Raw genomic sequence first — 144,179 nt, forward strand, 5'->3', positions numbered from 1 at the left:
AAACCAAAATGTTGCAGGTTCAATTCCCAGTCAGGGCACGTGCCTGGGTTGTGGGCCAGATTCCCCAGTTGGGGGCGTGCGAGAGGCAACCAATCAAAGTGTCTCTCGCACATTGATGTTTCTCTCCCTTTATTTCTCCCTCTCTCTAAAAAAGTAAATAAATAAAATCTTTTTTATTTTAAAGTTCAGTTTTAGGTTCACAGCAAAATTGAGAGGAAGGGACAAAGATTTTCCATACCCCGCTGCCCCCATGCATGCACAGCTTCCCTCACTAACATCCCCCACCAGAGTGGTACATTTGTTACAACCAATAAATCTACACTGATACATCATAATCACCCAAAGTTCATAGTTTACATTAGGGATCACTTCTGGCTCGTACAGTCTATGGATTTGAACAACTGTGTAATGACATGGATCCATCGTTATGATATCATACAGAGTAATCTCACTGCCCTAAGATTCCTCTGTGCTCCAGCTGTTCATCCCCTTCACAACCCCTGATCCTTCTAATGTCTCCATAATTTTGCCTTTTCCAGAATGTCAAATCGTTGGAATCGTACAGTATGTAGCCTTTTCAGACCGGCTTCTTTCACTTAGTCATATGCATTTAAGTTTCCTCCATATCTTTTCATGGCTTGATAGCTCATTTCCTTTTAGTGCTGATTAATAGTCTATCATCTGGAAGTACCATGGTTGATTTATCCATTTACCTACTGAACTACATATTGGTTGCTTCAGTATTGGTTTTTCTTAGTGGCTACTGAGAGCAGGTAGAACAGAAATGCTCCCCAAATCTTATGAGTCAGATACCAGGGATGTCAGAAAGGCACATAAGATGTACAGAAGAAACATCCAAATTTACTCCTTCATTGGGGGATCATCTATCACAGCTAGCTTCAGCCCTAGTCTGTCACTATAGTGACTTGGGAAGATTTTTAAAATACCAATGCCTGGGTCCACCGCCCCCCACCCTCCCTGCCCCAGACATGATTCATTTGGGTGAAGCCAGGGAACAGAATTTTTGAAAGCTCTGCAGACAATTCAAATGTGAAAGCAGGGTCAAAGAGCCCAAAGCAAGATCAGAGAGAATCAGCTAACAGAGGGGCCCCTCAGGGAAGTGACATCAGCCTGAATTCAGACTTGGGGAAAGGGTATACCAGGCAAAACTCAATGTGGTTTGATTTCATAACATTGGGGAAGTCCTTTTACCTCTCTGAGTCTCGGTTTCCTCATCTGCAAAATGGGAACCTGCTTTTTGGGTTCCTGTGTGGATTAAACAAAATAAACCATACAAAGTATTTGGCACAGAACATAGTGACATGTATAACAATAAAGGTGCCATTTATTGAGTACTCATTATGTGCTTGGCACCTTGATAAAAAGTCTGTGGCTCATTTGGGAACTAGGAGGTAGTTAGTATTCTTATTTCCACTTTAGAGTCAGAATAGTCAGTCTGCAGTTGAAAGAACTAGAGGCTCCCAGTTCTGTTATTTTCACAGAGAGCCACATCAAGGAGCAAGTGATCCAGATAGGTCAGAAACTGACCCTGGGACTCTAGAGGGTGCAAGCAGGCTCTGGATTGGTTTTTCAAAATGAAAATAGCTTTCTTGTTCATTTGTGATCATACAAGTAATATATGCTCACTGTAAAATGTTCAGATCATGCAGAAGCATACGAGAAAGAAGATCTTTGAACAAGCCTAAAACTTCTGGTCTAAGCAGGAGTCAGAGAAAAGAGCTGCCCTATGAAGGCCCCTCCTACCCACCCTTGCCCATCCTTTCCGGACAAAAGTATCAGTTCCCATGACATCATCTCCTTGACTTGAGGCCATGGTGTTAGGGACAATGGCAGGATGTGGACTTTCAACTTAGAATTCTGACATCAGCCTAGTTGGAAAGGACTTGGCCTGGAGCTGGGACTTACCCAGGTCAAGGCCTCTAGGAGAGACTATTTCAGTTTGCATCCAGAGCTGTTCCCAGAGTAACTAATAATAATGATGTTGACTGAACTCTCACAATACACCCGAAATCACTCAAAAGGTGAATTAACTCATCAAATTCTAGCAGTCAGGTTCTGTGGACAAAAAAGAGCCACATACTAAACCTGACAAGCTTGTGGGGAGACCTGGATGGCCAGCCTTACAAACTTGGGGACTGAAAGTAACCACATGGGATAGGCTGAAATGAAAACTTCTTAACTAAAAGTGAGTCATGGCAGGTAGTCATATCCAAGGCCCATAGCTTCCTTGATAAAGGTCAATCTTTACCTTAACTGAGCTTGTCTATTGTCTTTTTGCATCTAGGGTAACATAAGTTTGAAGTGCCAGAGTAATCTTTTCCAAACCCCTCAGGACACACCCACACCAGAGACGGAACTCCTCATTGTTATCTTGTTCCCCAAATATCCTATGTGCTGTAAATGTTAACTATTAATTATCCTGTACCCACCAATATAAAAGAAATATGTTCTCTGCTTTACTTTTTATGCAATCCCAGAGATTTTCTTGCTTAGTTTCTCTTACACACCCTTAACCTACCACCAATGGATTTCCTATAACCCTCCTTAGGCCTCCTCCATTGATTCTGATGTATAAAAGAACCTGCGGACTTCTGGTCAAGATGGCGGCATGGGTAAACACGGCTCGCCCCCTAGCAAATCGCATCAAAATCACAGCTAAAATATACAACAGCCATCACTCAGAACCATCAGAAATCAAGTTGAATAGAAATCTGACAATTATGGAATTAAAGAAATCACATCCATTCAGACTGGTAGGGGGGGCAGAGATGTGGAATGGGCTGGTCCCACATCCACGTGTGGTGGGTAAAAATTCAGGAGGGATATCTTGGGCGTGCAGAGTCCAAGCCCCACACCAGGTCCCCCAGCCCAGAGTTCCAGTACCAGGAAGATAAGCCCGCAAAACTTCTGGCTGCAAAAACCAGCAGGGGTTGAGTTGGTGGAAGAAACTTCTGGAGTCCCAAGCAGTTCCTCTTAAAGAACTCACACACGAACTTTATCAGACTCACTCCTTCTGAACTCCAGTGTCAGGGTAGCAGCTGAAAGGCACCAGTAGCATACAGAGAGAAAGTGAAGTGGTTGGCATCAAGATGAGAGCTGGGGGACAGCCTTCTCCCAGACAGAAAGGTGGGCCATTGTCCCTTTTCTGAACCCTCCCTGCACAGAGCCACAGAGCTGGCAGGGTGGTGCCACATCTGAGACCCCGTCAACCAGGCTAACACTGCCCCATGCTGGAGATTCCCAGAGACTGGATCCCACTCAATTTATGGGCCCACCCAAGCTGCTTTTCCATATGAATGGCTGGTCTTGGCTCATGTTTCGCAACTTCCTAAATCCTCTCAAGCACCAGCCAGCCTCAGTGAGCCCCCAGCCCCCCCACCTCTTGTTAAGGGGCCCAAGGCCGGCACTACCACCAGCCAGCCTAGATTCACAGCTTGGCTTCACCTGGGAATCTCCAAGCCCAGCACAAGTAGTAGCCATCTCAGATTGCTTTATAGCTCAGGCAGGGTGTCTTGGGGTGAAACAAAGGTGGGGGCTGACCTTGGCCTGAACCACATTAGAAACCCCAGAGCCTGCACACCCAATGAGCAGCTACAGACCACATCAGAGCACCACCACCCTGCCCCTGCACAGCTGATCCTCCACAGAGATGGAGGTTGGTGGTCAGTGGTCACAGCCAGTACTTGCAGCTGGCTGGCCTGGGTAAATCCCTCCCACTGACCTGCCAACAGCAATCAAGGCCCAACTACAGGAAGAGGGTGTACTCAGCTCACACAAAAGGCATACCTTGGATACCCAGCTTGAGTGATAGGGGAGGCTGTGCCACTGAACTCTACAGGACACCTACTACATTAGGCCATGCTACCAAGACAGAGAGTCATAGCAGCTCTACCCAATACATAGAAACAAACACAGGGAGTCTGCGGAAACGAGGAGACAAAGAAATGTGGCCCAAATGAAAGAACAGATTAAGAATCCAGAAAAAGAACTAAACAAAATGGAGATGAGCACTCTATCAGAAGTAGAGTTCAAAACACTTCTTATAAAGATACTCAAGGGACTTAGTGAGGACCTCAACAGCATGAAATAGATCCAGTCAGAAATGAAGGATACACTAATTGAAATAAAGAACAATTTACAGGGGAACAACAGTAGAGTGGAAGAAGCCAAGAATCAAGTCAATGATTTGGAACATAAGGAAGCAAAACACAACCAATCAGAACAATAGGAGAAAAAAAAATCCAAGAAAACAAAAGGTAGTGTAAGCAGCCTCTGGGACAACTTCAAGCATTCCAACATTGCGTCATATGGGTGCCAGAAGGAGAAGAGAAAGAGTAAGAAATTGGAAATCTATTTTTAAAAAAAATAATGAAGGAAGATTTCCCTAATTTGGTGAAGGAAATAGACATGCAAGTCCAAGAAACACAGAGAATCCCAAACAAGATGGATACAAAGAGGCCCACTTCAAGAAACATCATAATTAAATGCCAAAGGTTAAAGATAAAGAGAGAATCTTAAAAGCAGCAAGAAAAAAGCAGTCAGTTACCCACAGGGGAAGTCCCATAAGACTTTCAGCTAATTTCTCAAAACTTTGCAGGATAGAAGGGATTGGCAGGAAATACTCACAGTCATGAAAAGCAGGGACCTACAGTCAAGATTGCTCTACCTAGCAAAGCTATCATTTAAAATGGAAGGGCAGATAATGAGCTCCCCAGGCAAGAAAAATCTAAAGGAGTTCATCATCATCCAACCCTTATTATATGAAATGTTAAAGGGACTTATTTACGAAAAATAAGTAGATCAAAACTATGAAAATAAAATGGCAACAAATACATATCTATCAACAATTGAATCTAAAAAACAAACTAAGCAAAGAAGAACAGAGAGAATCATGGATATGGAGATCGTTTTGAAGGTTGACAGATGGGAGAGGGTTGTGGGGGAGAACAGATGAAGAGGTGAGGGGATTAAGAAGTACAGATAGGTAGTTACAGAATAGCTGTGGGGATGTAAATTATAGCATAGGAAATGCACTAGCCAAAGAACCTATACATGACCCATGGACATGAACAATGGTGTGGGGGTTGCTTGAGGGAGTGAAGGGTGGTGAGTGGAGGAGGGCAAAGGGGGAAAAATCAGGACAACTATAATAACATAATCAGTAAAATATAATAATAAAAAAAAATCCCTGCAAAACTGCCATTCTCCAGAGCATTTTCTCAATCTGTTGAGGTTTTGCTTCCTAACAATTGTCCTCAGTTTGGCTCAAATAAACTCATAAAAATTCTGTATAGGTTTGGATATTTCTTACATTGACAGTGCCATTATGCACTTCTTATAGAAGAGGAAGTAGGCTCAGAGAGGTAAAGCAATTTGCCCAAGATCACACAGCTGGTAAGCATCAGAACCAGGATTGGTGCCTGGGTCCAAGCCTGAGCTCTTCTTCATAAGCCTTATGTAATGCTCAGAACAGCCATGTGGGGCACAAGTATTTAGAATCCACATTAAATACATAAGAATATCAGGACTTTGAAAGACTGAGTGACTTGTCCAGGGTCATACAGCCAATGAGCAAGAGAGCTAATAAAGAAGTTTAAGTTCATCTGCCTTTAGAGCTAGCTCTCGGTACTCAGTTTTCCCAACTTTAGCCCTTGAGGTGCCACCTTCACAGTCTTTGCTACATCAACATAATACATAAGGTATGTATTTAACCTTTTTTCCTAAAGTTGCTTTTTTCCCTCTAGTCTTATTCCAAACAATATCTTTAAAATGATTGGTTTATTGTGCTAGTGACATATATTTTTCTTAAAATTAAACACCTAATAAAGTAAACTGTGTATGGCATATGTTCTACCAATTATACATGTATTCAACTATTTAAAAAAAACACCACAAGATGGTGCAGCACTGTGAAAAACAGAATGGAGTCTCATCAAAAAATTAAAAATGGAACTGCCATTTATGACCTAGCAATTCCACTTCCGGGAAAAAATCCAAAGAAACCTGAAACACTTAATTCAAGAGAATATATTCACCCCTATGTTCATTGAAGCATTATTTATAATAACCAAGATCTGGAAGGAGTCCAAGTACCAAACGGTGGATGAGTGGATAAAAAAGCTATGGTACATTTACACAAAGGAATACTAGTAGGCTGTAAAAAAAAAAAAAAAAAAAAGGAAATCTTACCTTTTGGTACAGCATGATGGATGGACCTGGAGAACATTATGCTAAGTGAAATAAGCCAGTCAGAGAAAGACAAATACCATATGATTTCACTTATATGTGGAATCTAATGAACAAAACAAACTAGCAGACAAAATAGAAACAGATCCATAGATACATAAAACAGACTGTCAGCTGTCAGAGGGGAGGGGGGTTGGGAGCTGGGTGAAAAAAGTGAAGGGATTAAGCAAAAACAAACAAACAAATAAACTCATAGACACAGACAACAGTATGGTTATCAGAGGGAAAGAGAATTGGGGGGAGGTAGACGTGGGCAAAGCGGGGATAAATGGTGGTGGAAAGAGACTTGATTTTGGGTGGTTAGCGCATGATGCGGTGTGCAGATCATGGGTTGTAGAGTTGTACACTTGAAACCTGTATGCTTTTATTAACCAATGTCACCCCAATATATTTTTAAAATACACAAGAGTTTCTCCGACCAGACATGAATTCTACCTTTACGGAGCTTGCAGGTGAGTCGGGGAGATGGACAGTGTTATGGGCTGAATTATGTACTCCCCCAACCGAAGTCATATGTTGAAGCCTTAACCCCAAGTACTCAGAATATAACTGTATTTGGAGATATTGACTCTCCAACTCCTTTTTTATGTGAGAGAGAAATAAACTTAGCCTTGTTATTTTCAGTTTTTCTTTTTGTTGTTGTTGTTATAAAGGGGGAACTCTAATCCTAACTGATTTAGCTGCTTACAAAAATGGGAAGATGTCACATTCAAATACAAATTTTTGTCTTCACTTGAAAAGTAAGCTCTGGACGCACTGGGCCCAAATTCCCATGTGACCGCATTGAGGACAGGACTGAGGAGGACCCCCTTTATCCTGGGCCTGAGCTCCATCTCCAGTACACACAGTTCTCACTAACCACAACTGATATCTCCCATCCACTCAACATCCCCCTTTATGATGCCTGCCTGCCCCTGAGTTTGTGATTCCGGACCCGCCTTCTCTGAGCCTCAGTTTCCTCTATGGCAAAGCTGGGCGAATGGAACCTTCCTCCTAGGCTAATGGAAAGTGGGAAGATGAGATGAGTTACTAGGTGTAAAATACCAAAGTGGCATTCATGTGTGTCTGTAGTGAGTTCTGCTGTTATTATTGTTACCATCATCATCTTCATCAATACGGGAAGGGGTTTGACTTTTTTATGGATGACCCAAAATCAGAAGAAGAAGAAGGGAATAGCTCAGACTCTAGCAAGAGTTTGCCCACGGGCAACTTTTCAGCCCAGGGACAGTTTCCGGTGTTTATTTCATCTCTTAAAAGTGTTAGCAGCTCCTTGCAGCTGTAAAGGATGGAGCTGCTTCTGATCTCTTCCATCAGCTTCTCCCTTCCTGAAGACAAGGACCACCCCTGGCTTCCGCCCGCAGCCCCTGTTCTGTCCAGCCTGGGCCTATCCGTCTTCATTCCTCTGTGGGACTGGGGCTGAGGGCAGGGCTGCCAGGCCCACCGAGGATGGGGGATTTCAGGTTAATCCACAGAATAAGAGAGAGCGGGTTTATTCCTTTGTGCTCTCCTTTCCCTGAGGCTGGTATCTCCCAAGGAAGATTCAATAAAAGGAGGGCATTCTGTGGTGTAACTCAAGGCTGGGGAGGAGGCAGACACACTTACTGCATACTAAGGTCTGGGAGCTATGCTGCAGAAGTCACCCTCAGCACAAGCAGTGATGCTGTGCTCACCTCCTCTCTCTGAAGGCTGCCTCCTGTGAACATGTGCACCTCAGCCCGGAGGGCCCTTTCCTGGCTCTGGACAGGACACTCAACCTGTGTGCAGCACCAGATGGAAGTGCTGGAGAGCCAGAGCTAAAGAGCACCCCTCAACTAACGACGATGGACCTGGTGGATGGGTACCTCAGCTCTCTTGCCTTGCAAGTACGAGAGCTCTGGGATGCACGCTAGGGATGGTGAAGAAAGGGTCTGGGGGCTCCAGATGTTGGTAGAGACAAATAAGGAGGCTCAGGCAAAGAGGGGTGAGCTGAATGGACCAGGGAAGCCCCTCCCACCTCACCCATGGGTTTCCCACTGAAATGAAGAACTAATGGACCTGTCACTGTGATGCAATTCAAGCCTGCTCAGTAGGCTGACAATGAGGTCATATCATTCCTAAAGTGGTTTCGCTTACTGTGGGGACCAGAGGGAGTAGTCACATAGTACAGTGGTTGGGAGCTCAAGTTCTGGGATCAGATCTTGGTTTTCTGATTCACAAGCTGTGTGATCTTCAGTAAGTCGCATAAACCCTCTGAGCCTCAGTCTGCTGTCCCATTATCACTGTGGTGAGCATTCCTGTCCCCATCTCCTCAGGCACTGGGCAGGAGTTTCTCTAGTCATTCCAGTCACGCTGAGTAATAGGATGTGGGCAACTACAATGTTAATGAAGACCAGGGGCGCTCTGCAGTGATTAACAGTTTACACTCCCCTCCATGTGTGGGCTCCCCGTGCTCCTCAGTGTCCTTCACAAACAAATCACGAGATGCACTTTTTTCACTTACTATTTGCATTGGAGATAGTTCTTTTCGTATCAACTCATCTTGATGTGCCTCGTTTAAAAAAAAAAAAAAAAAAACAGAACATTTTACTGAGTTTTAACATACTTAGAGAAAATTGCACAGCATGATGAATTTCAGACTGAAAAACACCTGGATAATCAATGACTGCTTAAATCCAGAAACAGAATATACCCCCGCCCCCAATCCCAGAAGCAGCCTGCCTGCCCTTTCCTTCTTCCTGCCAAAATGGCTTTATAAGTAATTTGTACTCTTTTGTGTGCGTGTCTGGTTCCTCTGGCTAAACATTATGTGTGTCAGATTATCTCTGTTGTTGCATATTATGACATTTTGGCGATGTCTGGAGGCGTTTGTGGTTGTCACAGCTTGCATAGGTGTTGCTACTGGCGTGTGGTGGGTGGGGTCCCAGGACCCTGCTACACATCCTACCACTCACCACAGCCTCCACAACAGAGAACAGCCAACCCCAACTGTCAGGAGCGCCGACGTTGAGACAGCCTGCTGCAGACCAGGTGGAGAATTTGGGATTTTATTCTGAGTGATGGGGAGTGAGGAACCCTGGGTTAGGTGTACGTTCAGATTAGGTGGATCCTGCCAAACTATTTTCCAAAGTGGTTGTGCCCACATTCTTGATTAATGAGTGCATCCTTTCCATCCCATGGACAACATTTTACCAGTTCCTATTGATTATATAGTTTACAATCTTTCAATCATTACACCAGCATCAAAACAAGAAACCTCGTCACAGTCTGTTTAGAAAGAATATCATATTTTATATAAACACATAAATACTCTCACACACACAGTTTCTCTTTCTGGAGATTCCAGACAATGCAAACATTACCAAAATTTAAGTGTAAATTTCTTTCACCCAGCATGTTGAACATAGAACTGACTTACAGAAATAGCTCATGTCATCTTGGCTTCTGCCACGGGTTCACATCTTGCGCAAGTGGACACAGGATCCGGAAAGATAAACAGGAAATCCCTGGCCGCATGGGAAAATGGGACAGGCCTCTGTTCCTCTGAGAGCTAGGACTTGAAAATTCGTAGAGTCAGCCCGGTGGGCCCCAGAGGACCTCTGTAACTGAAAGCAGGTCCACCGCCTGCCACTACAAAAACCGGTACTCCTGAGGCAGGTGCTGATGTAAAGGAAAGTGGTTTATTTTCAGGTGCTGTCCACTTGGAAGATGGGACACTCATGTCTTAAAGGCCATCTTCTGGGAAGCTGGGGGACTCACGTCTCAAAGCCCATCTCCTCGTATCAGTGCAGGCAGAGGTTTTTATGAGGTGGGAAATGGAAACAGAACTAAGATATCAAGGGAGGGTGGTGCAAAGTTCTCTACGTGCAGACGAGCACAGTCCATTCTGATGAGGCAAGTGATGGTCCGGCGTGCGTCACCCTGGTTTAGTCATCTTGGCTTCACATCATCCTGGTACCACAGTTGAAGGTCAGCAAATCTCCCTCAGCTGAGATTCCTGAAAGTCAGAGTCTGTATCTTTTAAAGTTAGTTCCTAAGATTCTTCTACAAACATGTTGTTCATCTACAAGCTACATATTATTCAGAGTCAGCACTTATAGAAACAATGTCAAAAGAATGGTGGGGTGGGTTACAATTCCCCACCATTGCAATTTTCTACTGTTAAACCTAGAGCTGACCATCCTCTACCTACAGACAGGACTGATCAGCCCTGAGGATGATTTACAGTACTTTTCTCAGACTGCTTCATGTGAACTAATTCCGCTTTTAAATTAATATCTGGCCTCTCCATGTCTTTTATCTTTATCTAAAACTCAAACAATGGGTGATGCTTTGATTTCAAATACGCTGCTTTAAACTATAATGACACAGTATGTCTTGATCATTTTACCTCACCTGTTTTCCAAGCAGCTGGCATAACAATTTTTAAGAAAATGAACTCTAAATAATGTTACAGGAACAATAAAGTCAATAGAACAGAAATTTTAAAATATGCATCGCATAGAGGAAGATCAAGCCCAGATCCATCAAGTTACTATTAATAAGAATTAAATTTAGCTCTGAGCTTTGGGGCAGCCAAAGCAAAAAAAGGAAATGCAATGCATCACACAGTTTCTTGTTTTCTAATTAAACGAAAATGGCACATTTTAAACTGAGATCATTATTGTCTTGATTCTAAGTTCTGAAAGGATCATCAGAATGTGAGTATTTATGCTTTCAGTCCGCATTTTTATCTCTGACCTTTTTCCTCACTGTGGATGGGATATCGGTGTAGGTACAATGTTGTTGCTGTCATAAAATGATAGCTGCAGGTCCTGAGCTCTGTTATACTTGGGATATGGGCTGTTAGTATCCCCATTTTTTTTATAAGTAAGGGAACTGAGGCTCAGAAAGACTACGTAACAGCCCCCACCTCACACTTGCCAACAGTGGAGCCTAGAGGCAGGCAGCGCAGTCCTTTGAGAAGGTAAAAGTCTTATCCAAGGTCACATAGCTGAGAAGTGCCAGAGCTGGGATCCAAACAGGAGAATTTAGACACCTTAAATTCCTTTACCACCTGCCAAGTGTCAGACACACCTTAGGGCATTTTGTGCAATTGTAAGGGGTGTAGGTCAAACTTGGAGCTTGGCAGATTTGGGCTCACTTCTGCCTCTTAATAACCATATGACCAAAGGAGCAATTATTTAGCTCCTTTGAGCTTCAGTTTTGATGAGGGACTCAAATGTTGGAAAATGTTAGGTTCAGGAAACAGCTTAATAGGCTTAGTAATCAATGTATGTAAAAAGCTGTTGTTTCAGGAACTCGAGGTTTGACCCACCTTGACTTCAGGAGACCATAAGCAGTTCCACCTTTTTGTGCCTCAGGAGGTCTGCAGGCAATCAAGATGGTACCTGAGCCATTGTGCTCCAGGGTGAGATGACAACCTCCCAGGACCCAAAGACCACCACTCAGGGCACAAAGACCTCTGCCCAGGACACAGATGAAAGAATGCTGCAGCTTTTATCTGATTAACTTCTTCCCTGAATTCCAAACCCCTTATCTACACAGAAAGTCAAATACTGTATGATCTCACTTATATGTGGAATCTGACATAGCCAAACCCATAGAAGCAGAGAAGAATGGCAGTTGCCAGAGGCCGGAGGGAAGGGGAAAGGGGAGGTGTTGGTCAAAGGGTACAGAATTTCAGTTCAAAGTAAGTTCTGGAGACTTACTATACAGCATAGGGCCTATGACTAGCAAAGCTGTATTACATACTTCAAAATTTGCAAAAAAGTTAGATCTCATGTTAAGAGCTCTTATCACAAAAGAAAAAAAAAACACAAAGAGGACAAGGGGAAACTTTGGGAGGCGATGGATGTTTATGGCATCGATAGTGAGGATGGTTTCTCGGGTATATACTTATCTCCCAACACGTCTAATTATATACATTAAATATCTGTATATAGATATAGATTAAAAAATCCTCGAGGAGACAGGAATAGCCAGACCTGTGCCTCAGGTGGGATCAACCTCCCTTCCCCCTTTTGTAAGCTTTTCTTCTCCCCAGCCCTGCACTTCCCTGGAGGATTGTGGGCGGGGTGGGGCAGGGCGCGAGAAGAAGCAACTGGGACAGTGGCTGGAGTTTCATAAATAAGCTTCCTTTGAAATGGCCGGAAGGCCCGAGCTGTAAGCTGTCCACAGTGGTTTCCACTGCAAGCTTCATAGTAATACCTTCCATTTGTATTTATAATATGGTTCCCTGTTTACTAAGTCCCAGTGCTACATGCCCTAGTCTGCCTACTAATTGCCTCATTTCACGTCTCTGGCGAGTCTGTGAAGGCACAGGACCTTCATCTCCATTTTATAAAGTAAGCAAAAGAGGCTCAGACAGGTTAAGGAACTAGAGAACCCTGCTCTTCTGGCTCCAAGTTCGGGGCTTTCCTCTCCCACGTCTGCTGCAGGCCGGCAGTTAATAAAGCTGTTTCCGGAGATCGTTAAGAGCTAGAGCTGAAAACAACATACGTGCAGAGTTGGACAAGATCCCTGGCTTTTCTCCTGATGTGGCTGCTTGTCTCTTGTCCACTGTTCCTTCGGTCCTTGTGCTCCACTGACTGCCTTCTCTCTGCTGCCCAGAAACATGGCCACAGACTGGGTTATTCGTTCGCTTATTCATTCATTCATTCATACATTTCCTGTTATGGACTGAGCGGTATCCCACTCTCCCCAATTCATATGTTGGAAGTCCTAATCCCTAGTACTCCAGAATGTGATGGTACAGGGTGGAGCAAAAGTAGGTTTACAGTTGTCCGTATGGAAAATAATACAATAATTAGTAAATAATAATATAAGAACAAACTGTGTTTTGTATACTCACAACTGTAAACCTACTTTTGCCCAGCCTGTGTTTGGAGATAGGGCCTTTAAAGAGATACTCGAGGTAAAATGAGGCCATATTGGTGGGCCCCAAACCAATGTGACTCGTGTCCTCATGAGAGGAGAGCAGGACAGAGACATAAACGGGGAGACAACCACGTCAGGAGACAGTGAGAAGGTGGCCACCTGCAAACTAAGGAGAGAGGCCTCAGGAGAAACCTAACCTGCTGACATCTTCATTTGGACTTCCAGCACTTTGAGAAAGACGTTTTTGTTGTTTAAGATCCCCAGTCTGTGGTATTTTGCTGCGGCAGCCCTAGCTTACATCTTCATTCACACTTTCACACACACCTTACCTTGTGCAGGCGTTTGCCGGCAAGGATTCCTGACCACCCTCTTTGAGATTGCAACCCCATTTCCTCCGAACTCATACCCCTTAGTTTCCTTCTCTGCTCAGTTTTTCTCTGTATCGTTTATCACTATCTGGAAATCCATATATTTGTCTACTTATATGTTTAGTGCCACACAAGGGAAGGGATTTTTTTTTTTTTTTGTCTGTTTCATTCACTGCTGCATTCACAATGCTGAGGTCCCACTTGGTGCTCAATAAGTATATCCTGAATGAATGAGATCATGTACCCACTCAACCAATCAAGAGCATCTGAGCTATGACTTAGCACCAGGCACTGGGCCAGGGCCCCAGGATATACCTGGGACTTAAGTGTCTGTCTCCCAAACTAGATGGAGAAATACTAGATGTCAGGGGCCACATTGTGTTCATTCCTGCAGCTTCCACACCCGTCCCAGGTTTGGCCTGGAGGCGGTGCTGGGCCAGTGATTGCTGAATGACTGTTTGTATTGGGAAAAAGGACCTGACATATCCTGACCCCTTGGACATGAGACTGAACAGTCTCACTGTGAGTCATGGTGTAACAGGTATTATTACTTACTTACAATGAAGTACTAAAGTCTGAAAACAGGAATAGAGGACATAGCCTCCCTCTCCCTTACTTGATTCAACTGTATCCTCCTGAGTATGAGAAAAAGGATGGAGGATGCAATGCTTTTCAAAGGGAGACCTGCCCAGAATCCCCAGAACTTCTCAGCTCTACAGTGATTCACACTCCCCACCCTCCTGGCTTCCATCCATAGCTTAGGGGACTTTGAGTTGTTATTTTAGAATTACATGCATTTGCCTTTAATTTTACCCACAGAGATAGGTTTAGGTGGAAGACCTGCAGGGTTGAAAAAAGCATGAGCACAAGGACAGTTTCTGGGGTGATGGTCGTGTTCTGTGTCTTGATAGGGGTTTGGGATGTGCAATTGTATGCCTTTGTCAAAGCCCATTGAATGGTGTACTTAAGATCTGTGCAGATTGCTATATGTAAGTAATTTTTACCTATAAATGAATACCGACTCTAGAGAATGATAATCTTGGTGAAGTGTTTAGGAGGAAGCCAACATCTGCAACTTCCTTTGAAGTACATGAAAACTCAGATGGATCAACAGATGGAAAGTGGGGTGGGTAGACCCATGATAAAGCATGGGGAGCAAAATATTAGTGGTAGAGTCTATGTGATCACTGTAAAAAGTCTTTAAACCTTTTGGCACATTTGAACATTTTTATGATCAGACATTGGGGGTGAAAAGCATGAGCAAAGCACTCATCCTTTTTGGGAGGAGGGGGTACACAGGTTTCTTAGACAAGGTAGTAAGAGGGCTGGTCAAGGGTGTGGGACTGCAGTGCCATCTTCAGAGTCGGTTCCACGTGCTCGTGATTGTTGCTTCTTGATCACAGTTGCCATGATGATGGCATCATAAACAGAACTGGGGTGCCCTATATATCCCAATGAGTCTCAATTTATAAAGTGGATTGCAGGTACTTTAGAGAGTCCTATTATATTTCTAATATTTAATGAAGAATTATTTGCATTAATATTAACTTATTAATATTAATAATAATTAATAGTCTCTCTTGGAACTTGGGGACACTAATTCACTTACTCATTTATTTATTTTTCACTCACTCATCTCCTCTTTTCTTTCTTTCATTCTTTCTAGTCTTACTTTCACTAACTTCTTCAATCACTCATTCATATAGAATCAATTCTGACTAACATCATACAATTAATTAATATCAGATAAGTGAAATGTTCAATAATGCTTTTTCATACTAATAATAACATGTTAAAATCTATGTGCTACCATTTAAAATAATAGTTTACTTATGCTTCTTTATCAGTGGCACATCTAAATAGGGTTGCCAGATATAAGAATACAAATATAGAACCCTAGGTAAATTTGAATTTCAGATGAACAATAAATTCTTGTTTAACTATTCTCATGCAATATTTGGGATATATTTATACTAAAAATAGTTGTTGTTTTTCCAAAATTCAAATTTAAATGGGCTGCCTGTATTTTTTTTCTTTTCTGGCAACTCTGCACTCACACTGACCTCACATATATTACTTCTAGAGTAGAAACCTGGAAAACATTAACACTGATTTTTAAAAATATTTTTTACTTTGGAATAATTTTATATTTACAGAAAAAGTTGCAAAAATAGTACAAGGAGTTGTAGTATACCCTTTGCCTAGTTCCCCAGGGTTAACACTTTACAAAACTCTGGTGCATGTCTCCAGACTAGAAAATTCATTGGTGTAGGAGGAAGATTCACTAAAATCCAGACTTTATTTGGACTAATCTTTCTTTCCTACTGATGTCCTTTTTCTGTTCCAGGATCCAGTCCAGCATATCACAATGACTTTCTTTTAAAGTGCCATATTTTGGGAAGTGAGGTTGGGTGTGTTTACTTGCCTTTTCTTATAAAAGTTAAAACTTTTTGATATTTTTTAAATGACGATTTTCAGTTTTCATAGGCTAGCAAAATGTTAATAGAAAAGCCATAGCAAAAAAAACTCAATCTTGAGGCACTGATTACTTCCTAACAACTTCCGGTTTTGTTACCATCTGGGTGTGTTGATGGGAGTGAATTGCATGTGTGTGTATGCCTTTTGCATCTGAGCTGCAATTATAGTCGCATTATTTATTGAGCAATTACTATGTGCCAGACATTGGGATGTTATTATTATCAGCTCATGAGCCCTATGAGGGCAGAGACAATCCTTTACTCATTGCTGTAACCCCAGTACAGTGTCTGGCATGCAGTCTGTGCTCTGCAAACATTTACCAAGTAAATGAGGTATAAAATTGTTCTCCCTGTCTTCATCACCATCAGTTTAACTGGTTTAAAGGTTTAGATTTTTCATTAGTCAGATGAGGCTAAGTTATACTGTGGTAATAGATGAATTTCTGAATCTCCATGGCTTAAGAAAATGAATGTTTATTTCTCCTTCCTGCTTCATGTCTAACTTAGGGTAGTGGGGGCAGAGGTGGAGCTCTGCTCCACTCAGAGACTCTGGCTGACAAATGTTCATACGCCCAAAGCCTGCATCCTTGGTCCCCAAGGCAGGGTAAGAGAACTAAAGGTTGCACCCTGCTTCTTAAGGACACTGGTCACTTCTGCCACTAGTTACGTGGCCTCAGCTAGCTGACCCATCCAAAAAGGGGAATATGAGAGGGGGCTTGGCGAACGTGTGGCATCGTGAGCCACGCATTTAATGGCTTTCCTATAAGTGGAGCATACCTGTGATGCGTGGCTAAACTCAAGGGGGGAATCGTCCATTTCTATGCACTTGCCCCAACCTCCAGCAGAGGTTGGCACCAAAAAGTGCATGTCAGGACTTGTGGACTGAATAAATCAAATGCATGATCACCTCACTTTTGTCTGGCTTTTGCAAGCACACACTCTGAGTCATATTTAATTATTTCACTCCCAGGCTGAACCCTTTAAAAATCCTAATTAGATCCTTAGAAGAAATAATACCCATCAGACAAACAAATGACAGGAGGTTGCCTGTGGAGCTAAACTCCAGGCTGGGAAAATGTAATATGAGGGTCAGTTCCTTGGGGACTAGACAGATATGAGGGAAAAAAGGTCATGCCTATTCACAGTGATTACAATGCCCATAAATAGTACCCTTTAAGGATCAGTGCCCTGTTCGCTGTTCATCTGACAAGGAAGAGAGAGAACACTTTTATGGGACTGTAAGGACACTCTTTGTTTCTCATAAAGTAAACTCTGATAAATTAAACTCCAAATTGTTGACAAGGGTGTTTTACAACAAAAAACCTGCATAATGGGGAATACAGGGAATTCCAGACCATCTGTATGCTGCACTTTGGCCAAGCAACAGTCAGACACCTTGGTGGTCTTGCCTATTCATTATTCCCTTGTGCGGATACACATGGTTGTCACAGTATCATAGGGTCTCGATGGGTCCTCAGAATCATTTGAGAACAGCCAGCTCAATTTGCAGATGAGGACACTGGAGACCAGACTGGTTAAACTCAGCATAGTGTAATGTCTGTCACTGAGCAGGTTGTACACTGCACACCTTAGCAGGTGCTAGTAACACGGCTCCCTGTGAATGATGCCTCCTGGGATAGTCCTATTTGCTTCCATGGTGAACACAAAATGATCTCTTGTTGATATGAATGAAAAATGTGTATAAATTTCAAGTATCATTCATATGAGATGATTTAAAGAAGGTTACCATTGCTTTGTAAAGTATGATTCTCAGATTCTTGAAGAGTCCCATATTTTTATTCTCTTATTGAAAGTCGGGATTCCATTGCAGCTAAAAGCTCAGGCTCTGAAATCAAACAGAAATGTGATCTGACTCTTAATTAGCTATGACCTTGGGCAAATCGCTTCAGTTCTCTAACATCAGATTCTTCATTTGTAATATGAACATAATATTATCACTGGGTGGGATTATGTTACCTACAAATTACTTGTTCCCCCCCACCCACCCCTTTGCTACCCCCGCCCTGACTTCTTTGCCTACTCTGGATTTGTTCTAGGTAGAAGTGGGCTCGCATCATGGTTGGTCACAAGCCAATCAATCTTGCAATCCCATTCCTGCTTTCCCAGACTCCTTTGCAGCTAGGGGTAGCCATGGAATCTTTTCTGGACAATGGGAGTATTGCTTTCATTTCCAAGAGATTTAATTACACTTGAGCCCACTTTATTTTTTTTAAAGAATTGGATGGATCTTGAAGGTGGTATCCTGTTGGGAAGAGAATCTATCTGCGCCAGTGGCCCTTTTGTATGCTGTGGGGCTAGCCACTTGCCTTTGGGGATCTTGGTTTTCTCACATAAAATGAGAAGGGTTGGCTGGTGCCCGAGAGGTTATTTATTTATGTAGGCAGAGAATACTCTTCAGACCTCATTCCTGGCCACTCACTGCCCATCACCCTTTTAGCTCCTCTTAAAGCAGAAGGTGCTAGTGGTGCCCTCAGAGTCTGGGATACTCCTCGGGCCATGTGTCCTAGTGGAAGGGGTCACTGTGTGGCAATGGCTGCAGCTCTACTCTGTCTCCTCCCCCTGCTTCACAAGGCTCAGTAGGGGCCCGATCTAACACCTGCCTAAGGTCTTGCACCTTCCTATACATGTTGGCCACTGGGTTGGGTTATATATTAATCTTGGTCAGAGCCTAAGATTTATATTCATGGATGAGGGTGAGGGGTTAGGAAGCCTGTTTTAATCTAGAGCTTAAACCAAGTGCTCTAATTTAACTTTTTTAGGGAGTTCTGCATTGGTGATTATTATCCCAGGTTCAGCTGTTCATAAAGAAGTGTCTTGATCCCAATCCAGCTACTATTCCTTTCACATGGCTCCCTAAGGAACTCGGGGAGTGGGGTGAGTGGGAGGGAAGGTATAAGGAGAATGACAGAGGCAAGCTTCAGGCATCCCTGGATCTCTGGTCTCAACAGCATCAAAAAGATGAGCAAAATCTCAGCCCAAGATTATTCCTGCTAAACTTTAACAAATATTTCAGAAACACTCATTTTGTGCCATGTCAGCCAGCTGTAACGTTCTAAGATGCTAAAATTCTACCAAATTGTTTAGGATCAACATTGAACCCTAAATTTCCATCTTCCCATCAGTTTGTGGTTTCCTGCCCTGAAACTGAATACCAGTGGCGGCTCCAAGGGACAGCACCAGGGAGCTTAGGCTTTCCCATTGCCCAGGTTCTGTCATCCTACTCCACTCATTAATCTGTGGTGGTAAACATCCTCCTTCTCAAGTCGTCTTTCCTACTGGAGTCCCAGTTCCAAGCTCCTCCTCATATAAGCTTTCTGGGGCTACGTCTACTGAGTAGTCCCCAAAGGTTTACACTTCCTGAAATAGCAGAAGGGGTTCCATTCAGAAAAAAATACTTTTCTGAAAAGCAAATGTCAGAATGGCACAGCTGAGTCCTGGCCCTAGCTTTAAACAGCTTTTGGGGGTTGGCTCTGCCACAGGGCAGTTTATCTTAGTCACCAGGGACCCTGGGGCATTGTCATGCCTTGCACTTTTAAAATGGAACAGATTATTGTTGAGGACATGGGCAGATGTTTGTAAATTGGCAGTACATGGTATAGTCTTGTTCTTTCCCCCAGGCAGGAATTAAAGCAAATTTTAAAAAGTTTTTAAATAAAGGAAGTAGGCTAGTTTACAGAAACTCTAATGGGTGGGATAAGAAAAACTCAATTAGACAACCACTCCTGGCAGTTTACTGTGTCAGGCCCTGCAGTAGGTGTTCAGGAAACAGGTGAAAATGTGCAGTCATTGCCCTTGAGGGGCTGGTGGCCTAGGAGTGAAACAGACACATAAACAAGTAACACACAGAGAGGCTAGCCTTGGCCAGCACCTCTCATAATTTAATATTCATGTGAACCACGTGGGAGCAGTAGATTTGGGATAGAGTCCCAGTATCCTGGGACTCTGCATTTCTTACAAGTTCCCAGGTAATGCTGATGCTGCTGGTCCAAGGATCACACCTTGATTATCAAGCAGCCAGGCATTGAAAGCACGGGCTCTGGAGCCTGACACACTGGGTTCAAGTCCGAGTTTTCCCACGTACTAGCTGAGTGAACTTGGAAAGTCCCTTTATCTCTCTGAGCCTCAGTTTCCTTGTCTATATAATAAGGGTAATAATTCTTACCTCATGTCAGCATCAAATGGTATAATTCAGGTTAAGCACTCAGCCCAGTGCCTGGCCCATAGTAAGTGCTCAATAAATGGTAGCTGGTATTGGGATAGCCTAGTAAGAACTATTTTAGAATTTTGAAGTTAGTGCTATGAGCATTCAAGGTAGGCTTCACAGAGGTAGTAACACTTGAGCTGAGTCAGGCAGAATCAGAAGAAGTATAGCGCAAGGAGACAGAATGGGCAGATGTGTTATACCTGGCAGTATTCTGGGTATCATTATTTTTGGGTCAAGGCTCAGTGTGATATAGAGTTTGCAGAGGCCCAGCTCTCCCTGCTCCTCTGTTCCTCACTCCTGTTGTCATCACTGTTCTGGGAGGGACATGTGTAGGGATCTACTTGGAACTGTTCTGTTCAATATGGTCACCTCTAGCTGCGTGTGGCTAGTCGACACTTGCAATGTGCCTAGAGCCACATGTTGAAATGACAATATTTTGGATATACTGGGTTAAAGAAAATAAAAAATAAAATATGTAAAAAGATATATTATTAACATTCATTTAACCATTTCTTTTTACCTTTTAAAAATGTAGCTAGTAGAAATTTTAAAATTAAATACAGGGCTCCCATTACATTGCTGTTGGCCAGCACCGGCTTGGAGCCTCCATCTGTTTCTGACTGGTTCCTGTGCTGGAGGCTGGGGCAGGACTGTGGGAAGGTCTGACCTGGGGGCCTATGCCAGGCTATACCCCCATTGGCTGGAGCGGCTAGAAAAGCAGGCACAGGACAGAACTGAGGACTGAGTTTGAGGGGAAAAAAGAGATCAGTCTGTCCCACCGCAAGTTCATCCATGTACTGTGTATCAGTTAGCAGTTAGCTACGATTGCATAACAAACTAACCCAGCACTTAGATAATAAAACAACCACCTTTTATTATTCCTTACATGTCTGTGGGTCCTAGACATGGCTGGGCTGATTTTTGACTGGGTCTCTTCATGGGCCTTGGATATCATTGGTCTGTGAAGGGGAGATTAACAATCAGTAATTTGTCAAAGCTCTCCTGGGAACCCTAATGCAGCCAGGATGAAGAACCATTGCTTCAGAGCCTAAAGTGGTCATTCTCAAACTTGAGAGTGCATCAAAGTCCTCTGGGGGGACTTCTTAAAACACGGATTGTGGGCCCCTGCCCAGAGGTGCTGATTCAGAAGGTTTGGGCTAGACCCTTAGATTCTGCATGTTTTACAAGTTCCTGGGTGTTGTGGATGCTGCTGGTCTGGGAACCATTCTCTGGAACCACTGAGCAGGAAAAAAATAGTTATGAGGTAATGATGAAAGAGGATCCCTACCAGACATAATGGGGAAGTAGAATGTCCACAGTGACTGGGAAGAGGTGGGGGGAGAGAGGGGAAGTGAAGCAAGAGATAAAATTTAAGAGTCTTCAGTCCTAACTTCCTAGAGGAAGTAACAAAGACCAGTGAGTTGTAGAAGTCTCCGGAAAAGTTTTGGGGGATCTGAGAGAATCAGAGGTGGTATCTAGCCTCCCATGACATGGCCTGGAGAGACTGCAGGACTCTCAGAGAAGCCCTCTTGGCAAGGCACCACAGTGAAGGCGGCATGGGAATGGCAGAGGAACAAAGACTAGGGAAGAGTGGACTTGAAAGCAGCCTCCCAGAGTCCTGACAGCTGTAGAAACGGCCCCCAGGGGCACAAGGGTTACTGTGGGCCTTCGCAAACCCGGGTCTTGGAAGAAAAAATCCCAGGGAAGTGAGGATGGAAGTAGGAGTGGAACCCACCGCCATTAGTGATGGATTTCAGCATGACATCCAGGAACCAGCGCAGTCCAGACCAGTGGAGACCTGCTACTCCTCAGCGGAAGGCAGCAAGAGCAGAAGCTGATGTGAGGTGCAGGGCCGGGACCAGTGTCAGGCAGATGAGGCCCCTAGGACACGGAATTAAGGGTAGTTCCAGTGCAGCATCAGCACTCATTGCAGCCCTGGGCCCCGCGCAAACAAGTGGCGTGAGACCTCCCCTCTCCTAAACTGAGGCCTTACAGACTCAACAGTCTTCTGAAAATGCTGTTGGGGTTCTTACAGGTTCCCTGCATCCGTCTTGGGAGGGGTTCAGAGTAGAGAACACCCCTTGAGCTGAGGGAAAAAGTTCTATTCACTCCATTTCCTGGAGAAAGACTTTTACGTCAGAGGGGAGCGAGCTATCTTGAAAAGGTACATTCCTTGAACCAGGAAGGGAGTTTCAGACCCAGGTGAGAAGAAAGATGAGAAACAAAGAAACTCGCTCATTTTGCACAACGGAATCATGTAAGTGTCAGGTTCGCCGTGGGGTACTTCACAGTGGATGTAAGCCACACCAAAGGTTTTGACAAATGAAGATTTGTCTGAGACAAGAAAGGAGTTGAGCTTTATATGATTTGGGCAAGGGGTTGGTATGAGATTAAGATGTGCCTAATGCCGATCTGAGTAAGACTTAATGAGGCATAGGGGTCTGGGGCCCTCTCTCTAGAAGGTGGTGGAACCGATAGTGGGAGAGCACGTCTGGAATCAAACAGGCCAGCCCCACTCGATAATTACATGGCTATTGTCTCAGCAGCATTTTCTTTGCGGAGGGCGGGGACTCAAGGGGCAGGGACAGTCTCTGGGTCATGCCACATTCAGGGAAAAATGTAGTTATGGACTAAGCTTCCCCCGTGCAAGGGATACAAGCTTGGTGACAGATGCCATCCATTCTGAGACTGCAGTGGGGCACCTGATCAGGGAGGTCTGTGGCTCTGATGGTCAGGGAGGCAAAATGTGGTTCCCCAGACAGCGAAGTCAGCCCAGCCACAAAGAGGAGCCACTGTTAATCCCGAGTGTGACAGTCAGGAGATACTTCCCCTTCCTAACGCCAGGCCTCATTTTTTAAATTCAGCTCTCCCATTATGATCCCTTGCCTTTTCCAGCTTTCCATGCACTGTGTCTCTGCAAGACAGGATAAAGTTGGGCTGGGGAAGGCCTCGAATGCCAGGCCAAGGGGTTGGTATGTATCCTGCAGGAATGGGACCATGGAATGCCTGGTACTCCCCAGACCCCACACCCTGGACAGTGCCTGGCTCACAGAAATTTGTGTTCAGTACACTTGGTGGAATAAATGGACCCAGCAATGTTTTAGGAGGCGCCGGGGAAGTTTCCGTATTTCAGCATGACTTCTTCTCCAGCACTCCAAAGCCATCTTTGGCCCATCCTTTCTCTGAAGCATGGTTTGCACTTACTCATTTCCACTGATCACAGTTTTGGTTTATTCAGAAAAATTGGTTATCTTGAGCTTCATAGATCTTTTTTTTCTTTTTTTAAACATAAAACAATTGTTTTTCAAATTATGCCTTGAAGGAAGAGACTCCCAACAGAATGGGACAAACAGTTGCTTAACATATATCTGTTAAAAGGCTTGTACAAAGAACTAACAAAAACAAAATATGTAAAGAACTTTCCATCTTTAAGGAAATGGAAGCAACAACCCCACTAAATAAACAGGCAAAAGACTTAAACCAGACACTTCACTGAAGAGAACAGACCGATGGCAAATGAGCACCTGGAAAGTCTTCGGCACCAGCGGCCAGCTGGGCCGTGGTAAGAGTGCTCACCAACCTGAGTGGCTGTAGTGAGAAAAGCTGAGCGTATTCAGTTCTGACAAGCACACGGAGCAGTGCGATGCCAAGCACCTGCTGGTGGAAGCAAAAATGAGACAAGTGCTTTGGCATTTCTGAAAAAGTTAAATACGCACTGTTGTATGACCAACCATGCTCAATGAAAAGGACATCATGTGTCTCCGGGAAATTGTCCAGAACTGGAAACAACCCATGTTTATCATCAAGTGAATGGATAAACACATGGTTGTGTCTCATTACGTAGATTATTACACAGAAATAAAAAGAAGTTTACTATTGACCTGGCTGGGTGGCTAAGTTGGTTGGTTGGAGCATTGTCCCATGAAACAAAAGACTGTGGGTTCGATCCCCAGTCAGGACTCATATGGGAGGCAACTGTTCAGTAATTTCTCTCGCTCTGTCTCAAATCAATAAAAATATTGTGAGATGAGGATTTAAAATTTTTAAAAAGAGAGAGAAATTAAGGTAACTACTGATATGTACAATGTATTGAACCTCAAAAAAAGTGAAGCCAAGGGTAAGAAGTAAAAGAAAGAAAAAAAAGAAGTACGGGCTACGTAATCCCATAGATATCATTGTCTAGAAGAGGCAAACTAAACAGCAGTGACATAAATCAGACCACTGGTCACTGGGCGAATGAAGTTAGGTGAAAGGAAAGAGAAAGTCTTTGGGTTACTGGACGACTCTGCGGCATCACGACGATTACTTCCCGGGTGAACATAAATGTCAAAACGCATCAAATTGTTCAAATCAACTATGTGCAGTTAATTGTAGGTCAGTTAAACTTCCTGAAGTGCTTTAAAGAAATGGACCCATACTCTACTTCTGAAAGTCAGTGTTTTTCCTGAACAATATTGTCCCGGGACCTCCTTCTGTGTCGGTGACCACAAAGAGTGCTCATCTTTGGAGAACGTCATGATTTCCATCATATTGATACACCCTGATACGTTCAGTCAGTCTTGTAGGTGAGCATGTAGGGCATTTCTCTTGATTTTTCTTCCTCTGAAGAACTCTGCACACTTATTGGAAAATTATTAATGAATATATCCCAGTGAGACCCGGTTCCAGTAGATCTCCATCACCACGTCTCTGTACAGGTCCTCATGCGCAGGCTTCAGCTGCTGCCACTCCTCCTGGGTGAAGTCCACCATCACATCCCTGAATGCCACTGAGCCCTGGGCCTTCTCGGTCAGCGGCTGGGTGGCCATCCTTCCAGTGACCATGGTGACTGGGGGATGGGCAGGCGCGGCTGCCTGGTGCACAGCCAGAGTCACAGCACAGCTCCCTCAGGAAAATGACCGGCTCCCTCAAAGCGCACCAGCCGCACTTTGTGGCTGGAGGAGCAGGAATGCTTCCCAGAAGAGCTTCATAGATCTTGACTCTGAACTCATTAATATTTAGAACAATGGGTGGTCAAGTCGGGTTTGACGTTGGCCCTCACTGAAAGCACTTTGGTTGGTGTATCTGTGATTTTTCTTTTCCATGATAATCTTCAAGTTGATCTATTTTAATGGAATTTGAGCACTGCAAAAGGCATCAAAATACATTAAAAGGTAATAATGCCTTCCTTCACCCTGTGTCCAATATCCAAGACTCTGCAGGGTTCTGCAGAAAGAGCAGGAACTCTGCTCACTGTTACAGCTGGATTCAGAACCCAGCTTTGCCACTTATGAGCTGTCTGACCTTGGACAGTTTTTTCTTGAAAACTGGGTACTGGCTCTGTGCCTAGCTTACAGAGTTGTGAGGATGGAATGAAATACATGTATTAAAGTGTTTAGGGCAGTGCTTGGGCACATAGTAAGTACTCAGGAAATGGGAATCATTATTGTTAAACACCATCAAGTGGCGGCAGCCCTGGTGAGTGGGGCTCTCTGTTCAGGAAGCCACTCATCATCTTCAACCCAAAGTCCACAAAAGCTACTGGACATGTTTCTGGGCAAAGATGAGGGTAAACATTACAAGATGTACTTGAAGGGTAAAACTCTTAAATTGTGAATCTTTCTCCTCCCAGAGTCTCTAGCCTCAGATATTTGGGTTTCAACTTGCAGGGGGAGGTGGTTTTTCTATTTTGTTTTGTTTTGTTTTGAGTTTCTAATACTGGATAAGTGTGGAGCTAGGAGTGAAGGAAGAGGGGTGCAGGAGCGACTCAGAAGGAGAGGAGGGACTAGAGTCCTCCAGGTGGGACAAGGAAGAAGAAATTTATGTCATGAAGACAAGGCAGAGTTAGTAGCAGTGAGTGACACAGGCCCTCTTCTCAGAAAAATCCCACACTTGGTTCAATGTTCTGCTGTCATCATCACCTTGAAATTATTGATAATTTTAATCAAGGGCCCTAACTTTTCACTTTGTACTGAGCTCTAAAAATTATGTGTAGCCCATCCTGCATGAATATAAGGGTGAAGAGTGGAAGGGAGTCAATGCAGCTGGAGCTTCCCGCCCCTGTGGATTGTCCAGTGGCCATCGCCTTTGAACCACGTGCTGTCCCAGAATCAACACTTTTCAATCCCCTTGAGTGGAAAGAGGGCTTGGACGTGTGTGGGGTGGTTTTAAGAATGGAGAATCTTGCTGCTCTTGATCAAGTGGATCTGAATTTATAACCAGGAAGGAATTTCCCTATGGCTGTTGACTGTCACCTGCAGCGTTTTTATGCTGTCTGAAGTTCCACTGGCTGCCCTCACCCACAGGACATTTTGTCCTATTATGATTTTTCTACACATGGGAATAACATAATGGCTATTGACTGTTTCTGCCTTCTCAGCACCCCTCTTTCCTTTGCAGTACCCTCCCGTCTCCTCTCCACGGGTTTCCAAAGACGGCTGCTAATCATGGCGCTGTCCATGCAGCCCATGGACACGTGACTGGGCCAATCACAGTGCTACATGCGCCCTCACATCTGTGGCTGATCCAGGGTGGCAGTGCAGGGGCTCCCGAAGTTGAAACTACTACCTCCATCCTCTGATTGCATTGAGATGGAGACTGCAGGTCACTGAAAGACAGACTAATCAGCATACTTCACTCTTCCTTAATTCCCCGTGATCACAGTGCCACTCTTCCTGCTGCCTGCATGAATGTGGGATCATCAGTGGCTCTGATGGGCACAGATTCCTGGAGCTGGTGCAGCTCACTGTGTGAGGGTCAGACAACAGAGGGCCTGCAAACAAGACCAGGAAACCACATCAAAAAGCCAGAATATCACCCCTTTTATTGCCTTAGGGAAGAACTAAGGCCTGTTTGTTTGGGTTTTTCTTGTTGTTACGTATTTAGTTAATTATAACGTTCTTTTACATTATTTGGGACACCAGGGAGTACTTTTCTTTGATCGTCCATAGAAATGGGTATCTAAAAAGTGAGGAAGCATAATTCTCAAAGAGAATTTAAGAGGAGATCCTTTAGACATAGAACCAAAGTAAACTTTTAACAAGGGCTTTTCATTTTATTTTCTCTTAAAAAACAGCTTTGTTGACATATAAATTACATACCTTAAAATTCACTCATTTTTAAGTGTACCATTCAATGATTTCTAGTAATTTACAGAGTCATGCAACCATTAGCACAATACAGTTTTAGAACATTTTCATCTCCCTCCCTCAAATGTCTTGTGCCTATTTGTATGCACTCCCCATTCCCACCCCCTGCCCCTGGCAGCCACTAATGTACTTTCTATCTCTATAGATTTGCCTTTTCTGGATATCTTTTATAAATGGAGTCATATAATACGTGGTCTTTTTTTTTTGTCTGGCTTCCTTCATTTAGGAAAATGTTTTTGAGGTTCATCCACGTTGCAGCTGTGTGAGCAAGCTTACAGTTCGTTTCTCTTTATTGCTGTAAAGTACCCCATTGCATGCCTACACCAATATTGCTTACCCGTTCATCGTGAACATTTAGGTTGTTTCCACTTTGGGGCAATTATGAAAAATGCAACTCTGAATGCTCTTATGTAAGTCCTCACGTAGAGAGCAATGGCTCTTTAGACAGTGCTGGATTCTTCTTTCTCACCACAGAGAGGCAAGCTCTTTCTTGAAAGAACCTTTGTGAACCTTGCTTGAGAATAATGGATAGGGTGGTAAAATTCATTTGCTACTCTTGAGGAGCCAAAATTGTTATAGAGGGTGTCAGAAGGTCTCAGTCCCTACATAATGATTTTCCCATATTTCCCTTAACAAGGCAGGATAAGACCCAAGTGGGGCCAATTTGTCCTTCCCTTCATTGGTATGTATGGATGTCTGGAAAAATCTTTTCTCATTGGGGTTGCTATGCTGAGAAAATGTAAAGCTGGCACTCACAAGTACCACTTGTTCACTATGTGGAGGGAGATTATCAGCAGAATTTATTCCATAATATTATTGAGTGCCTTCTAGGTGCTAGGCACTGTTCTAGGCACTAGAAGTATAGCTGTGGAAGAAGTGGACAAAATAAAACCCCACTAGAGCTTAATCCTAGTTGAGGAGACAGATCATGAAAGATATAAGATATGTCACATGGCGATATGCATTATGGAGAAAAATTAAGCAGGGGAGGGAAGTAGGGAGTTCCTGGGAGATTGTAGAGGTTGCTATTTTAAGGAGGGGAAACTTGGGAAAGATCAGATTGAGAAGGTGATGTTTCAGCAAAACCTTAAGGAAGCTGTATTATCTAATGCTACCTAACAAATGACCACAGACTTAGAGGCTTAAAACAACACGCATTTATTATTTCACGGCTTGTGTGAGTCAGGAGTCTGGGCGTGGCTTAGCTGGGTCCTCTGCTGTAGGGCCTCTCACAAGTCTTTAATCAAGGTGTGGCTTGGGCTGGGTCTTAGCCAAAAGCTCAGCTGGGAAAGGATCTGCTTCCAAGCTCACACGGTTTTGAGAATTTTAGTTCCTTGAGGGCTGCTGGATTGAGGGTCTCAGTTCCAAGCTGGGCACCCTCATTTTTTTTGCCACGTGGGTCTCTCCAACATGGCAACTTGTGTCATTGAAGCCAGCAAGGGAAAGAATCTGCCTCCAACACAGAAATTATTGCCTTGTGTAACTTAACCTCAAAAGTGACATCCCATCACCTGTGATAGGTCCTGTTCATACTCCGTGGGAGGAGATTTTTCAGGGATGTTAATACCAGCAGGCAAGATCACTATGGCCCACGTTAGAAGCTGCCTGCCATGGAAGGGAAGGAGTGAGCCATGGAGAAGCTCAGGGGGAGGAGTGGAAGAGGCAGAAGGAGCATGTGCAGAAGCCCTGGGGTGGGGTCTTTCCTGGGTGTTCAAGGAATAGTGAGGAGGCCAGTGCAGCTGAAGTGGACTGAGCAAAGAGTAAGGGAGTGGGGGTGAGGACAGAGGGGTAGATAACAGGGGCCAAGTTATGTGGGACCTATTTGACTTTTACTTTAAATGAGATGGGAATCATCGGAGGGTTTTGAGCGGAGGAATAACGTGAGCTGGCATTATTCTATATCCCAGATACTCAAATTGTCGTCTGTGGACCAGCAGCACTGCCATCACTTAAAGCTTGTTAGAAAGGCAGCATGTCAGGCCCCACCCCAGACCTACTAAATCAGCACCTGCAGTTACTAAGATTCCCCAGGCAGGTGAAATGCACAGTACAGTTGGAACCTCTATTAGTGGCATCAGAATTACCTGCAGGGTTTGTTGAAACACAGCTTGCTGGTCCCCTACCCTCACCCCAACTTTCTGACTCTTATAGATGTGTTTCTAGCAAGGTCCCCGGTGAACCTGATGCTGCTGGTCCAGGGACCGGCCTTGAGAACCACTGGTCTGCAGTGTGCCCGGCACCAGCTCAGGGCCGAGTAAGACAAAACCCCAGTCTTGAAGTTACTCACAGTGTCAAGCCTTTCTCCCAGCCTCTGGGGAAAGACAACATTTCAGAGCCAAAGCTCTTTCCTTGTCAGAAATCCTAGGAAGGTAGATTTCATATGCTGCTCCTGGAAACCACAACAGTGCCCTCACGCTCATGCCTACCTGGTGCTCTGTTCTATTTCTGCAGTTAAATCCCATCTCTTTTTCTCCTAACCGTGCAGAGAGCGGGAACAGATAGGCACCAGCTTCCTACTTATAACTCTTTATATGTTTGCAGCCCATTATTAAATCACCCTCAGACTTCCCCTCTTGAAGACTAAATAATTAGCTACCCTTTTCTGAATAATGGGATGGAGAGGGTTTGGCTGACTGTAGCTACCAGTCTCCAAAATCATATGCGGTGCAAATTCTTGAACCAGTGAGGGGGCTGGAAGTAAGATATGGTGTGGGCTTCAAAGGTTAGACTCCTTCATCTAAGCAAGATCCTTAGAAGTGATGCCAGCAGAGAGCATGCACAATCAGGAGGTGTCTGGTGGGATGCAGTAATCAGCTGGAGGTCAAATGTCGCCGGTGAGTCAAACTTTTTCAGGGATTGTGGACACTATCAGGCTCACCACCACCTCATTCAGTCTCCAACCCTGACCCATTCTAATCAATGGCATGGCACTCATGGGGCAAGCTGGCTGGTGGTGATCAGCCTCCTAGGTAGGAAGTGTCTGAACATCACAAAGATGATGGCCTAAAATGCCAAGGTCAAGGTCAAACTTTGGATTAGCTGTATCAGCATCTACTGGGAAGCTTGTTAGAAAGCAGATCCTGAGACCCCATTCCTAAACCTACTGCATCAGAACCTCTGGGTGAGGAGTCTGAGAATAGGGAGTTTTTTATTTTGTTTTTGTTTTTTTTAATGTTTCAAATTGTTTTTATCTGTTTAAATGTTTATCTAGGTTTTCTTTTTTAAGTATATTTTATTAATTATGTTGTTACAGTAGTTCCATTTTTCCCCCTTTGCTCCTCTCTGCCCAGTACCCCCCCTTCCCTCCAGCAATCCCACCCCCCTTAGTTCATGTCCGTGGGTCGTGCTTATAAGTTCTTTGGCTTCACCCTTTCCTATATTATTCTTAACTTCCCCCTGTCTATTTTGTACCAACTGATTATGCTTCTTCATCCCTGCACCATTTCCCCATTTCTCTCCCTTCCCCTTCCCAGCTGATAACTCTCCAAATGATCCCCATACCTATCATTCTGTTCCTATTCTGGTTTTCTTAGTTGGATTTTGTTTTTATTTTTTAGATTCAGTTGTTGATAGTTGTGAGCTTGTTGTCATTTTAGTGTTCATAGTTTTGATCTTCTTCTTCTTCTTAAGTAACTCCCTTTGACATTTCATATAATAATGGCTTGGTGATGGTGAACTCCTTTAGCTTTACCTTGTCTGGGAAGCACTTTATCTGCCCTTCCATTCTAAATGATAGCTTTGCTGGATAGAGTAATCTTGGTTGTAAGTCATTGCTTTTCATCACATTGAATACTTCTTGCCAGTCCCTTTTTGCCTGCAAAGTGTTTTTTTGAGAAATCAGCTGATAGTATTATAGGCACCCTTTTGTAGGCAACTTTCCGCTTCTCTCTTGCTGCTTTTAGGATTCTCTCTTTATCTTTCACCTTTAGCATTTTAATCATGATGTATCTTGGTGTGGTTCTCTCTGTGTCCAGCTCACACGGGACTCTCTGTGCTTCCTGGACTTGTATGTCTATTTCCTTTGCAAAATTTGGGAAGTTTTTCTCCATTATTTTTTCACATAAGTTTTCCATTTCTTGTTCTTCCTCTTCTTCTGGCACCCCCCCCCCCCCATGATTTGGATGTTGACACGTGTAAAGTTGTCCCAGAGGTTCCCAAACGGCTCCTCATTTTTTTCAATTCTTGTTTCCTCATTCTGTACTGGTTGACTGTTTTTTTCTTCCTTATGTTCCAAATCATTCATTTGAACCCTGGTTTTCTACAGATTTTCTTTCGTTTCACTTAGCATAGCCTTCACTTCTTCTATTACAGAAACAGGGGTGTCCAAAAACAAACCCCAGAGTTTGTGGCTGGGGTATGGGGAAAAGGAAGCAGCTTTTAAGATGCCTTGACGCCTTTGCATGCCTGGGGCTAGTTGCTAGTGTCTTTGTTACGCAAAATGGCTTTGATACTTCCAAGGCCCAAGAAGATGGGAGGAGTCTTGAACTGTGGGATGGTATGGAAGGAGCTTACAGAGCCTGCATAGGGTTCTGTGAATGGTCAGAACTGGTTGCAACACCCACTGCGTCAGAGGATGCAGTCAGTGATATATAAGCAGCTGCGGACATTTTAGCTCAGACTCTCTCTCTCTCTCTCTCTCTCTCTCTCTCTCTCTTGCTTTCGCACTCTCCCTCTATGTAGTTCAGATGAGGGGGCTCTCCAGGTTGCTCTCTCTCTCGTGATCCCTCCATGCGGCTTGGTGAAGGGGCCTTCTCCATGCGGATTAGAGAAGCTGAGTTCTCCATGCGGTTTTGAGAGGGCTCTCCAGGCTGCTTTAAGAGGCTCTCGCCATGCGGTTTTGAGAAGGAGAGGCGATCCACGCGGTTTGCAGGAAGGTAGTTTACAAGGAGGCTGAGAATCCAGGCGGTCCTGCATTGAGAGCTGGAGGGCACCACAGCACAGAAAGGACCTCCCCAATCAGAACTGAGTGATTGGCAGCTACTGGTAAAGCTGAACTGTGCCTAGGAAGTAGGAAAATGGTGTTTCTGACTTTCCTAAGACTGGCCAGGTCTGGAAGGGGGAGGCAGAACTATGTGCAAATAAACAATTCTTTTTCTTTTCACTAAACTCTGGTATTGAGAGTTGTAATTCTGGCGGCAGTTGATCGGGCCCCTAACTAAACAACCTGTGGTTTCTGTTTCAATTGGAGCAGCCCAGAGGTTCTGTTACATTTCTCTTGTGTGTTTGCCATACTTAAGCATATCTGTCAAGCCTGTGAGCATCTTTATCACCAGTCTTTGGAATTCTGCATCTGTTAAGTTGGCTATCTCCTCATTTGTTAGGTTGGCTATCTCCTCGTCACTTAGTTCTCCCACTGGAAGATCAGTTTGCCCTTTTGGGCCGTACTTCTCTGTCTCCTCATCTTGACAGGCTCTTGTGTTTGTTTGCCTCTGTGTCTTAGGTAGAGTTGTTGCTCCTGTTATGTTGTAAGGGGCAGAACCTTAGGATGAGTATTTCTTCTTTATATCTTTGTTTGTTGGACTTCCATGCAGTTTGATTTTCTGGAACTTCTGATTGTTTCTAGCTTTGAGGTAGTTGTATTCCTTCTTAGTTGTGGAAGGAGATGCGGTGTGTCTGTCTACACCCCCATCTTGGCTGGAAGTTGAGAATAGGGAGTTTAACACAACCCCGCCCCCCACCTCCCCTACCCTGCATATATGCATAATCAAGTTTGAGAATGACTGTCCTAGTGTGTGATATGGCTCTTTCTCTTCTCAATATTGGACACCAATAACAAAGAAAAACGGTTCAGGGTAAATAAAGCACATAGTACAACTGCTAGTAATGTTACAGAGTGGGGGGTCTCCAAAAATCCCCAGAGCCTGTGGGTTGGGGGATGGGGAAAAGGGAACAGCTTTTAAAGTGCCTTTGCATGACTATGGCTAGTAGCTAGTGTCTTAGTTATGTAAATGGCTTTGGTTCTTCCAAGTCCCCAAGAAGATGGGAGGGGTTTTGACCGTGGAATGGTGCAGAAAGAGCACACAGAGCCTGCGCAAGGTTCTGTGAATGGTCAGAACTGGTTACCATGCTCTCTGCATCACAGGTCACGATTAGGGATTTAAAAATAAGGCAGCAACCATTTTAGAGGGGAAGAAGAGAGGAGACCCATGTGGTTTGCAAGGAGGGCAGAGGAGAACTCCATGCTGCTTTGAAAGGGAGAATACCATGTGGCTTTGTAAGGGCAAAGTACATATTTTCCTGGACTGTTATATGGAGGCTGATGACATCATACCCCAGATCCTGAAGGAGACAGCTGACAGATAAGGGATGGGGAATTTCTGGGCACGTTTTTGGCTTCTAGCCTTTTGGGGAGCAAGGGAAGTGCTGGGTCCCGTGGGAGAACAGGGCTCTGAGCTGAAGTGCTCACTGCCCTCCCCAGGTTGGAGGATTGTAAGTAAAGACCTGTTTTCCTCAACAGTAGTTGTTGGGTTTTACACCAAGGCGCCATGTGAAAGAACCCTCTTTCACTCTGTAACAGTAATAGTGACTTGTCTGTGTGGTGTGTATATATTTTGAAAATAAAAAATAGTGCCCTGGCCAGTGTGGCTCAGTTGGTTGGAGCACTGAAAGGTAGCCAGTTCGAATGATCCCCAGTCCAAGTGCATACAGAAGGCAAGCAATCAATGTTTCTCTCTCAAATTGATGTTTCTCTCTCTCTAAAAGTAATGAAAACAAATGTCCTCAAGTGAGGATAAAAAAAATTTTTTTTAAATAGTAATAGTGAGCATTTCTTGAGTACTTTCTTGGTGGCAGGCACTGTGCTAAGTAAGGGATGAATATAGATTGGCCTGTGGAATTCTCACCTCCATGAAATAGTGGCTATTCACTGTGAGGAGGGAGCTGAGTCACACAAAGACGTGTCTGACGTCACACAGTTGAACCCAACCCTGGCTGACCCCGGAGGCCAGGACTTTAACCTCTACATTATCTCTTCCTCCTCCCTGACACATTTCCCTTCCAGCTGTGAAATAGGATAAGAGGCACTGTGGCCACAGAATATGTGTGTGTGTGATGGTGGGGTGGGAGGAGAAAACACTAATTTAAAACTGTGCACTACTGCTTCACATGCATTTTTCTTGTTTGTCTCATCTTACACCAGCCTTGAGAAGAAGTATTAAACCCATTCTGCAGGTGTGGAAAACTGAGGCTCCCAAGGATTAAGTGGATTGCCGGAGGCCACATAGCTATTAGTAGGCAAGGCTGGACTAGAAGAAGGATCTCCTACTATCAAATCAAGAGGTCCCTGGTGAGGCTGGAGATGAAAGGGGTCTAACACTGGATTCTTTGTTTACATCAGCCCTGAGGATTATACTTAACAGGTGGCCGCCCTTCTATTTCCAGATCAGCTGTTTAATTAGCCCAGAGACTCCTTACTTCCTGGGTGCTCAGAAACACTGCCCAGGCTTACAGACACAGCTAAAGCAGGATCTATGGAAAGTCTGGGAAGCTGTATACCTAAAACTGACTTAGGAGACAAGTGCCGTCTGCCTATATGGCACAAATAGAAAGTCACCTAACCAGATGTGTGTTGCCTATATGGATGCGGTGACTACTTTTTGCCAGTCTGATGCTTTTCAATTGTAATAGGTGTCCTGAGGTCTGTGATTTGCATTGCCACCTTAAGGGATCTCTGCAGGGCAAACCATTATTCTGTGTCTGCATCTGCTCTCCAGAGCTGAGGCTTGGAGGGGAGAAGGTGAGAGGCCAGGTTCCATACAGATGCTGAACTAAGCCCCGAAGTGCCACCAGGATGTGCCTGAAGCTTCATCTTCTGATAATCAACTCTGTCATTCTGTTTTAGGAGAGGCTGAACTCCAGAACCCTCTCATCTGCCCACTGGATATCCCTGCTTGGATGTTCCACAACCATATCATTGTGGGTGCATTGCTTTGTCTCCCAGAAACTCTTTTTTTAGAGAACCTGCACCTCCCCATCTCTATGTGGCCCTCGTAGGGTCATGGCTCATGATGCCCGCACATCTTTGGTCAGCTGGTCCAGGCAGACCCAAGCAGAGTGCTGAGTCCTCAGAGCTTGGGCCAGAGGTGGGCACACACGACCCACGCAGGACCAATTAGAGTTTTTCCTTAAGGTTTCATAAAAAGGCTCTCTTCCTGTTTGGAGCATAAGCTGTTAAAATACAAGCTCAAGGCCATTTTTCTGCCATGTAAAGCAAACTTGCTCTAGGGGGAAAATCCAATGTTCAGAGAGAAGCTGTGAAAGGTGAGATATAGAGAGAGGGAGAGAGCATGGGTGCTCACGACATCAACAGCATCCCTAAATCCAGCCACAGTTGTAGGATTTGCCTTTGGACTCCCAGTTAATGAGCCTGTAAGCTCTTCTTTGCTCAAGCTGGGTTTAATTGGGTTTCTTTCAGGAACCCTAGATAATACACAAGTGAGATTCAACATATCCAAACACAAAACTCTAGCTCCTCTCCTAGCAAACTGCTTTCCTCCAGCTTCCCTTGCCTTCTACAAGCTCATTACTGCTCATTTAGTTACAGCCATTATTCACTGCCCATGACCTTAGGGCAGATGCGCATCACTTCCTACCTGGATTGTGGCAACAGCCTCCTGCCTCCGGGCTGGTCTATTCCATGTGCACAAACAGATCCCCCGCCAACCTCTTTCTTTCTGAACCTGATCCTTCCTGCTCTTGTGTGCAGTAATTTATGAAGCTGCCTGACATCTGGCCCCTCCTGCCTGTTAAACCTCACCTGGCTCCAGCAGGAGAAATTCTTGCAGTTCCCAGGCTCATCTTTAAGCTAACACACATGCTACTTTCAGGGGTTCTTATCCTTTCTGTGCCAAGGACCCCTTGCTAATCTGTTGAAGCCTATAAACCTTATCTCAAAATAATGTTTTTCAATAATAGAGTATATAAGATTATAATGAAATTATAATTAATTTATATCTAGTTATCAAAATATTAAAATTAATTTATACAGTAATGTATGTGCTTCTTCATGAATGCATTACATAGGAAGAACCAGTGGTGGGTCTAATAATGGTTGTAATTTTCAAGCAGTAAAGAGTGTAAAAGAACTTTCAAGTTATTTGCAACAACTGTAATTGATATAAATATATATAATTTCTACGGGTGACCAAGTCCCAGGTAAGTACTGATATTGTTCCTTGCATCTATAATGAAAAGAGATAGTGAATTTTAGGTAGAGGTTAGTGACAATAGAGATGTAACAGTTTTCTTTTCTAAGATCATGGACTCTCCAGAAGCCTATCCATAGACACCTACCCTCCTTCTCCCCCCTTCCATCCCCAGCCTGAGTCAAGCACCACTGGACTCTAGAACCATCTCCCTATTTTTCGTTCTTTGGGGTTTGGCTTAATGTCACTCTCTCTAGAAACCCTTCTCTGGCCCTAAACACACTAAGTTGGGTCCCCTCCTCTGTACCCCCACAGCTTGCTGGCCCTCCCTTTATCACACCACAGGCCCCTCACAATTTCACACATTTGTCAGTCTCCTGGATGTGGGCTTCTCCTCCAAGACCTATCAAGTTGCCAGCCACCTCTTTCACCTCACATCTCAAAGCCTGACTGTGGGACTCTGAGAAGGTGGGGGAGAGGCTACCAAGCTGGGGACCCTGAAATCCAGTCTTGGAGTGGCAACTGACACTCCCCTGATGAATGGCTTAGGACTGCCTTCCCATTCATTCTTACATCTGAGGCAGATGGCACAGCCATGAAGAGCTGGGCCTTCAGAGCTGAGCAGATCTGCACTTCCATCCTGTCCTTGTCACTTTTCCCTGTTTGCCTTGGGCAACTCACTTACCCTCAGCTTCAGCTTCCTCACCTGTAAAATGGATGAGAGGATGACAGTACCCACCTTGTAGGGCTCTGGTAAGGATTTAACAAGAATATATGTGTAGTGCTCAGACCTCATCCTAATAACTCAAACTAGAAGCATTCATATTACTATTATTACTCTCCATTCACTCTTTCAGCAAGCCTTTATTAAGCACCAGGTGCTTTATTTATGCCAGGCGCTTTACATACATGAAACCCTCAGAGGTAAGTTCTATTATCCCCATTTTAAATAACATTCTCCATTGGAGGAGGGGTGCTTGATATTCTCAGTTTTAAGTCTTTAGGGACTAAGTTTCCAAACTGACCATAAAGATTTCACACATACCCTTTTCCCCCCAAATTGAGCAGTGTGAGGTAGCTAGGTGCAGCGGCTAAGGGAAGGTTCCAGCTTAAGGTGACACTGAACCCCAAGTTCTTGATGCTGCATACCCCTTGGGCGAGTTATTTCACTTCTTTGTGCCTCCTTTTTTCTCATCTCAGGAGTGGGATAGTAATAGAGCCTACTTCATGATTATCAGAGAATTAAAAGACTGAATTTGTGTAAAAGGTTTAAAACAGTCTTTCAGATAGTCTGCAAAACATTAGCTATTCTTCATGGGAATATAATTATAATGCCATTATAATCTTATACAGGTAACCCCCATATAACAAATGCTGTGTTATGCAAATCTATGTTATAGGAAACAAAGAACTTGTACAAAAAGGGGGATTAGGTTCCAAAAATTAAAAAACATACTATTATATTTTTATAATTAAGAGAAATATCTTTATTAAAGCAATTTTCATTAAAAGTATTACATATTAATATGAATTAAGTAATGTTTTCTTCATCATCATTACTAAGCTCCATTAACCTGAATGCGTTTTCTTTTTGACAAGATAATCTCATTCTCTGAACTTTCTTCAGCATTATCTTGATTTCTATGCTCTACTTTTTGCAAAAAGTCTGTTATTTTAGATTGCTTGCTTTTAGCTGAGAGATCTTTATAAATTTCGTTATACAGTGCTAAGCACTTTTGAAATTCTCTTTTGAACTTTGTGCTCCTCTCAGTGCAAGGATCTTCATTTAAGAAATATGACTCTCTTTGGCTAAGTCTAGGCCCTTTTTTATGCTTTTTAAAGTAAACTGTTTAATTTCCTTGTTTTCATCAGTGCTATCATTCCCTAAGTTATCTTGGCACTTTCCAGATGCCATTTCCACCAAAATTCTTAATCAGTTTCTTCTTCTACCAGCAATTCTTGGGTATCTTCTATAGTCATATCGTGTTAGAGCGAAACTGTTATAGAAGTACCATGTTATATGGGGGGGGGGTAACTGTATATTCTACTCTGTGTTTTAAAAAACATTATTTTGAGATAGGTTCTATAGGCTTCAATAGACTAGCAAGGGATCCTTGGCACAGAAAGGATTAAGAACCCCTGAAAGTAGCATGTGTGTTAGCTTAGTGGTGAGCCTGGGAACTGCAAGTAGTCCTGCTGGCAAATTCGTCCACCTCTGTCAAGTCCTTTCAAGGAGCACTCATCCCAGCAGGCACCCCTCCCTCTCCTACCTCCACCAATCAAATCTCTTCCCATTAGTGCTGAAGAAACACTGGATAAATACCATAAACTTGTTAGGAGTTTGGACCATGTGGGTTCAAACGCCAGTGCCGCCAGCTGCCAGCTATCATGCCTCAGCTTTCCCTCTCTGCACCTCAGTTTCCTCCTCTGTAAATTGGGGGTAATTGCAGTACTTCCTTCATAAAGTTAAGAGTCAAGCCAACAGCAACAATAAAAACATTGAATGAGTGCCTACTCTGCTCAGGCACCATGCTAGACACAGAGGAGTGAGAAAGAAGGAGGAAATGAAATGCTTGTGGGTGTTGAGCACAGTGCCCACCAATGATAAGCGCTCAGTATGTGTTGCATGTCATATGCTCCAAATGAGACATATCACCTGAAAATGTATATGTATGCTAGATTTTTACACAAAATATATAAACGTGCAGCACATCCTTTATTACTTCCACATTCATTCCCTCGTTCATTTCCACGAAACGGCGCTGGAGGATAGATAGGCAGGGCAGAGATTTTATGCCATTGTTTTACCCATGAAAAGACAGAGGTGCTAGGAGGTTAAAAGGTTGATAAATTCGTGACTGGCAACTGCAGCTGGCCGGGCATTTAAAAAGAGAGCCAGCGGAGAGCAATGTTCCACCTCAGAACCCTCAGCGGAGAGCCAGCCCCAACTCTGTGGCCTAGGGCTGCGAGGACCGGCTTGGGGAAGGCTTCCGGGCCCAGGGCGCCCAGCTTGGCTGGGAAGCTGCCAGGTGGACACGCCCTGGGGTGCACGCATGGTGGCGCGGAGCTTCGAGCGGGCAGAGGCGCTCACGACTCTGGGCACGACGCTGGGTGGCGCTGCTGGGCCGCCCCGCACCAAACCTGTTGCGCCAAGGGCGCAACTCGGCCAGGTTGGGGTAGAGGGGCACTCCGCCGTCTCCGTGAGCCCCCTGCGTCCCAGGCCGCATCTCCCTTGGGGTGCCCTATGACCCACCTTAATCTGAGGCTCCCATTCATTTGGCCTCTGCTTTCCGCACTGCAACAGTTCTAGGCGCGTCGGGTGGGGCGGGAATAAAGTTTTTCCAAGCTGGTTTGAGAGAGGGCTGGATTGGGGAGGACCCTCCCAGCTCCAGACTCTATGGAGGGCTGGACTGTACCCACTCGGTTTCACGGCCAACCCGAGGGCTCTGCTCTCGGTAGGTGCCAGCCCCGGCGCCGACCGGATGGGCTGACCCGTGCACCGCCCTCTCCCACCCGCTTCTCCATCCCCATCCCCTCCCCCGCCTCTCGCGCGCACCGGCCCCAGCGTCTCGGCCCCGCCTGCGCTGGGGTCGCTGCAGTCCCCGCGGCTGCCCCCGGCTCCTTCCTTAGGCGCCCTGGCCTCATTCCAGACTGGAGAGCGCCTCAGGGGGAGCGCGGGACAGCGAGGGAGGCCGAGGCGGGGGACCTGGGCACCTCAGCTCCCCCAACCTGGAGGTGGCCCCGACTCCCGCAGCCGAAACGCAAGGAAAGGCAAGGACGGGGCGGCCGGCGGAGGGGCGGGTGCCGCTCATCAGCCACGCCAGTCACGTCTGGGGTTGCCCGGCCGCCTTTTCTTCCTTTTCCCCTTTGCTTTCTCCCCCCTCTCCCGTTGGCGAGGGCAAAGTGGCCGTGGCGGCGCCATGCCCGGGCCAGAGTGAGTCGCACGGGCGAAAATGGCGTACATCCAGGTAGGACTGAGGCTGGGGGGCCAGGTCCGCGGTGTGGGTGGAGGGGCCGTGCCCCCTAAGACCGTGAGCGCATAAGGAAGGGCACGCGGCAGGGATCCCACAAACTTGCCTCGGGAAAAAGGGTGCCCGAGCGCAGCAACCTGTGCGCCCCAGGAGAAGAGGCTGGGGAACCCCCCATACCCCGGGAATGAAGGGTCCCCTGCGGGCTCGGCACTTGGGCCTTTGCCTCCTGCGGAGGGAACCGCGGGGCTCAGTGGACTTTTCTCCCCACTCCCCCACTCCCACTCCTCCTCCCTTTGCACCCCACCCCAGGGGAGGGGCGGGGGAGAGGGCTGCCCGGGGCACGCCAGCCGCGCGGCCCGCCAGCTGCGGTTGCCTTGGTGACGGCTGGGGCTGATTGGCCGGCCCAGCAAGCCTGAGACAGCTGTGCCAGCCCAGAGGGACCAAGGCGTCGTCTCTCCGGGGCACTAGGTGCTGAGGGGTGGGGGACACGCCAGAGGCGTGCTGGTGTTGGTGCTGGCGGCGGCGGCGGCGGTGGTGGTAGGGCAGCCGATTACTTTAGGCCATTGCACTAGGGTTGGGTGTTGTGGACCCCCATCATTTGGGGGAAACTCCTCCAAGAATCATTGGGTTGAAATAATTTCCAAGAATGATTTTTTTGCGGGGGGTGGGTAGTGGGCTGCTTGACTAGGAGACTTTTCTCCTTAATACAAAGCTGCAAGTGGTGAGAGGTCAGCGCCAAGGTCACGCAGTCAGACCCTTTGAGCTGCTTGCTTCTGTGACTGGCTCCTCCAAGCCTGAGCCTGGCAGAGAAGCCTACAGGCTCCCACATTCAGGGCGCATCTGGGCTCACTCCTCGGCCACAATTGGGGGGCTGCTGGCCCCCTAGTTCCCCTCTGGCTCATAGTTTCCTCATTTTGTCCTTTGACTTTTCAGTCTGGCAGGATCTCTGTGCTCTGTCACCTGGGTAGCCTGCTCATCCCTCTCCTGGCTCAGATTTTAGCTCTATTGACTTCCCTTTATTGAAATTCCTAGGTCATCTCTTCAGGTTCATTGAAGGTCACATTTATACCCACTGTGTGCTGGTTGTTGTTAGGGGTACTATTCACTAGTCACTCAGCGAACAGTTGGGTAGGCACTTACTATGTGTGAGCACTGGAAGCACAACTGTGAAATCAGCACGGTCCCTGCCTCTCAGAATGCACAATGTAGTAAGACACGAAGGACATTTGAACAGGCTTTTACAGTTCTTAATGAACACCTTCAGCACAGGGAAGTTAAGTGATTTGCGCAAAGCCACACAGCTGCTTTGGGGGTCATGGTGAGATCTAAAAGGGGGGGTTGTGGGAATCAGTGGGGTATTTGGTACACATTGTGTATGAGGAAGGCCTGGTGATGTTGGCTTAACTTCTAGAACAAGTTGTTAAACTTTTTCTGTAAAGAGCCAGAAAGTAAATACGGCATTCCCTCACTTATCTCGGGTATAACATCCTAGACCCCCCGCAATAGGTGAAAATCCACGAAGTAGGAACCTTACATTTATTTTAGTATTACATATATTTTAAGGCTTTATAAACCCTTCCCACACTTATAAACCATTCCCAGTCCCTTATTAACTCTTCCCACTCCCTTATTAACCTTTTCCACACTTTTATAAACACTACTTATGTTCTTAAACATATTCTACACTCTTAAACCTACATAACTTAAACAACATATGTATACAGTACTGCAAAGTCCCACGATATAGCGAAAAATTCGCGATAAATAATTAAATATAGTATTTTTTTAAATCCCACAATACAGTGAGGCTGCGATAAGTGAACCATGATATAGAGAAGGACTAGTGTATTTTTTTTCTTTGAGGGCTACAAGGTCTGTGCCTCAACTACTCTACTCAGACTGTGGTGCTGAACAGCCGTAGACAATAGTAAATGAATGGGCATGGTTGTGTTCCAATAAAACTTTATTTGTGAACACTGAAATTTGAATTTCATATACTTTGCATGAATCAAGAAGTATTCATCTTCTTTTGACTTTTTTCAACCATTTGAAAGTGTACAAACCATTCTTAGCTGAAGTGCCATACAAAAACGGGCTATAGGCTGGATTTCTCAATGCTGTTATAGAATGTCCGGGTTTGCTTTCATCCAGATTCTTTCTGGCTTGAATCAGTTCCCCTCCACTGGGTCAGACGCATGAACCCAGTGGAACCAGTGTGAAGAAAGGCTCACAAAATATGCCTGGTAGCATCAGAGCACCTTACCTTTCTTTTCTTCATCTTCCTTGGCTTCCCTTTGCTCCCTGACACTTACCTTGCATCTGGGCCTTTAGAAGGCTGGATGGTTGTTCCTTAGCAGGGACCCTGAGGGGGCCTTATCTCTGCTTATCATGGTTTTATAAATGGTTTTCTTTTGATCACTGCATACGTAGAAAACACTTCCCTAAATGAAGATAATGGGCATGGATTGTGAAAAAGCATCACTTTATCCTTGTACTTTGTCAGAAGCATTTTAAAGCACTCGCTCTTGTAAGCCCCATGAGAACATAACCTTTCGTTGCTTTGCTCACTGCTTTGTTGACCAGGACAGTCCCTGGTGCCTGGTAGGTTCCAATTGGTCTTGACAAACCACCTTGTTCTCATAAGCCACAGAAAGGGGTCAGATACTTTGCAGCTGGGCAACACACAAGTATTTTCTTAGTCAGTGTCCTAGCTTAGTGTTTCCATTAAAGAAAAGAGGTAACTGAGGCTCAGAGTGGCCCTATGACTTGCCCAGGTCACATCGCTGGCTAGTGGTGAGGCCGGCCAAGACTAGCGCTTCTCTCCTCAACTCTGTGTGCCCCTCCACCACCACCCCGCCACACAAGCTGGTCTTGTTCTGGCTTGAGTTTTGCTTTTGAAAGTTTGTGACTAGTGCCCGAGACCTTGTTTTCCAAGATGTAGCCATATCCTTACCACTTCAAGGATTGTGAATTTTTCATGAGCTATGTACCACCTGTACTATTATTTACTTAATTTTTCTATAAATGAACCCACTCTTTTTTTTTACTTTAAAAACTCATATGAAAGAGAAACTTTATGTCAATACCATAATAGAAAACCAGAGGGCAACTAGAAAAAAGAAACACAATGAGAATAATGCCACATTCTTAGATTCTGTCTGTAAAGGGCTCTGCAAGGCTCTGAGCTGGGAGCCCTTTCTCTGTGGGGGCAGATTTGCACATATTAGAGAAACATTAACATAGAATGGTACCAAATTGAGTCTTTCTCCTCCTTACAAGAGAATTGAAAAAGACAAATAACTTTCTCCCTCAAAGTTCTGAGTTGAAATCCCACCTCAGTTTATCTCTGGGACATGTCCGAGGTTAAGATGCAGGACTCCTCCTAACCTACCTGGTTTACTTGGCCCATTTGGAAAGCCATCAAGACTCTTCCCTGGAAGAGGGAAAGAGCCTATGAGAAGATGAGATTTGGGGTGGGGCCAAAGATGGGAGGCAGCCTGTCTCTTCTCCAAGGACCAGATTATAGCTTCCTTTTTGGCTCCCTCTATTTGTGGGTGGTCATATGAAGCTCCCCACCATCTCCATTGGAGCAGAATTGGAAGGTAGGGCCTCCAGGAGGGCGGAGGAGCCAAGTCACATCCACTCTGTGCCTGCCTGCATGTTAGCTAATCATGTCCTTTTGGGTTGGCTTCAGGGCTATTTCTGTATAGGAAGGTTTGCTCTTCTAAAGTGTGGCTGCATTGGATAGCATGACTATCTATCCGCCCGCTCTGATTCATAACAGCATACGGTGCAAATCAAACCGAAATGCTGAAGTTTCCCATTTATTTGGTGTTGGTTAGCCAGGAGGCTACCAGCAGCTCTGGAGACAGCAACACCTTGTTAGGAAGTCAGCTCCCTTCCCAGGATGGTAAGTGGGAAGATCGGGGCTTTTTTTTTTTTTTTTTCCTTTTCTTTTCTGAGTTGCTGGAATATTGCTAAACTGGTTTTGTCTCTCTCTCTTTTTGTCACCCCCCCACTCCTCCACCCCGTGGCTTCATCTTGGATCTCTAAAAGGGCAGTTGGAACCTTTAAACGAGGTGGGTTAATTCAGTGATTCATTTGGTCTGGCTTCTAATCAAGAAATGCTTGCTTTTCTTTTGGAGTCTTTTGTGAGCCTCTGGAGAATATTGAATATTAAACAGTAACCGGATGTTGATAAGGGGACAGTTTCCATGCCTTTCTGTGGCAGGGAGATCCCGGTGAAAAGACACTAGTTGATAAGATAGGTTTCCCTCCCCACCCCCTACTTATTTTATTTGATTATCTGTTTCCTTTCATGTCACTGAGATTATCTTTAAAAAACAAACAAACTATTTTTGCTTTGCTTTCAAGAAGACAGACTAATATTCATTGTGTTTCGGGAACACATTGTATAGCCCTCACCATGTTGGGTATACCACCCACATGTCAAGAAAGACGTTCCCATAAACTACAAAAGAAACTACCTGCAAATGTTTTGCTTGCTATTAATGATTCCGGCGAGTTGGTGTTTGCCATCTTTGTGCCTGCAGTTGGTAAATAGAAATGGAAAACATTTTGTTCCAAGTGTTGACAGCGGAGACAAATCTCCTGAATGTCATTGCTTCTCACCAGGGATGGGCTGCTTGTAATTCGGGTGTTTTTCCTCTTCCTCCTCTCCACACTTCCCGTGTCACCTCTTTCCCCCTCCCCCACCCACCTCCCCCAATGGCCTCAGGGTTTTCTTTCTAGAATCTCAGATCTGCTGCTGTGCAGATGGACTTGCCAGCACTGCTGTCAGAAGTGCTATGAGTCCAGCTGTTGCCAGTCGAATGAGGATGAAGTTGAAATTCTGGGACCTTTTCCTGCCCAAACTCCTCCCTGGCTGTAAGTAACATTGCTCTGAACTCCCTTGATAGTAATCTCAAGACTTTTTTTTCCCTCAGTTTCTGAGAGGGGGTCGGGGCCACAGGAAGGAGGATTTGGGGTTTGAAAGCGGGAAAGGCAGAGTGCCCACTGACCTCTTCGCTGCTGATGGGGACATGCTCTGTGCCTCTCATTTTATTTGGCAAGCTGGTGAGACCAGCTGGTGGTAGGACTTTTGTTCAGCTAGTTTCACATTTTCTGAGATGTGAACTGTGTAATGCTAAACATGTGGGCACTTGTAATCACATTGAGTGTCATTCCAAGCGGAAAAAGAGATCTGGAACATCTATAGTCTTCAAGGGATATTCAAATTCCAAAGATGTCCATCCAAGTCAGTATGACAGATTGGCCTAGCACCTGACCTAGTGCTTGGCACATAGTAAATCCTGAGTAAATGTCTGTTGCATGGCTGGGTAGATGGAATGAACAAACAAGTGTATCTTAGCTGGTCTGACCAAGAGCCTCAGAAATAGAGAAGCCGAAAAGCACCTCCAGGCTCCATCCTGTCCTCCAACGCTGTTTATGTTCTCTCTGGCATCTTTCATTTTATTTCCAATTCGTTCTCCTCCCGCGCCTGCATACAACATCTCCATCTGCCAGTCGCTCAGATATTTTGGGAACGCAGTTTTGAAGCTTTTCAGCCATGTGTCTGGTCCACCTCTCCATGGCTAGGAGAGGAATTTGGCCAGAGAGGCTGGGTCAAGTGCAACTTCTCATGTTACAGAGAGGAAGGCCAAGAGGGGAGAGACAGCGCAGTGCAGGGGGCTCACAGCCGGAGCCACAGTGGGGAACCCAGTGCTGTCTCAGCTAAATCCTTGGGCTGAGATTCCAGAAGCCTCTGGTGCACCATCTTTCCCTTCGTATCCGGGGGTCATACCTCAGTCCTTCTCATTTTCTCTTCTTTAAAAGCAGGTCCTGGCTATTTCCATAACAAAATGGTTCTGTGTCAAGCTCTGTGAGTTGCTATTCTATTTCTTCTACTTTTTTCTAGTTCTGTGATCTTGAGCAAGTTGCTTGATCTCTGTGGGCCTTGATTTTCCCATCTGTAAAATGGGAATGATAAAAATAATACTATTTATCTCTTGGGTTGTGATGATTGCATGAATTAGAATATGGAAAAGGACTTAGGAATGCTTGACACCTGGTTGGCAATCTGAAATGAGAATCTTTTTACTTGTTTTTGTCTCAGTTTCCTCATCTGTAAAGTGGGACTAGTAATAGGACTTACTTTGTAGGGCAGTTATTAAGAGTAATGATGTATGCACATACCATGCTTATTGCAGTAGTAAGGATTCATTTCTATCATTATTAGGTATTGATAGGGATTCTTTAAACTGTTTAAAGGCGATGTTAAGGCACTTTTCCATTATTCATAGGTTGTAGCCTGAATCTTGCAGGTGTGTGTAGAGTTGAATTGTTTGGTGAAGTCAGCTCATTAATCAAGAGCTCAGTCCCATTTTCCAATGCACTACGGGACAGAGGCTGGCTTAGCCCATCTGGTGTCCTTTCTTTAAAAGAATGCTTGCCCTGTGAGGGCAGGGTTCTTATTTGTCTTACTCCAGAAAATAATCGTTGACCAGCTGACTAACCTACAGGCAGAAATTGAATCCTGAAGGTGCCAGTCATCCAACTGAAAAGTTAATCCCATTTTCTTTGGTAGGTATTTCTTGAGTAAGCCCTGTAGACACTGTGGGACACACAGGCTTGACAGAGTCCCGTTACTGTGCCTAGGGGGTTTACAATCTAGTACAGGAGATAAGGCAAGTATGTAAGCCCGTACACCCCCTAGAGTTGTGCATTCACACCCTGCGCACCAATATGATGGTCCTGCGTAGAGTTTTTTAATGGAAAAAATCCAGGGTGGCTTCAGGCATAGCTAGATCAAAGGCTTAACTGGTGTCATGGGTGTCCACGCGTGTGCTCTCGTTTTCTTTCTGTTTCTTTTGTATTGGCCTCGTTATTTAGCGTGCTTTCTTCTTTGCCTTGGCAGCCAAAAACACGCCCTCATTGCCCTGGCTTGGTGTAAATGTGCCAGTCATGTGACCCGGTCACTTTTGCTTGGAGGAAATGGTGCTAGGATCATACCTCGGTTTCCTGACCATCCTGAAACCAGGGGAGGAGTCATTCCCACCTGAAACACATGAACTAAGCTAGTAGAACAGGGATTGTCACACTTTACCTGTAAAGGGCCAGGTAGTAAATATTTCAGCCTCATGGGCTTAGTCTCTGTTACAATTAGTCAATTCTAGCATTGCAGTGCAGAAGCAACCATAGTCAATACATTAATGAATGGGCATGGCTGTGTTCCAGTGACACTTCATTTACAAAGCCAGGCAGCGGATTTGGGGCCTGCAGTTTGCTGACCTTTGTAACAGAGAATTTGTGTGCTATAACTGGATCTGGGGCAAACATGACACTGCGTATTGGAGGAGTTGTGGGGACTGTAGAAAATGAGCCTGTAAGCTCAGGTTGTGTAGGGTCTTGAATGCCAGATTAAGGAATTTGGATTTTCTCTTGAACCAGTAGAGACCCCGATGGACATTGAAAATCAGTTGGGCATCTGCTTGCCCCCAGATACCCAGATGGAGTGTTACAGGTGCACGGCCACTGAGTTGGATGAGAGTTGTGCTTTGACAGGCCGCTGACCCTTTGGGCAAGCAGAGGACTCTTTCTGGGGGGCAAGGGGCGGGACCCTCTGGGGAAACAGTTCTTTCGATTTTTGCCTCAAGCAGAGAAATGGGCTGGAAACCTCCTAGCAGAGCCAATGCACCGCACAGCTTCAGGAGGCGCCATTCACTTGGCGGTAATTGTGAACGGCACCACCTGGAGCTGTGCCGTGTGCGGCCTCCACAGCTGTACATGACCTTCATGCGTATCAGGATGAACCAGGTCTTCCTTGAATCCTGGGTATCACTTTGTACACTTTTGGCTCTCAACATAGTACAAAATGTTAAGAGAAATCTGTAAAGGGGAAGCGGTAAAATCATTCAGAAAGTGAATTTACAGCTTATGCTTTCCCCAGATTTATTTACCAAGTGGGCAGTTGCATGTTATCAAACAGGCAGGAAGTAGGAATGTCAAGTGTACAGGCTTTGTAATGACGTTCCTGCTGTGACATTTGAGCCCAGAACCACAGGGTGGCAGATGAGCTGGCCCTTTGTGTGGGGAACACCCCATTATTTTGTCACATGTGCTTCTGTCATGTGGGTCCCCAGCTTTCCTTGGCTGGGCTGGCCTGATGAGGGGCAGGAAGACTGTACAGTCCAGCTGGCTCCCTTTGGGGCAATGCCAGAAAGACCCTCATTGAAAAGTGGATTAAAGTCAGGTTATTTGTTTGTCCAACAAGCATGTGTTGAGTGCCTACTGTGCACAAAGTTCTACGGGCCTTGCAGGGGGTGCTCAGATCCGAAGTGTGGAGCTGTGATCCAGAGTCTGTTATTGCTGGACTCAGTTGGGACTCTACCATTAACAGTGGTGCCAGTTAATTAGCCACCCTTCCCCCTACCCTACCCGGGGCTTCCATTTCCCAACTGTAAAAGGGGCAGGGTTATTAATAACAACTAACTTTCAGATTGTTTTACAGGTGAAATGAAATGGTTCATACAGAGCATTTAGCCCAGTGCCAGGCACATAGTAGGCACTCAGCACCTGGTACCTTTGATCATAATAAGTACATATCTCACCATTAAGAAGTGTACCCTGCTATAGGAGGGGTGACAGGACATTCACTCAGATCATTGTGACACAAGATAAATGGGATAAGAACCACAGGAAGGGCGCATTTATTCATTCATTCATTCATTGAGAAAATGAATGTGGAATACCCCAGACATGCCAGGTACTAGAGCAAGGGTGACAGTGTTGACTAACAGATCCTGTCGCTACCCATATGGAGCCACTGCTTGATGTCAGGTGCAGAACAGCTAGCAAGCCACAGCTAAAGATGAGTTACGTGCAGTGTCAAAGAGGGAAGAAAGCAGGTACAGGGATGAGGCTGAAGGGGGTGGGAGGAGGTGACGGGGACAGGGCAGGGCCTCTGAGGAGATGTGGTTAAAGCTGAGACCTGAATGATAACAAGGAACCAAACAGGTGATGGGGACTGGAAGAGCATTGCGGGTAGAGGGGACAGTGTGGCTCGGTGTGTTGCAGGAAGGGCAGTGAGGGCTGGTGGCTGCAGAGGAGACGGGGTGGCTCAGGTGTGCCCCTGGCACCGTGTCTGAGAGGACTCAACTAGAGCTCCAGGGGCAGGTGGTGTTTCAGCTGATCCTTAAAGACTGGTTGGGACTTCTAGGTGGAAGTGGCTGCCACAGAGGCAGGACAGCTGGGAAACATGCCATGCAGGTGGAGGTGCCTCGGTGGCCATAATATTTGGCACTGCCTTCCTTGGAAGATGCTATAGCTTTCATTTAGGGAGAGCAAGAAGGATGATTGGTACACTGGGATCCCATTTCCGTGCCCTCCCCTGCTTTCCACTCCCCACATTCCATCTGCTTTGTTCACCTTCTAGAGACCAGGGGCAGGAGGCAGACAAGGACTGTGCATTTCCTCCCCTTGTAACACACTCGGTCTTGTCCTCGCTGTGACCCTTATATCACTTTGGAACAATATCAGATCCATCTCATTTCATGCACAGGATGCGTCAGAAAACCTCTGAGAATTGGAAACGCGCATTTTTCAGGACTAGCTTCCCTGCAGGCTTAAATGTCAAGTTGGGGGACTGCAGTCTCAGAACTATCAGTCCACAGCTGTGATAGCTTGGGGCATGTTGTTAGCAGCATCCATCTCACGGCCACTTTGCCAGCTTTTGTCCCCTCCTTTCCCTCCCCCCAGCATCCTTACCTAGTAACATTATGAATATTGGGGGAACCTTAAAGCCACCCATGTTATGGTACTAGCTGAAATGTATCGGGCACCTACCTACGAAATACCAAGCACTGTTCTAAACATTTTTTGTGTGAACTCATTCAGTATGCACAGCAACCATGCAAGGGGGACACTATTATTATTCCCATTTTACAGGTGGGGAGATGGAGGCACAGATAGGGGAAGGGACTTGCCCAAGGTCACCCAGCCAGGGCTCAAACCGAGAAGTTATGCTCCTTAATTACCACTCTGTATTTCCCCACCCTCCAGCCCAGGGCTTTTCATGTTTTCATTGGGAGCATGTTGAATCACACCTGCTGCTAATTCATAGCTGTTTCTTTACATCAAACTGTTGTTCTTCAGTCATTGATTCTTGGGGCTATTTTGTAGCCATAGCCCTGCCACTAAAGAACCCTTGAGTGATATTGTTATAGGATATTTCTAAAAGATGTTAAATTATAGACACAGTGACTGTTGAAATAGCAGGGCATTTCTCACCAAAAGCTACTTGCAAAAGTTGAGATGGACATAAACAGCCACATGTTTCCTTTCAGACTGAAGATTGACAGGTCTTCTCTTGACAGTCAAAGTAGTGCTCCCCCACCCCCACCCACCACCATGGCCATATCCTGAATAAGTTTCCATATCCCTTCCCCCAGCTCCAGCTTTGACTGATGATTCTAAATTGGGAAATATGTATTCATATCATTTCACATTTTGTGCAAAAAGCAAGACATCGTTGAGAGTTTAGAGCTGCCACACTATTTCAAATCTACATTATTCCAAGTTGCATAAACTAGGCCTGAGAGCTATTTCCTCATGGGTCTCTTCTCCAAAGGACAGAGATGCCAGTCCCTAGGGATTCTTTGACAACCACTGAGACCTCTTCCTTCCCATAGGATGGCCAGCAGGAGCAGTGACAAGGATGGGGATTCTGTCCACACAGCCAGTGATGTCCCGCTGACCCCACGTACCAACTCCCCAGATCGAAGATGCTCATCTTCAGACACATCTAGGTCTACATACAGCCTGACTCGGCGGATTTCAAGTAAGCATCTCTGCTATGGCTGGGGATCCTGGCTTGTGCAATCCTGTGCTGCTTAGCCTTCCTTCAGAGTCCGTGAGTTAAAACCCTGTTAGCTGGATTCCCAGGACAGAAGAGGAGAGCTGGCTATTTCAGACACTCAGCAGCACCCCCAAGGAGAGATGTGAGGGACAAGCTTGTCCCTGGGGATGGGGCAGAGTGGGATGACAGTCTAGGAGACAGGATGCCAGAAACACACGACAATGTGTCAGAAGTGTGCATTGCACCCGATTTCCGCTGAGTTGAGTCAGAAGCAATCATTTTGTCTGACTTTTGTTTTTACTGATCACTTTTCATTGAATTGGCTCAACTGATTGACATTGTCAGCATATATTATTTCAGGCCCCAAAAGGCAAGCGTTACCATGTTACACAGCAGGGCTTGCAAATTCTAGTGACTCCAGGGCCCAGGTGGGTTGTGTCAATAAGCGAGTGCAGAGGGTTGGGTAGAGATAAATATCACCCAAAGGCAGTGACAAATGGTAACCAACTCTCAGCCTTGAGAGGTACTAGGGCAGGGTGTGGCCAGTTGGGAAGCTAATGTCCTGTTGAAAGGGAAGTGCTCTCCAGCTATAGCCATGTGGGATCGTGGGCCCAATATTGCATGGTTTTCTAAAGAGAAACTGGCAATCTGGGTTTTCATATGGAACTCTCTTACTTTGAAACATAAACAGACTTTATCTATGGGTTGAATTTGGCCCACAGGCCACAGTTTGGCCCCTCTGATGTATTACGTATGTGTTTGACTAAATGGCATGATCTGGGTGGGGAGGAGGGAGGAGGGTAAAACCCAAGGACTCCCTGAATAGGATCCTTGAAGAAGTACAATAGTTACTTTGAGGTAGTTGCCATTACTAGCTCCATTTCACAGATGGGGAAACTGAGTCCCAGAGGGTTTTTAAATGTGCCCAGAGTCACATGGCTCACTAGTAAGTAGCTGAGTTGGAATTTGACCCAGGCACTCGGCCCCAGAGTCCCATTCTGAAAGTAGAGGCAGTATAGGGTAATGGTTAGAGTCAAGTGTCGGACCACACAGGCCAGGTTTGACCCATGGTTTCTCCTCTTACAAATAGTGTGATCTTTGGCAAATTAATTCAAGTTTCTGTTTCCTCATCTATAAAATGACTGGGGCAGGGGGGGTGGGGGACAGAATAGTCATTCGCTGATAACCTTGTGAAGACTAGATGACTTGGTATATGCAATGCATGTAAACAGTGCCCGGCGCTTAGCTGTGGTGATTAAGCAGATGCTGCCGCCATGCTGCCTCTCAGAGAATAAATAAGAGACTTTCAAGGTGCGGAGAGCAGGTGGTCAAGAGTGTGATGAAGTGGAGTGGATGATGTGAGAGTCTGGGAAATGTCCATCTCCCGAAGCAGCCCAGGTCCCGTCTCCTATGTGGTGATGTTAATTGTTATTTCTGGTGGCTATTTAGGTATGGAGTCCAGACGGCCCAGCTCCCCACTCGTTGATATTAAACCCATCGAGTTTGGGGTCCTCAGCGCCAAGAAGGAGCCCATCCAGCCCTCGGTGCTCCGACGGACCTATACCCCAGATGACTATTTCAGAAAGTTTGAGCCCCGGTTGTACTCCCTCGACTCCAATAGTGACGATGTGGACTTTCTGACGGACGAGGAGATCTTGTCCAAGTACCAGCTGGGCATGCTGCACTTCAGCACCCAGTACGACCTGCTGCACAACCACCTGACGGTGCGGGTGATTGAGGCCCGGGACCTGCCGCCCCCCATCTCCCACGATGGCTCGCGCCAGGACATGGCACACTCAAACCCCTATGTCAAGATCTGCCTCCTGCCAGACCAGAAGAACTCTAAGCAGACAGGAGTCAAACGCAAGACCCAGAAGCCTGTGTTTGAGGAGCGCTACACCTTCGAGATCCCCTTCCTAGAAGCGCAGAGGAGGACCCTGCTCCTCACCGTGGTGGATTTCGATAAGTTCTCACGCCACTGTGTCATTGGGAAGGTGTCCGTGCCTCTGTGCGAGGTTGACCTGGTTAAAGGCGGGCACTGGTGGAAGGCACTGATTCCCAGTTCCCAGGTAAGGGGGTGGGGGTGGCTTGTGGTGTCTTCTTCTGGGAGCTCTTTTTATTTTTTTAAACTGAAAAAAAATAATTTATTTATTTTTTTGCTTGTTTGTTTTATTTATTTTTTTGCTTGTTTGTTTTATTTATTTTTTTAGAGAGAGGGGAAAGGAGAAAGAGAGGGAGAGAAACATCACTATGTGGTTGCCTCTCACACCCCCAACTGGGGACCTGACATGCAACCTAGTCATCTGCCCTGACTGGGAATCAAACCAGCGACACTTGGCTCAGCTCAATCTACTGAGCTACAGCAGCCAGGGTTTCTTTTCATTTTTTTAAATGAAGGTTTTTATTTTATTATTTAAAAAAATTTATTTATTTTTTTGCATTTTTAAAACTTTTCATTTTGAAATAGTTTTCTGCTTACAAGAAGTTGCAAACACAGAACAGAGAGTTCCCAGTACCCTTCATCCAGCAACCCCCATGGTAAATCTTAAACAACCAGAATAATTAGCAACACTGGGAAATTGATGTTGGCAGGTAAGCTACAGACCTTACTCACTTTTCACCAGTTTCTGCATGCACTGCTGTGTATGTGCGCCCTTCTCTGAAATTGTATCACATATATAGATTCATGTAACCACCACCACTCTGGGAGCTCTTGGGTCATTGATGCTGGGTTATTTAATAAGGAGAGTGATTGTCCTGGGTATGAAGCTATCAGTCATTTTGACTTTCAGAAATTGATTTGGGAAAAATAAAATGAGGGCTGAAGAACAGGATGATAGGTGAATGTTTTTCAGGCAAATTGTGAGATTCCAGTTCAGGGACATGAATAGCTGCTTGAGGAGCCGCCCATGGACTGGGCTCTGTCCCCTGTGGCTGCTAGAGTCCCTCCCTTCTGCATTCTGTGGCCTGAAGGATGACAGTGCACCCGCTTTGGGTGCAGAATGTGGTGGGAGCCCAAGGAAAGGAAAAGACCAGCCAGTGGAGGCCGGTCTAGCCCGTCTACACTGCAGACAACAATCCTGTGTAACGTAGGTGGGATTATTTTCCATAAAACATATTCAGGTGCTTCCTAAACCTGAGCTCTACTGGCCAGGGATTTAATGATCTGGCACCACATTTGGGGTACATATTTTAAACATGAGGACTGGAGGGCCTGCCCCCTGTCAGAGTGCACGTGTCTGTACACATCTTGGAGGACAGGACATTTATCCATTTCTTAGTTTGGATTCCCCAAGAAAAAGACCCTGACACAAGGGAAGTCATTTACTAGGGATGTGACACTAGAGGAAACAGCAGGAGGAAGTGAGAAAGTCACTTAAGAATGCATTTTGGGGCTGGTTCCACTGCAGGTGACTGGGAAAATGTGGAGCCAGGTCAGACACATGCCTACAAACCTTTCCACCTGAGGGGCGAGGGAGCTGGGGTTTTTATATACCAGCTACTATCAGTATTGAATGAAGGCTGTTGGGGGATGGGGAGGTTTATTTCCAGACATTTCTGGCCTGTTACATTGTCAGCTAAAGAGACTTTTGACATCACAAACGCGAAAAAGTGCACTTGCTGGCAGCTAGACTCGGCCCGTGTATATTGGCCATGAGATAGTGGGCAATGTGTTGACAGTGCTCTAATTTCAAAGCCTCCTTCCCATCACATGATCAGGATGTACTGGGTACTTTCCCTCTATCCTCCTCAGTATTTGGTAGCACTGGGTTTTCAACTATCAAGAGAGTTGCAGTTGAAAGAAGGAGACCTACTCAACAAAATAATTTCCTTATGGCCAGACTCCATTCTTCCTATCGTCAGAAGATCCTAGAGATGTAGAGAATCTGGACACCCCCACATTTACCTCCTTTAGGCCTTGGCTGAAATATCCCCCTTTTGGCAAAGCCTTCCTGGTAAATCTACATTAATTTGGTTCTCCTGAGTGCTGGGGCCAAGGCAAGGACCTGGGCGCAGGTTTATTTGGAAGGTGATCCCAGGAAGCAGGAGTGAGGACTGAGAAGACGGGCACAGGAAGGAGGGAACGTTGGTAGTCCGTGGTTGTTCTTCAAGCGTCCATTCTGGCAACAGGCTAGGGGCAGACTTTTAGTCTGCTGGACCGTGGACTCTGCCCTTGCACATGGGCCAGGTATGCTCCCCGAACCTCATGGAAGGGCTGGGGCAGGAAAGAGAAAGAGGCCGGGGCCAGTGTGCTGCTATCCTCCTGAGCTGCGACCACATCAGGCAGGACTACGGGAGCATCTGTAGATGACATCAGAGGTGTCCGCTGCTCCACCCTGCTTAGGGAGCGCCCCCGCCTGGGGTACCATAGGCCCTTCCCTTGCTTTGTTTTTCTCCACGGCACTTACCGTCATCTCATAGACCATACAGTTTAGGGTCTGCCCTCCATGCTCGTAGGTAAACCCCACAAGGGCAGAAGTATTGTCTAGTTTGTTCACGTCTCTATCCCCTGCACCTAGAACAGTGTCTGGCATGTGGTAGTGCTCAGTGATATTTGTTAGATGAATGCTGGATGGAAGGAAGAAAGGATTCCCCAAAGTGAATCTTTTTTTTCTCCCCTTTCCCTCCTTCCCTCTCACCCCTTTGCCTCTCTCCATCACTTCCTTTCTCTCCTTTTTCCTTTCTTCCCCCCCTTCCTTCTTCCTTTCCTTCCTTCTCACTCAAAGACAGGCTCATGGGAACTGAGTGGGGAGGGGACTCCTGTTTCCCCCCTCAGGGTTGCTCTAGCATTTATGCTGTCTGAGTGGAAAGGCCAGGTGTCTGTGCTTGGAATTCCTTGAAGCAGAGCTTGAGGTAGGAATTTGAGTGTGGATTCCTTTCCTAGGGCTGCTGTGACAAAGCACCACAAGCCGGGGGCTAAAACTTATCTCGCAGTCTGGGAGCTAGAAGTCTAAGATCACTGTGTTGGCAGGGCTGTGTTCCCTCTGAAACCTATAAGGAAATCCTTCCTGCCTCTTCCTGGCTCCTCGCATTGCTGGCAGTCCTTGGCACTCCCTGACTTGAGGCTCATCGCTCTAGTCTTTGCCTCTGCCATCACCTGGTGTTCTCTCTGCACATCTGTGTCTCTTCTCGTCATGTTTTCAATGACCCTGTTTCCAAATAAGGTCATATTCTGAGGTACTGGGGGTTAGGATGTCAATATATCTTTTTTTGTGGGGGGACACAATTCAACCCAAAACAAGATGCAGGAGGAAAGCCTGCAGGGGAGGGAGTGAAGCAGACTAGGTAAAGGGTGGGGCGGGGACTCTGGACCTCGGGTGCACTGCGGTATCGTTCCTCCGTCAGACAAGGGAGTCGGCCATTGGCTGTGAACCAGACTCGGAAATCTGATTTTCAGCTGGGCAACCATGGGCCTGCCTGATGCTCCTGTGCTATAAAGTGGTTCTGAAACAGGGGCACTTGTGCACCTCGGGACATTTGGCAGTGCTGGGAGACCTTGTGGGTCTGGTGGATGGGAGGTGCTACTGGCATCTCGTGGGTGGAGACCAGGATGCCACTACACCTCCTGCAGTGTACACAGCAGGCCCCACAACAGAGAATGAACAGTTCTGAGACAGGGTGAGAAATCCTGCTGTGGAAGAAAGGGAGAATGGAGGCTGGGGGACAGCACAGGATCTGCCGTGACAGGTGAGATGAGGGCGGGGCTGGTCCCTGAAGGGTGTGGAGGATTTTTCAGGGAGATACCATTGTTGAGAGGAGAGCCAAGGATGGAGGGTGTGAGGAGCAGATATCTGGGTAACTGTTTTGCTTTTCATTCCATATATGGAAAAGGTGATACTGGTTCTGAACAAAAATCCACATCAAGCAAAACAGGCCTGCACTAGAGAGAGAAAACAGAATCCTCACACAATGTGCTGAGGCCATAAGAATGGATGTCATTGCTGATTGTCGTGGGAGGCCAGCAGCCCCCTTCATCAACATACTTGGTTGGTCAGCTGAAGAGGAGGGGAAGATGCAGTTGTATAGTGGGCGGAAGCCAGAGTAGTTTCTCATGTTCATCCTGACTTCATAGTGTCTGGGGTCAGAGTAACTTAACTCTTAGGGTCTAGTTCTAATTCTCTGCCTTGGGGACCGTGTGGTTGGGTGGCCCGTAGGGCCCGCATGCAGGATCCTCTGGCTCACAGTAGAATATCCCAGACGTCTTGTGCCTTGAACATTGCATCTTTGATCCTAGCATTCAAGAAATGAGCAGCTAATGAAGCTACTTCATATTTTTTGGTCTCATTAATAAGATTTAGTTAAAAGATAATGGAAATAAAGTCAGAAATATGAGGTGTGCAGGGTGATTGACATAGGTGTCAGGTTACACTGGTCACTAAGAGAAATTCTGCTCATCCGAGCAGACTGAAGTGAATTGATGCTTTGGCCATTGGAGGTGAAATCCATGTAGTGCAATTTAAAAGAAAAGAATTGTTAATAATTGTGGTAAAATACGCATAAAATTTACCATCTTACGTATTTTAAGTGTATATAGTTCAGTAGTATTAAATACGTTCACACTGTTCTGCAGCCATCACCACCATCCATTTCCAGAACGCTTTTCATCTTGCAAAACAGAAACTTGTTCCCCATTGAACACTAACTCCCCATTCCACCAGACCCTGACAAGCACCGTTCTACTTTGTGTCTATGAATTTGACTCCTCTAGGTACCTCATATAGGTGGAATCATACAGTATTTGTCTTAGTATATTTCACTTAGTATATTGTCCTCAGGGTCATCCATGTTGTAGCATGTGGCAGGATTGCCTTCATTTTGAAGGCTGAATAATATTCTGTTGTATGTATAGACCATGTTTTGTTTGTCCATTCATTCATCCATTGATACACACTTTTGGTTATTAATGAATAATGCTGCTATGAACAAGGTGTATAGATATATTTCTTCCATCGACTCTTCGAGCTAGGAAAATATCCAGGATGCAGGTAGCTCATTCTCTGTTGAGATCGTGGTTTTGGGGAGGAAGGGCAAGGGAGGTTGGGAGATTCGATGCCCCGTGGACATGCGGGAACCTCACAGAGCATTAGGAAGGGTGAGAATTCTTGTTCCAGGGCTTCCACCAGTTCAGTTGTGGCTGGAGTTATGTAACCTTGTGGGCCTTGTTTTGCTCATGTCAAGTGGAGACATAGTACCTACTCTCTTCCCTCCTTTTAGTGTATTTGTTGAGATATAAAATCTCCAGAGAAAGTAGCTTTTGGAAATGAAAGTCCCTCAAATTGAGTACAATAATAAATGAATTGTACACAACATACAATAAAAATATTGTATATATAAAATATTGATTTATTTAGTCAATAAATATTTGTTAGGTGTTTATCCTTAGTAGCCCAAAGGCTGGGGCTGCTCATACAGCTATACGTTACTGTCTTCTATGAGCCAAGCAGTGTTCTAAATGATGTACATATGCTAACTCATTTATCCTCGCAAGGACCCATTTATAAAGGGGGCAACCGGACAGAGAGAAGTTAAGTAACTTGTTCATGCTACTAAGTGGTAGAATTGAGGCTCTTGGCTTAAAAAATGATGTTCCATAACCAAGACTTTAGACTGGTTCTCTACAGCAAGCAAACAAAGCTTCCTGTCCTCATGGAGCTTACACTCTAGTAGAGCACTATAGGCAGCAAACAAATGTGCTAACAAATAATGCTGTCTTGGCATTGTCTATGCCAAGAGGAAAAATAAAGTAGGATAAGGGGCTGGAGAGGGATGGCTGGGTGGTGAGAATGGGGATGCTCTTTAGATGGGTGAGGAGATGACATTTAAGTAGAGGGCTGGGAGGAGTGAGGGAGTAAGCCTGGGTGTTGTCTAGGAGAAGAGCATTCCAAACAGTGAGTATAGGAGGTGAAAGGCCCTGAGGCAGGAGCTGGTGTGGCATGTTGACAGTTGGAATAGAGTAAGAGGGAAAGCAGTAGGAGATGAGGTTGAATTGGGATAAAAGGTTGTTTTGCATTAATCTTGTAGGCTGAGGTAAGGACTTGGATTTTATTCCTAAGAGTAATGAGAAGCCTTAGAAAGTTTTGAGGAGGGGTGTCCTGGAGAGAAATCATTGGGGACATACTCAGAGACAAGGTACTTACATTTAAAATATATAAAGAACTCCAACAACTCAAAAGACACAGTCCAATTTAAAAATGAGCAACAGTTTTGAACTTAATGCTTCACAAATGAAGACATGTACAAATTGTCTCTAAGCACATGGAAAGGTGCTCAACATCATTAGCCACTAGGGAAATGCAGATTAAAACCAGAGTGAGATACCACTACACACTGAATATCCAGAATGTCTAAAATTACAAAGACTGACAACACCAAATGTTGGTGAGGATGTAGAGCAACTGGCACTCACAGTGCTGTCAGGATATAATGTGGTATAACCATTTAGGAAGAAGTTCTGGTAGTTCCTTGTAAAACTAAACATTATCTATCCCATGATCTAACAATGCCAATCCTAGGTGTTAATCTAAGAGAAATACTATGTTGTCATGAAAACTTGTACATGAATATTCACAGCAACTCCACATTTAATAGCCCAAACTTGAAAGAGCCAGGAGCCCATCAGTAGGATAAAGGGTAGTAAATTATGGCTTATGCATATAATGGAACATTATTCAGCAATAAGAAGGAACAAAGTACTGATACACACAACAGCATGGATAAATGTCACAAACATTATGCCGAATGGAAGCCAGGTCCAAGAGAGCACATATATATGATTGCATTTATATGAAGTTTGAAAATTGACAAAACTAATCTACAGTGAAAAAAATCAGAATAGTGGTTGTGACTGGGAAAGTGGGGAAGGGGACTGACTGGAAAGGGGCAAGAAGGGCATTTCTGGACTAATAGGGCTGTTCTACATCTTGATAGAGCTTTAGGATACACAGGTGTATGCACTTGTCATACTCATCTAGTACACTTCAGATTCATGCATTCCATTGTATATAAATTTTACCTGAAAAAAACAAAAAAGAGTCATAAACAAGAATTAAACATTGGTTAATGAAATGCCTGCTGAAGTGTTTAGGGCGACGTGCACTATGTTTGCAGCTTACTTTAAAATGTATTCAGGCGTAGATAGACACACTTGCCTCCCTCTACAACCAAAAGAAGGACTACAACTACCTCAAAACTAAAAACAACCAGAACTCCCAGAAATTTGAACTGCATGGAAGCCCAACAAACAAAGATATAAAGAAATAATACTCAACCAGACAGATAGGAGGGGCAGAGCCAGGGTGGAGAGGATGCCGTGTGGCAGCAGTGGTGGCAGCAGTGGTGGCAGCAGTGGTGGCAACAAGGCAGTGGCTATGGCCAGCCAGTGGAAAGCACACTCAAACATTATAAAAGTCAGGAGGGACACCTGGGGAGCACTCCCAGCCCCAGACCAGACTGCACAACTCGTGGTTCCAGTGCCGGAGAAAATAAAGCCTTGTTGCTCCGGACTGTGAAAATCAGTGGGGGTTAGGGCAGAGGAAGAAACTGCCAGGCTCAGCAGACTCAGTTTATTCAGAGGGCCTCCATGGTCCTAGAATATCCATAAACTCACCCAACCTGGGAACCACAACCAGGGCAACAGCAGAGGGATGCCAGTCCCATATGGGAAGCAGGAGAAGTGCCTGGAAAGGGAATGAGTGCTGAGCAAGAAGCATTGTTCCCTCTCAGACCCTCCACCACATACAGACACAATGTGCTGAAATGGGTCACCCTGCACTGATGAATACCTAAAGCTCTCCCCCTTACAACATACCAGGTGCAACAGCTCTACCTAAGACACAGGGGCAAACACAGGAGGCTGTCTAGTTGAGGAGACAGAGAAGTATAGCCGAAAAGAGGGAGCAGATCAAGGTTCCAGTGGGAGAACTAAGCGACGAGGAAATAGACAACCTAACGGACACAGAGTTCAAAACACTGGTGATAAATATGCTCACAGACTTGACATGCTTGAATATGGCAAATGCATAAGGGAAGAAGTGAAGGCTACACTAAGTGAAACGAAGGAGAACCCACATGAAACCAATGGTGAACGAAGGAAGCCTGGGTTCAAATCAATGATTTGGAACATAAGGAAGAAATAAACAATCAACCAGTACAGAATGAAAAAACAAGAATAGAAAAAAAATGAGGAGAGGCTTAGGAACCTCTGGGACAACTTTAAACATACCAACATCTGAATCATATGGGTGCCAGAAGGAGAAGAAGAAGAGCAAGAAATTGAAAGCTTATGTGGAAAAATAATGAAGGAAAACTTCCCTAATTTGGAAATATGCAAGTCCAGGAAGCAACAGAGAGTCCCAAGAAGCTAGACCCAAAGAGGACCACAATGAGACACATCATCATTAAAATGCCAAAGATTCAAGGTAAAGAGAGAATCTTAAAAGCAGCAAGAGAAAAGCAGAGTTACCTACAAAGGGGTGCCGATAAGACTATATCAGATTTCTCAAAAGAAACTTTGCAGGCAAGAAGGGACTGGCAAGAAATATTCAAAGTGATGAAAAGCGAGGACCCACAACCAAGATTACTCCATCCAGCAGAGCTATAATTTAGAATGAAAGGGCAGATATAGTGCTTCCCAGACAAGGTAAAGCTAAAGGAGTTCATCATCACCAAGCCATTATTATATGAAATGTTAAAGGGACTTATTTAAGAAAAAGAAGATCAAAACTATGAACATTAAAAATGACAACAAACTCACAACTCTCAACAATAGAATCTAAAAAATAAAAACAAAAACAAAGTAAGCAAAGAACCAGAATAGGAACAGAATCATACGTAACGGGATCATTTGGAAGATTATCTACTGGGATGCAGAAGGGGGAGAAATGGGGAAATGCTGCAGGGATTAAGAAGCATAATTTGGTAGGCTCAAAATAGACGGGGGGAGGTTGGGAATAGTATAGGAAAGGGTGAAGCCAAAGAACTTATATGCACAACCCATGGACATGAACTGAGGGGGGTGGGCTCACTGGAGGGAAGTGGGGTACTGGGTGGAGGGAAGCAAAGGGACAAGAACTTGGGACAACTGTATCAGCATACTCAATAAAATATTCTTTAAAAATATATTCAAAATTTTAAAAAGATTATTAGATATGCAGTAAAGCAAACAGCATATTTAAAAACTCTTTTAGGATTACTAATAATTGTTCATTGTAGAATCTTGGTGATGTATATAAAGGGGTTCACTGTACAGTTCTTTCAGCCTTTCCTATCTTCGACAATGTTAAAATGAAACATTGGGGAGCAAAAGGGAGAAAGAAGTAAACACCAATCAGGAGTCATTTGCCACCATCTTCTAGAGGGAGTGGTAGTGGCCTGGACCTGGGTGTCAGGGACAGGGCAGGTGGGCAGCTTGGGAAATGGTTTGAAGGCAGAGTCTCTGATGCCCAGGACCGACCGTTAGACATTAAACTCAAGCTTCAGGGGCAACTGTAAGCACAGGCCATTGGACAGACTGGGGACTTCGTTCATTCTGTTGTTCTCTTACTTTCACAAGCATCAGGATCACCCAGGAACTTTGACCATGGGGCTTCCCAGATCCCAGCCTCGCAGATTTTGATTTTCTAAGTCTTGGGTGAATCTGCACTTTAGTGAATGCACTGGGGAATTCTAATGCAGGTGAACTGTGGACCTCATTCTGAGAAACACCAGGTGGCTGATGGAAGGCAGAAAGGGTTTGCTGTTGCAGCAGGACAGGTGGGTGTGAACCGTGATTCTTCCACTCGATGGTGGGCTGTTGTGGTGGTTGAACGAGCCACCATGGCCGGCTGAGTGCCCAGGATAGGCTACTGTTAGGATTATGTTTGATGCAGCCATTCGGGGGAGGAGCATACTCAGGTTAAGTGGTCTTGGGAGTTCTTTGGGGATAGTTGTGAGTCACGTGGGGTGTAGTATCTTTTATTACCATGCCAGATTTCTCACTGAGGAAGAATGTTTGATTTGAGCCCAGAAGAAGAAAATGTGTTTCGTCAAAAGTGATATTTGCACATTGGAATGCTGGATATTTATGTTTCGGAAAATTGCTTTAACTTGAGATTTGCTCAGTCCAAAGGAACACCTTTTAGACCTTGGATGCTTAGAATTCAGGGCACTGTGACTTAGGAATCAAAGCCTGTGCTCACTGCCTTTGCCAAGATTTAGAGATTGTAGCAATAAATGTGTTCTGGTACTCACCACATACCAGAACACATTACCTGGGTGCAGTACTCCCATTACGCTACCAGATGAATAGTAATGGCACCTGCATCCTATAAGTCAGGACCCCAAGGCTCAGAGAGGTTGAGGAACTTACCCAGGGCTGCACAGCTGGAATAGGGACTTGAACCTGAGACTGACTCCAAGCCTATACCCATAACTGCTATGAAAGAATCTGTTTAGGCCCTGGCTGGTGTGGCTGAGTTGGTTGGACCATCATCCCATAGACCAAAGGGTCATGGGTTCAATTCCCAGCCAGGGCATATACCCAGGTTGTCGGTTCGATTCCCAGTCAGGCGCATACGGGAAGGCAACTGATGTTTCTCTCTCACATCAATGTTTATCTCTCTGTCTCTCTCTTTCCCTTCCTGTCTCTCTAAACACAATGAAAAAAATGTCCTCGGGTGAGGATAATAATAATAATAATAATAATAATAATCTGTTTAGGGCCCTCACCGCTGTGTCTCTGGTGGAGCATTGTCCTGTAACCGAAAGGTTGCAGGTTTGATTCCTGGGGCACATACTTAGGTTGTGGGTTTGATCCCCTGTCCAGATGTGTGTATGGCAACCAATCGATGTTTCTTTCTCACATTGATGTTTCTCTCCCTTCCTCTCTCCATTCCTCTCTCCCTTCCTCTTTCTTTAAAAGCAATGAGAAAAATGTCCTCGGGTGAGGATTTTTAAGAAGGAAGGAAGGAAAGGAGGGAAGGAAGGAGGGAGGAAAAGAAAAGAGAAGAGAAGGTAAGAAAAAGAGAAAGAAAAAGAATCTGCTTAGGGAAGGTCCTGCCCGAGGACTTTGTAGATTGATCTACCCCATGTAACTTGAGCATGATAAGACTGTATTGTTCATAAGTATAGTCACATTTTTATATTATGTATCTTTTCCGTCCACCATTTTTGGAGTTTCCCCTTAGGAGGAGTTCTGCATTTGCTCGGAGCCTGTCTTTTAGGAAAGAAGGCCTTCAGAGACTGAGGGATGTGCTTGCGGCTTTCTTTGGGGACACCAGATTGATTGGGTTTTTGGAAATGGCCAAAGGACAGCCTGATTTGATAACCAAGATAGTTGTCAGTGTGGGAACAGCTGTTTTTACTGAGGAATTGAAGAAAGAACTGTATGATTCTGCCCTGACTGGTGTTGCTCAGTGGGTTGGGCGCGTCCCACAAAGCAAAAGGTCGCTGGTTCCATTCCCAATCAGGGGACGTGCCTGGGTTGCAGGCGGGGTCCCTGGTTGGGGCGCGTGCAAGAGGCAACCAATCGATGCTGAACTTGCACGTCAATGTTTCTCTCCCTCTCTTTTTCCCTCTATTCCCCTCTCAAAAAAAAAAGAAAATCTTAAAAAAAAAAAAAAGAAAAGCTTCAACTATCAAAGCGTAGTGATACCTTAAAAAAAAAAAAAAAAAGAATTGTATGATTCTGAAGTAAAGAGATTTAGTTTCTTTTGTGGTCCCCCAAATATCTATCTTTTAAAATTTACATTTTAATTTTTTAAAATTTATTTTATTTTTTAAAATATATTTTATTGATTATGCTGTTACAGTTGCCTCAACTTCTTTTCCTTTGCGCCACTCCACCCAGTACCCCCCTTCCCTCCAGCAATCCCACCCACCTTAGTTCATGTCCATGGGTTGTGCATATAAGTTCTTTGGCTTCACCCTTTCCTATATTATTCTTAACTTCCCCCTGTCCATTCTGTACCAACCAATTACACTTCTTAATCCCTGCACCATTTCCCCATTTCTCCACTTCCCCCTCCCAGCTGATAACCCTTCCAAATGATCCATATGCCTATGACGCTATTCCTATTTTAGTTTGCTTAGTTATTTTTTAAAATTCTGTTGTTGATAGTTATGAATTTGTTGTCATTTTAATGTCAACATTAAATAAGACCCTTTAACATTTCATATAATAAGGGCTTGGTGATAATGAACTCCTTCAGCTTCACCTTGTCTGGGAAGCACTTTATCTGCCCTTCCATTCTAAATGATAGCTTTGCTGGATGAGTAATCTTGGTTGTAGGTAACATTTTACTTTTATAACTGCAGTTCACATTCAGTATGACTCTGTATTAGTTTCTGGTATACAGTATGGTGGTTAGACAACCATATACTTTACAAATTGTTCCCCCTGATATTCTCAACTGGCACCACATACAGTTATTGCAATATTATTGATTATATTCCCTGTGCTGTACTTTACATCCCCTACAAAATGTCTATTTTTATGAGTAATCTTGGTTAAAACTGACAGAACCCACCTCCAACTGGCCTTGGCCATAGAGGAAGGTCTGTGGTAGCGTGGGCTCCGGGCACCACCTGGTCTGGGGTTCGGGCTGTGCCCTGGGAGTCCTCAGCCGGAATGTGTCTCAGCTCTGCCTTCCTCCGTTGCCTTTCTTCTCAAGAAGGCCCCTCCCATGCGGAAGCAAAAGTGGCCACGAGTTGTCCGAGGCTTCCCTTCTACCAGCCCAGCCACCCAAGTAGGAAAGAGATCCTTTCTTCTGAAAGTTCGAGTCCAGGGAGGATTCCCACTTGTTCTGCTTGGAGTCCCGCCTGCATCCCATGGTGGAAGGTGGCTCCGCGCCACATCTGTGGTCCAGCCGGTCACCACCACAGGGGGCCTTGAAGCTGGAGGGAGTGTGGTTTAAGGGGGAAAAGGGTGAATGTCTCCTTATTTAGCTGCCCTGCTGCAGTTCTGTTATTGCTGCCACGTCTCTGGCTAATGTCCCCACTGAAGAACCTTGGCAAGCAGGGCTTCATGAGCTGGCAAATGTCAACTATTTGGAAGGTGCTGGCAGTGGGTGGGGTTTGCCCTGGTGCTGGGAGTGTGTCACATGCCTTCTTACTCTTGGGGTCCCTTTACCAGGGGAGCAGCCATTGAGGATGCGCCCTGGTCAGATGGCCCAAGCCCAGCTACCCTCTCTGGGACTCACTGACCCATGGGAAAGTCATCTACTGTCCTAGGTTGGGCTCCCCTAGACACAGACCCTAAGACCAAGATTTGAGTGTGAGTATTTTATTTGGGGGAGGGGGATGATGCTAAGTAAAACCAGAAGGGAAGGTGGGTAATGAGACCTATAATAAAAGGCATGTTAGCAGGCAAGTTACCACAGTGAGCAGCTGGATGGTGATCCATCCCCCTGGGTACTCAGTGTAGCCTGCCTGAGGGGTGAGCACACGGGGTATTTACTTACCAGCCCTCAGCAGGCACAGGAGCCTTTCATTCCCCAGGCCCCTCCAGCCTGCCTCATGGACAGCAGAGGAAAGGACTCCGTGGCCAGAGCAACTCCTCAGGGCAGGGGATGTAGGGCTGGCAGTAGGGAACTCGGCAGTCTCGGCAGTGATGTGGTCAGGGCTGGGGCTGGGATGGCACGTTCAGCATTGCCACACTTATTCTTGCCACCTCCAGGGCTCCAAGGGCAGGGTCTTCCGTGCTCCCCTTTCTCTCTGCTGGCCACCTCTCCATTTTCCTTTCCTCTGGTTGGGAAGGTGCTGAGCCATGAGCAAGACCCCTGGCTAAGCAGATGCCCATAGAGAAAAAAGTGCCAGTCTCCCCTTCCTGTAGAAGCATGTGCCCTTTGTGAGTGACTCGGCCACTCTCAGCTTTTGCTGGGTAGGCATGGACAACCTCCCATTCTCCCCACTTGGCCAGTGCCTCCCCCTCTGCTTATAGAGGCAGGGAACAAGGATGGTGTGAATGCTGTAGAACCTGGTCTCTGACCCTTAAAAAATTCCAGAGGGCTGCCCCAGTTGTTGCTGGTTCCTTGGTGCCTCTCCCTTGTCCCTGGCTTTGGGCCCAGGCAGCCAGTTTCGGGGTCAGCTGGACGAATCCCCCTCTGCATCCTGTCAACACAAAACACACAGCTAAAGACTTGGCCAGACCCTCCATCACATCAGCTTTTTTGTTATTTATCTTTGGCAAAGAACTTGGTAGGTGGTTTTTGAATTGAATACATATCATTATGTAAAACATACTAGCCTTTGAGTTACACTGACCTGGTTAAGGTCCCAGCGTCACCATTTACCAGCTGTGTGAACTTAGGTCCAACTCCTCACCTCTCAGGTAGGGATAATAATGCTCACTGAACGGGGATGTGAGGACCACAGTGATACAGCTGACTTACCTATCGCTCACCGACATCATCATGATGTTGGGATAATGATGTCATATTAGCTATCATCTCATTTTATAGATTAAAAAAAAGAAATTCTTACCCGAGGATGTGTTTATTGATTTTTAGAGAAAAAGGAAGGGAGGGAGAGAGAGAGACATCAATGTGAGAGACAGGCATTGATCGGTTACCTCCTGTATGCGCCCTGACCAGGGATTGAACCTGTAGCCCTTTGGTGTATGGAATGACACTCTAACCAACTGAGCCACTGGGCTAGGGCATCATCATCCTATTTTAATTATCATCCCTCTTTATACATGGGGAAACAGGCATGCATTAAATAACCTGTCCAAGGCCACAACTGGGGTTTGAATCCAGGCAGTCCAGCTCCGGAGGCTGTGCCCTTATCCATTCTGCTCCAGTATATCACCTTGTGATAAACCAAGACCAAACAGGCAAAGCTCCTGGTGTGTAATAATACACTGGATGCTGTCTGGGAGCTGAGGCCACTGGAGGGGGTGGGGCGCGGCTAAGGGGCGAGGACATCAACAAGAGGAAGGTGAGGTTGGGAGCAATTGAGATTGCAGAATTGCCCTTAGAATCCTACTTGCCTTACAATATAACCTACTTTGTTTGGTCTTAACCATACCCCAGACAGATGAGGATAGAAGGAATTTAGGACATTTTTTTAAAGGAGAAATTGTAGATGATTCTAGGTGCCCAGAGTTATGTGCTGATTGGGCCCAGTACCTGGAAACTGTCTGGAGTGACTCATGATCATGGCCTTTCCTGGCTGAATTTTGTATTTTGAGATCATTCACCACCTGATACCATAACAGGCAAGGCCCTTGACAAGGCAAATGTCAGTTTGTTGTTTTTTTTAATGAGAATCTCTTTCACTTGCCCTGAGTTGCTGTCAGCCTTGACCCTTTTGGCAGGATCCTGGCCTCTGTGTGTGTGCTACAGGTTTCCTGCCCAGGTGCTGGTGAACAGCTGTGTTTGGGCAACACCGTGCAGTCAGGGCTGGGCTCAGGCCAGAACCTTAAAACGCAGCATAAGCTAGAAAGTTTTTTTTTTTTTTTTCTTGTGGTCCTTCTTGTTTTCCTTCTCCTGAAATAGAAATGGAGTTTACATTTCAGTCCTCAACATAAGCTTTAGATTTCTGGTTATAATGTGAACTGGAAGGGGAGCCAGAGGTGATTTGGACCAACCCTATTTTGTAGATGAGAAACTTGCAGCACAGAGAAGTTCAGTGTCTTGTGCAAGGTCACACAGCTTTTAGTGACACAAGTGAGACTAGAGTTAGGTTGCCTAACTTCCAGGCAGAAGGTCTTGCCACTGTGCCACACAGTTTTACCCCCCAAGGGGGGGAATCTATTGTGGCTAAGAGCACAGGCCCTAGAGTCATACAGACCTGGGTTTAAGTCCCAGCCTTGCCACCCTCTAGAGGTGTGGGTACAGGAGAGTTAATTTACCATTGCTAAGCCTTGGTTTTTTTCCTCTATAAAATGAGGATCGTGTGCTAAAACTAGCTTATACTAGCTCATAGAGCCCATTGTTAAATTTTCAGGTATTTTTCAAGCTGCTGAGTTCATGTTGCTAGCTTGAAATCAGCCATTGTGTATGAAATTGGGAAATGCTACAAATCAGAGCCTTCCACCAGGGAACCACTGATCTTGGTAGTACTTGCTTCAGAGGGTTTGCCTGGGCAGTCAGAGGGCCAGTTCATGGGAGGCTCAAAGCATAGAACCTGGCATGTGTATACAGTGGTGCCTGTGGAGGTCAAGAGCATGGCCCCACAGTGCCATAATCCTTAAGCCAGTCAGCTCAATAATTTCCAGTGATGTGACCTTGGGCAGTTACGTAAGTTAGTACCAGAGGGCTACAGTCTTGGGGGGCATTTTAGAATTTGGTCTCACACACTTATGATGGGAGAGGACTGTAATTGGCTGGTTTGGTCACATGGCCATTTGTGAGCCAATCACCTGGCCAGGGAGAGGAGAGGGTACTCCTGCTGGGGGGGTTGGGGGGGTGGGGGTCAAATGCCCAGGGTTAGTCCCTCCCAAGCCATTCTAAAGGAAGTTTCCAGAAGAAGGGGGCAGGGGTTCTGAGTAGACAGAAAGTACAGCTTTTGATAACAGGGAGGGCTTCTAAGGACAACGGATATAAGAAAGGTAAGTAGCTACAAGGGTTGGCTTGTGCTTTTCTTTCTTTCCTAGTCAATCAATCAGTTGTTATGTTAGACTCTCACCGCACGCCAGTCCCTGGACTAGGTAAGAGGGTGGGCTCTGAAGTCTGACAGACCAGTTCAAAATCTGACTTGACCACTTAAGCCTTCATCCATTCAATAAATATTTACTGAGCACCTAGGAGGGGCAGTAGTATTGTCACAGGGGACACTCACTGTGTGACCTTAGAAAAGTTAGCTGACTTCTCCAAGCCTCAGTTCACACTGGGGGAAAGTGAGGATAAAAGCCAAATAGTGTAGTTGTCAAGAATGCACAAACTGGAGTCATCCTTCTTAGGTTCATACGCCATAAACTGGTTTTACTCATAATACTTCTGATACCCAGTGAATGGGGTTTTTCTCCACACCAACAAATTCTCCATTTCTCCAGACACTACTGGGTGTCCTGCAGTTCAGTTCAATTCTAACACTAACTTCCCAGAGTTAGCTCAGGACAACAGGGAAAGGGCTTAGTCCCAGAAGACTTCCCCCAAGTTCAGATACCAATCACAGGTCCTAGGCTGTCACCCAAATTGGGTTCTCATGGCCTCTTCCCCAGGTTCTGTAACTTGCTAGAATGGTTCACAGAACTCAGCAAGGCACCAGTTTATTGTAAGGCATACAACTCAGGAACAGCCAACTGGAAGAGATGCGTAGGACAAGGTATTAGGGGATATGGGTGCAGAGCTCCCCTTCTTTCTTTGGGCACATTCCAGTCCCAGCACCTTTATGTGTTCATTAACTCAGAAGCTGTCTAAACTCTGTTATTTAGGAGTTTTTATGGAAGTTTCATTAAGTAGGCATGATTAATTAAATCACTGTTCATTGATGATTGAACTCAGCCTCCAGTTCCTCTCTCCTCCCTAGAAGATGGGGGTTGGGCCTGAGAGTTCCAACCCTCTAATCTTTCTGGTGACCAGTCACCATTTCAAAATGATCTAGAAACTTCCAGCCATCAGTAATCTCATTAACATACAGAAGACACTCTTAACACTCCAGAGATTCCAAGGACTTTAGGAGCTGTGTGCCAGATACTAAAGACAAAGAGCAAATATCCGATGAGGTTCTGTCCAGAAAAAGTCCAACCATTGTTATTATAACAAGAAAGGTGTGCATGAGATCAGTGTAACCTGGCAGCCAAGGAAAGCGGACTGGAATGCACATGTGTGAACAATGATGACTTCACTATACTAGTTAGTGGGGTGGTGGATGCTGTTGGGTAAGCATGTGTACTGTATGGCTGTGGCATTCAGAATGACAAAATGAGCAAGTAGAGCAACGGATTTGCATTAATTTTTTTGTTAAGCTTGAACATTCCTCTGAGGAAACTATTCTGATGATTCAGAAGGCCTCAGCTATGGGCAACTGGTGATTGGCAGCTTCATCATGACAATGTGCCCACTTATGTATCACGTCTCATGCAGAGTTTTTTGGTGAAACGTCAAATCACCTAGGTGACTCCACCCTGCTACAGCCCAGATTTGGCACCTATGACTTCTGACTTTTCCCAAAACTAAAATCACCTTTGAAAGGGAAGAGATTTCAGACTGTTGATGAGATTCAGGAAAATGTAATGGGGCAGTTGATGGTGATTGGGAAAACTGTGTGAGGTCCAAAGGTGCCTACTTTGAAGGGGACTGAGGTGTCATTGTCCTATATACAATGTTTCTTGCATCTTGTATTTTCTTCAATAAATACCTCTTTTTCATATTACTGGCTGGATACTTTCTGGACAGACCTTCATATAGTTCTTATTGTATCATCCCCTGGCACTCCTGCCTGCTCACTATGTGATGTCAGGCATGAACCTTAACCTTCCAATGTCTCTGTTTACTCATATGTACATTGAAGATAATTATACTCCCTCTCCTAGAGGGTTGTAGTGAAGATTAAATGGAAAATGATGGAAAGCACTCAAAACTCTGTGTCAGGCTGGTGATATGCTCTCAGTAACATTGGTTATTATCAACATTATCATCATCACCATCATCATCAGCATCATCACTGTCATCATTGACATCATCATCATCAACACTATCATCATCAACATCATCATTAACACCGTCACCATCAACACTATCATCAACGCCAAAATCAACATCATCAACATCATCATTACCATCAGCGGCAGCAGCCCCGTCATAATCATCATCAACACCATCATCATCAGTATTATCATCAACATCATCAGCACATCATCATTAACATCACATTATTATCATCAGCACCATCATCAACATCATCATCATCGTCATCATCACCATCAACATCATTATCAACATCATCAGGTGTTACATCATAATCATTAACACCATCATCAACATCATCGTTGACACCATCATCAACATCATCAAAATGATCACAGTCATTATCATCAACATCATTATCAACACCATCATAATAATTATCAATATCAGCATCATCAACACCGTCATCAACATTATCATCATCAGTACCATCATTGACATCATCAAAGGGTTCTTGACAATTAAATGAGATAAGGAATGTCATATGCTTATCCCCTTATGTGGTATAGAAGTACTCAGTCAATATTTTCTAGTGTGGTTATTTATTTATTTAGTGAACATGTTAGGAGGGTTCTCATGTGTCAGCTCTAGCATGGGCTTCCAATTTAGAAAGAAGGTAACAGCTAGAACCCAAAGTCCTAAGTCATGCCTTATGCTGACACCTCCCTGGGACAGGGTTCTTGGGGTTCTTATTCACTGCTGTACATCCAGTGCTGTGCAAGTACCTGGCTCAGAATAAAGCTTCTGTTTGTGGAATGAATAACCTGCTGGTGGCATTCTCTCTAAGAGGTAACTCTGAGACCTGTGGGAGCACAGGGCAGGGGGCACCTGGTCCCCACTTGAGGTGCTGGAGTGGGAGGGAAGTTGAGTGGTCTCATATGTTCCATGTGCCTTGTACATAATTTGACCATACAAAGAATGTCACAACATGAGATTGACAGGAACTGAAGCTGGGGGATGAAGAACCTCATAGAGAGTGTTTATTGGGGGAGTGAGCAGGAACCATTAAAGGATAAAAGGGGGAGAAATCTGGTCAGGTTTACATTTTAGATTGCTCCTTCTGGGGCAGTGTGTGAGTTGGATTTAGACAAGATGAGTTAGACCCACCCTCAGCACTGGTGACATCTTAGGCCAGGTCACTCTCTTTACGGAGGGACTATGCTGAGCATTTATAGGATGTTCATCAGCACCTCTGGCCTCTATCCACTAGATGCCAGTAGCACCCCCACCCCCAGTGGGGACAACCAAAAATGTCTGCAGACATTGCCAGGTGTCCTCTGGGGGTACAATCACCTGGTTGAGAACCACTGGTTTAGAGATGTGTGAGGACAGAGACAGCTGACTTTTGACTGTGGTGGGCTAGGCATCCAGTAGGACTGATGTCAGGATGTTTAGGAGTTGGAAGTGACATAAGGGAAGAGGGTGAGGGAGGCCTCCCAGGATCTTGCTTAATTTGCCACATTGATCGGTTTGCTGGTTGGGGGTGCTGGACAATGAAATGGGAGGAGCAGGTGAGATTGGGGTGGGGGTGGTGATGAGTAGTTTAGTTTGGGATATGGAATGTTAAGGGTGACCGTGGTGTATTCATGTCGATATTTCTAGTGGACTAGATTGAAGATCTCTAAGTGATCTTATCTAATCCATAGCTTGAAACACCTGTGTTATCAGTATTTCTAGGGCACTTGTTTAAAATAGTATTTCCTAGGCCTTCCACATGGTCTGTGACTCAATCCTTTTGCTAAATCCCCACTGTATTTCCTGAGGCTGTCATAACAAATCACCACAGACTGGGTGGCTTAAAATAACAGGAATTCTCTCACAGTGCTGGAGGCTGAAGTCCAAAATCAAGGTGTCTGCAGGGTTGGTTCCTTCTGAAAGTTCTGAGGGAGATTCTGTTCCCTGCCTTTCTCCTAACTTCTGGTGGTGTGGCCATTCTTGGCACTCCTTGACTTGTAGCTGTAGCACCTTGGTCTCTGCCTCCGTCAGCACATGGTGTTCCCTCTCCCTCTGTGTCTCCCTCTCTGTCTCTCCTCTTATTAGGACACCAGTCATATTGGTTTTAACTCCAGTATGATCACATCTTAACTCAATTACATCTGCAAAATTCTTATTTCCACATAAGGTCACATCCATAGATACCAGGAGTTAGTACTTCAGCATATCTTTTTAGGGGACAGAATTCAACCAGTACCAACTGTGCCACTTCAGTTACTAGGGCACGAAGGCGAGATGGGTGGGAACAGAAAAGATGCAGTCTTTTCCCGCAGGAATTATAGTACATGAAAAGTAAAATAGCCTCCTCAAAGAGTTTGCTATGAAAGCTGCAGAGAAGTGAATAATTACAACATGAATGAAAAAAGAAAAGACAGCTAGAACCATCAGAAGAGGAAACAGATGCAGCCAGAGGGATCTTTTAAAAACACACGTCTAATTATGTGACTCTCTGCCTAAAGCCTTCTGAGGCTCCCTATTCCTCCAAATAAGTCCAAACTCCTTACCTGGCATGAAGGCATGAGCAGACCTGTCTTTCCCTGGCCTCAGCTTTGCACTCTGGCCCCGACCCCAGCCCGCCCGCCTTTGCCCCTTCTTCACTTGTCCACATTGGCCTTTTCAGTTGTTTGGGGGGTGTGCCCATGCCCCTCAGCCCTCTAACTCCTGCTCCTGCTTCTACAGGGGAGTCTTAGGAAGGTCAGTTCCCACAGCACCCACCATAGTGCTGATTAAATCACCTCATAATTTGCTATGCATAATAATTAAATAATGTTTACTCTCAGGAGCTGCATTACAGGGACCTTGCCTTATCCATTGCTTTGCCCTTTGTGCCTGGTACGATCACCCAGTCAGTGGATCATTATTGTGCACCTGTTGTGTGCTAGCCCTGTACCTGACATGTGGGAGATACTCTAGAAATATCTGTTGACTGAGTAGTTGGGCTGGATCTGAGGTGGAGTGAGACACAGAGAAACATAAGGGGCTCTCTACGCAGAAATGGAATGAGCAGTGGAAGAAGGGTCTGGGGGCTGGACCTTGCTGGCTCCCTTAGCTGGCAGAGCTTCTCCCAGCTGCTCTTTCGTAAGTGCCCTGATCCGTTCTGTCAGCCACTGCTACTACTCAAGGGGGACTCCCCCTAACGTAATCTGTCCGCTGTTGTTCCTTCATTATGAACACTGGGTAGCTAGAGGCAAGGCTTCATGCCTATTATTTTAGTTAGGAGCAATCTCTGCTAAACAGCTATCTCTGCCACACTGGGAGCCCAATTTAGGATGGAATCAATATCTCTTTTTGAGAAGCTTGAGTGGATCTGAAGTAGGTTGATCTAATTTGGATGGCCTTTGAGTCCTAGTCATAAATTCTCAAACATCAAAAGATCAAGCTTCTCTCGCATCTTCCCTGGAAGGTGTAGCTTCTCATGAAAGACATGGACAAATGTTTCTCTTGGCCAGCATTCACCAGGGGTGTGTTCTGTATCTGTGGAGATGGACGGAAGCAATATAAGATCACTACTGTCAATGGGCGGCACACAGCAGAAAGACAGGAGAAAAGGTCACTGCCTCAAAAATGAAAACAGAGCCTCATCTCACACCATACACCAAAATCAAGTTCAGGAGTTCAAGGACTTACATTTAAAAAGTCAAACTTTAAGTTTTAAAAGGATAAAAAGGGGAATATCTTTATGACTTTAGTGTAGCAAAGCATTTCTAGAAAGGCCATGAAGTGTGAACCATAGAGGGAAAGATGGATGCATTCTGTCATAAAACTATGCATGCTGCTTGTCAGAAAATATGGTAAAAAAAAAAAAAGTTAACTAATTACATCTGCAAAGACCTTATTTTCAAATAAGGTCATATTCTGAGATATTGGGGGTTGGGACTTAAACACATGGATTTGGGTGGGACACAATTCAACCCATAACAACACATGACTGGTGAATAATTTAGCAGTATTCATAATATTTAAAAGCCTTTTTATAAATTAATGAGAGAAAGACATATACCCAATAGAAAAAATAGACAATATGAAATTAACAGTTTTTAAAGAAGAGAATAGCTGATAGGCATGAAAAGATGCTCAACCTTTAAGCCGTCGGGGAAATGCAAGCCAAATCACATTAAGAGAGCCAATAATAAGAAAGCCTGACAGTAACAGACAACAATCCAGTGCGAAATGTAGCTTGTAGCCAGAGCATGTGCATATTGATGAGGGGCACTGACCTCACACCGAAAATCAGGAAGTCACAGTTTCCACACAAAACAGGAAATGCAATTAAATCGATATATGACTAGATATTCAAAGAAATGCAATCAAAAAGCATTTTTACAACCACACTGACCAAGGCCATTTGTTAGATTGTTAATTCCCGGTGCTGGTTCTCATCTCCCTCAGTGGCCATGAAGTTAGTTTAGCCCTTTTGGCCAATGCTCTCTGTCAGTTCTTACTGAGTGGCAGAAAAAGATCAGGATATTTTTTATATATCTTGATATATTCTTTGACCTAGTAATCACAGGGGTTTTATTAGAATGATGTAATCTAAAAAAAAAAATCAAAGTGTCCAATTTTAGGTCATTAGAAACAACCTAAGCACCTAACAATAGAAAAAAGGGTAAAGTATAGTTTCAGTGTAATGGAATATTCTTTGAAGATATTAAAAATGGAACTTTACATGTCTAGGTAGTAACATGGACAACGTGTGTCTAAGTTTAAAGGGTGGGGAAGTTTTGGGATTCGTCTGTGTTGTCAGTGCAGCTTGCAAATACAGTTTTGATGTATTGACAAGGAATGGAGAAAATCCTGAATGGGGGTGGGCTGGAGGGAGGAGAGCATTTGATGAAATGTATAAAGTGCTGAGATTGTGGCTGGATTTTATTTTTTTTTAATGCATTCCTATTTTAATGAAGAGACACACTGTTTCTCCCAACCCATGAGAACAAAGGAAGGGGAGCTCAGAGCAGCTGTGTGCCGACTTCAGTAAAAGTTGTGTGCACACACCTGAAATCTTCTGCTTCGTCGGGGAGAGGTGCACACACACCTGATACCCTCTGCTCCGTGAGAGAGCGAGTCTGCCCTTTAGAGGCACTTCAAAGGAAGTATGGCCGGAGGAGAGGCGGGCTGTTGTTTTCCCCAGAAAGTGCCTTTTGTCCCAAATGGTTTTCTTTGATTTCTTTTTTATTGATTAGAACTTAGCTGTGTTCAAAGGCTGCAGAGAGAGAGAATTTTTGTCTGGGAAGAGAGAAGAGTGTTTGCACAAGCTGGCTGCTAGTAGCTTGCAGGGTGCCTTCTGGATTCATTTGAGTAATTTACAGTCTATTTTGGTTCTCCCAAGCTACCCTGCGTAGTTCAACCAAATTAAGCTCATCAAGATCTTGAAAAAGGAAACACGCCTGTTTATTTGTGACATTGCCTTGAGAAGGGAAAAAGTAGAAGCACCCAGTTCCTTTTCCCACCTCTCCTTCCAGTCTCTTGAGGTTGGATAGGGCAGGTGACGAACATCATGCCCGTGACTCCTCTGGGACTAAGATGTGGCAGCGGAGCCACCGTGTTCGGGCCGCACAGCTTGTTCTCATCTCATGGTCATCTGTTGAAGCTGCTCAGGTACTATGAGTATAGTGGTGGTGAGATGGACACTGTCTTTGCCTTAAGAGAGAATGAAAAATTACCCAGTAAGGACAATGTGCCACGAAAGAAAAAAAACAAGCTGATATGATGGAAAGCGATGGAGGCAGGGAACTCTTTTTCCATCGGGTGCTGGTGGAAACCTTACATGAGGAGGTGACATTTCAGTTGAGAGTCCCAAGCTGAGGGCACAGCAGGTGCAAGCGCTGAGACCAGAATGTGTTGTGCTTTCAAGAAATAGAAAGAAGACTGATGTGGCTGCTGGTTGAGGCCTGAGATACAGGCAAGGCCAAATTATTTAGATCCTGGTAGACTTGTGGTTCTCAACTGGGCATTTTTTCCCTCAGGAGATCTTTGCTAATGTCAAGAGACATTTTGGATTGTCACAATTGGGGGGTAATAGGCTTTTGGCATCTAGTGGGTAGAGACCAGGGCTGCTATATTAAACATCCTACAATGCACAGATGACACCCCCTAACACAGAATGATCTAGCCCCAAATGACACTATTGCAGACTAGGCTAAGGATTTTGGATTTCATTCTAAGAGCAATGGAGGAGTTAAACAGGGAAGTGAGAGAATGGCCTGGTTCAGTTTTCCTCTATAAACCTAGAGTATTGGACCAGATTATTCCAGGTATGACAGGACAACCTTATCTGACTAAATTTGGTGTAGGAGAAAGAAGACTTCAAAGAGTTGGAGATCCTCCCAGAATGAGCAATCCATTCTCATTGGGGCAGCTGAGCCTACTTCCTGGGATGAGTTTTATCTAGTGCCTGGGTTTCTGCTCTCAGCAAAGGAAGTCTTAAGAAGGAAGAATGGAAATCGAAGCTTGATCTTTGGCTTGCAGCTGGTGCTTTTGGGTTTTTCTGGTCTGGATAAAAACTAATTCTTTGATTGCTATTAACACTTGTTCAAGCTAGAATCGTGTATTACAGAAGAGTCTGAATCAGCCCAAAGGTTCATAGGTTTAGTTAAGATTTTTCAACCTCAGCACTATAGACCTTTTGGGCCAGATTATTCTATGTTGTTCGTGGGGGTGCCCTGCATTCTGTAAGATGTTTAGTAGCATTCCAGGCCTCCACCCACTAGATGTCAGAAGCAGCCCTCTCCCCAGTTGTGACAACCAAAAATGTCTCCAGACATGGCCAAATGTCCCTGTAAGTGAGGGGTTGGGGAGAGGGGATAAAATCGCCACAGGCTGATGTATATTTAATGTGCCAGTACTTCATGGGTGTCCACAAAGATCACCATAAATTCCATGGTCTTTCAGGGGAGGGGGTCAGGTCGGGGAATAAGATGGTCCCGCTTTCTGTTCCCATATCCTAAATTTCTGACCAGATGGCTGCCAGTCAGCTTTTAAATGTAGCACCTTCTAGGGAAGACAGACTAAGAAGACACTGGCTGCAGGAACCCTTCAGGACGAGTTTTGCCCTCAGGTTGTTTAGAGCTGCATGTGGATGCTGTTGTTCATATGTGTCACACATTCTGAGACAGAGAAAGTAAGGATCCTCCACCTTCTCCAGGGCTGGGCTAAGTTATGGCCTTGATATCCTAAGCCCTGAAAATTATGAAGCTTCTCATCATTTGTTGATCAAGATAATAATTGTCAATTGTAAATCATAGCAGTGGTCTAAGTTTCCAACAATGATTATGTCAGTATTATTTCTGAAATACCAAATATCCCATTCTTGTGAAAAAACAATATTTTTCTTTTTTATTTGAAGTGGAAGGGCATACTCTGCTTCTAGGAGTCCTGGAGCACATACCTGTTCTGCCTGAGGGGGAAGCCAGCATTGTTTTTCCCCTTAACAAACAAATACAGAAAACCAAGAATGCAAATGAATGAGGGTAATGTTATTTGTAAGGAGACTCCTCACTAATTTATTTCAGAAATCCAAATTATTAACCATAGTGGTCAGTATCTGGAATTAGTCTCCCTGTGTCCAAATGCCAGTGCTACACTTTCCAGCTCTCTGGTCCGAGACAAGTATTTAACCCTTTTGCGCCTGTTTCCTCAGCTATTTAATGGGACTAATACTCATGTTTCAGAGATTCATGATAAAGATTGAACCAGTTGTTACATGTAAAGTGTCTAACATAACACTTGATTGACCTGTAGCATTGACTTACTATCATTATTGACACTTTCGTCATCACTATGTTGTTGCTGCTATTGTGTTCTAAGAGCAGAAAGAACTTTCTGAGATAGAAAAAAATAATCAGGGTCAGAGGCTAAAAGAAGTACAAAAAAGAGGTACCCACTGTCAACTGAAGCACCCACAGAAGCCCAGTTATATGCTTCTGGGACCAATTTCCTTCATGGTGGGTGTAAAATAAAAGAAAAAAGGCAACTTCCTGACTATTTCCTTTCTCTGCAGAATGAAGTGGAGCTGGGGGAGCTGCTTCTGTCGCTGAATTATCTCCCAAGTGCTGGGAGACTGAATGTTGATGTCATTCGAGCCAAGCAGCTTCTTCAGACAGATGTGAGCCAAGGTTCAGGTACATGTGACTCCCTCCCTCCTTCCCCATTTCTTCAACGTGGCGTCTGTTTTTGTTTGTCTGTTTGTTTGTTTCACACCAATTTTCCAATTTTCTTTTTTCTGCATCTGGATACTATTAATAAGATAAGACCCGCCTTGGCCAGGTGGCTCAGTTGGCTGGAGCATCATCCCATGCTCCAAAAGGTTTCAGGCTAAATTGTGGGTTTGATGTCCAGTCGGGGTGTATATGGGAGTCAACCATACATTGACGTTCTCTCTCTCTCCCGTCCTTTCTCTCTAAAACCAATAAACATATCCTTGAGTAAGGATTAAGAAAAAAAAAGATAAGACCCTGTGAGATTAGATAGTATCCAGACTAGATGTTATTTCAAGAGGAAAAGTAAATAATAATTATAAAAGAATAAATAATAAATAATTAGATATTTCTTAAAATGAGGCAGGTAAGTGATGCCATCTCATCTGAACCCCATCTGAACTGGTGATTTGACTGAGACCAAGTGTGATAGCTCCTGAAATCTAGATCCTTTTTGTACACATGCCACCCAGAGGAAGAGACTTGCCTCTCCAGTTGCTATGCCTGCAGTAGAGATGCTGCCCTCCAGGAGACGTTAGTGTGCATCGACCATGAGTCCTAGTCAGCGAGAGTGGGGTACACACCCTACGGTTTTTTCCTGGGCTCAGTTCAAGTGCACCATAAATCTTTTAAAATCCCAGCCCTGAAAAGACTGGTGTATTTAAAATGTCTGTTTTATAACAAACCAATTCAAACATGACTTTTAATGAAATGGAACAGATTATATTCCATCTGTATGTAGCTTCTCTCATGACAGCAAGGACATTATCGTGAAAGCAGCCATGGTCACTGGGATCTCTTCAGCTCAGTGGTGGGAATACTGTCTTCTCTAAGCACAATGGCTAAAATAAATTACTTTTGCTATAAGGTGACAGCTGAATTTAGAAGACAGCTTGCATTCTCAAAATTCACATTACAAAAAACAGATTTTGAAGGGGCCAGTGGAAGGAATGGTATTAAGGCTGGAGTTTCAGACTCACCACAGTGGGAGAGTCAGTATGATAAAATGATTAAGGTTTTCAGAGTCAAACTGCCTGGAACCAAATCCCATCTCTACTGCTTACAGATAATGTGGCCTTGGGGAAGTTACTTAACCTCTAAAAGCTTCAATTCCTCCATTTGAAAAACTGGCATAATAACACTATTCCTCTCATTGGGTTGTTTAAACAATGTTCAGTTAGATAATGCACATGAATCTCTTTGTAAGCTATAAAGTGATCTAAAAATGATAGTTATAATTCTGCCACCTCTATTCTGTATATGGGCAATGGGCTCACTGACATGATAATGGGTTGCCAGGACAGAAAGCCAGGACAGGCTCTAGGTCTGACTCTTTTTCCACTAGCCAGACCTTAAGCAAATCATTTCTCATCTAGAGTCCTCAGTTTATTTATCTGTAAAATGCCTAACACATGGGAGGAGCTCAATAAATATAGGATGGCAGGAGGAAGAGAGGAAGGGAAAAGGAGGAATGAAAAATAGATAGATGGGAAAATGGGTGAATGACAGGAGGGGTGGATGGGAACATGGATGGACTGATGGAAAAATAGGTGAAAGAATGGGTAGGTGGTTGGGCTGTCAGATAGATGGATGGATGGAAAGAAGGAAGGAAGAAGGAACAAGTAAAAGAATGAATGGATGAGAGGTTGAATGGATGAATAGGTGGATGGATTTGGGTTTCATGATCTCTAACATTCTGTGGCATTGTATCCAATTCTCAGACCCCTTTGTGAAAATCCAGCTGGTACATGGACTTAAGCTTGTGAAAACAAAGAAGACATCCTTCTTAAGAGGGACAATTGATCCTTTCTATAATGAATCTTTCAGCTTCAAAGTTCCCCAAGAAGAACTAGAAAACGCCAGCCTAGTGTTTACAGGTAGGTAGACCCTGCTGACCCCCCAGGTGAGGTGTGTTCAACTTATTATCCTAGGGGTAGAAGGTGCCTGAAAGGGTAATGTTTAGAAACTTCATGTCTGGTGTTCAGCTATCTAGGCTTGAATCTACTTATTGTTTGTGAACTTGAGCAAGACTCTTAGAGCCACACAGCATCATTGTTATAAATGTCAACTTTGGAACCATATTTCCTGGCACTTCCTGATAATTACTGAAGCTTTGGGAAACCTAGCCCCTCTGAGTGTCGGTTTCTTCATCTATAAGATGCAGATAATAATAGTATTTGCTTTCTAGGTTTGTTGTAAAGATTAAGTGACTTACCACTTTGGAATCATAATAAGTACACACTGTATAAGCGTTCATGATATTAGTCAAGTAGTTTACAGCCTAATAGAGAAGCATGAGAAAATAGGGGCCTCTGAATCCTCAGAGAGGAGGATTTTGAAAGGCTTCCGAGAGGATTTAGTGTTTAAGTAGAGCCTTCATGTGCTACTCTAGTTGAATTTAATCTATTGTTTCCAGGGTATATTAGTTATCTACTGCTATATAACAAATCATCCTAAAATCTAGTGAGTTGAAATGGTGAACTTATATTATCTTATAGTTCCTATGAGTCAGGAATCCAGGCATACCTTTAGTGGGTGCTTCTGGCCAAAGTTCTCTGACTAGCTGCTGGCAAGGTTTTGGCTGAGGCTCAACTGGGGGAGGATCTCTTTTCAAGCTCACTCACATGGTTGTTGGCAGAATTCAGTTTCTTGCAGGCTGTAAGACTGGGGGCCTGAGCACCATTCTTGGTATTGGCCAGTGGACCTGCCTTAGTTCTTTATCACACAATCTTCACCGGAAGGCAACTCACAACATGGCCAGTGACTTCCATCAGAGTGGGCAAATGAGGGAGCCAAAGAGGATGAGCAAGAAGGAAGCCAGAGTCTCTTTGTCACCTAATCTCAGAAATGACATCCTACCCTTTTTATTCATTAGAAGGAACTCACTTGGTCCAGCTCACATAAAGACAGGATTACACAAGGGCATGAATACTGGGAGATAAGGGCTCATTGGAGTCATTTTAGAAGCTCCTCAGCACAATATCGTTAGAGTTCTCAGAAGTAATGGTTATTATTTCCTGTGTCCTGTTCACGGCAGGGGCTTCACTGATATCACTCGTAATATTCATTAGAACCTACCCTGTCAAGTCAGTATTATCCTCATAATTTTTTAGGGCTGGGGACTGAAGCTTAAAACCTAAACAACCCACTTAACATCCCAAGCTGGTAGAGATAGGATTCGTGCTCTGGTCTTGATAGCTCCTAAGGTCAAGGGATCTGCATTTCTTCAAGTTCTGAGGTGGTGTTGGCCCTGGGGTAATTGGAAGCTTTCATCGATTTAGATCTAGGCTAGAATCCTTGGCTGCAGGTCTCCCAAGAAATCAGGCCATGACTGAAAAACCGTTGCATGCATGGCTTCCTCTGCATGAGCTTACTGCTTCTCATTACCAAGACTGCAAATGCTCCGTGCTCTGAGATTGCTCTAGGTAGGATGGTTCTGAGCTTTATCAAGGCCTGTCAGTAGGAGAGCCTGCAACCAGTCAGGGTTCACCTGCCCTAAGCAGATGTAACGGTTCTATCTGAGGCAGCCTGTGTGGCTGATGTCCAAGGACCCTGCTCTCCTCAAGATTTTAGGTCAATGCAGAAGATGGTGATTTCATTGATTCCATCAATGGTGGAGGGCAGGCAGTGGAGACTACAGTTGAACCTTATTTATTCAACAAATACTTATTAATTTCAATTAATTTGAATTTCAATTATTTCAATTATTTATACTTTAGTCAATGATGGTTTATTATAAAATATTGCGTATAAGTGAATCTATGCTGTTCAAACTTGTGTTGTTCAACGGTCAACTGTATTTTCAATTCACAGTTAGGAATCTGCAGATGGGAAGGGCTGACTTCCAACTGTGTGAGGCACCCCTAACCCCTGCTTTGCTCTATATTGAACCGAAACCGGATCCAAGCATGGAACATCGATTCCTAAATCCTCCTGGGAATAAAGGATTTAACGTTGCGCCTTTAGATTAGGAGGGCCGCAGAGGTGGGAGTGGGGGTTGAGAGCCCACATGGAAAGCCCCAACGCTGTTCTGTTTCATGAAAAATGTAGCACAAGGTTGTTACATTGTGTGGCACAAGCCAAAGAGGTGTAAGGACAAGGAATCAGCATGGGCTGTGGGGGCAGCACCAGGCTCCGGACTTTGTGGGTTTGCACAAGATCCTGTGTGCTTAGCCCTTCTCATCTGTGTCGCTATACAAGGGCACTTCAAAGGATTGTTATGTGGATTAAATGAGGGGAAGCCACAGTCAGTGCTAAGCACCATGCCTAGCACCTAGCTAGCACTCAATAACTGTTAACTATTATTAAAAGGAAGTTTTACTGTCTTCATCATCCCCCTTCCAGTCTCTTCTCCCTAAAGTCAGCACCTTTTTTTAAGAAAGCTTTTTATTTATATGTAGAAAGAGGACAAGGGAGGGAGAGAAATAATGATTTGCGAGAGAAACAATCACTTGCCTCTGGAGCGCTCCCAACTGGGGACCTGGCCTGCAACCCAGGCATGTGCCCTGACCAGGAATCAAACCAGTGACCTTGCAGCTCATAGGCCAGCATTCAATCCACTGAGCCACACCAGCCAGGGCTGACGTCAGCACCTTTAGTGTCCTGATGTGCATCGTTCAACACACTTGTCCTTGTTTGCATAAACATCATTCACATATAGTGGATTCAGTTCTTTCAAAAAGGTATTCATTAATTCAAGAAGTATGTATTAAGCACCTTCTCTGTGCTGGACACTGTTTCCAAGTACTGGAGTGTAGCAGTGAACAAAACAGACTGCCCCTGCCCTGACAAGTGTGGCTCAGTTGGTTGGGTGTTGTCACCCTGCAAAGGGAAAGGTTGCTGGTTTGATTGCCCTTAGCTCTTAAAAAAAAAAAAAATTAAAACAGACCACCCACTGTACTTGGGGTGGCTGTTGTAAGCTGCACCCGTCAGACAAGGCCTGTGCTCTCTGTTCCTGGAAGACCGGCTTCTCTCTTTTAAACATTGGGGTTTGTCGTCCCTAGCTCAGGGTTCCCTCTCCTCAAGTTAAAAGCCCATTGAAAAAAAAATTTATAGGCCCTAACCAGGTGGTTCAATTGATTAGAGTGTCATCCTGATATGCCAAGGTTGCAGGTTCTATTCCCAGTCAGGGCACGTACAAGTATCAACCAATGAATGAATAAATAAATGGAACAACAGATCTCTCTCTCTCTCTCAAATCAATAAACTAGAAAATGTAGACAAGGAAAGATTGATTGCAGGCCTCTCTGCTCCCTGAAGTAAAGATTCTCAACCCTGCCTGTGCTTCAGAATCAGCTGGGAACTTTAAAATGCTACCAATGGCCCAGAGACTGGTTCAGTTGGACTAAGCTGGGGTCCTGGGCTCTATATAGATATCTATTTTTAAAGCAGCCCAGATATTTTTAATGCTCAGTCTGGTTTCAGAACCACAGCTCTGAGTGGAAATCCCAGCTGAGATAACATTTTTCATCAACAGTACTTGCTGGAATAATGAAAAAATGAGGATTGAGCTGATATATATGTAGACAAAAGCTACTGTTCTCCTGAATCCAAATCCATGGCATTCTAACTCGCTTTACTTATCAACTAGGGGAGAGAGCTCCTACCTCCAAGCTAAGGATCTGAAACCCAGCGCATTAACTTGTTTCCAAACACTTCATAACAAAAGTAAGGTTGATATGCAATTTAAGCATTTGTCAAGACTCCAGGTAAAAGCCTGTAATTTGAGGTAGGCCGGACTTTCTGAGCAGTTCCTTTCCTGTGTGGGATGAGAGTTCTGTAATTTTCAATCAGGTGATTTCTGCAGCTGAAGTTTAAGGAAAAGAGGGGCAGAGGATTGCTTTTCAACCCTGAGATAGCAACACACTGTCCAGGAATGTGGAGTGGGGTTTGCCACCGCGGTTATTGGGCTGTGACTGGACATAGGGGGAAAAATAAAAGGAGAAGAAAAAAAAAAAGCAGCTTGCTGATGGCTGTTAAAAAATTTTTAAAATAGAATTACCATATATGATTCTGCAATTCCCCTTTCAGGTGTACCCAAAATAATTGAAAGCAGAACTCAGATACCTGCACACCCATGTTCATAGGAGCATTTTTCACAGTAGCTGAAAGGTGGGCGCAACCCCAAGTGTCCATCAGTGGATGGATAAACAAGATGTGGTCTATACCTATGATGAAATGCGACTCAGCCTTACAAGGAGTGAGATTCTGACAGCTGTCCCAACATGGATGAACCTTGAGGACCTTATGCTGAGTGAAATGAGACGGATCTGAAAGCAGGAATACTGTACAATTCCATTTGTATGAGGCACCAAGGACCAACAGTAGTCAAATTGACAGAGACAGAAAGTAGAATAGAAGTTCTTAGGGGGTGCGTGGGAAGGGAGATGGGGCGTTAGTGTTTAGTGGGCACAAAGTGCTAGTTTGGGGAGACCGAAAGATTCTGGAGCTGGTTGGTGGGGATGGTTGCACAGCTGATGTGAATTGTCTTAATACCACTGAACTGTTTACCTAAAAAAATGGTTAAAGTGGTAAATGTTATGTTACATGCATCTTACCACAATTTGAAAAAAAAAAGAAAGGAAGGAAAAGGAAAAAGGAAGGAAGAAAGAAAAAAGAAAGAAAAAGAAAAGAAATGCAGCTTGAGGCCCACAGAACCCAGAATTCCTCCGAGCAGGTCAGGGTAGTACCTGGGTGCGGAGCTGGACCCCTGCAAACTGTCCTCCCCGCGGCAAGTCACCGCTCTCTCACTGACGCTCAGGCAGGGGAAGTACAGAGGTCAGGGGACAAACCCCCGAGCCAGATGCCTGGGGTTCACTGCGTGCCCTTGGCACTTCCTTTGGCTACTCAGCACCTCAGCTTCCTCATCTTTAAAGTGGGGTGATGGTCCTTGCTTCTGTAGATTGCTGTCAAGTCCAAAATGGCTTCATATATGTAAAGGCTTGGAATGGCACTGGCTCAGAAAGTGCTCCTAAGTAGTAGCTGTTATTACTACTCGAAGGACTCCAAATTCATGTAGCCAGATGTCACCTTAAGGCTTTTCTGAAAGAAGAGGGGGCATAGATGCATAACTAAATAATATATTCTACCGACTTTGTATTCTGTGGAAAGCCCCAAAAAGGAAGGAAAAACTTGCTTTACAGACTTACCCTAGGTAGGGTATGGTCTTCCACTTCTCCTCCCTCCCAGCATCAGAGGGGGACCCTCTGCCTGCTTGGAGGTGAAGTTTTGGGGAAATCACGAGGTTAGAAGGAACTGCATATACGTCATGCTTCTCTAGGCCTGAACTTCCCTCAGTTTCCCTTAAGTACCCTGGGCTCCCTGGCCTTTTGAAAAACATTCAAAACTCTTACTCATGTGGTGATCTTGGTCAAGAGGCACTTTGCTTCGGAAAGGTTCCCGGTGCCTGGAGGAAGCAGGAGTCGGGGTGTGCTGCCTACAGGCAACCGCTGATGTTGGGAGTGAGGGGAGTCTGGGCCCTGCCGCAAGAGCCGATCAGGTTGTGTCAATCCCCACAGATTGAACTTTTTTGAGCACCTACTATGTGCCTGGCACTGTCCACTAGCTGCTATATATTCAATAGGGAACAAGACGTTCGTGACACGTGTTGTCATAGAGCTTAATTCTAGCAGGGGACAGACATTAATCAAACGCCACACCAGTAATGACTTAATTGGTCTCAGGGTAATGAAGGAGAGAGGCAGGACATATTGCTGGGTGCCCCACCTAATCTGGAAAATGGGGTGACCTGTGAGCTGGGAGCCAAAGGTTGTAGGGGATGAAGAGAAATCAGGCTCCAGCCCAGAAGGGAAACTGAGGTCTGAAAGAGAAATTGAGGCTGACTTCATGCTTCAGCCTGGAAGCTAACGGGCTGTCAGGAGTTAGGATGGAGGACTCACGCCCTGCTGCCCGCCTTTCCCATTAAAGTTCTCAAGGCAGCTGCTGCAGGAATTGACCTGGGCAAGACTCAGAAGGGGGCCCGTCAGTGGGGACTGGTGCTGGGCAGCTGCAGGGCGCTCAAGAAGGGAAACCAGGGAATGACTGACACTCCTTGCTTTTGCCAACTCTTAGTGTCTCTAGCTAGGACCAGAGAACATGGCGCCTGAAACTTGCACATGCATAGACGTTTCCCAGGGGTTGCTAAAATGCAGATTCTGACTCAGTAAGTCAGGGTGGGGCCTGGGATTCTGCATTTCTGAGGGCACCCAAGTGATGCTGATGCTGCGGGTCGGCAGACCACACGTGAGGAAGCAAATACATAGAAGGCCCGGGAGGTGCAGCAGGGTGAGTGACAGTCATTCCGCCTGTTAGAATCAGACCGTCCGGCAGTGAGCCCTCCCTCTGCACATCATTAGGCTTCCTAACCCACATAGTATGGCTGTCTGTACATTCGTATTATTGTGTGGGGACTTTTAAAAATCCTGATGCCCAAGTCCTAGCCCAGAACAACTGAATCAAACAGGGCATCTGCACTGGGGGAGGGGCTGTATTTTTCAAAGCTCCCAGGTGGTTCTTGCTCAGCCTGGGTTGGCAAGCATTTGCCTACACTGTTCTGCCTCCGCCCCCCCCCCCGCCCCCCCTTGCTGTCTGCTTGGAGGCCTCTCAGGCCCCTCTGTGAGTGAGTTCCAAGGCACCTGGTCTGTTTTCCATAATTGCTTGGCTTTCTGCAGCTGTAGCATCAAACTGGTTAATTGAATCTGCTGGTGAGATGAGCTGGGTAGGGAGGTGTGGCGGAGAATGAGATGGGAGGTCTGGGACCCAGTGCTGCCGCCCTCGTGCCTGGGATGACCCCAGGATTGAATGGGCCTCAGAGGACATTCTGAAAAAGTGTCAGGTCTGGGAAGGGGGACAGTGGAGAAGTTGAGGTTTTCCAGCACAGGAAGGTAGTGTAAAAGGGGTATGGCCAGAAACTCCCTTGAGATCAAGAGAAGCTGTGGATTTGTTCTGAGGCACAGATGTTCCCCAGCATCTGGCCTCAGCCCACCCGTGCCACGCCTCTTCTCTGCAGCCTCCTAGCAGCCTCCAGCTTCTCCCCTCCCAGCCTGACTTACTGGGCACCAGGCCCAGCTCTGCCTCCTAGAGAGACCGTTGAACATCGGTTCAAAGCATGCATTAGGGTGAGAAACAATTTGGTTCAATGTCACCTTACCTCTTAGCCAGTGTGTGTGACTGTGGGCTAATGATATCCCTTTTCTGAACCTCAGTTTCCTTCTGTTATAAATTCCAATCTCGATAGTTTAGATAAAAAGCTTTAGACAGGGCCTTGTACATAGTACTCAGTAAATGTCAGATATGAAGAAGAAGAAGGAGAAGGCAGGGGGCGGAGGGGAAGAGGAGGAGGAGAATGATAATAATAATAATAAGATGATGATGATGATGATGATGAAATTGATGGACCCCACCATAAAGGAGTGGACCCCGAAATTACACATACTTGGGTTTGCATCTTGGCCACACTGTTAACCAGCTGTGTGACTTCAAACAAATGGCTCCACCTCTCTGAGTCCCAACTTTCTTTTGTGTAAAATGTAGCATATCATTCCTAATGTGAGGATTAAAGGCAAATCAGCATGCGGACCCATCCATCCCAGAAGTAGTCACTTGGAAAATCATATATGCTGTTTTAATAATTGCAATGTGTCTGAGAATTGAAATGCTGGCACTTTTGAAATTAATAGCTCAGCCCAGCTGCCTGTGATTGTCTCCCCAGCATCTTCCTCACCTAATCACCATCACCCCAGAGCTGCCAGCTGGTACAGTGTCCAAGAGCCAGGGTTTAACACTAAAGCTGTGCCAGTCAGCAGCAGAGCCAGACCAGTTTGTGCTCCCAGCAGCGCCCCAGGGTTGGCAGTGTGCAAAAGGAATTGGCAGGAGTCACTTGGCTCAGGCCCAGACCCTGTCATGGGAAGTGAGAGGCAGAGTGGGGACTCAAAAGCCTCTGCTTTCTAGCCAAAGGGGCATGCAAGTGGGCCTCTCGGGGCCAGAGTGTGGGGACGATTGCAGAAAGGGACCCCATAAACCTATGTATAAACTGCTGGGCCCATTCCTAAGCTATGTGTGAATGGATGTGACCTTCAACAGTTCATCAGAGACTTTGTGAAATGAACTACAGGGTAGACCACCACTCGGGTTCTGAGCCAGCGCCTGGGGGCCCAATATAAATAGCCTGCAATGGCTGTGAAACCGAATTGGCATTGGAATAACAGCACACAGAAGGCTGATTAGGACTTGTGGTCTGAACCCAACCTGGTCAATTGCTAGCTACAAGTTAAAAAATTGACATGTTAAATAGGATTTAAACAAGACCTCGAGTCTTGTATCATGATATTAAAAATGTTTAGAATACAATCCAAAATTACTTGATTTATGACGAACCAGAAAAGTCTGGCAAATTCCTAGAGGACCTATATTTAGTAGACACTAACCACAAGATGACCCAGATGCTGGAATTATTAGAAAAAGACTTTAAAGCAATTATCATAACCATGCTCCAAGAAGTAAGGGTGAACCCTCTTGAAAATAATGATAAGTTGGAGAATATCGGCAAATTAATAGAGAAATAGAAGATATAAAAAAAAAAGAACCAAATGAAAATTTTGGGATGGGAAAATACAATAACTGAAATAAAATATTCACTGGATGGCCTCAATAGCAGGATGGAGATGAGAGAGGAAAGAGTTTGTGAACTTGAAGACAGATCAAGAGAAATTGTGCATCTAAGCAACAGAGAGCCAAACGATTAGGGGAAAGAGGAACAGAAGGGGGGAAAAGAGAACTGTGAAGTAATATCCAAAAGTCCAATATTCATGTCACGTGGATCCCAGGAGAGAATAGAGCAATTGGAAGCATTGGGATTGGGGGGTGGGGGGGTGACTCCCTCCCCAGAGGGCCCTGAGTTCCTTAGCAGGTTGCTGGGACCCCAGCTCAGGAGAGCCACGACTGCCCTTCCTTCCCAGAAAGCATTAGCAAGTCATGAGGGCACAGTATTGCACTGTGCTCAAAGTCAGCCAGACCTGGCTTCAGACTCTGAGTGACTATGGGCAAATTGCTTTACTTCTCTGTGCCTCAGTTTCCTTCTCTGAACAGTGGAGACAGTAGTACTTACATTTATCGTGAACCTCTTGTATGTTCATTATCTCATTTAATCTTTCAACGAGCATGTCAGGCAGGTAAGGCATGATGTAGTTTCTGCCTACTTTTCGGTTGGGGAACCTGAAGCTCAGAGAAAGGAAGTACAATGAATTGAGCCAACTGCAAAGCCTGAGAGAATAGTCCCCACAAGACTGGCCTCACTTCAGACATCAGCTGTAGAATTGGGGGTCCCTAGAACCACCTTCACTGCAGACCAGTTGGCTACAAATTTGGGGTCCTTGTGACCACTCTGGGGTTCAGTAATTCACTAGAATGACTCACAGAGCCGAGGAGAGCACTACTTACGACAACAGCTTTGTGATAGTGAAAGGGTACAAATTAAAACCAGCGCAGTAAAGAAACACTCACTGCAAGGGGTCCAGATGCAGAGCTTCTGCTCATCTTCTCCCCGAGGAGTCAGGGGTGGTATTACCTCCTCCTGGTCCCTGAGTGTGACATGCACGGAGTGTTGCCAACCAAGGCAGAGCACCGAGCCTTTGGTGTCCAGAGTTTTTGCGGGGCTCAGTGGCATACTGTCCAGCGGCTGACCTCCAGCCTCCAGTGCCTCGCGCTTTTAGTCATCAGTTCCTCCAGAGGTCTGAACTGACACTGCGTGGCCCTACAGCTGCCATCCTAAATCACGCTGTTGGACTGTACGGTGGCCAGAGCCACCCCCCCAACCCCCCTCCCCCGCCCCCCTGGCAAACCAAGGCACTTCTGCGGGACAGCCCCAGAGTCCTTGAGATCAGCTCCCGGGAGCCAGGAGCAAAGGCCAGACCTCTGTCTGGGTAAGGTGAGTTCTTCACTGCACAGGAAGCAACTCATCCCTTGTGCCAAGTCACTGAGCTTCAACTCAAGCCATTTGGTTTCAAAGCCTCCTTCACTCTATTTTTTATTTATTTATTTATTTATTTATTTATTATTTATTTATTTATTTATTTCCAGAGAAAGAGGAAAGGAGAAAGAGAGGGAGAGAAACATCACTTTGTGATTGCCTCTCACTCTCGTCCCCAACTGGGGACCTGATGTGCTACCTAGTCATGTGCCCTGACTGGGAATCGAACCAGCGTCACTTGGCTTGCAGGCTGATGCTCAATCCACTGAGCCACAGCAGCCAGGGTTCTCCTTCACTCTTAATCACTCCACCTGATGTGCATATGGATCACCTGGGGATCTTATTAAAATGCAGATTCTGAGTCAGTAAGTCTGGGGAGGGGCTTGGCGCTGAGCATCTGTGTTTCTTCCTTTTTTTTAAGATTTTTATTTATTTATTTCAGACAGAGGGGAAGAGAGGGATAGAACCATCAATGCGTAGTTGCCTCTCACACACCCCCAACTGGGGACCTGGCCCACAACTCAGGCATGTGCCCTGACTGGGAATTGAACCGGCGACCCTTTGGTTCACAGGCTGGCACTCGATCCACTGAGCCACTCCAGCCAGGGTTGTATTTCTTATAAGGTCCAGGTGGCACCGATGCTGGTCTAAGGGCCACAATTTCTGTTCTCCCACTTTATGCCAGTGTGTCCAGAGCAGGGAAGGCAGGGTGAGTGTGGAGAAGTAGCTGAGGGCAAATCAAGGAGAGCCCGTAGGATAAGAAGTATGTATATTTTTTCTAAGTACATTGAGATGCCTTTGGAGAGTTTTCACCAGGGAAGTGATATGATCTGGAGAGTGTTTTAAAATATCATTTCAGCTGTTGAGTGGAGAATGGGTTGTAGAAGAGCGAGTGGGGCAGGGAGCCAGTGACCATCTGGGAGTTCATGTTGCTGGTCCAGGAGAGACATAATGGTGGCTTGGCCCAGGGAGGTGGCAGAAGGGTTTCAGAGCAGCAGCTTGGTGGGATATAATATTGGAGGAAGAGTCAACAGAACATGCTAGTAGATTAGCTGTAAAGAACCATTCCTTATCTTGACAAGTGACTTAACTCCTCCGAACCAGGATTTCCTTGTCTGGAGATCCCAGTTGCCACCTCACAGAATGTAGTGGGGACTAAAGGGAACAATGCATGTAATATGCTAGCATAGTGCCGGCATCTAGAGAGGCTCTGTGGATTGCAGCGCGGAACCTGGGTGTGGGCAGAGACAGAACTCTGGCCAAGTGGCCAGGGGGCCGAAGCAGAGACCTGTCACCCTGGGAGGCTCTCCTGGCAGAATACAGAGCCCACAGTGGCACCCTCACCTCAGCCTCTCTTCCAGAGAGCTCCTTGAGGCTGCCCTAGCCCACCCAGGTGGTAAAACTTGGCTAAATCTTAAACATTCGTTTTGGGTTCCAATGACAGCCATTGAAGATCAGACCAGCTGCCAGGACTCCTGGGATTTTTGTCTCATGTTCATGGTTGTCTAATGATTTGGGTGCCTTTGGATGGAGCCTCACTACAGGCAAATCCTCATGGGGAGAACATCAGGGCACTGGGCATTTATCCGACCACACGTGTCCCCACAGAGCCGGAGGGAGACAGTGTGGGAAAGGGAACCAGCTAAGGCCAGGTGCCCCGGGGTGGCTAAAAGCCATTGCACTCAGCAGCCAAGACCAGCACCTGGCTGGGCATGAGATGAAGTCTTGTGCATGGAATAAAATCAGAAGCCAAGAGTATCCTTTCTACTCATCACCACATCCTGACTTCACCAGGCCCAACCCAGAGCTGCCCGTGAATGGGAGAGGGCTTAACCTTTAAACTGCCAGGGCCCTCTGCACAAGTGGTAGTGTCACCAGCCTCCATGTGTTTCAAGGAAACCTGCTGGTGTAGCCAAAGTCACTGTGGCTTGGGAATCAGAAAAACAGATTCCTAGAGCTTGGTTGCTGTATCATCTTGAGCAGGACCCATTTTACATCTTTCAAATATGTATAATAAATGAACTACCTCAGGGTTATTCATTCAGTTTTTAACAATAATAATAGCAAACACATACACAGTGCTTCCTATGTGCCAGGCACTGCTCCAAGTATTTCACATGAATTAACTCACTTAATCCTCATAGCAACACTATGATGTAAGAATGATTATTTTATGAGTGAGGAAACTGAGGCAACAATAGGGAGAGTAGCAAGGATTTAAACCTGGATTGCCTGAATCCAGAATCGGGCTCAATCTCTGGGTTACACGGCCTTAACTATTTACAAATCCCCTGCAATATTGAGGTGCTATGCTAGGAGCTGGAGAAACAGCAGAAGGACATTCTAGTTGGGATGAGACAAAGAAGAAATAAACATCTAAATAACTGTAGAGTAAGGCCACAGAAAGGACCTGGAGCATTACTTTAAACTGGGTAATAGAAGCCGAGGAAGAGCCAGCTGTGCAAAGGTAGGGGAGAGGAGCATTCTAGGCAGAGGAATAGCAAGTGCAAAGGCCCTAGGGGCAAGAATTAGCTAATTTTGTTCAAAGAGGAGGAAGAAGGCCGATGAGTTAGAACAATAAGTAGGAGCCATGGTAAGGAGCTTAGATGATAGGTATTTGTAAGTATTTATTGAGCACCTACTATGAAGGCTGTTAGATACTGGAGACACAGAAGCGAACGGGACAGATGTGCCTCCTGCTTTCATGAAAGATGGGTGAGATGACCTGTGTGCAAGGACACTCAGCACATAGCACGTGCTCAGTGGGGGTCATTTTCGATTTTTCCGTGTTCGTAAGTTGAACATTTGGGTGAAGAATAAGCAGAGTGAGTGAAAGGGCTCGGCCTTCTGTCTGTCTTTAGAAGGAGGTGCCCCACGCTGATGAGGGAAGAGAGAGTCTTGGGGGCTTAACTGTTGGCCGCTCCCTTAGGATCCTGAGTTACAGAGCAGGCCCAGGGATAGTGTCCACTGGCTTGGTGCTGAAGTTCCCATTGTGTGCCTGCTTTCAGATTTCATTCTGCTTAATTTTATTGGGGCTGGAGAAGCAAAGGAGAGTTAGGTGGGGTCCCCTTCCATCCTTGTTCAGGGTCATCTTGGCCTTTTGGTGGCCTCTTTGGTGTGGAGGGGCCAGGATACTTCAGTGATGCCTGGACAACCATATGATAAAATGAGGTTTCTCTGCTTCCAGAACTATCCTTAAAGCCCAGTGTGTCCCTATGGCATTTGAGGATGAGGCAAATCATTCTTTTCCAAGTTACCGGGTGTGACTTGGAAAAGAAGTCAAAAGGGATAATGAGAAGAGCAGGAATTATTTCCACAAATAATAAGTGCCAACCTCTCCGCCAGTCACTGTCCTGAGCATTATCGCAGTTGATCCTCACAATAAACAAATGAGGGAGGTGCCGGTATTATCCCCATTTTACAGAGGAATTAACTAAAGCTTGGAGCGCTCGAGTGACTTGCTAAAAGTCACTGTCTTCGTTAAGGCAGGGCTAGCTGCTATAATAGACCAGCCCAAGGTTTTGTGGTTTATCACCCTAGAAGCCTCTTTCTTGCTTACACATGGTCCTTTTTGGGTCCTTTTATGAGTGGCCTTCTGTGTGGTGATTCAGCGACGCGGACCCCTTCCTTCTTGTGGCTCTGCTGTCTTCTCAGGCCTTGGAGGGTTTCACCTCCAGCCAGTGGATGGGAGAGTGAGCGAGCTGAGGATTGCTTGGGAAATTCTGATAGGCCACACCTGAAAGTTATTCCTTTCACTTCCACTTCACTCAGGCTCTGTTGGCTACAGCTCCCTGCCAGGGAGGCTGGGAAATGGAGTCCAGCTGCTTGTCCACGAAGAGAAGGCCCTGGTGACTACACAGGTGCCACCGGTGCCCACGGGGCAAATCTAAGAGCCGGCCTGGGCCCTGAGCTAGTTTGCTCTGCTGCCTCCCTGAGTGCCTGTTGCCTCTGAGCTCATGATCAGTGTCAACACGGGGAATTCCCACACCGCCAAACTCCAGATTTGGGGAATGCAGTCCAACAAGAGCTGTCCCTGCAGAAAATTCTCCAAATACCTTTTGGCTGGCAAGCCTCAGGTACCCGCTGACATAGAGTCGCAGTTACGCCAGAGGTTGTCAGCCAGAGCTGATTCTGTCTCCCAGCAGACATTTGGTAGTGTCTGGAGGCAGTTTTGGTTGTCACAACTCAAAGGATGCCATTGGCATCAAGTGGGTATAGGTCAGGGATGCTGCCAAACATCCTACACTGAGCAGGACAGTCCCGCGACAGGGGACGTCAGTGGTGCTGAGTTTGAGACACCATGAGCAGGAGCCTCCCGGTGTTTGCAGGGGAGTGGGGTGACCCCTGCCAGCAGCTGTGAAAGGCATGTTGGCTTGGGCTCGGAGCCAGTGGCATTTGTTATGTGCCCATCTGAGGCTTGTTTATTCTCCTTATGGCATTTTAAACTCTCATCATTCCCGGTGGTTTCTCTTTTACCTGCCTGAATGTGCAGAATTCAGAGGCAGAACCTGTAGAGTGAATTCCTGCTCATCTGGGCAGAGTTTTCAAATGACTTCCCTGTTTCTACCCATAAAAATTTGGGCAGACAGCCCTGACTGGCATGGATTAGTTGGTTAATGTCTCACAAAGCCGAGGGTCACTGGTTCGATTCCTGGTCAGGGCACATGCCTGGGTTGTGGGTGAGGTCCCCAGTTGGGGCATGTGAGAGAGACAACCGATCTATGTTTCACTCTCACATCAATGTTTTTCTCCCTCTCATTCTTCCTTCCTTCCCCTCTCTCTAAAAATAAATAAGTAAAACCTTTTCAAAAACTTTGGGCCGACAGAAACATCTTGCTCTGCAAGCAAGCCCCCTTCCACAGATGGTGTAGCCTGAGCAGGAGGTATATGGGTGCATGTTGATTTTATATATATATATATATATATATATATATATATATACACACACACATATATATATACACACACACATATATATATATATAATATATATCATATAACCATACAGGAGAGAGTAGAATTCAAAGGTAAAAATCTGTAATTCCCCTACTTAAAGGTAACTATTCTCAACAATTTATTGTAGCCTTCTTTCCAGGAATGTATGAGTTCATATACATGTATGTGTATGTATGTGTGCTCATGTACATAGGTACATACATGGTATGTGTGCCTCTATATGTATGTATCTCTATCCTCTGTTGTTAGCATCCAGAATATATATACTTTCCTGCAACTTGTTCTTTTCACTTAACATATCTTGCACATTTTTCCATAACAGCATACGTATATGTTTGTTCTACAAATATTCGTTGAGAACCTCTTATGAGCCAGGCCCTGTGGATACAGCAGTGAACAAGTTAGATGGAAATTCCAGTTTCCGCAGGCTAACATTTGAATGTGGGAAGACAGACAATAAACAAAGCAAATAACTGAATTATGCCGTGTAGAGATGGTGTTGCCTGCTAAGGAGAAACCAGAAGCAGAGAAAGAGGGTAGTCAGGGATGGGGCGAAGGTTACAATCTTTGGAAAGATGGCCAGGGAAGGCCTCGCAGGGAATGTGATGTTTGAGCCAAGTTGTGAGAGTATAATAGGGATGTGCCACGTGGATGTTTGTGGCCAAAGGGAATGGCAAGTGCAAAGGCCCTTACATGGGGGAAATAGCGCGGAGATCAGTGTGGCTGATGTGGAGTATAGATCCCCTTAATTATTTTTAATGACTGTGTGATATTTCATTAAGCCCATGAGTTGAAGAACAATTTATTAATCAGTCACCTATTGGTAACATTGAGGTTAATTCCTGTTATTTGCAGTTAGACACATTATTGGAGTGAGCATCCATGCACATATTTCTGCTTATGTGTCCAAGGGTACCTCTGGGCTCTCCTTTATTATTTAGTTTATTCTCTTCTATTCTTTATTCACTCTTCCCAGGAAGAACTGGGAACAAGGTGAGTTTGTATCTAGAGGTCCGTGGCCCTCTGACAGATGAGGGTAAGGCGTCCCTCCTCTCTCTGGGACCTGCCTGCCCACAGTAAGTAGCGTTCGTTGTCACTCCTTTAGTGAGCCTGCCGGCGAGGCTTAACCCCGCAGGTCAGAGAAATTTAATTCAAGGAGAGCACATAGTTGGGTCAGGCCCCTTTCTCCAATCCAACTAATATTTTGATTTGCATCTAACGCAGTGTATTAAACCTGACTGCACATGAGAATCACCTGGGGGGCATTTGAAAAACATGTGGTCCCCCACCCCAAACCAATCAGCAGACTCTCTTGGGGTAAGACCCCAGCACTGGTATTTTTTAAAAGTCTTCCAAGTGTCAACCAAAAAATCTAGGAGGTAATAGTCAAACAAAAACATTTATTTGGGATCAAAGGAATTGCAATTCTGGGGATTCAGATTCAGGCAGAAGCCCAAGTAGTGGGCTGCAGTAATGGGGCCCAGGGTTTTTATAAGAAAAAGGGAAGAAAATGAGATAAGCTGTTTTAAAGAAGAGTTCATAGGTGAAAGATGAGGTAAGGTTAGATTTGTTCTTCACGGGTTGGCTTGAGATTCAGTCATCAGGCAAAAGGGTAGATTTGTATTTCATTGATTGGTTAGTGATTTGGTCATCAGTCCTTACAAACAGGATATTTTCATTCTTACTGACTTCTCAGAATGTGGTGTTTTAGTCCAATTTGGAAGATAAGATGCGAAGGGCAGTTTCTCTGAACTGGCTACTCTGGCTCTATTTTAATATGGCTCTGCTCACATCACCTTTCACTCAAGTGATTTTCATTTTTGTGATATTTTTACTTTATATTCTCAACTATTTTAGAAGATGGAGGGGGAAGATTTGCTTGGTTATCCCCATAAAGCTTCAATAGGTGTCTTGTAACTAGTTCTGGAGACAGTTTGTAGTGAACATTTCCCCCAAAGCAAATGTCAGCATCTCTAAAACAAATGTACAAAGATGATCTTCATTCAGATATACGTATCAATTTTGGTTGTTCATGTAAAAACAAGTACATTGCTTTATAGTCACACTTTAAATGCTCCCTCCAAGACGGTGTGATTCACACACAGGTCTGAAAGTGATTCTTCAAACCATATGCTGGCTTCATAAATGCAGGTTCCACATGGCTGTTTCCACCCAGAGGCGTGCAGAAGTGGTCCAGCAGAGGTCCAAAGGAATTTCAAAAGAATTTTCAATCTTGATTTTTATGTCTTGAGGAGAGAGAAAGAAATTTAATTCATAAGCCATGGCTACATTTCCCAGAAGCTCCTTCCTCTACTTCCCTATTTTCTCTCACCCCAAATTTGTTCTGGAATTTCATTTTTCAGGCTCCCGAACCTTCTCCAGCCCAGATGATGTGACTTCCCTCCTTCCCTATCCTCAGGTCTCCTCAGGTCTCGCAGCTCTTTTCCCTGGAGATCTGCATAGCTTCTTGGATCTCAGTGACTCCTTTGGTAGTGGTGCCGAAGGAGGAGGAGGATTAGGTATTAATGGAAGGAAGGCCTAGGAAACCCTCACACATGCCTTTCCCTTAAGGCAGGGTTTCTCAACCTTAGTATTTGTTGACATTTTAGGCCAAATAATTGGGGGCCTGTCTGGCACATTGTGGGATATTTAGTAGCATCCCTGTCCTCTGTCTACTAGATGCCAATAGCACCCCCACCCCCAGTTGTGACAACCCAAATGTCTCCTGATGTTGCCAAATTTGGGGCAAAATTGGCTCTAGCTAGGAATCACTACATGAAAGGAATTCAGCCAGTATTGTCCATAGACCTGGGTGAAAGAGGCCTCTGCCGTGGGCCTCATGCTTTCAATGTGGGGAGGGTCTGAGGACAAGGAGTCCAAGGAGTGAAGCAGAAGTGCCCACCTGGAGCCCATACCTTCCTTTCCAGATCATCTCCAAGTACTGGGATTCCAGAATTTCCTACCTGGATGACCCAAGCTGGTTTCAAGGCCTGCTCAATCTTTCCCCGGGTTCATCCTCAGGGAGGCCAGCCATGATGCCCGCAGGTGTCCTCTAGGCCTAAGGAGAGAATAGTACTTACCCTGTAAATAGTCATTGTGTAGATTAAACACATGATAAGTACTATCTCTTAGGTGCTATTATGATTTTGTTCATATCAGTAGTCCCTAAACAGAAGACAACTTCCTGTCTGCTGCTTGCTTTAAAAAGCAGCCATCCATTCAGGTATTGGAGGCAAACCTGACCATTCTGGACCCCCAGAGAGGGGATGTGAAGGGCTCCAACGTGGCACCTTCGTCAGGGATTTTCAAGGACCATTCTCACTGTTGACACCTCTTGCTTTATGTGCCAGCCTGAGGATGTAACTCCCTTCAAATGCACTCAGGTACAATGTGTTTCTCCTCCTAATCTTGTCCTTATCACATGTCAGGGTCAATGGAAGAGGGGAAGAGACTTCTTTTTGAGGTGGGAGAAAGAAAAATGATGCTGAGCTTTGAGCTTCAGTTCCTGCTGTGCCTGTGTTGGCTGTGTGACCTTGGGCCCTCAACCTCTAACCTTCTGAGCCTCTAATTCCCCATCAGCAAAATGGGGATGTAGATAGTACCTTCTCTAAGAGGACTGTGTTCTGAATTAAGTTAAAAATGTTACATAAAGTACTTTTCCCAGGGACTGGTTTACAGAACTCAGGATTCACTCTTGCTGGTTTTTAATTATTATAACACTGTTATCTAAATTGTCGTTTTGCCTGTTGGAAGGAAAAACATGGAGAAAAAAGTTCTCCCAAGCAGCTGCTATGAATCGGAGTGAGCCAAGAGAGCTTAAAAAACATCGTCCTCAAGCCATGGATGAAACTCCTTTGAACCAAAGAAATGTTGTAGCTAAAAGGGGCCTTAAAATCTACAGACATTCACCCATTGTTTAAATGGGGAAACTGAGGCCCGGGGAAGGGATATGATCTACCTTGTTTTGAAGAAAAACTTGGAACAGCTTCTAGAGAGAAGAAAAAAAGGGAGTGCTGTAGTTTGGGGAAGTTCTGCAAAAGTTGGCAAAGAATGGGTACCACCTTTGTTGGGGTGTGTCAGAGTTGCCTGTGCGGAGGGCTGGGGGGAAACAGGAACATGTAGACTGCTTTGGGGCTCCTCCAAGGGTTGAGATAACCAGTGAACATCCCAAAGAGTGTGGGGATCCCTCTGTGGTGAAGCAGCCCAGGATGGGTTTTGCTGACTTAGTGCATCTTTTCAGAAATGGGGAGCAGCTCAACCCAGCACACCAAGAGGTACACTGAGCTGTCAAGCTCAGCTGCATATGAGGCATCACCTTGTGAACCAAACATGCAAAATGGAGAGCTGTTGAGTCTGCTCCCACTGGTAAAGATTGAGATTTTTTTTTCCTTTTAATTTGCAATGTTTATCACACCCACACTCTAACTCATCCAGCTTCCCCTCCAGAATCATCTTGGCAAACTAAATTAGCGAGCACAAGAGTTTAGCTCTAAGAGGGAAGAACAAATTCATTTTCACTCAAATATCAACATGTGAAAGACTCAACTTGCCCCTGCCCCACTCAGGGCAACTGCATCTTGACTGGAGCCGTGAGTGCTCTCCCTGCCTCTCAGGCCCTCAGTCTCCCCACCTGCAAAATGGGCCAGTGGTAGCAACTCCTTTAGAGCAGTGTTTCTCTATTAAGGGGGGAGGGGTGGATTATGCTCCCCGGGGAAATTTGGCCATGTCTGGAGATAACTTTTGTTTGTCACAGCTGGGGAGAGGGCTGCTAATGGCATCTAGCAGGTAGGGCCAGGTGTGCTACTAAACATCCGTCAATGCTTAGTACAGCCCCTCACAACCCAGAATGATCTGGCCCAAAACCTCAATAGTGCTGAAGATGAGAAGCCCCACTCTAGAGTGTTGATGTGAAGATTAGGTTAATCTACATGCTGTGCTTAGCCCTGGCCATATGCATAGTAGGTGCTTAACAAAGCAATGTTACTCCACACTTCTTCAAAGCCTGGTCACACAGTGAGTATCCCCGGCTCTGCGAAGGTGTAAAGGGTGTTTGCTCATCACCAAATGGCCCCTCCTACTGTACTTTTTTAAGTTCTTTTATCTGTCTGGTAGTCATAGTCCACTAAATTAATTTAAATTACTGCAAATGGGGAACCAGATGACCAGGTTTATTCAAAGCGTGTCTTAATCCATGAATAGGATATAGGTTCTTAGAGAAATTGTGAGGAGCCCTCTTCCTGGGTTTTGTGTGTGGACTCTGTGCCATCTATTCTAACTTAGATGCCGTTTGCTACTCTCTGGATGGTACAAGTTGTTGGGAAGTTGCTTCCAGATGACTAGGGTACATTGGCATATATGTATTGTCAGTAATATACTAGTGACTGCAGTAAAATGAGTCTCCTGTCACAGCCAGCGGGGATATTTGAGGTGCCTTACTGCAAAATTTCTTGATGTGGTTGTTTTTGAAGAGGAGGATTGGAGGGAGCTAATTATGAGGAATTGGTTTCCTTTACAGGTGATTTGTTGCAAATACTGTGAATTTTTATCACCAGCTAGCTCAGTGACTTGGTTTCATTACCTATAAAGTGGAGGGGACAGGCATATCGGGCCCCACTGTCTCTGAGCACCTTTCTGTAGCCTGCAAGTATCCAGTCTCCATTCCCTGTCCTCTCCAACAGCACACTCCCTAGAATTTACAGTGACGGCAAATCTTGTTATTCTCAATTCTCCCAGGCAGCTTTTATAATAGATGTCATTAGTTTTATGCCACTTCAGCTTATTATAATTTGCATTTTAAATGTTTGGTTTTTGAGAGACCGTTAAGATTTGCCATAACTTTACTGAGTGATTTGCAAGTGCCGGAGCCTGCCAGTTAACTCAGATGGCCATAGCAGCGACTGCTTCCCATCGGGGAGTCTGAATCACTCAGAAGCTGCCACCTTCAGAGGGCCAAGTGATTCACCAAGCCAAGTAACTTTGCAGATTGGGATAAGGAGCGTAGGATACGACTTCCTGCTAGTCTTCTTCCTCTTCTGGCGAGTCAGATGTGGACTTTAACAGTGACTTTTTTCCAAAATAATATGCACTTGTAAGAAGTTTATACTGTACATATTAACATAAGATGAGAAGCGAAAAGTTCCCTCTGTTTCCCCTCCCTAGAAAGAACCACTCTTAACAGTTTGGTGAACATCCCTCCAGATATTATTTCTATTCTAGATATTAATATATTTTTAACAAGAAGAGACTGTGTTTACATATATTGTTTTGCAACTCGCTTTTGTCTCCTAGCAATAATAGGTCTTGGAGGTTTTTCTGTGTATATATATAGATCTGTCTCATTTTTAACAGTAACATTGGTTTCTGTGCTACTGTTACATCAGATATTATCTAATTAATCCCTCCTGTCTAAGTCTGGGTGTCTCCCAGATCTGATCCTAAGACAATGACTTGGGTGCTGGCAGGCTGCTGGGAAGGTGAGCCCCAGAAGCAATGGTCAGGGAGTAGGGAGGGGAGGCGGGCCACTCAGGGACGTTTGATGAGTGGGTAACTGCAGCTCAGGAGGTCCTAAGACCAGCATCAGGTTCAGCGATGTGAAGGATTCACAGAACTCAGAAAAGTTGTTATACTCATGGTTATAATTTATTACAGCAAAGGATCCAGACTGACACCAGCAAAGGGACAAGGTGTGCAAGGCAGAGTCCAGGAGAGCCCAGGCACAAGCTTCTAGTCATCCTCTCCCAGGGGAGGCCTAGGGACAGCACTTAATTCTCCCAGTAACCATGGTGGCAACACACTCAGAGTACTGCCAACCAGGGAAGACCACTCGAACCTTGGTGTCCGGGATATTGATGGGGACTCAGTCACATAGGCATGGCTGACCATCCAAGTGGCTTACCCTAGTCCCCGAACTCTTTCAAGGTCATGTTGATACTGAGTGGCCCAAGGGTCCCTGCCATAAATCACACTATTAGCAGAGAGTAATGTGGTCCAGGCAGAGAATGGTGGGATCTGGTGGTAGGACACTGTCCACAGAAGCCACGGGTAGCCTGCAGGGTGGACTGAGAGGATGGGCAGGCACCAACGGCTTCAGCTACACTTCCTCAGGGACATTTTTGTTATTTCTATTTTTCATTCTTATAAACAATATTCCAGAGCAGGGCTCAGCAAGCGTTCCTGTAAAAGCCGAGGTAGTAAATATTTTCGCTTTGGGCCACATGGTTTATCTTGAAACTGCTCGGCTGTGCTGCTGTTGTGCAGAGGCAGCCGCGGGCATTACGTAAACAAGTGGGTCTGCCTGGCTTCCAGCAGAACTTGGAAGGAACAGGTGGCAGGCCAGGTTTGGTTTGGAGGCTCTGGTGTGCCGACCCCTGCTGCAGAAAGCATCCTGGTCTGGTGTGTGTATCTTTGTCCATTTGTGCAGATAATTTTGTGGGGTAGACCCCTAGAAGTAGAGTTGGCTGGGTCATGAGTTATGACGTTTTTATTTTGAGCAGATACTGTGAAGTGCTCCCAAAAGTTGAACCAACTTCCTCTTTCAGCAACAATGCATGAGAGTGAGATTTCCTTTCTTAAAACCCCTTCCCCAGGGAAGCAAAACCTATACTTATTAACTAAGATGTTCTGCATTTTCATTTGAGCCTTGGTGAGGCAGAGGAAGAGAGAATATTTTGTCCCCAGGGAAGGAAAGCAAATGGGGTCTAAAATGGTCTCATAATAATATCTTGCTAAATAAATAAATAAATAAATAGTATCTTGCTTTAGATTCAAGGCCCAGAGAGACGGAGATGTGGGTGACTTATTCTCATTTGGCGAGATCAAACCTTGCACTGCCCATCACGTGTGGTACAAAACAGCCCTGAGTGTTACTAATCAAAAACAGTTTTTTCAGATGCATCAGAGAGCTCCTTAGTGTTTTTTTTTTATTAAGCAAAGATTCCATTCCTAATTTTCATGTCAGTGAGGTCCACCTGTGTATACTGAACTCTTTACCAAATGTACAAAAAATATACATGTTCCAATTTTTGTCCTTGGAGCTGACAGGTACGGGACACTCTTGATTGAGACATGACGGTGTTCCACTTAGCCTAGTTCCTCAGCCTAGTTCACTCTAAGTCTTTTTGGTTTTTAGACTATGGATGAGGTTTTTGTTCTTGTTTTTCTACCCCCACCCCCCTGTTTTATCATTTGGAATTCTTGTTGTGAACCCCACAGGGGAGAGCAGAGACTCCTTAGCATTCAGACTCTGTTCGGAACTGCATATTTTAGCTGGTGTATTTGATAATGGCTCCCCTCCTGGGATGCAGCCCGTCTTGCTGGGTTCACCCTTTGCTGGGCTCACGCTGGGTGAATCTGTGATATTTCCCGTTCTGTAGTCCTTCATTTATAACGCAGACGCAGCCTGCCTTCCCGGTAATGAGATGGCATGCCTGGACTGCCCACACGCAGATAAAGAATTAGGCGAAACTTGGCTGGGAAGATAAATCAAGCTAACTATCTCATTAGGCTTGAAAGACACAAATTAAGCTTGCATTGGAATTAACAGAAAAGCCTTCCAAAGAGACATGCAGTACAACAAGAGACAGAAGAAATTGCTGTAGTCATTCCTCTCAGGAAACTTGCTTCTGTTGCCGGGAATGGAGGAAATATTAAATCTCTTTTTAAAAAGGTCACAGCCAGAAATATAAACTTGAAGTAGCAGTGCTTACTGTGTGCTATAGGTAGGCACTGTGTGCTGACAGTTTTACTCATTGAAACCTCACAACAAACTTGTGAGGTAAGGTGCTATTAAGATTGCCATTGAACCGCCCTGACCGAGTAGCTCAGTTGGTAGTGTCATCCCAATATGCCAAGGTTGTGGGTTCGAGCCTTGGTCGGGGAACATACAAGAATCAACCAATGAATGCATAAATAGGTGGAATAAGAAGTCCATGTTTCTTTCTCTTTCTCTCTCTCCCCTCCTCCTCTTCTGAACCAAGAGGAAACTGAGTTGCAGAGGGGTTCCTTCCCTTGCCTCAGGGTCCCAGAGCTAGTCAAGGGACAGAGCCCGGATTCACACAGGATGTCTGGCCCCAAGGCCTGCAGCATAACTAGTGGTTCTTATCTGGAATGACTTGGGCCCCCCCACCCCAGGGATGGTTGGCCATGTCTGGAGACATTTTGGGTTGTGCCTACTGGGGGTAAGGGTGCTACTGGCATCTAGTTAGGTAGAGGCCTGAGGTGCAGAACAGGCCCCCCAACCACGACTGATCCGGCCCCAGATGTCGCAGTGTTGTGACCACCCTGGGGTAACTGCTCAGCTGGACTCCAGTGGTGGCGCTCTGTTCCACTGGAACTAGCCAGTCACCGAGCTCTGCAGGCAGCATGGCAACCAGACGTAAGTTTCAAGGTACACGTTGCTGGGCTGGCAGTGGTGGCAGTTGGGGGGCAGCCATGGGGCTTTCCAGAAGAAAGAACAGCCAAGAGAGAGGCCGGGAGGCAGTCCACGCCTGGCATGGTGCGAGGCAGCAGGAAACCGGGTGTCACTTGAACAGAGAGCCTGTGGGAGAACAAGCTGAGGGAGTCAAAGAAACAGACAATGTCCTAAAAGCCAGATCCTGTGTCTGCTGTAGAGTAATGTGTAGACTAATGACCTCTGTCTTGTTCCTGCCTCCTGTTCTGTTCCCCTCCTTCCCCTTCCTCATCCCCCCTACCCATGTCCCCCGACCCCTGTCCCTGTGGCTCTGTAGTGTTTGGTCACAACATGAAGAGCAGCAACGACTTCATTGGGAGGATTGTCATCGGCCAGTACTCTTCAGGCCCCTCCGAATCTAACCACTGGCGGCGGATGCTCAACACCCACCGCACGGCTGTGGAGCAGTGGCACAGCCTAAGGTCCCGGGCTGAGTGTGACCGCGTGTCTCCTGCCTCGCTGGAGGTGACCTGAGGGCTGCAGGGAAGGCAGGTGTCGTTTGTAAAAAAAAAAAAAGGGAAGAAAATTTAAGACAAAAATGTGTCATCTACCTATTACATCCACACCTACATACACACACCCCAAATTCTCTCAGAACTGAGAGGAAGTTGACTGTTGATCACAAATGGCTACCCTCAATGAGCGAGGTTTGAGAACTTTCTGAAAGCCCCATCCATATGCCACAAGCTAAGCGGGCACTGCTCTGAGACTTATTGGCAGCGCTTGTTCTTATACAAATGCACTTTCAACCTTCAGGCCAGAGAAGGGGCCTCCCAAAGGGTGCCTCTGTCAAGATGAAATTTTCCAAGAGTTCGGCCAATGTGGGAGAGGCCCAACCCCAAACCCACTAGGTGACTTAGGAACAGGCTACTATTCCCTAGGGTTCTTCGAACCCGATACCTTTCCTCCAAAGTGTAAGTACTTTGTAGTCTATTTCATGGACATGATGCATAGCTTAGACTGTTTGGAGAACCAATTGGCAACAAAAAAATATTCCAGTGTAAGAAACCTCTCCTGGATTAACTGAATTTTTCCTTGTGTTAGCTTATTCCTGAGTAGTCCCTGTGGGTACGTGTGTGGATGTTCTCGTGCGTGTGCCCTCACAGGCAAACGTGTGTACCTGCGTGTCCTTTTAGTGAGCAAGGCAGTGGGCCAGGACCTCAATCCTGAGCATTCCCTTCTCTCTGCCTCTCCCATCAGTGAATTTCACCCAGTGTCCTCCTGTCTGGCAAGACCCCACCGCTAGTAACAGTAGTGTGTATGTGTGGCAAGAAAATAGAATATGATAGAGCAAAAGCAACATTTTTCAACCAAATCATGGTGATTGTGAATCACAGAAGACCTGCACAGGACAGTGCCGTGGATTAAAATGGCCACCACACCCTCATCCAGGATGATCTCCTTCCTTGTCACACTCTGGGGAGCTTTCTGTATTTGTGTGTAAGCCAAAGTCATTTGTTGTGCTAAGGAATTAGCATAGTTAGAATAGATCTCTCTACTGGATGCTTCTGTATCTTTTCCCACAGCCTATTGTCTGGTATACTGGGGAGCTATTTGTTGAAATTAAAGATTATTTATTTGTGCCATGCATTTGAGTTATCTTTTTTTTCTTCAGGAACACAGGGCATAGAGGGTGGGAGGGTGTTTCGGTTACTACTGCTGTGTAACCAACCATCCTGATGACTCAAAGCACCTATATTTATGATGCTTGTGGATTTTATGGGTCAAGAATTGAGACCAGACACATCAGGGATGGCTCATCTCTGCTCCATGGCACTTAGGCCCTCAGCTGAAGCTCAAGGGCCACATTGGGTAGAACCAGACAGCCAGGCATCCTAGACATTGTTGGTAACATTAAAGCATGGTCTTGGAAGAACAGTTGAAAACATTAAAGTATATTAATCTGATAACTGATAAGAGAACCCGTACAAAGAGAAGACAAGGATTTAACATAAACTAGTTTAAGTGAAAAAAGAAGTCCTGCTTTCAGGTATAGCTTGATCCAGGTGCTCAAATGAGGTCATCAGGGCTTGTTTATCACTCTTGTCTCCTGAACAGGCTCTTCTCATTCAGTGAGCATCATGGTTACCAGCAGCTTAATAGTCCTAACTCATATGCCTCATCAAGATCCAGCTTAAATTGTAACTTTCTGATTTCCAAGACAGAAATAACAGCTCCCCCCCCAAAGCAAGAAGAACCTTATATTTTTATTTAATTCTTGTAATAACTACTACCATTTATTAAATGAGATTGCATACCCAGTTTGTATAATCTCATTTAATCTTCACAACAACCTTTTGATGTAGGAGCTCTTCTTATTCCTTCCAGATGAGGAAACTGAGGCTCTTTTCTATTTTAAAACTGCCCATTTGTTCAGGACAAGATCCTTGGCTATTTAGCTTTTTATTAGTCATGCCCAGCTCAAGGTTTGACTCTAGTAAATGTCCCTGGGCTGAGAAATTAGCTGAGATGACTTCATTCCTCCCAGCCTCATGGCCCTCTGGTGTCTCCCACTCTGGAGTGGAGGTGGCATGGAGGTCAAGGGGAAAAGGCAGGAGGTCTGGGATAGGTTGTGTTTCTCAGGATTGAAAAAGAGAAGGCATTTTCCTTTTCTATAAAATGGCTTTCTTACTGAGGATAAAAATATGAGAGAACCAACGGAATGAGGGAAGACAGGTACATACAGGCATCAGGACTAGCGTTTAGGTAATTCAGTGATTGGGCCCAGGGCTTCCGCACTAAAGTCATGGGTCAAATCCCAGGCCCACCACTCCCTCACTATGTGCACTTAAACAGGCCTTATAACTTCTCTGAGCCTTATCTTCTCATTCTCTTAGTTAGGATACCTCAAAAGCAGCCCTTGAGGCAAAGACTTGAGTGCAGAAGGTTTATTTGGGAGATGACCTCAGGAAGCATAAACAGAAGGCTAATTCAGGGAAAGCTGAAAAGCAGATGAAGCCTGAATTAACTACCATTGTGGGCAGCGGGGGCTCAATCATGCTGGGACCTGTGGAGTATACATGAAAATTGTTATGGGGAAGCTGGAGTATTTAACTGCTGACTCTGTCCCTCTGGGCTTGAGGATTACCCCTGGAGGCATTAAGTGTTTGACACTTTAAGACTGTCCTGTGTGGGCTGAGCAAGCTCCCACAGAACCGAGAAATCCCCAGGCAGAGAACGAGGTGCACATGCTGAATCAGGTAAGAGTCTGTGTGCATGGCCAGGTCCACCACAGCCACGGGGGAGCTCAGGTGGCCTGGGGACTATGAGGTGGGGTATACCCAGCATCTGCTGCTCTTGGTAATGACAAGAGGGCCAGCTAACAGTGGGTGGAGTGCCAAATATCTCCTTTAGGCCTCACACAGCAACCCACGTGGGAGATAGCCAGGGTTTAATGAGATCAAGTGGTCAGTGATAGAGTTAGAATGGCAGCCCAGGCCCGTCTAACTAGAGCCTGTTTGGGGCTGCACTGTGTCCCCTTAAAAAAGATATGTTTGTGTCCTAACCCTCAAGACTTCAAAATGTGGCCTTATTTGGAGACAGGGACTTTACAGAGGTCATCAAGTTGAAGTGAGGTCATTAGGGTGGGCTCTAATCCAATATGACTGACTGGTGCCCTTATAAAAAGGGGAAATCAGGACACAGATACCGACAGACACACACAGAGGAGATGATGTGAAGAGATGCAGGGAGAAGACGGCCATCTACAAGCCAGGAGAAAGGCCTGGTACAGCTCCTTCCCTCACCGCCCTCGGAAGGGGCCAACTCTGCCGATGCCTTGATTTCAGACTTGTGACCTTCAGCACTGGAAGAGAATGAATTCCTGTAGTTTACGCAGCCTAGCCTGTGGCATTTTGTTGCAGCAGCCTGAGGTCGCTAATCCAGAGCTGGCGTGGCTAACCATTCTTACCCCATACTGTTGACGGTTGACATGAGGATTGGCCGCAATAATGCCTGCCCAATCTTAACACACAGTACTCAAAGCCTACTCCCACTCAGCACACCTCCAGCAGTGTTGCTGGTTGACTACAGGGACATGTAGAGTAGGTGCCAGAGCTGTCCCCATCTCCAGGCTGGAGTTTGTTGGGAGACGAGGAAATGTGCTGAAAGGTGAAGGAATGGCTTGGTGCCTTGTTGTGTGCTCCCATGCATTTTAATTAGCATCCTCTTGCTCCTCAGCTAGGAGATGGGAAAGGAGATGCACAGGCCACCTTCACACCATCTTTGGGGTCCTGGGACTCCAGTTCAAAGGAGGAGGTGGGGTAGGAGTGGTGGTGTGACGTTTTAAAGCCTTGTCTATTTTTCCAGGGTCAATCCTTGCGTCCTCTCATCTCTTGGGTCTCCAGGATCCCTCAGGATTCCAGTCCACCCCCTGGGACTTGACAGGAGCTATGACCTTTGCCCAGCCAGGGCGCCAGGAACGGCTCTTTGGTGCACTGATATTTCACTCCAAGAAAGCTGGGAATCACGTAGGGGACAGAGAAAAGATTCTTTTTCTTTCTGGGCGGCTTGTCTTCCATGGCCCATAGGCTACCTGCTCTTTTTCATGTTCAAAAGTGCTTTTTAAAGTAACTCAGGAATGATCACCACTGTGTAAAAGATGGAAATATATGCCTAGAAAAAAAGACTGGAAGGCATTGTCCTGAAGGTTGGCAGGGTTATCCTCAGGAAGTTGTTTTCTACTCAGTTTTATACCTTCCTATGCAGTATTTTTTGAGTGTTCCATAGTCATGTGAGCATTTATCATGTGTTAGGCATTGTTCTAAGGCTTGTGGAAGGGAAGTATTACTTTGTTTCTATTTTGCAAACAAGGAAACTGAGACTTAAAGAGATTCAATTATTGGTGTGTGGTCACACAGCAGCAGGTCTGGAATTTGAACATGGATCTGCCAGAACTGAAAGCCATGAATGAACTGGCCTCTATTGTCCATTTTATAATGATGGTGAGGGAGCAGGAGACTTTGTTTTATTGGTAAATAAACATTTTTTAAAAGCTAGGAAATTAAAGGTGATAATGGAAAGAGAAAAAAAGAAAGAAAGAGAGAGAGAGAGAGAGGAGAGAGAGAGAGAGAGAGAGAGAGAGAGAGAGAGAGAGAAAGAAAGAAAAAGAAAGAAAGAGAGAGAGAGAGAAAGAAAGAAAAAGAAAGAGAGAGAGAGAGAGAAAGAAGGAAGGAAGGAAGGAAGGAAGGAAGGAAGGAAGAAAGAAAGAAAGAAAGAAAGAAAGAAAGAAAGAAAGAAAGAAAGAAAGAAAGAAAGAAAGAAAGAAAGAAAGAAAGAAAGAAAGAAAGAAAGGAGAGAGAGAGAAAGAAAGAAAAAGAAAGAGAGAGAGAGAGAGAGAAAGAAAGAAGGAAGGAAGGAAGGAAGGAAGGAAGGAAGGAAGGAAGGAAGGAAGGAAGAAAGAAAAAGAAAGAAAGAAAGAAAGGAGAGAGAGAGAGAGGAGAGAGAGAGAGAGAGAGATGAGAGAGAGAGAGAGAGAAAGACAGAAAGAAAGAAAGAAAGAAAGAAAGATCATCACTAAACCTCCAGGCCACCGTTAGCACAGTGCATGTATGAGTGAGTATGTGTGTGTGTGTAAGGGGGTGGGACAGGTAATGCCATCACATGATAAATACAACTTTAGGAAGCCAGAAAATATATGCTGAAAAAATTGTCTACTTTCTGACCAATAAATTTGAGGTCTAAAGCAGGGGTTGGCAAATTATGGCTCGTGGACCAAATCCTGTCCGCTGCTTATTTTTGTAAATAAAGTTTTATTGGAACCCAGCCAGCCAAGCCCATTCCTATAGGGTCTGGCCAAGTTGAATAGTTGTGACTGAGACTGTAAGGCTTGCAAAGCTTAAAATATTTACATCTGGCTCTTTACAGAAGACGTTTAAGTTACAATTATATATGATGAATAAGTTCTAGATATCTAATGTACAGCAGGTGACTGTAGTTAATAACACTCTACTGAATACTGGCAGTTTGCTAAGAGTAGATTTCAGGTGCTCTTATCATAAAAGAAAGGTAACCACATGAGATAATACGTTAACTGGTGTGACTGTAGTATCATTTCTCTGTGTATATGTATATCAAGTCCTGTTGTATGCCTTAAATATATACAATTTTATTAAAAAATAGAATTTAGCTCTGCCAGGTGGCTTAGTTGGTTGGAGCATCGTCGTATACAACAAAGGACTGTGGATTTGATTCTCTGTCAGAGCACATACCTAGGTTGCAGGTTTGATCCCAGGTTGGGGAGCATACGGGAGGCAACTGATTGATGTTTCTCTCTTACATCGATGCCCATCTGTCTCTCTTCTCTACCTTTCTCTGTCTTTAAAATCAATAATAATAAAAAATCATTGGGTGGGGATTAAAAACAATAGAATTTCTTTAAAAAGCTTTCCTATCCCTGTCTAGACAATGCTTCCTAAATGTTAATGTACCTATGACCCCCCTGGGACCTAGTCACAAAGCAGGTTCTGATTGAGCAGCCTGGTTTGGGGCCTGAGAGCCTGCATGTTTAACATGCTCTCGGGTGGTGCTGATGCTGCTGGCCCACAGACACTTGGGGTTGAGCGTGTACCAAATACTCTGTGTTTCCATCCAGAGAGGGGGCAGGAACCCACTTACCAAACCTTCAGCCATCACACATCAACACAGATCATTTAGGAGGTTTATTTGGCAAATCAAAGGATTCTTCACGTTTCCAAAGGACTTCCAGTAGCCTGTGTCTGACTCATTACCCTCCTTCTCCACACCTAGTTCATTCACACTCAGGGATTTCCATGACAGCAGGGCCCCCAAAGTAGGGTACACCCGCTGATGGGGAGTGAGGAGAAAATGTCTAAACTTTCTTCTATATTTATGTTTTGCACCAACTTTTTAAAAATGACAATTTGGGGGAGAGGTGTTTTAGAACAGACATCATGTATTAGTACAGTAGGTAACACATGCACATCACTTATAGAGTAAATGATTGTCATTTATAAATAACAAATGTGCATGCTCCAGGTGTGCACCAGCACAAAGTTTTGAGGCAGCTGGTGGCATGAGGCATGCTACCCGCTGAAATGGGGCCCGGCTGCACCGTTGGTCGGTGTCAGGCCTTGGCAGGCGGGCTTCCAGCCCTGGCGCCAGCAGGACAATGCGCTCTGCGTGGGCACAGGTTAAGTTCTTTCTCGCAGGCACACCAGCGAGTGTTCCGGGAGAACAGGAGGGACTGGGATATGTTCAAGCCCTCCCTGTGAATGCCTGCTGCACAAAATGTCGAGGCACCTGGCTGAGCATCTCAGGAAAAGAAGCGGGCAGTGCAGGGTGGGGAGTGTGCAGGGGTGCCAGAAAAAGGCTTGCACTGGATCAGTAATAATCATAGCAAAATATGCTCTCAGTTATTGAACATCTGCTACTTGACAGCATGTATACTAAGTATTATAAAAAAATTATTACATCTAATCTTTGTGAGGTCGGTGCAGTTACTACGGCTCTATTTTATTAAGTAAGAAACTGAGGCTCAGAGAGGCAAAGTGACTTGCTTGAGGACACACGAACTTGGGGAAAGACTGGGGTTTTTTTTTTTGTTTTGTTTTTTTTGTTTTAATTTGAGGCACTGCTTTATATAAACCTGACACTAAAATATGTGTTAAGTGATTAACATTATATATGTAATATATAGGATATATATAAATTCATATATACTTGAGGGAGAAAGGAAAGGAAAGAGAGGAAGGGAAACATCAATCAGTTGCCTCTCATGGGCACTCCAGCTGGGGACTGAACCTGCAGCCCAGGCGAACCTATGGCCTTTTGGTGTACAGGAGGATGCTCCAGCCAACTGAGCCACACCAGACAAGGCAGGGAAAGCATTGGTTTTTAGCTATATGAATTCTCCATAAATGCAATGAGATCTCAACGAAACACCAGTGGATTTAAAGACATGTAAGTTTGAGCAAACCACACACTGAAACTATTTATTAATGATAACATTTGCTTCTCTCTGTTGACACATTCTGTTCCAAGAACCATCTACCCAAGCCTTCTTTAACTTCCAAGAGACCCCGAAGGGGGCCAACCCACTTACCCGTCCTCAGAGGTTCCGCAGCGGGCTCTGCAATGCTTTGGGGCCAGGCCAACAGGGTGGGGACCAGCAGAGCCAAAGCCCACAGGCTTTGCCTGAAGGCGGCGCCCTTTCCCAGCTCTGCACAACTGTTCCCTGGGCTCAGTACAACTGAGAGCTAAGTGTTACCAGAGCTTCAGATTTTCAACAGAAGGCAGAAATCTGGACTTATCCCTAAAATATCCTGATTTTATACCCTGACAACAATTTTTTAAAAAATTTAAAACATGGCATGGACCAAACAACTCACATCTATGGGTGAGCTGGCTTTGGCCAAAGGGACCTCTGCACTCCACGGTAAGTTGTAGTTTTACCTTCTGGATCATGTTTTCTCTGAGGGGCTGAGGTGCTTTATCTCCTGTAACAGGCTGGGGTGTGAGCTCTGTTATTACCTCATCTTACAGAAGAGGAAACTGAGTCTCAGAAGTGGGTGCACACCCAGGGCTACAAGGGGGCTCAGAAGCAGGGCTGCTCTTTCTCTTAGCTCCCCTAAGGGGGCTGGCCCAGGACAACTTTCAGGCTGTCACTTTGAGCTGTCTCCAGTGGTGCAGAGAGAAGGGAGGACAGGAGGAGACTGGGGTCTACCCAGTTGCTCAAACTCCTGGAAGTCCCTGCCTGCACCCAGGAGAGCAATCCGGACCCAGACCCAAGTGCACAGGGAAGGGCCTCTTTACTCACCCCGGGAGGGAGACTTCTTGGGGCCAAAATGTAGAGGCGGGAGCTGTGGGCCTTGGCCACGCTCACCGTCCTCTCTGCACAGGCCTTCCACAAGCAGACATCAGTATCAGCCCAGGTGAGCACTGGGGCCAGGGCTGGGAGCAGGTGGAGAGGAGGACACGCCATAGGTACTTGAGGTTCACTCTATCAGTGAGGTCCAGCTGCTTGGAATGCATGCAGGCCTGCCTGACCTGAGGAATGTTGGGGGGCTGAGACGAGCCTCCTGACAGGCCTCCAGCTCACGGGCATTGTCCTAGGGCCAGAGGTGGATTTAACGGCGGGCACACTGGGCACACACCCTGGGTCCCGACTTCTGAAGGGCCCTGAAAAAACATGTGTTTTTATTTTCCCTGTCTCTTTCTCTTTTTTAAGGAGCCCAATATTTTCTTCTGTGTCCAGGGCCTCAACTGATCTTAATCTGCCCCTGTCTAGGGCAAGACCCAAAGATTCCTGATTTTATTTTATTTTATTTTTTTTTAAACTTCAATATGCTTTATTTATACATACTATACTGAAATGAAACTTTGTACATATCTTCTATATAACTTTTAATAACTTTTTGATATGATAAACTGTATAGCATTCACCTACGTGCAATGGTACACAACAGGTTTTGTAAATATATCCAGTTTTTTTTAATATGCTTTATTAATTATGCTGTTACAGTTGTTCCAATTTCTTTTCCCTCTTCTCCCCTCCATCCAGTGACATCCCTCCCTCCAGTTGTCCCCCTCCTTAGTCCATGCCCATTGGTTGTACATATAGTTCTTTTCAACATCTTCCTGTCTACTCCACTCCCTCCTACTATGCTTCTTAATTCCTGCATCATTTCCCTCCCTTTCCCTACTTCCCCCTCCCCACTGACCTCCCCCCAATATGTTCCCTATACCTATAATTCTTCTTCCACTCTTGTTGCCTACTTAGTTTGCCTTTGTTTGGGTTCCCTAGCTTCTGTTGTTGGTTGTTTTGATACAGTTTTCATTTTAATGTTCATAGTTTTGATCTTCCTTCTTCTAAACAAGTTCCTTTAACATTTCGTATAACGGTGGTTTGGATCTGATGAACTCCTTCAGTTTTACTTTGTCCTGGAAGCACTTTCTCTGCCCTTCTATTCTGAATGACAGCTTCGCTGGATAGAGTAATTGTGGCTGTAGGTTTTTGCTTTTCATTACTTTGAATATTTCTTGCCAGTCCCTTCTTGCCTGCAGGGTCTCCTTTGAGAAATCAGCTGATAATCTAATTGGGACCCCTTTGTACATGATTCTTTTCTTCTCTCTTGCTGCTTTTAAGATTCTCTCTTTATCCTTAATTTTTGACATTTTGATTCTGATGTGTCTTGGTGTGGTTCTCTCTGGGTCCAGTTGTTTTGGAACTCTCTGTGCTTCCTGGACCTGTAAGTCTTATTTCCTTCCCCAAGTTAGGGAAGTTCTGCTTCATTATTTTTTCACATAATTTTTAAATTTCTAGTTCTTCTTTAACTTCTGGCAACCCTATGGTTTGGATGTTGGCCTGCTATAGCTGTCCCAGAGGTTTCTGAGCTTTTCCTCATTTTCTTCACTTTTCATTTCCTCTTTCTGCACTGGTTGACTGTTTATTCCTTCTCTATGTTCCAATTTGTTGATTTGATCCCTGGTTTTCCTTCCATCACCACTTGTTTCGTATGTGTTTTCATTCATTTCAGCAGGACTAGCCTTCATTCCTTCCCTGTCTTGATTAAGTCCTGCTGTTATTTCTATAAGCTGTCTTATAACTATAGCTCTGAACTAAACCTCAGAAAGATTATCTATCATCTGTTCGCCCATTAATTCATGTATTTGCTTTCTGGTCAGCTGCGTGATTGAGATCTCTATCATTATCTCTGCCATCCTGACAGGTTTGTTTACCTTTGCTTCCTGGGCAGGGCTGTCACACCTCCTACGCTATAGGGGGCGGAGCCCCATGCACTCCTCACTACCAGGCGACCCTTCTCACCACACTGTGGTGCTTTGTGTGGGGGCGGGGGTCCAAGATGGATTCCTGCTATTACTCTCCACTGAGAGACCAGGAGCCTCCTCCTCTGTCCCCATGCCCTCTGGGTCTCACAGTTCGAGGCAATGGGGGTCTGCCTTCCCCGGTGTTGGAATTGCGAGCTGATGGGTCTGGTCTGCAGCCGGGGGTGCTCCCCTGGTGCTTCTCGCCTCCCCTTAAGTACGAGTGTCTGTGCTTACTGCAGTCCCGCCGCTGGACACTGCAGCTGCAGCCGCCAGCACAGCTTAATGTCTCCGCCCCAGTTTCGCCCCTCCTACCCGTCCAGATGAGCACCACTTGTTTATAACTTCATACGTTGGACTTCCATGTAGCTTTATTTTCTGGAACTCCTGGTTATTTCTGGTTTTGCGGTAGTTGTAGTCCTTCTTAGTCATGGAGGGAGATGGAACGTGTCAGTCTAGGCCTCCATCTTGGCCAGAAGTCTTAGATTCCTGATTTTAAATCCAAGCTCTGCATCTGAGAAGCTATGTGATGTAAGTTTCCTAATCTCGCTGAACCTCAGCTTACTTTGGAAAATGGTGCGCAATGACACCCTCCAGGGCTACTGTGCAAGAGAGATAGTAATGTGGGGAAAGTGCATAGCGCTGGTGCCTGCCACCATAGGAAGATCTGAAAATGGTAATTTGTTAGGAATTTGGCATCTGGGCTCCTCACCCCCACCTTGGCTGTGACCGCAGTTCCCAGGACTTTTTAGACCTGCTGCTGTGCCACCAGAGGCTGGTGTGGAGAAGGACATAGTCGTCCCTCTAGTGCAGTGGTTCTCAACCTTCCTAATGCTGCGACCCTTTAATACAGCTCCTCATGTTGTGGTGACCCCCAACCATAAAATTATTTTCATTGCTACTTCATAACTGTAATTTTGCTACTGTTATGAATCGTAATGTAAATATCTGATATGCAGGATGTATTTTCATTGTTACAAATTGAACATAATTAAAGCATAGTGGTTAATCACAAAAACAATATGTAATCATATATGTGTTTTCCGATGGTCTTAGGCGACCCCTGTGAAAGGGTCGTTCGACCCCCAAAGGGGTCACGATGCACAGGTTGAGAACCGCTGCTCTAGTGGCTCCCTGGAGCCTGACCCAGCAACATGCAGCTCTGCAAATTTTATGGAGCATTCCCAAGAACTGGGACCCATCAGCGTTGAGCATATGGCCTCCCAGTGTCCCATTTAGAGGACACGGGGCTTCAAATGGGCTCAATTTTTTTCTGCTTTGCAATAGGGAGGCAGGGGTGCTGACTCAGGGGACCCCTGGTGGGTAGGAAGGGTCCTGAATCCTGCAATCTCCTCATTGTTGAGGATCTTTTCTATCACCTCTACCAGGAGAATTCTTTCCAAACTTTGTTCTAAAAATATAATAACTGCCCTGGGTGATGTGGCTCAGTGGATTGAGCACTGGCCTACAAGCCTAAGGGTTGTCGGTTCAATTCCCAGTCAGGGCACATGCTTGGGTTGCGGGCCAGGTCCCCAGTGGGGGACGTGGGAGAGGCAACCACGCATTGATGTTTCTCTCATCTTTTTTCCCCTCCCTCCCCCTCTCTCTAAAAATAAATAAATAAAATCTTTTAAAAAAGAATTGTTTAAAATATATAATAACAATAATAATATCAATAGCAACAATTATGATTTATATAGCCCATATCATGTGCCAGGCACTGTTTTAAACATTTTTCATATATGAATTTATTTAATCCTCATAATAACTCTATGGCAAAGATACTATTTTTATTCCCATTAAAATAAAACTAATAATGAAATATCCATAAGGCCTCATTATTGGGCTATTATGGGGTAGGGGTAATTTAAACAGTAAGATGATAGGGTTGGCAGATAAAATACTGATGCCCAGGTAAATGTGCATTTCAGATAAACAATAAATCATTTTATTTATTTATTATCAGAGAGAGGGGAAGGGAGGGAGAAAAGGAGGGAGATAAACATCAATGTGTGGTTGCCTCTTGCACACCCCCAACTGGGGACTGGGTCAGGAACCCAGGCATGTACCCAGACTGGGAATCAAACTGGCAACCCTTTGGTTCACAGGCCAATGCACAATTCACTGAGCCACACCAGTCAGGGGAATAAGAAATCATTTTTTAGTATAAGTATGTCTCAAGTATTGCATGGAATCTATATGTGCTAAAAATTATTTGTTATTTATCTGAAATTCAAATTTAAATAGGCATACTGTTTTCCTCCTAATTTGGCAACCCTAGTGATGGAGAATGAGGGGTAGTTTTAGTTCATTTGGGCAAACATCAGGGCCTTTGGTTCTGTCATAAACTCTGAGTGTCTGTATTAGTCAGTTCTGGTTAGTCATCTAACCCTAATCACCTTTCAAAGACCCCATCTCCAAATGCCATCACATCGTGGGGAGGGTTTAAGGCTTCAACATATGAATTAGGAAGGATACAAACATTCAGTCCATAACAGTGTCTTTGCATTCTTGCTCTTGTGCCTCAGTTTCCTCACCTGTGCAGTGGGCAAGTAGGAGAGAAGTTGGACAAAATATCCTTGAAGGCTACCTTATATATTCCAAGGTCTCGCCTTTCTGCCCAGCATGTGTGGTGGGGGCCTGCGGCCGAGTTTGAGAGTGGAAGCAACTATGAGTCTTCTCTCTCTCACCAGCTTGTACCCATGGGACATGTCTCTGAGCTTCCAGTTTCCTCCCCTGGAAAGTGAGGATAATAGTGTTTCCTATCTAATATTTTGGGTACCTTCAATAAAATCATGCAAGTAAAGTACTTAACATATGCTAAGCTCTTGAAAACTGAGAGTTAGTACTATGACCACTTCTGCCACTGTGATTGTTGATGCTGTGATAGCACTGGCCAGACAACACAGTTTTCTGTTGTAACATAAATCCTCTGAAACAGGAGCTTCCAGACATCTATCCCCATGCCTCACCCTCATCCCCTTTCAGGTAGGGCTGAGATCGCTTCTAACCCAGCAACCTTAGAGATCTCAGAGCTGGAGTTGGAAAGAGTTGGAAGAAAAAATCCTGGAAATATGTTCAGCCCAACCCTTTTATATTACAACTGTGGAAACTGAGGCCTCAAGAGGCCAAATGACCCAACCTAGGTCATTATCCATCCAAGCAGTAGTTCTATTGCTCCCCAGGCTCCCAGCCCAGCAGCAGAAAGCCCAGCTGGAACCTGAGCAGATAGATCCTCCAGAGGAAAGTGATTTTAACCCAGAAGAGCACGTGTTTAAGTGTGAGTGTGAGTGTGCATGTCGATATGACCAGGGAAGGCCTATCTAGGGTCTTGATAGGCCCTTGCAGACCATGAAGGTGGGTGCACAGCCAAAAGCCTTCCTCATTGAGAGTGGGCCTGGTTTGTCTTCTTCTTCTGGACACAGCAGCCTTTAGGTACAAAGCAGAACAGATCACCCATCATTCCATCATTCACCCCAATGCTCCAGACCTTTCAGTACCCACCCCCTGAATGTGCAAATATACTCAAATAGGCTGACTCAGCCACAGCCCTGATTTGCTTTGGGAAGAAAAAAAACTTTAGACAGCTCTGAGAGACTTGGGAGGATTTAAGCAGAATACTAGATCCATTTTCTAAAATCTTTTCTCTGAACCTGGCTTTGGTCACATTGTCTTAGTGGATTAACAAGTGTATAGTGCTTAGAAGAGGACCTGGCACCTAGTAAAAGCTACATAAATATTCGCTATTATGGTTCTCCAATTTCCTTTCTCTGGCTCCTGAGCCCAAAAACTCTCTGCAGTGAAGGAAATTCTGGTAAAGCATTTTGAAGCTCAGGGCCCAGGGAGGAGGAGAAGCTGTCATTGCACACGTGGTTCTGGTAAAGTTCCAGGGTCCAGCCTGCTTCTGCTGTAATAATATCTAATATTTACTAGAATGCCTACTATGAGCCAGGCACTGGCTTCTCTGTGAAGTAGACACTGTCATCATGCCCATTTTACAGATAAACTGGGGCACAAAAAGCCAAGTTTCCAACTCAGAGTCCAAGCTCCTAAGCTGGAGCACAGAGGCCTGGGCAACTGGATGTCCTTCCTTCCTAAGGTACACCCCAAATCTAGATCATAGAGTGTCCCATGGACACCCTGGCCCATTCCTCCCCTCTCCTCTGTGGTCAAAGAGCACTCAGCATAATTCTAGAATGTCTCTTAGTGTATGAGGATTCATTGCCATATGTGTTGTGTGTTCCTCCCTCCAGACTATGAACAACATGAGGACACAGACCTCAGGCCAAATAGACACCCAGGACATGTTGAATTATTTGCTTAATTAACTGTTGGTCTTAACTCAGACTGTTATAACAAAATACCATAGGCTGGAAGGCTTAAACAACAGGAATTTATTCCTCAGAGTTTTAGAGACAATGAATCCAAGATCAAGGCTGAGGAGGAGGAGGAGAGAGAGAGAGAGAGAGAGAGAGAGAGAGAGAGAGAGAGAGCACTCTGGTCTCTTTTTCTTTTCTTATAAGGGCACTTATCCCATTATGGGTGCCCCACCTTCATGATTTTATCTAACCTAATCACCTCCCAAAAGTCCCATCTCCAAATGCCATCGGGGTTAGGGCTCCAATATATGAATTTCGAGGGGGACATAATTATTCAGTCCATAACACTATTAAATTTTGCATTTACTATATTTATTTTACAAATGAGTAAACCAAGACCATAAAAAGATGCTTTCTGGAAGCACTATAGTGCATAAGAATTTCTGAGTCCATCAGACTGAGTCCATCAGACTGAGTCTCATTCTGCACTGCCACTGCTAGCTGTAGGAGCAAGAGACTTAACCTTTCTGAGCCTTAGTTTCCTCATCTGTAAAATGGGGATGATACTGATACCCCCTCCTAGGTTGGTCTCAAGAAGTTACATACTAACCACCCGATGAATGGCAACCATTATCTGCAATATAAGAAATCATATGGTGCTGTTTCCCCTGTATCATGTGGCCACAAAAGCAGCCCAGAGAAGGAAAAGCAGAGCTCAGGCATGAGAGCTGTGGGACTGTTGCTGGTAGAAATGGGGTCCTTGTGGTCTTGCAAGAAAAGCATTTCCAGAGATCCACACGGGAGAACGAGATTTAGTGGTAAGGTTTATTGGGGTTGAAATAAATGTCTGCCTCCAGGTTCCTGGTGTCTCATCTTCACCCATCCCAGGAATAGGGCCAGTGACCAGAAATTCTGTGCCATCAGTTCAGTCCATGTTAAAGCATAGCCCGGTTCAGCCTTTGTTCCCATCCGCTAGCTTAATGTGTTCCTGCTATGCTTAGGGTGGCTGGCGGCTGGCCCTGTACCCAGGCCTGCACTTGGAGTCTCTGAGGCCAGGCTGCAGCTGCCAGGCCCATATGGCTGCTATGGAGAGAGAATGCACGAATGAATGGAGCAAGCTGTATTACAGAGAGAGAGAGAGAGAGAGAGAGAGAGAGAGAGAGAGAGACAGAGAGAGAGAGAGAGACAGAGAGAGGGAGAGAGAGAGAGACAGAGACAGAGACAGAGACAGGCAGAGAGATAGGGGGCGGGGAGAGAGAGAGACCCTTTGTTAGGCTGATTATATTATCTTAGGCATGGGAGGACCAGGCACCCTTTCAAACTAACCAATCAACGCCCCAATTTTTCGCGGGCTGGTTTTGGTCCTCCCCACTAACCACTCAATTTCCTGGCTCTTCCCCCTTACCAGCCCTGGCTGGTTTGGCTCAGTGGATTGAGTGTCGGCCTGCGAGCTAAGTGTCGCTGGTTCGATCTTCCAGTCAGGGCACATCAGAGAAGGAAAACTCTGATTCCAAAAACCTCTGCTGCCTTGCGGCATACCTCTTCAGGGGAAAGGCTAAGGGAGTAAACCCCGACAGAAAATCCGGAGCCGGAGTCCCTAAGGCGGTTTGACGTTGTAGTCAACACCGGCAACTCCTGCGGCGCACCTGAAGCCAAGCTGTATCGACTCCGTCTTTCCCTTGGACCCTTCAGCTGCGAAGAGAGGGGGGGTCTGCTGCATGGGCAACAGCAGACCCTCCATATCACCCCGCCCAGGCTCTGTAGCTTCAGCTTCACTGGAGAGGACACTCCAGCGTCATCGCAAGATGTCGATTCAACACGGGAGGAGACAGATACCGTGTCACTCCCGAGTCGGACTGCACAGCCATTCTCGGCGGTGCAGATAGACTCTTAAGAAGCTACACCATCGTCTCTCGAGACGGACGGCTGCCCCCTTACCCAACCCGATCCTTTTCCCAGGCTACACTGACAGGCCTTTCTGGTTGCCATTTTGATTCCTACTGTGCATGTGCCCAGTAGAGGAATTTCTCCTGCTGTTTTCACTCCTCCTTCCTGCCTGCTTTGGAATTAGGGCCTAAAGCAGTGGTCCCCTGGGGAGCTATTAATGCTGCAACTTCCTAGTGAAGCAGTCAGTGTCCAATTCAGTTCCCCAGTTGATTGGGCTTCTTAATGTTTGATTACCTTTGATCCCTTCTTTTATTAATACTTAGCTACCTAAGCTAACAGGACCACCAGTTCCGTTCATCCAGAGTCAGGGCTCACTGGGAAGGAGGAGTGGCTGGCCGTGGGACATTTCAAACAGGGAGGGAGCAGGAAGAAAAGATGATGAAAGTGACTGAGCCCTCCTAGTGGCCACCATCCTGGACCCTGAGAGACGCTCTTTCCTGACCCTCTGGGACATCTGGGGTCCAGTAGTGCAGGTAGGTGGGTGGGGACCCACACAAATGTGGCTCCCAGAGCCTCCGCCTCCTCCTCTCCTGGCTGGCTCCCAAGTCTGATCTGGGCAGGAGGCAGCAGGGTGGTGAGTTTGTGGGTGGCTGGATTGGGGCCAGCAGAGCAAGCAGCCAGTTTGAGTGGGAAGGTGACAATTTATTCTTTTAAAGAAAGAAAGACGAGTGAAAGTGAGGGAAAGAGAAAATGAGCCTTGAACTCTCTCTACTGGTGTGTTCTTTCCTTAATAAGCTCAGTGGTTCCAAAGGCTTTGACTCGAATCCCAGCCTGGAGAACCTGGGGGCCTTTGGTGCTGTTAACTGAAGTAAAAGACCTTGTAGTTTGGCAGCCTGGTTTCCACAGCAACAAGCTCCTTTGTACATTCTTTTCCCCCACTCTCTCTTTGTCACCTCCTGGGTCTCTTCTTTTGCCTGCCCCCCCCCTCCCCCATACCTTGGAATCTTATTTGCAATTTTCCAATTATGTTATTTTTTCATGTACCTTTGGGCCTATGCACACACTGTTCTGCTACCTGGAACACTATTTCTCTGATTCTTAGTCAACTTTCAGGTCCCAGTTGAGACATCATCTCCTCCAGGAAGCCTCCCTGATCTCCAAATGGGGGTTATATGTGACTTCTAGGTGCTCCTGTGACAACACCTTGTATTTCCTCCATCTGGGAAGGGGACTCCAGTGCCCTGCGATAACCACCTGTGAGCTCCTTGAAGTCAGGGACAGGACAGCCACCAGTTCAACTAGGAAAAGGGGCAAACAAATAACTAGCTTCAAAGTTACCTTGGGTGCTGCTCCCTCAAGTTTTTGCCTACATGATACACACCCACAAATTATGTATTGATGACGTCTTCATGTCTGTGCTTCTTTTTCTTTATGTCAATGTCCATAGACATTAGGTCAGAAGCCACCTCTGTGTAGTTTGCCACCTCTGTGTAGTCAGCCAACTGCCTGAGACCAAGTGAGTGCTCACATGGGACTTATTGAATGAATAAGGGAATGAATGAAGGTCCAGCCAATCAAGAATGACACAAAAGGAATCTAAATTAGATTTGAAGACAGATAGCTTGACTTTATAACTTAGTTCTGCCACTTAAGGGCTGTGTAGTCTTGGGCAGGTTACTCACCTCTCTGTGCTTTTGGTTTCTCTGTCTGTAAACTGGGGGTAAACTACATCACAGGATGTGTGAATGCTAAATAAATTGATAAGTACCGAGCACTTGACAACACCTCGTTCAGGTGAAAGCTCAGTAGGGTGGCCCTGTTTATTCTGTTGCCATTACGACCTGTCATGCTATAAAACTATGGAAATACCTTCACAAGGAAGGCAGAGATTAGCACACGCTACTTTGGGGTTTAGGTTGATGAACTGTGTTCCTAGGATCTGCTATTCCCAGTTTCTAAAATCCCAGAGGAAAAGTGGGTTTGGGGGACTGAGTGCCATTCGGAGTGGAACTCATTACCATCCCAGTGCAGGCATGAGGCTCCTTTTGGCCTCCCAGGTCCTCCCAATTAAAGGCCTTTGTCTGCCCAGATGGAAGGGGAGTAATTAGGCAGTGACCTGTCATAGCCCTATTTTCTGGTATGTTTCACCCCAGGCATCCATAACTATTATCTGCTTAAGGAGAAAAATCAAAGGGATCAGGAGTAAGGAGGAGGGGGTGTAAGAAACAGTGTGGGGCCACACTTCAAGAAGATTGTTTTCCACTTGGGGAACATGCTTTTAAAGTAGCTACCAGTCTTTAGGACCCTGGAGAAGCCTTGAAGATGTTTTTAGGAGCCAAGAGTCTCCCCTTCCTTCCCAGATCCCCTAATAATTTAATCATTCAGTCTTTCTGGCCAAGCCTGACTCTGTGAGTGAGTGAGTGAGTGGGTGAGTGAGTGGGTGAGTGGGTGAGTGAGTGGGTGAGTGGGTGAGTGAGTGGATGAGTGAGTGGGTGAGTGAGTGAGTGAATGGGTGAGTGAGTGAGTGGGTAAGTGAATGGGTGAGTGAGTGGGTGAGTGAGTGAGTGAGTGGGTGAGTGGGTGAGTGAGTGGGTGAGTGGGTGAGTGAGTGGGTGAGTGAGTGGGTGAGTGAGTGAGTGAATGGGTGAGTGAGTAAGTGGGTAAGTGAATGGGTGAGTGAGTGGGTGAGTGAGTGAATGGGTGAGTGGGTGAGTGAGTGAGTGGGTGAGTGAGTGAGTGGGTGAGTGAGTGGGTGAGTGAGTGGGTGAGTGAGTGAGTGGGTGAGTGAGTGGGTGAGTGAATGAGTGGGTGAGTGAGTGAGTGGGTGAGTGAATGGGTGAGTGAGTGAGTGGGTGAGTGGGTGAGTGAGTGAGTGGGTGAGTGAATGGGTGAGTGAGTGGGTGAGTGAGTGAGTGGGTGAGTGAATGGGTGAGTGAGTGGGTGAGTGAGTGAGTGGGTGAGTGAGTGGGTGAGTGAGTGGGTGAGTGAGTGAGTGGGTGAGTGAGTGGGTGAGTGAATGAGTGGGTGAGTGAGTGAGTGGGTGAGTGAATGGGTGAGTGAGTGAGTGGGTGAGTGGGTGAGTGAGTGAGTGGGTGAGTGAATGGGTGAGTGAGTGGGTGAGTGAGTGAGTGGGTGAGTGAGTGGGTGAGTGAGTGGGTGAGTGAGTGGGTGGGTGATTGAGTGGGTGAGTGAGTGAGTGAGTGAGTGGGTGAGTGAGTGGGTGAGTGAGTGGGTGAGTGAGTGAGTGGGTGAGTGAGTGAGTGAGTGGGTGAGTGAATGGGTGAGTGAGTGAGTGAATGGGTGAGTGGGTGAGTGAGTGAGTGGGTGAGTGAGTGAGTGAGTGGGTGAGTGAGTGAGTGGGTGAGTGAGTGGGTGAGTGAGTGGGTGAGTGAGTGAGTGGGTGAGTGAGTGAGTGAGTGGGTGAGTGAATGGGTGAGTGAGTGAGTGAATGGGTGAGTGGGTAAGTGAGTGAGTGGGTGAGTGAGTGAGTGAGTGGGTGAGTGAGTGGGTGAGTGAGTGGGTGAGTGAGTGAGTGGGTGAGTGAGTGGGTGAGTGAATGGGTGAGTGGGTGAATGGGTGAGTGAGTGAGTGAGTGAGTGAGTGAGTGGGTGAGTGATTCTAAGGCTCTACGCACCGGCCTGGCACACTGCAGGCCAGTGCTCCCAGACTTCCCCAGCACACGAGTCCTTGGGAGTCTTGTTAATTAATATGCAGGGTCTGGGGTGAGGGTGCCTACATTCAAGATTGGCCATTGCTATGAGCTTCCTGGTGATGTTGATGCTGCTCTTCCCAGCTATCATGACGTTAAATATCTGAAAAACCAGGGTCATCAAGCTGCCTTCAGTGCTCAGTTAGATAAGTCCAGGCGCTCCATCCCAGAGTCAGGACACAGGCATGGTGCACATGCCCCTCTCACCACTGTCCCCAAAAGCGCTGCCCCAAAGAAACTATGTGACTCCCTAGCACGGATTTAGTCATTCAAGACTAGTTATTGTGGACCTAGTATGTGCCAGGGACTGGGAAGAGGGATGGTTACAACAGACATTGACCTGACCAGCCCCAGACAAGAATTTACACACACATGGGGAAGGAACCAGGAATTGAGACTGGGGTCCTCTCATAGGCAAGACCCATGATGCCTCACCTTATGGGAAAGGGTCTCCAAAAGGGAAAAAATGCCTCCTCTCACTGCCAGAGGGAGATAACAAAGAAGCCTGTTTCATCCCAAACTCCGAGGAAAAAGCAAGACCTACTTTCTTCAGCATTCTTTGGAGAGATCTGTACCATTAAATTTAAATTCAATGTTCTAGCAATGTCCCCTGGGCTTTTAAGACCATGGGTTTATAATAGGAATATGTTTAACTCTGAAATAAAAGAAATAACCCAAACTCTACTTTTAATCAGTTGTGAGGCCTATGACTTAATTTTTGTTAAAGAAAATACAGATAAGCTGAGAAACATGGATATCTGCTGTGATGTTTTGTGTTGCTGAACTGTGGGGTTATTTTATATTTGGGGGGTTCTGTCTTCCACCCAAGGCAGGATTTCTATTGGCATTTGGGGTTGGAAAACTTTGTGGGGTGGAGGGTCATCCCAGTCCTTGTAGGATGTTTAGCAACACCCCTGGCCTCTACTAATTGAATACCTATAGTACTCCCCCTATTTTTAACAACCAAAAATGTCTTGAGGCATTGTCCAATGTCCCTGGGGGTCAAAACTGCCCCTAAACCACTGCCCCAGGGTGACCAACTAAGGGAGGCCTGAAATGTAGGACTTCCAGTTTTAAAACTGGGACTGTCCCAGGCAAACTGGGGTGGTTTGACCACCCTACTTCCATCTCTAATAGAAATAGTTAGGATGGGTGGGAGTTGGGAAAATGGTTTGGCACCAGAAGTACCGTACTCTGCCAATTTGTCTAGCCAACTCCTGGACAAATCAATGAGTGTCCTTGGTCACAAGTCATGGGTTGGAAAGAAGGTAGAAATGGTTTGCTGCTTGTCATTCATGCTAAGGGAGAAACTGCTCCAAAATGGCCAAGTACCTCTGTGTAGAAGGCAGTGCTCGGAAGTCCCCATGAAGAGCTCAGTAACACCAGCACCCCATGGGTCCTGCAGCCCTCGTGGCCAACACCGCAGGCAGGCATCGCGGCAGTGTCCTCCTAGATCAATGGTCTCAGCTGAGAAAGGAGGAGACCAAGCCCCGAGGGGCAGGGACAGGCAAGGGTACTGAGCCCACTAAACTTGCGCACAGCTCTCTCCCTTTGCCACGATAGGAGAATTAAGGGAGCCAACTGTGAATCCGTTTAGAAAATGGTGTTCCTTGAAAGATAGCTGACCAGGACCAACTAGGAGGGGTGGGACAAGCCAGGACTGAGCAGTGCAGCTGCCTGGGGTGGGGGAAGGGCTGGTCCTGGTCAAGTGGAAAAGCCCAATGGCTCTGACAGGAAGCATGGCTTGAACTCTGCATGCTTAGCATGGCTCTATTGATTAACATAACTTCCTTTCTTCAGAAAAATACACAGAGGTGTACACACACACTTTCGATTTTGCATTTAATTTCAGGGGATTCACTGGACTCCTGAAGTACATCAACCCTGATTATGAAACCCTGATCTAGTCATTAATAATCATACTATTACAGAATATTCCATATATGCCAAGTGCTTGGCAAATTTATTTGGCCCTATTAGTTGGCCTGGCCACCTTATGAAGTGGATGATAAAAGACAATTAACCATTCTCAGCCCTGTAGATTTTCCATGATGAAACATCATGTGAACTTTAAGATCAAAGACTTTGGTGTCAGGAGACCTGGGTTCAAATCCCTACTCTGCCACTTACTAGCAGGATGACCATGGGCAAGTCAAGCTGTCTAAGCCACAGTTTCCTTGATATGATCATAAATGCTCAATAAATGTTATCTTCTACCTTTACCTTTTTATTCATGCTCAGCCAGCTATTATAGTGGCTTCAAAGACAAAGGTTCCACACCCCTGAGCACAGCAAAAGGTACCCCAAAGATCAGCCAGTTTGATAGCTGAGAAGAGAAGGAACATGCCAGCAACACATGACACTCAGGTGCAGAGCTGGTGGGGGGATCGGGCTCAGACATCCCGATTTTAATCTAACAAATGTCACCACTGGCCACTGCCTGCCCTCACAGATTAGCCACTCAACGTAGTTCAAGGCAGGGTCTCAGCGTGCCTTCCCCATGCCAGCCAGTCATCAGGAGTTATGGTTTAAAAAAAAAAAAAAGTATCTTCTAAGGGGCCTCCAGAGGGGCTAAAGCTTGGGAGAAATTGATTATCTCCAACGTGAGTTTTTCATTTATGCCTTTTCAGAATTAAGAACAAACCCAGTAGTTCGAGGAGCTAACGATATAAATAGTCTTGGCTGTCAGTTGTCAATAAACACATGGGGGAAATGTTCACCCTCGCCAGAGAGCTCAGACTTGCAAATGGAAACCAGATACATTTTTTTGCTTATAAAATTTGCAAAGATTGCCGTTAAAGGGGTAATACTCGTGCTGGAAGGGCAGGGTGAGAAGGGCACTCTCAGACAGTATAAATTGCTTTCAGGAGGCAATTTAGCAAATTGTATAAAACCTTAAAAAGCTCTGCTCAGAAAATCATGAGAAATGCTGAAAAGGCTTTATGCACAAGGCTGTTCATCTCAGCATAATGTGTAATTGTTTTTTAAAAAGGGAAACAATCTAATTATCCACAAATAGGGGAATGATTAAATTAGCTCTAGAGGGGCCACTCAGTGGACTATTCAAGAGCCATTTAAAACAATGTTTACTAAAACTTACAGTGACATGGGGGAATGGTTATACTCTAATTTTTAGAAGTCAGAATACTGACAGGTGTGAATAATACGATATAATCACAATTGTATTTTTCAAAAATTACTGCATTCAAGCATGACATGAAGAAAAATATACCAAAGTAGTGACATTCCCCAAGTGTTCTATAATGAGCATGTATTGCTTTGGTTATTTTGTAAATTGTAGGTATGCATATGCTTTTTGGACCTCAAGGGTAGAATTGCATCAGTCATAATGGATCATGTTTTACTTTCATTCTTGAAAGTGTCATAAGCTGTAGAAACAACGTTTGCACTGCCAGCCTTCCTCCCAGTCTGTCTCCTCTCTGCCCCAGCCATACCAGAACTGCCCCAGGCTTCCCAGTGCCCACTGTTCTGGATGGAGTTCAAAGGCCACTGCTATCGGTTTGTCCCTCTCAATAAGACCTGGGCTGAGGCTGACTTCTACTGTTCTGAGTTCTCCATTGGCAGAAAGTCCACCAAACTGGCCTCCATCCACAGGTGGGTGGAATGCCCGGTCCTCCATAGCCCCCCTTTGGAAAGGGGGGTGAAGAATGGAGTTTCTCTTTAGTAACTGAAACTAACTTTTATCCAGCCTAATTTCTCATCGAAACTGTCCTCAGCAATAGAAGGCAAAGTATTCAGTAAGAGGAACAAAGGCTGTGCTGAAGATCCATCTCTGTAAATGTTGACCTTGTGCTGTGCCCTGCTCTTCATCACACGGGGTTTGGCCCTATATGACAACGCACACAATATACTTACAAAGAATATAGTGTAAGGAATAATAGCTGATGTTTATCTGCTAAGTGTTTATGTACATCATCATATTAAACCTCCCTCAAACCAAATTAGGTAGTTATCTCCATTTTATAGATATGGAATCTGAGACTACAAAAAGATAAGTAACTTGCTCAAAGTTACACAGCTATAAAGCGGGGAAGCTTGACTTCAAACCTAAACAGTCGAATTCCATAGCCCACCCATCAAGGCATCCTTCAGTGCCCTCTGTCTCCTAAGCCCCAGCCGCTCTGACCACCTTAGAGTTCTCCAATCTGGTCCAGCCCTTTAATGCCTCCATATCTTTGCACATTCTGTTCCCTCTTGGGAATTCCCATCCATATCTTCTCAAGCTTCAAGATACAGCTCTGACAACATCTCTTCATCAAAGTGTCCTCTGTCTCCATGGCAGCCTAATCGCTCTCATCACCCATCTCTCCCAGAGCACTTTCTTCACCACAGTTTAATGACCTGTTTCACATCTGACCTCCCTGCTGATTGGTGGGTTCCTCGAAGCCAGGTGTCATATGTCCCATTGCCACCAACACTACAAATTCACAATCTTGCCTCTGTTTTTCAAGAATCTCAGCTATTGAAGCTAGAAAGGCAGTTAGTTGATCCTTTATATTTCAGAGTGACTGAGTTCTGTTAAAAACTTGATGGGCTCTCTCTCCTAGTTTCCAAAGGAGTCTTGAACCTTCCCATCTATTCATCCAACAGCTGCATCGAGCATCCACTGTATTCTTAGTGGTGCTTAAGAGCATAGTGAAATATAGGGTCAGACCAGGAAAACAAGAGCCACTACAAATATTTCAAACAGAGAGAATTTAATAGATACAGAAGTGATGGGATCTGAGAACTTGAAGAGACAGTAGGGAGGCAATCTAGAGATTCACAACATCAGGAAAGCCAATTCCATCTCTGACTGGAGAGCAAGCCCGTACTGTGGAAGCCTTGGCCACTGAGGCAAGGCAGCACCCTAGGCAGAGAGGGGAAGAGATACCCTGACTTCTCTCTCCCTCCCCTCCTCCATCAGTGCCCCCTTACTTGGAGAGCGGCTGATGTTACAGAGAAAAGCAACCTTCAAGGGTCAAATCCCCTGCAATAGAGTACAGTACAGGACTGGCATGTGTGAAAGTGGACAAAATAAGTTCTCAAAAATTCCCAGCCTATAGACGAAAATGAGATATACGCAATAAAGAGTTGATTTAACAGTAACTCCCAACTGAAGATGTTCCTTTAGCCAGCCCTCGGGAAGGGCAGTTCAGCCTGCCTCATGGTGCGTAGGAACTAAGCCTTGGTTAACTGGGCATCAGAGGATTTTAGGCAAATTCAGGGGTTTTCCAGCAGTATCTGACCCATCTCCTGCTCTTTTCTGCCTCAGCTTACCTTCTTCCTCTTTTCTCAACTCCTGATGCCCCTCTCTTCCTCTCTTATACTAACATTCTCCCCCTTTCCTCTCTTTTACTGGTAGTTTTCCATTTTGGCATAGAATACTTTCCTGAAAACATGAACAGGAGTTGAATTTGAACAATAATTTGTTATCAATAAGGTTTTATTCCCATAATACTGGACACTGTTATAAAATTCCCAAGTACATCTTGTCTTTGAGACACAATTCAATTCTATATTTCTGGTGTTTTCTTCATGCTTTTTAATTTTGTCCTTTCTTTCATAATTAAACACACAATCAGCTTACGTCCACGGAGGTTGAAGTTAGAGGTTCTTATACTTTCAGCTTACCTAATAACCTCCATCTTTGTTTCAAGCGACAATTGAGTTGAATTAAGTTCATTTTGTCTCTGTTCCTTATTACTTGCAATAACACCTTGGGCCTTTCTCTTTCCTAGTTGTTTTGACCAGATATGGGGAAATTGCAATAAAATATTGAAATTGTTTCCCAGGCAAGAGCTGTTGAACAAAGGCGGTGAGAGTGCTATCCTGACTGGGAGGCCACCCCCCGACGACCACCCACGTGCATGTTCAGCAGGTTGTATAGGAGATCCTGACTTGTGCACGGGAGGGACATCTGAGGATGCCAGTGCTCAGCCAGCCAGGCAGGACCAAGGTCTAAGACCTGTGGGACTAAAGAATGCTTTGTCCCCAGAAATCATACCACATTTTTTTTTTTTTTGTCTCTTCATGGTATCTCCAATATAACCCACCTTGCCTGCTAGTGTTTTTGATGTGGATTTAAGTCTTTAGGATGAATAACATTACTGGGTCCTACTCCGAGCTGGCATGGACCAAATCCAGAGGTGCCCATGAGATGACAGCCACATCCAGTGATCTAATTAAAAACCAAAAAGGAGCAAAAAAGCAGGATCACATCATATCCTCTATTTACTTTGGTACAGGAAGTTTAACAAGGATTGCTTTCAGATTTCTGTGAACAGAGGCAACAAGTTACATGCTACTGCGTTCCTTGCTTTCATAGCCGGGAGGAGAACGTCTTTGTGTATGACCTTGTGAACAGCTGTGTTCCTGGGATCCCAGCTGACATCTGGACAGGGCTCCATGACCATAGACAGGTGAGGAAGCGATGGCCATCAGGCCCTCTTGGAAGCTCCAGCCAAGACTCCATTTTCATTTAATCAACCTTTCATGTGGAACTTACGTACCAGCTTGCTGCTATGTGCCCAGTAGACAGAGAGAAATCAGACACCAAGATGCCCCAGTTAGAATACAACAAACGCTGCGACAGAGGACACGATGGGAACATATACTATGGCCAAGGAAGGCCTCTGTTTGGCTAGGGTTCTCCAAAAAAGAGACACAAAAACATTATTAGTTTTCCAAGAGATTTTTGAGGGGAAACATTTATGAAGGAAAGAGGGGGAAGGGGCATGAGGAGGCAGGGGATGTCTTCAGGGAGGCACTAGCTAAGTCTTTTGCATGCTTTAATAATTCAATCTTCGCAATAACTCTCTGAGTGAGATTTTAACTCCGTTTTATAGGTGTGGAAACTGATGCTCAGAGAGGTTAAGCAATGTGTCTAGATTGTAGAGCCAGGAAGTGGGTGGAGCTAGAATCTCAAGCTCTAGTTTGTCTCTCTCTCTGAAGCAGCAAGCTATTCCCATTAAATGACGTGAACTCCATAATCATCGGTGCTTTGGGGAGACGTTTTAAACACTTGAATAAATGAATAAATGACTTTTGTTCCAGGACATTGCAAAAATGTAGTTCTTTCCACAATTTTTACATTTATTGCAACACCAATCAAATTCCCAGCAGGACTATTTTTGCAATTGGACAGAGTAATTCCACATCAGGCAAGAAAAATACGCACTTATTTAGACAAAAAGCAAAGGGATGAAGGGTGACTTCTACCCCCTGGTAAATTTTTTTTAAGAGTAGTAATTGAAAGGGAAGGAAGGAAGGAAGGAAGAAAGGAAGGAAGCAAGGAAGGAAGGAAGGAAGGAAGGAAGGAAGGAAGGGAGGGAGGAAGGAAGGGAGGAAAGAAGGAAGGAAGGAAGGAAGGGAGGGAGGGAGGAAAGAAGGAAAGAAGGAAGAAATGAAAGAAGGAGGGAAGGGAGGAAGGAAAGAAGAAAGGAAGGAAGGGAGAAAAGAAGGAAGGAAGGGAGGGAGGGAGGAAGAAAAGGAAGGAAGGAAGGGAGGAAGGAATGAAGGAAGGAAGGGAGGAAAGAAGGAAGGAAGGAAGGAAAGGAGGAAAGAAGGAAGGAAAGAAGGAAGGAAGGGAGGAAGGAAGGAAAGAAAGAAGGAAGGAGGGATGGCCTAGTAGTTAGGGTCTTGGGAACTGGAGTCAGATAGACCTAGGCTTGAATCCCAGCAATAATGCTTTATTAACTGTGTGAATTTGAGCAGACCAATCTGAGCCTCACTAAAATGGAGGTGATAATGCCCGCTTTGCAGGGGGGTGAAGGTAAAATGAGTAAAACACCTGACGTGGTACATAATACACCCTCAACAAATGGCAGCTAGTATAATGGTGGCAATAATGGCAGTGTATCGGGTTAAAAGCGAGGACTTCTGCACTGTTAGATTTGCAGTTTAGAACGTTATCTCCGAAGGGGGACTTGCTCAAATGCTCAATCTTTCTCTCCTTGGCTCGCTCCTTGCCTCTGGATGGACCCCCCAGGAAGGGCAGTTTGAATGGACTGTTGGCTCATCCTATGACTACAGCTACTGGGATGGGAGTCAGCTGGACGACGGTGTCCATGCAGACCCAGGAGAGGAGGACTGCGTGCAGATATGGTACCGGCCTGCCAGCAGTGGGTGCCCCTGAGACCAGGGCTCTTGAGGCAGCGCTGGGGAGGCACGATGGATGGCTGGGAGACTGGCGAGTTAGGTCTCTGGGACATAAGGAGTGTGGCCATCCTCCATAGTAGATACATTTTAAATAGTATTTAATGGGGCATTGTTGACCCGCATACTATGATTTGGATGAAAAGACATTAGAGGTAGAAGCATGAAAATAGGATAGTGCTTCCATGTCAGCTCACCAGCGCACCAAAGTGTGAGCCCCTCCCCCAGACTGGTGCTGCTGCTCTGGGTTATGAGAACAAAGGGGCACCTGGGGAAGCACTGACGGGCAGGAGTGAGAAGAGCACACCCCTGAGTTCAAATCCTAGCCTTGTTGCTTTCTAGCATCTCTGGCCTTACAGGGCATTGCTCATTCTCTCTGAGATTCCATTTCCTCTTTGGTAAATGGGTTTAATAGTTGTGTCTAACCTCAGGGCTGTGCTGAGGATTAAAGGAGATTCAGCTGATGTAGCACAGTGGCGAGAGTGTGGACTCGGGTTGAATGCCCTGGTCTGAACTCCAGCTCCACCCCTTAACTAATTGTGCAGCCCAAGGCACATGCCATAACCACTGGGCTTCTTAGAATCTTCTGCAAAATGGGGTTAATGATACTTAACTCGCGGGCTGGTGTGAAGGAAAAAAGAGAAAGTGTACATAAAGAAGTACATAAAGTGTACATGCACCAAGTGGCCACCTAGTCATTTCTTGAACACAAAACAACAATAACAGAAAAAGAAAGTCAATATAGTGACCTGTTTAGAAAATGACATTTATGAAGTATAAAGGATTATTCTTTATTCTGATATTTCCCTATATTTGGCTGATACCATATATAAACAGTTAGAAAAAGTAGTTGCTTTAAACAAATTGTCTTTGGCAAAATAAACAGATGGCAACCCTAAGTTTGCATATATGTAAATTAATGGGAAATTCATCATGGGGTCTGCAGGATGTGGGGAGTCCTTTCCATTGGCACTTGCCTGGAGGACTGTTTCCGCCTTGTCAAGGCCCTGTGCAGCCTTAAGAACCTTCTCACAGTGAGAATGGAAATCAAGCTGCAAACATTCGGAGACGAGGACAGGCACCCCCGCAGAAGAGGGCCACATTCCTAAAGTGATTGGCTGTCGCGTTTCAAATGACAGGAAAACATCCCAAATTATGTATTTTATAGATCTAAGTAGTAATTATTAGATATATGGATAACTGGAGTTGACAGTATTTATGCGGTTGCAAACAAAGCCCAAGTATGGATCTATTCTTCAAAGGCCAGCAGGCCTAGTAACAAAATTAGCCAACATGCAGCCTGGAACAAGGAGGAAAAAGAATTCCACAGACTCTGTCACTTCCCCAGAGTGTGTGTGTGCACATGTGTGAATCCCTTGGGAAGGACTGATTGGAAGTTAACAGGGGAACATCTCGGATGACTCAGGAGGCCATTTAGGAGCTGAGGATGCTTGTGGTCATCATTATGGACATTTATTATCATGGCACTGAGGTTGTGTAGCTGCAAAGTGCTGTCCTCTACAACTCTGAGCTCAGAGAGGCGATTTATTGCAATAGAGCCCCAGAGGATTAGACTTGGAAAGGACTGGGAGAATTTATCGTTCATTGTCCTCATTTTAAGGATAAGGAAATTGAAAATTATACATTTAAGAGTTTTTCCCATGGTCACAAATCCAGAAAGTGGCAAAATTCAAACTTGATTAGGTATTTTGACCCTAATATCATGTTTTTTTATTATACTATATTAGTTTTAATATTTTCTAGAATAAACATTCAAAGACAAAAGAACACTTCAGTCAAAATTATTAATAATAAACACAAAACTGTTAATAGTAAAAACTCTAGAAATTAAATTACCAGTACATTTGGACTCCTTTGAGTACATAATGCAAACCTTACCATTCATTTATTCAATAAATATTTATTAAAAGCGTATAAGTTGCCAAGAAGACAAAGGTAAAATCAAGAATCTTGTAGTATAAAATGTATCCCAACCAAAAAGAATGATTATTTCAAATAATTAATTTAATAAAATTTAAGTAACATTGATGTTTAAAAAAGAAAAAAACGAGGCTGCAATGGTTAGCATGTGGTATGAGCAGTCACCAACCACCATCATCATTAACAACATCATCACTCCTCACACCAATCTTAAGCAGTAATAACAGCTAATACTTCCATTTTGTGGGTGAGGAAACCAAGGCTCAAAGAAGTTAAGTGATTTGTTCAAGGTCACACAGCAAGAAAGTAGTAGAGCTGGGTTTCAAACCTAGATCTACAGAACTCCAGATCCAGGCACTCAACTGCTAGTCCTTTCTTGGTCCTTTTTCCTTTCCTGATTAGTAAGGGAGGTATAGAACAGAGACTTGCTGTTCTAGGAGCCATCCTAGAGCCTGGGAACCAGGGCTGGGCCAAGCCTCTGGGTGAAGTTTGTTCTGCCCCTCCATGGGGGTGAGTCAAGACCAGCCCTATGAGAGAGTAAGGCTGGACAGACAGCAGCCTCATCAAGCATCAATAGGAAAGGGATTCCAGGGTAGGCATGAGGCCTACTGCAGAGGGCTTTTACTCTAGTTGGGTGGTGGGGTGCTTTTACTACTGTGGGTAGGCCTTCACCCAGATTCTCTGTTTCTTCTCACCACAACTCTGAGGTCATGGAATGACAACACCTGCAGCTGAAAGTTCCCCTTTGTCTGCAAGATTGCATCTCTGACCATTCACTGACCATTCTTGCCCTCTTGGAGTGAGCCCAGCTCTAGCATCATCTTGTAGCTGTGCCTAGCATAGAACTGACACTCAATAAATGTAAAATATAGAGGAGGTAAATCTCCCAGAAAGAGATTTTAAACAAACAAATAAAGTTTAAAGTGGTTACTTGTTCACAAGTGACAGGAAACCCAGATCAAACTGGCTTAATAAATTTAAAGGTTGGTGGATTTATTGGTCCAAAGAATAAAAGGTCAGGGGCTGATCTAGACTCAGAGTTAAATCCCATTGACCTGGCTTGTGCTGCTTGGCCAGGCTTAGGTGCACATCACTAGGGCAGAGAAAGGAGGCAATCAATATCGCCAGTCACATGGGCCAAAGAGGAGGGTGGCTCCCCACAGGAAAGTGAAAATATTGCCAAACTCATACTGGTGGGAATGGGAAATGGTGAAGCCATTCTGGAAAACAATTTGGTGCTTCCTCAAAAGTTAAATAAAGAATTACCAGATGACCCCGCAATTCCAATTCTAGGTCCAGAGAATTAAAAACAGGTAGCATTCAAACATGAATGGTCATAGCAGCATTATTCATAATAGCCCCAAAAGTGGAAACATCTTTGGGGGTACCACCCAGATGGCCCAATTTCATTGTCAAGGTCCCAACCAGGGCCCTGATCGTAGCATGACAAACTGCCTTGGTTGGGGGCTTAAGTGCCTTTGAAGTCTGGTCATTCTGAGTCCTGGGTTTGGTCTGCCCTCCTGCCACGGGAGAAGAGACTCTTTGCTTTCACTTCCGCAGCAAATGTCTATTACTTGTCCTTGGCTGTTTCTTATGTTTCTGTAGAGCAGGGATCCCCAATCTCCGGGACATGGACTGGTATTGGTCAGGGCCTGTTAGGAACTGGGCCACACAGGAGGTGAGCTTGACTATAATGTGCTTAAGTCACCCAAAACCATCCTCCCCTACCCAGTCCGTGGAAAAATCATCTTCCACGAAACCAGTCCCTGGTGCCAAAAAGGTTGGGGACTGCTGCTGTAGACTGTAAAGCCTTGTAGCAACAGCCATCCAATCTAGGTATGCTTATCAACTGCCTGATACATCACTCCTGCTAGTGCATTCCCTCCCCAGGACACCTTCCCAGTTTTCTCCATGGAAGTTTGGACAATTGGACACCACCTTGTGCCAGAGGCTGTGTGTTCTGCACACCAGCACTGATCACCAGCCTAGGGGAAAATGGTCCAGCTCTGAGGCGCCATCTGGTTGCCTGCTTCCTCAGACTGCTCTGGGTATCAGTGATTCCAGATCTCGTTCTCTGGAAACGGCTGCTGAGACAGAGTTTGGAGTAGATGTTTATCAGGGATCAACACTTGTGAAGAGAAGGCAGAGGAAGAAATGGAACTGAGTCATGGCCTAAGAAATTATCAGCCAACCTGCTAGGGAGAGCTGGGGCAAATACTGGCCGTCAGAGTGGACCGCACAGAGCTGAAATGGCCAGGCCTTTAGACCCAGACTTCACTCAGACACTGAAGTGGGCTTTTGATGTGGGCTTCCCTGGAAAGGATGTGGCTTCAATTAAGGCAGCTCTCTGTAGCTGAGGCTGACCCTGAAGGAGATGACAGTTGGAGGTCCCACTGTTCCCTTTCTTGAAGGGGCTTCTGGGTGGTGCATCTACATATTATCACATCTGAAATAAAAAGAAAAAACAAACATGGACTCAAATCCCATCACTGCCACTTACTGTGTGACTTCATGGAAGTGACTTAACTTCCCTGAGTTTCAGTTTTCTCCTTTGTAAAATGGAAATAGTCTCTTCCAGCTCTTACTGTGATTTATCAGGCAGGTTTGGGAGATAAAAAGTCTGCATAGGTGACTTCTCCAGAAAACTAAAAGTTATTCCTCAAGCATCACAACTATCTCTATTTTACCACTTTGGACAGAAATCCTTCTAAACCATCTTATACATTTTCCTGCTTTCTTAAACAGAAGATACCAATTTGTCTTTACTTGATGACTCAATGGGCTGAGTCTACTTCAGGTATTTTTGTCTGCTGTCATCACATCTGGGTGTCATTGTGCCAGTCTCTGACAGCTCCCAGAATCCCCCATCTTTTCTAGGCTGTTGCTGCTGAGATGTTGTGGGAGGAAATAATGAGAGAGAGAGCCATCAATGATAAATGATGGATGACTGAATGGATGGATGGATGGATGGATGGATAAATGGAGGAATGGATGAATGGATGGAAGGATTCATAAATGCATGGATGGATGCATAGATGGATGCATGGATAGACAGACAGACTGACAAGAAGTCAGTGAGGAATCAACTCTAAATTTCAAACTGGGGAGAGGGTTGAAAACACAGAAGGCTGACCGCAACCTCAGGGCAGTCTTCTCACAGAAGGGCAGGATCACATCTCACCCCCATGAAGGGTCCTCGAAGGGAATACGTTTCTCCTGTGCTCAGTTTATAAGTAGGGTGTTCTCTGTGAAGCCGTAAAAAAAACTCAGGAGATGTGTCAACTGTCAAAACAAACAGATGGGGCACAGTTAAGTGTTTTGTCTAATTCAAAGGATAATAATTATTTTTTAAAGAAAAAGAGAGGTCAAACCTCTGTTATTTTGAAGCAACTTTCAGTGCCAACAGGCCAACATCTTTCTTTTCAAAGAGGGTCTGACCAGATGGAGTGCTCTTTAGAGGAAGCCCTACCTTCCCTCTCCTGATCCTCACAAATATGTTAACATGCTGGCATGTTAACAGAAGATTCCAGGGCTTTCTTTTCCAGTTCAGGTTTAGGCACACAGCACTGCTTCCTCACGTCTACTAAGCATCAGGGACTTTAGCTATGGAAGCTCATTTCTTTCTTTCAACAACCCCACAATGGGATATCTGCCAACTGTGTGTTATGAATGCGAACATCAGCCATCATCTGTGATGTGGTGAGATGGGGCGTAAACTAGGTGGAGAACCATTGCCCTATAGTAACTGACACTTAGGTAAACTATGGCACATTTGTTCAGTAGAACCCTATGTGACCTTTATACTTGCAATTCAAAATATGTCTAGGGCATCTTGTTGAGGGATAAAAGCAAGTTGCAGGAAAATGCATCAAGTATTGTATCACTTATACATCCAAAAGTTCCCCTGCAGAATTTTACTTCTTATTTCTATAGACACATATATCCGTGAATGTGGAACAAGAAGTCTGGAAGGATTCACACAAAAGTGTTAATTTAAGGACCTCAGCGATTGGAGTGATGGCCCCAAGGGAGGACTTTAGCTTACTCTGCAAGTTTTAATTTTTTACAATAATTATGTATTCATATATCACCACGTAGTTAAAAACATATAGCTACTTCTAAAATAAGTTTCAGTCAGTTCTCTCTCATACCCTCCAGGGCTAGGTTTCACTTGGCCAAGGACCCAGGACCAATCCCTGGGACAAACACTGATATCTTTAATATATATATATCTATTACCAAAATGCTTTCAAGATGGTAGTACCAATTTCCACTTTCATCTATGCAAAAATGATAAAAATAGTAACATTCTTTGCTGGTACTGGTTTTAATTAATATTACTTTGATAACCATTGGGATGACCGTTTTTTCACAGTGTTCTTGGCCATCTTAAATTGGAGGGAGGGGTGCCAGTTTTTCTAGTCCCCATTGGCTGGGGAATGCTCACCTCCTACAGCCCAGTGACTATTTAATTAACACCTTCCCCTTACAGAAACCAGGCACCCAGTTGAACTTCCCCTTTGCAGGAACCTGTACTTCCCCCCCATGCCCTTTGGAGTTGTTGCTATTTGCCTTACAATAGAAAGACTCCAGCAGTAACATTGGCTTGCCAAAGCCAAGTCTTTGAGGGAGCACTGGTCCGTGTTAATGATACCATACGTGCCCAGGGACGAGGCGCCAGCTGCGAGGCAAGCCCAGGTGCAGGGGATAGAGGGGAAGAAGCCCCACCGGAGCTGTCAGAGGCTCCACATGCCCTGCTCTCCTCTACGTGGGCCCTGGCAGCTTAACATTCATCGGTAACTCCTTGCCAAGCCCCATAGGGCATTAGCCACCACAGTGTCATTAGTTCATTACCTTTCATCCATGCAGGCCAGCCCATTGCTAGCCCCAGCCACTGGCTTTACGGAGAAGAGTGTTGCTGCAAAAAGGGCCTCATAGTTATGCTAGAGCGGTAGGGGTAAAATTGTAGGCATCAGACTTTCAATTAGGGACAGACCTGTCTTTATTGGGACAACATCTTGATAAAACACTCAGTGGGGGAGGGAGCCAGAGTAACAAAAGAGATGGATAAACCACTCCAGATTCAAAATGAATTGGAAATGTATGGTGATCATGTGTCAAAGATGTATTTAATTCATCAATGAAGGAACCAGCAGGATGGGAACAACTGCTTCAAAGTTAGGGGAAACTAATATACGTCGGCAGCCGTCCGTCTCGAGAGACGATGGTGTAGCTTCTTAAGAGTCTGTCTGCACCGCCGAGAATGGCTGTGCAGTCCGACTCGGGAGTGACACGGTATCTGTCTCCTCCCGTGTTGAATCGACATCTTGCGATGACGCTGGAGTGTCCTCTCCAGTGAAGCTGAAGCTACAGAGCCTGGGCAGGGTGATATGGAGGGTCTGCTGTTGCCCATGCAGCAGACCCCCCCTCTCTTCGCAGCTGAGGGATTCAAGGGAAAGACGGAGTCAATACAGCTTGGCTTCAGGTGCGCCGCAGGAGTTGCCGGTGTTGACTACAACGTCAAACCGCCTTAGGGACTCCGGCTCCGGATTTTCTGTCGGGGTTTACTCCCTTAGCCTTTCCCCTGAAGAGGTATGCCGCAAGGCAGCAGAGGTTTTTTGGAATCAGAGTTTTCCTTCTCTGATGTGCCCTGACTGGAAGATCGAACCAGCGACACTTAGCTCGCAGGCCGACGCTCAATCCACTGAGCCAAACCAGCCAGGGTTAAACTAATATACACACACCACCATATACATATACCCACACATTTGGGGGGAAGAGGAATGCTACAGTAAGTGTTCAAGTTAAATATAAAACTAGTTAAAGACCAACAGGGCAATAAAACCTATAGGCCAAGAATTGGCAAATTATGGCCTGCTAATTGGATCAGACCTACCAACTCTTTTTGTATGCCCATGAGCTAAGAATGTTTTTACATTTTTAAATAGTTGGAAATAGAAGACAGTATTTCCTAACACATGAAAATGACATGAAATTCAAATTTCAATGTTCATAAATGAAAATTTTTAAACTCTCAACTAAGGACATGTTTAGAGAAGGGAAAGGAGGGAGAAGAGAGAGAGAGAGAGAGAGAGAGAGAGAGAGAGAGAGAGAGAGAGAGAGAGAGAGAAACACTGATGTGAGAGAGAAATATCAAACAATTGCCTCTCATATGTACCCTGACTGGGAACTGAACCTGCAACCTTTAGGTTTACGTGATGATGCTTCAACCGAGCCACACTGGCCAGAGCCATAAAATGAAATTGTACTGAAGCACAGCCATGCACATTTATAGCAGTCTATGGCTGCTGCTATAATATGATGGCAGAATCAAATAGATGCAACAAAGACTATGGCCCACAAAGCGTAAAATAGTTATCATTTGGCACTTCACAGAAACAGTTTGCTGACCCCTGCTGTAGGACAATAACGTGCCAATAATCTTTGAGATTAAATCCTCTACTGGACAAAAATCAATTAAACTTAATTTTCTACAAGTTAATATCTAACATGATAAAATCTGGGCCTAACCTTACATCCCCTAGAAAACCAGATAAACCTTTAAGCAGTGTTCCAATTTGATTTTGAAAGGTTATACAGCTATCTGTTTACTTTATTTCAAACTTTCAGATAATTGTTCTTAACACTTGAAACAAAAAAATTACAAAGCAATGCAGACTCAGGGATCTATTATGATCCACAATTCATGGTTCAGAAGGTCACTGCCTCCACAGGAATAGACAAAAAAGAACAGGTCTATGAATTGGGTCAGTGCTTCTCAAATTCTAAGGTGCATATTAATCAGCAGGGGATCTTTTATTTTCTTTTATCCTCACCCAAGGACATTTTTTCATTGCTTTAAAGAGGAAGGAAGAGGGAGAGAGAAAGAAACATTAGTGTGAGATAGAAACATCAATTGGTTGCCTCTG

At 45.2% G+C, this 144,179-nt stretch overlaps 2 protein-coding genes across 5 annotated transcripts; both read left to right on the plus strand.

The window, feature by feature from the left end:
* Nucleotides 1–40,029: 40,029 nt before the first annotated feature.
* On the plus strand, nt 40,030–108,040 carry SYT17 (synaptotagmin 17). 4 transcript variants are annotated; one of them, XM_090279134.1, is made up of 8 exons: nt 40,030–40,430; nt 44,490–44,512; nt 45,172–45,320; nt 51,122–51,270; nt 52,738–53,357; nt 79,888–80,008; nt 81,805–81,960; nt 106,730–108,040. In XM_090279134.1, the coding sequence occupies exons 4-8, from the start codon at nt 51,123–51,125 to the stop codon at nt 106,924–106,926; spliced, it is 1,242 nt and encodes a 413-aa protein (XP_090135260.1). In that variant the 5' UTR covers nt 40,030–40,430; nt 44,490–44,512; nt 45,172–45,320; nt 51,122; the 3' UTR covers nt 106,927–108,040. The 4 variants fall into 4 exon arrangements, with proteins under 4 accessions (XP_090135260.1, XP_090135258.1, XP_090135259.1 ...); XM_090279132.1 differs by having other exon boundaries at nt 40,355–40,430; nt 44,495–44,512; XM_090279135.1 differs by lacking the exon at nt 40,030–40,430 and adding an exon at nt 44,134–44,343.
* A 20,504-nt stretch (nt 108,041–128,544) lies between these two features.
* CLEC19A (C-type lectin domain containing 19A) lies at nt 128,545–138,030 on the plus strand. The gene is given in 5 exon segments (XM_090279351.1): nt 128,545–128,665; nt 130,581–130,767; nt 133,481–133,574; nt 135,143–135,275; nt 137,927–138,030. Coding segments are annotated over 5 exon segments (639 nt in total).
* The last annotated feature ends 6,149 nt before the right edge of the window (nt 138,031–144,179 follow it).

The sequence above is a fragment of the Furipterus horrens genome, unplaced genomic scaffold (assembly GCF_987537825.1).
Source record: "Furipterus horrens unplaced genomic scaffold, mFurHor1.1.pri manual_scaffold_5, whole genome shotgun sequence".
Taxonomy (NCBI): domain Eukaryota; kingdom Metazoa; phylum Chordata; class Mammalia; order Chiroptera; family Furipteridae; genus Furipterus; species Furipterus horrens.

Coding starts and splice junctions, on each gene's coding strand:
- SYT17 (XM_090279135.1), top strand. CDS start 44,241: ATGCTGAAGTTTCCCATTTATTTGGTGTTGGTTAGCCAGGAGGCTACC. Junction 45,321..51,121: donor GCCCAAACTCCTCCCTGGCT/GTAAGTAACATT, acceptor TCCTTCCCATAG/GATGGCCAGCAGGAGCAGTG. Junction 80,009..81,804: donor AGATGTGAGCCAAGGTTCAG/GTACATGTGACT, acceptor TCCAATTCTCAG/ACCCCTTTGTGAAAATCCAG.